Source organism: Typha angustifolia, chromosome 3, assembly GCF_048772165.1.
Source record: "Typha angustifolia cultivar Huaian chromosome 3, ASM4877216v1, whole genome shotgun sequence".
Classification (NCBI taxonomy): domain Eukaryota; kingdom Viridiplantae; phylum Streptophyta; class Magnoliopsida; order Poales; family Typhaceae; genus Typha; species Typha angustifolia.
Genome location: NC_133241.1, coordinates 2,563,277 through 2,703,906, shown reverse-complemented (window position 1 = coordinate 2,703,906; position 140,630 = coordinate 2,563,277). Strand labels below are relative to the sequence as shown.

General features: G+C 35.3%; 5 protein-coding genes across 5 annotated transcripts; 3 read left to right on the top strand and 2 right to left on the bottom strand.

Annotated features, from left to right (window-relative positions):
- Positions 1-6,341: 6,341 nt before the first annotated feature.
- Positions 6,342-9,686, top strand: LOC140778135 (seipin-1). Its single transcript, XM_073122703.1, has 2 exons — positions 6,342-7,038; positions 8,423-9,686. Exons 1-2 carry the CDS (start codon positions 6,457-6,459, stop codon positions 9,107-9,109), a joined length of 1,269 nt encoding a protein of 422 aa, XP_072978804.1. The 5' UTR covers positions 6,342-6,456; the 3' UTR covers positions 9,110-9,686.
- A 146-nt stretch (positions 9,687-9,832) lies between these two features.
- LOC140778144 (protein CASPARIAN STRIP INTEGRITY FACTOR 2-like) lies at positions 9,833-11,529 on the bottom strand. Its single transcript, XM_073122715.1, has 3 exons — positions 11,417-11,529; positions 11,110-11,162; positions 9,833-10,210 (listed from the first exon to the last, which is right to left on the bottom strand). Exons 1-3 carry the CDS (start codon positions 11,490-11,492, stop codon positions 10,070-10,072), a joined length of 270 nt encoding a protein of 89 aa, XP_072978816.1. The 5' UTR covers positions 11,493-11,529; the 3' UTR covers positions 9,833-10,069.
- A 6,860-nt stretch (positions 11,530-18,389) lies between these two features.
- On the top strand, positions 18,390-29,846 carry LOC140778115 (isopentenyl-diphosphate Delta-isomerase I-like). The gene is made up of 6 exons (XM_073122682.1): positions 18,390-18,722; positions 20,214-20,269; positions 22,998-23,089; positions 29,005-29,107; positions 29,180-29,317; positions 29,412-29,846. Exons 1-6 carry the CDS (start codon positions 18,553-18,555, stop codon positions 29,660-29,662), a joined length of 810 nt encoding a protein of 269 aa, XP_072978783.1. The 5' UTR covers positions 18,390-18,552; the 3' UTR covers positions 29,663-29,846.
- A 14,283-nt stretch (positions 29,847-44,129) lies between these two features.
- LOC140758489 (isopentenyl-diphosphate Delta-isomerase I) lies at positions 44,130-50,427 on the top strand. The gene is made up of 6 exons (XM_073094673.1): positions 44,130-44,512; positions 45,224-45,279; positions 46,837-46,928; positions 49,562-49,664; positions 49,740-49,877; positions 49,964-50,427. The coding sequence occupies exons 1-6, from the start codon at positions 44,238-44,240 to the stop codon at positions 50,212-50,214; spliced, it is 915 nt and encodes a 304-aa protein (XP_072950774.1). The 5' UTR covers positions 44,130-44,237; the 3' UTR covers positions 50,215-50,427.
- Positions 50,428-51,905: 1,478 nt separating this feature from the next.
- Positions 51,906-126,295, bottom strand: LOC140779326 (uncharacterized). The gene is made up of 65 exons (XM_073124354.1): positions 126,080-126,295; positions 125,018-125,099; positions 124,038-124,141; positions 121,755-121,850; positions 121,592-121,639; positions 119,123-119,176; positions 116,337-116,440; positions 116,131-116,248; positions 114,185-114,286; positions 113,878-114,072; positions 113,612-113,769; positions 113,166-113,324; positions 112,942-113,034; positions 112,248-112,593; positions 112,031-112,144; positions 110,117-110,212; positions 109,890-109,957; positions 108,175-108,295; positions 107,887-108,102; positions 107,432-107,659; positions 107,176-107,285; positions 106,916-107,012; positions 105,605-105,703; positions 105,365-105,508; positions 103,630-103,695; positions 101,546-102,028; positions 101,047-101,370; positions 100,300-100,431; positions 98,991-99,104; positions 85,172-85,356; positions 83,098-83,206; positions 82,873-83,016; positions 79,328-79,603; positions 78,429-79,112; positions 76,689-76,910; positions 73,619-73,722; positions 73,240-73,535; positions 73,076-73,160; positions 68,116-68,424; positions 67,642-68,031; positions 67,232-67,550; positions 66,964-67,122; positions 66,719-66,882; positions 66,443-66,623; positions 66,085-66,354; positions 65,780-65,986; positions 64,933-64,987; positions 63,600-63,730; positions 62,903-63,421; positions 61,995-62,816; positions 61,668-61,744; positions 59,973-60,426; positions 59,780-59,866; positions 56,927-57,082; positions 56,655-56,839; positions 56,034-56,570; positions 55,758-55,935; positions 55,149-55,291; positions 54,929-55,055; positions 54,537-54,758; positions 54,078-54,434; positions 53,171-53,329; positions 52,796-53,080; positions 52,418-52,712; positions 51,906-52,299 (listed from the first exon to the last, which is right to left on the bottom strand). The coding sequence occupies exons 1-64, from the start codon at positions 126,092-126,094 to the stop codon at positions 52,551-52,553; spliced, it is 12,846 nt and encodes a 4,281-aa protein (XP_072980455.1). The 5' UTR covers positions 126,095-126,295; the 3' UTR covers positions 51,906-52,299; positions 52,418-52,550.
- Positions 126,296-140,630: the final 14,335 nt, after the last annotated feature.

Sequence of the window (140,630 nt, the reverse complement as noted above, 5' to 3'; positions counted from 1 at the left end):
TTTGGCATAGCCTACTAGCAAACCACACCACTCTTGCGAAACTACACCCAAGCAATAAGTGGCTAACCGTTTCTGGAGCTTCATTGCACATCAGACATGTTAGCTCTATCGTTGGTATTCTTTGGTTGAGCGAAGCTCAAATCGATAGCACATCAACAACACAGCGCCAAAGAAAAGTTTGGACTCAAGGGATGACTACTTTGCATTTCCAAATAATCTTCCAAATCTTGTTGTTGATTTCATCCGATGGCGAGCTGCTCCAATCTCCATTTGAAATAACATTTAGGGTTGACTTCGTTGAGAACTAACCATTCTTAGTTTGAGTCCAGATCAGCTGCTTCTAGGGTAAAAATTGACTCAACTATTGTTTAGTATTGACTCAGCTGCTTCTAGGGTAAAAATAGATTTAACAAGCTCCACATTTGAGCTATTGTGATGCATTAAGTCGTTGACTTTAAGAATACCTTTCGGTAGCTCCATTTCATTTAGGTCGTGGCCGAGCAACTAGAGATCTCCTTGTATAGAGATTGATTTGCCATCTTCAACAAGCCACTTGACTCCCTTCCGCAAGCTTTCTCTGACTTGAAGGATAGAGCTCCAAGACCATGAGGCCCTATTCCTTTTAGTGGCCTCTCAGAAAGAGGAGTTAAGAAAGTACCTTGACTTGATGATTCTTGCCTAGAGGCTACCATGCTCAGTGAGTAGTCTCCATGCAAGCTTTGTAATCGAGGCTAAATTAGCCAACTTAGGGTGCCTTATCCCCAGCCCCACTCAGAAGATGGGCTTGCAGCAGTCATCCCATTTCTTAAAATAAAGGTGGCGATTGTGGTCTTTAAAAGCCCATCAGAAATCTCTAATGGTGTTGTTTATGTTTTTAATGATGAATTGAGGAAGACCATTGTTGACATGGAATAGATTGGGACTGAACATAGCACAGACTTGAACAGAATCAATCAACCAGCGTGGGAGAGGTTGTTTAGTTTCCATCCTACCAGTTTGCTTCTTAGTTTTTCTACCACAAGTTTCCTTCATGGGAATTGGTGCTACTAGGGGACTGCCCAGGTATTTTTCTCCCGGAGACAAATGCTTGATTTTGAGGATTCTAGTAACCTGGTCTTTGACTTCAATAGACGTGTATTTGTTGAAGTGGATTGCAGATTTTTCAAGATTTATAGCTTGCCCTGAGGCTTTGCAATATTTATCAAGGACATCTTTCAGAGTAAAGACCTCAAGAGTGGTTGCTTTCCCAAACAAAAGGAGGTCATCTACAAAGAGTAAATGGGTTAGAGTGGGAGCTGTTCGAGCAATCTTGACACCTCCAAGTTTTTTTTTGTAATTGTTTTTCCTCCAGCAATAGAGACAATGCATTTGAGCACATGATAAAAAGATAAGGCGAGAGGGGGCATCCTTGTCAGATGCCTCTAGTCAGCTTGAAATAACCATCTGCAACTCCATTAACATTCACCCCCAATGATGTGGATGTGATGCACGTCATGATAAGGGCTATGAATCCTTTTGGAAACCCATAGAGGTTGAGAGCGTCTTCTACAAAAGCCCATTCCACCCTATCAAAGGCTTTTGATAGGTCAGCTTTAATCATGAAGATGCCCGGCTTGCACTTGGTATACTTAAGGTAGCTGATCATTCCTGAGCAATAATATGGTTGTCAAGTATTTGCTTTCTCGGGACGAATGTATTTTAAGCAGTGGAGATTATCCCAAAAAGAAAAGGTTTTATTCTCAAGGCAATAATCTTGTCAATGACTTTATAGAAGGTGTTGCACAGGCTAATCGGTCCAACAAGGGGAGGGTTGGAATTGATAGGGTGGCTAGCTCGGCGGGATTAGGTTGGTGCGAGAGTGCATCAGCTGTGCCACTCTCCAAACCCTTTTTGTAAACCAAGTCATAGTCATACCCAAGCAACTTGGAGAGCCACCTTTGTTGCGCTGGAGTGCGGATCCTTTGCCCAAGTAAGTAGGGCAAACTACTTTGATTAGTGCGCACTATGAACCACCTTGCGATAAAGTATGGGCGCTACTTGCTAACAGCGTAGATCATGGCTAATATCTCTCGCTCGTACGTCAACAATTGGTGCGACCATTGTGAGAGGGCCTCACTTATGTAGGCTACGAGTCGTCCTTCTTGCATCAAAATTGTGCTTATCCCTGACCCAGATGTGTCACACTCGATAACAAAGGTCTTGGTGAAATCTAGTAGGGCTAACATGGGCGCCTCGATCATGGCTTGCTTGAGTTTTTCAAATGCGCGTTCCATTTTGTCATCCTGCTCGAACTTGCCTTTACGGAGTAGGACAGTCAGCAGGATTGCAATCTTCCCATAGCCCCGGATGAACCGACGGTAGTAGCCGATGAGGCTGAGGAAGCCTCGGAGCTCCTTAGGCATCTTCGGTCGTGGCCAACACATAGGGATGAAAACGGATCGAATATGAATCGGATAGTGCTTAACCCATATCCGGATCCGTATTTTTAGTTCGGATACGGATTCGGATACGGATATTGGACGGATAGCAAAATTTAAAACCATATCCTAACTAAACGGATACGGATAATTTTCGGATAAAGGATCAGATCTTAAACGGATATTGATTAAATTTAAAATAATTATAATATTTTATTTAAATATAATTAACACAAAATTATTAAGAGTTTTACAACAAATAATTTTTTTGTATGTCAAATATATAAAATTAGAAAAATTAATCTCTATAAATAATATATAACGTATTATTAGTAATAATATTAATACTTACTATTTAAATAAGCAAACTAAAAACTGTAAATCATTTAAAAAATATGCGGGTAAACGGATATCCGATATCCGTATCCGAATCCGAAAAATATATCCGACCCGTATCCGAATCCATATCCGAATTTTTTTCAAAAATTCTATCTGTATCCGAATCCGAATCTGAATCAGATAGAAATTTTTAATTCGAATCTGATCCGAGTCGGGTCGAATAGCGGGTCGAGTCGGAGTTAATCCGACCCGTTTTCACCCCTACCAGCACACGATGCTAGCCACCTTCGCGGGATAGGCCTCCAAACTTATGAAAGAGATGAAGTGCCCTAGGTACTCAACTCGTGGCTGCCCCTAAAGGCACTTGCTTTTCTTTACCTTCAGCCTGTGTGCTTATGATATCTCCATGACTATCCGTAGGTGGTGTAGGCGCTCCTCTCTCAATCGACTGTAAACAAGGATGTCATCAAAAAACACCAAACATATTGTCGAAGGAGTGGGTGAAATACATCATTCATCAGCCCTTGAAAAGTTGCCAGGACATTGGTTAGGCCAAAGGGCATTACAAGGAACTCATAATGCCCGTCATGGGTTCGAAAGGCTGTCTTATGAACGTCAGCTACCCAAATCTTAGTTTGGTGATAGCCGGCTCGCAAATCTAGCTTGGTGAAGATAGTGGCACGAGCTAACTCGTCCAATAAGTCCTTGATAACCAGTATCAGATACCGATCCTTATTAGTGATGGCATTTAGTGCTCGGCAATCCACACAGAATTGCCATGAGTTGTCTTTCTTCTGCACTAGTAGCATCGGTGAAGAGTAAGCGCTTTGGCTTGGCTAGATGATAACTTGGTCCAACATCTCTCGTACTAGCCGTGTGATATCATCCTTTTAGGCATGTGGATACTGCTAAGGCCTCACATTCGTTGGTCCAACTCATGGTGTGATCTCGATCCGATGATCGTGGTCTTGGATCGGTGGAGTCAATGTGGCTCTTCAAAGACTTGATCAAACTCTCGGAGAAGTGAGTCCAAATCGACGGCTATTATGTTATCTGGGTTTAGTTCCTCTGTGATTGAGACCAACAGCATCAACAAGCCATGGCAACCAGCTTGTGGTAACCCTGTTAGGGCTTGAAGGCTAGCCCTAGGGTTTGGCCGCAACCCTTTGAGTCAAATTGGTCTCTCCTCATACTTGAAGTCCATCTGCATCATGCCAAAATCAATTAAGATTGGGCCTAAGCCCTGAAGCCATTGAACTCCTAGGACCAAGTCAGCCCCCTTGAGCACCAACTGGTGTAGGTCCAACTAGAACATCTCACCTTGGATCTGCACCTCAATTCCATCGCACCTATTATCGATCCACAAGACTGTGCCATCTCTGATGGCTACATTAAATCCGATGGTTGGAGTCACCCCCAACTCAATTTGTCGCACCAACTTCTCATCCATGAAATTACGTGTGCTGAACGAGTTAATTTGTATCTTAACTCCATGCTTCTTGATCGAACCCTCTACCCGTAGGGTTCGAGGTGCTCGCAAGCCCGAATAGGCATGTAAGCTCAACTTGGCATGCACCTCATCCTTGTGGTCTCTGGCCTCCATATCTGCTACCTCCTCTTCACCGCCCTATGGCTCCATTTCACGCTCCTCATCCCCTCCGAGGAACATAATCGTCGCAAGTTGTTTTCCACACTTGTGGCCTAGAGCAAATTTTTCGTCACAGTAGAAACACAATCTCTTGGCCCTCCTTTCCTCAATTTGTGCTAGGGTTAGCCATTGGGAGAAGCTCTTCCGTTGCCCACCAAAGTCAGTGAGAGGAGCACTAGGTGGTAGGGACTTCTCCCCTTGAGGCCAAGTGGGAGGACCAAATCTAGCATTGCTTGATGGAGCCAGCCGGGATCCTCTCTAGTCTGTAGGGCTCCATGGCATCTTGGAGCTTCTTCGTAGCTGCTTGACCTTCTCCTTCATCATGGCCGCTATGGAAAAGGCCTCCAACAATGTCCTAAGCCTCATGGCCTTGACCTCCGCTTGTATATCAGACCTGAGTCCACTAATGAAGGTGTTGTGGAGGGCTGAGTCTGACCAACTCGATACGCAATTGCAAATTCTCTCAAACTTTTCTTGATAAGCTTGGACCGTGGTCCGTTGAGTTAGCTTAGTCAAGATTGCTTAGAAGTCTTCATACTCAGTTGGACAAGACCGAGTACATAGAGCGGACGCAAACTCATCCCAAAACGGAAATGGTTGAGTTTGTTGTGCTGCTTGGAACCATCTAATCACAATATCCTCTAAGTGGAATGAGGCTATTAAGACCTTCTGGTGGTCTGGGGTCCCTTGGTAGGTGAAGAACTGATCTGCTCGAAAGCCAGACTAGTGGATCGCCTCCCGTGAACTTAAGGAAATCGAGTCGTATGGTCCGAACTTGAGCCCCTACAAATGGCCCATCTTCATGGCTGGCATCCTCGTTCCCTGCATGGGTCCCTTCTACCACATGGAGGGGGGGCCCACTGTGGCATCGGCTCCATGACCCATTGGTTTGGACCATTGCTTGCCCTAGCCATAGGTGGCTCAGGCCAATCTCTGGCTGCAAGTCGCTCAAGGTGTGGTCTTGGTGTAGGCGGTTCATGCCAGGGTCTACCCCGCTCTATTTTGGGCAAGACCCTAGCTGTGGGTGGCTCGGTCCAAGCCTTAGGGGTAGGTGGTTCAGGCCAAGCCCTAGCATTGGCTGGGGTAGAGTTTTAGTGCACCGAACTCCATCTCGTGCGCCTAACCCTAGTGGGTTCATCCATTGGTGTGCACGCCCAAGGGATGGGTCCACCTCAAACCTACGACATCCTCCTCTTCAATCGATTCCGCGTTCATAGGTTCGGGAGCCGTAAGACTCATCTCTATTTTTGCTCGTGAAATCCGTTCATCACGGAGTTCGCGCATAGCGGACATCGTCTCAGCCATGAATGCTTGTATTGGTTGCAAGGATTGAAGCACCACCAGCTAAGATGTCAAGAGTTGTGGGGTCGGCGATTTCGGTGGTGGATTTGTGCTCTCAAGTAGTCGGGTAATCGTCGTCGGTGGTGGATCCCTAGCCATAGAAGTCTCACCGGTTACTCTTGCTGTCATCCCTCATGTGATTGTCATCTGGTCCGAGGATAATGACGGCTCTAATACCAAATTGTTATGAACCACTAGAGATGATCTGCGACAAGGGAGTGTAGCCTTTGATTAGGGTGAATAATGGTGGATAGAGAAGGTAGAAGGAGGGATGATGGAGATGATGATGGTGGGGAAGATGATGGGCAGCGATAACTAGGCTTGTCTTAAGGGATGTCATGACTTATTTAGACTTACCTTAATGACTCACATGACTAAACTAGATTTACCTAAATCATCCATCCAACAAAGAGCATAAAGATATAAAATAAATGAAGAAAGAAAAGAACAAAAAAAAAGACCCGATTAAATTATTAAGTTTTAGGGTAGATGATTTCAGTAAATAAGTTTATAAGGAGACCTATTTTGGTCAAATTTCGTTAGGATTCTGAATCATCTCTTCCTTAAGCTGACACGTGCGAACGCTCTGCAGCAACTTCCCTGCTACTTGTCCTCACAGAGCTACACGGCTTCCATAGCTACAACGATGCATCCCGCGCCACCACCCTTAAACCATCCAAACCACACCATTTCCACCATTTAGAGCTCCAAATGGATCAAGAAACCCACCAAGCTCGACGCCACCGTCACGGGACGACGGTCGCCCCTCAAGAAGAAGAATCTTACAAGAAAGAAGACGATGAATTGTTATACTCCCAAGACAAAGACGACGGCCAACTCTTCGCCCTCGCCACCCCCGCAGGGTGGTTCGTCCAATTCATCGCCTTCCAAGTCGAGCTCATCGCCGCCGCAGTCCTTTACCTCTTCTCCCCCTTCGCTGCCCTCCTCTCGGAATCCAAGGCCGTTCCGGCCCGCGTCGCCCGCCGCGGCGTTTCGCTCTTGCGCCGCGTCGCCTTCGGCTTCCTCGGCGCCGCCTACGCCGCCGCCGTCCTCATCGCCGTCTTGGTTGTCGCTGTAGTACTTGGGGTTGGTGTTGTGAGGCTATGGGTGGATGAGCCCGTGCATGCCCACAAGAGTCTCTACTTTGATTACACCAATCCGCACCCGACCGCGGTCGTCAGGCTCGGCGGCGGCCCAAAGACGAGGGCGGTGCCGCCGGGACATACTGTTAGGGTGTTGCTTGTGTTGGTCATGCCGGAGTCGGATTACAACCGCCGGATTGGCGTGTTTCAGGTGAGCTTTAATTAAGTGTTTAAATATCTTTTTGGTGCTTTTGTTTTTTTTTTTTTTGTTGATTTTTTTGATTTTTTTTTTATCATAAGAGTTGTAATTTATGTATCCTGGTATTCAACCTAATACCTGAGCATCATATGTTATGTCACCTTGATCATAATTTGGAATTGGGTTTATGGCTCCTTATTCAAATATCGACTTTTTCTATATTTACGGCATATTTGTAACTTAGAATTATAGTATGTAAATGATACGTGTATAGACAATAGTGAATTACTCCCTTTTCCTATAATTTTGCTATCTTTATTAGGAATTCAAGATCAATCTCAATAGGTTTTAGCCTGTAGTCTTTCTATAGTCTGCGGGTTAATAATTTTTGGTTGGGTAAAAATAACGAAATTACAAGGTTGTCACACTCTAAGGGTGTAAACTTGTCGAAACTATATATTGTTTTTAAGCCAAAGATGGATACCAGAGGTCAACCATTAGTTTATAAATTCGAGCCTACGTTTTTTAGCCAACAATATGGAGGAGAAATATTGTGACCATTTAAATTCGGGGCTAGTTTTTGAGCCAACTACATGGAGGAGATCAAAAATCTTTTGATTCTTGCTTCTAGCTAAAGAGGAAAGGTAAAAACTTGTATCTCATGCATGATATTATATCATGTGAGTGGAATCAGAATTCTAATAAAAATCCGTTTCATCTATCTAAACAGTGTGGTATCAGCAACCAAACATAAGTCAATTAGAAATTTGAGTACTAGTGCAAACATAGGAAGAAGTGTCTAAGAGTAAAGAAGTCCATATATATCGAGGAAGCTTGCATCACCTGTAGAGCTTAAGCTCGTGATTTCTATGTTCAAGTTATCACATCTCTACTACAGTGGGGATGCAACCACTACAATAAGCTTCTTTGAATTAAGCAAACCAACTTCAGTAGTGCTTCTAGGAACCCTCTCTAATCAAGCCTTCAATAGCAAGATGTGAGAGAGAGAGAGAGAGAGAGAGAGAGAGAGAGAGAGAGAGAGAGAGAGAGAGAGAGAGAGAGAGAGAGAGAGAGAGAGAGAGAGAGAGAGAGAGACCCAAAGCCCACTTTTGTGGCCCAGAGAGAACACTTAAAAAGAATTATTAATTACTTGGTTACCAAAGCAACTTTGGGTCTAAGTGAACCCAAACCAAACTAACCCATTTATAGTAGTCAATAGATAAGTTTAATATCAGAAAATCTATAGAGGAGACCAAATACATAGCTCTCAACTGCTCATATTTATTTGAATAGCTGCAAGAGAAATCTTGGAAGCAATGAAATTATTTAGTAGCTACATTTCGGCTCATAGTACTAACTGCATTGTTCTCAAACTCTCTCTCTCTCTCTCTCTCAGGTAACTGCAGAGGTTATGACACATAATGGAGATATTATAGCATCATCAAGCCAGCCATGCATCCTAAGGTTCAGAAGCCTCCCTATTCGACTAACGCGAACATTTCTAATGGGCATCCCTCTTTTGGTTGGTATATGCAGTGAAAGCCAGACGATAACTATGGAAATTCTTCAATACAAAGAAAGCCGTCAGAAGACTGAACTACTCAGAGTGAGGTTAAAACCAAGAGCTCTAACCACTGATCTACCACAGCTATATGCATCAGAGATGGTCATCTCATCAAAGCTTCCCTGGGGAAAAGAAATAGTACACAACTGGAAGTGGACTTTCTACGTGTGGATCTCTCTTCACATGTACATATTGCTTCTGATCATTTTGCTCTGCTGTGTCAAACCATCGGTTTTCTTTAGGCCCAGAAGTTACCCAATTGAGAAGCCGCCTCCTGAAGTTGGTGGGCTTTTGAGGGATGGTTATGGGAGAGAGGGTGAGACGTCGGATGAGTTCTTGAGTAGTATGAGGAGGTGGCGCGAGAGGAGGAGCAAGAGAAAGGCACAGTTAGTGCATGCAAGAACGCCGGAGCTCGTCGAGAGTTCTGCTTCAGGTGTTGCTGGCGGCGGAGCGAGCGAGGTCATCGATGATTCGGGTGACTTTGCGGCCTCGGAGTCGTCGGAGTGCGTCGGAGGTTAAGTTTTCATCGTAGATTGCATTTCACATGCAGGTCGACTTGCTACTTTTGTTTAGACTTGGCATGTGGGTAATTTTCCTTAGTTTTTACCTTTTAGTTTTTGCTGCATCCCCATTCTCTAACTTTGGGGTATTTGTATAAACAAAATCTTTAATTTTCAACAAAAATAGGTCCCTTTTGTGTCTCTTATATTAATTATATGAATTTTATATTTAAAATATGAATCTAACCTCATTTTATTATTATTAAAATTTAAGCTTTGTTTTTTTTCTTCAAATAGCCTTTAATTTGTGCTTGACACAATCCGTTTCTTAGTTTGATATCAGGGTAATTCATAGATTACAACATATGATTTGCTTCTATTATCATCAGACAATTACAAACAACACCTTATTTATAAATAGAATCTTATACTTTTATTTTATTTTAAATTACTTTTAACTCACTTCTCTAGTATGATCTTTGGTTATATTAATCTTATAGAACCAGTGCTTGGATACTAATTTAGTATTTTAGAGGCTTGATTTGGTCCGTAAATAAATAGCTTTATTTAGATAATGAAAACAGAAGTAAAATTTTATCTTGATTTTATTCCTAAGAGTTGAGAGTATCAGTAGAGCTATTATTCTTGAGCTAATATTGTACTGCCTAGAAACAAAATGCTTAAAGAAAAGCAGAGAATATTTGACACTACAAGTGGAAACAAAGTGAATAAAATGGCTAAATAAGAGAACTAATTTTTTATGCATTATTCATATAAACCTCCCTGATGTTGCTGATGAAGTATATAATACAAACTACTATACATACTCTTTTACTTAATTATACACTGCTTATCTCTATGCAGCATTAACTTCCTATACTGTGAACATCTTATGTTTCCAAACCCATCCATCCATGGATATATATTTATATATATATATCTATCTATCTCACTAGTTCTTCTTTAGAGAGGCCACATATCAGTTTGGTATAAGCTTGAAAGGAGGTTTGGAAAGAGAGGGAGAAGGATTGTATCTCCCATAGTCATTTGTCTTGACCATTAGGATTCTGGGATGAACAATAACTGCATCTTCTTGTTCCAAAACAATCTCCAATGAATCCTGCCATGAAATCTAAAGCATCTTAGTGACATTTTGAGGACTCATAACACTTAAATTTTTTTTATTAAAGGGAGGTTTATAAAAAAAAAATCCTACTTCTTGTGTTCATTATTGTTAACAACCTATCTAGAGTATTACATAAAAAATACGTACCTTACCGGTCGTCTAATTTAGACAAAATTATATTTTACCCCGTTATAGTTGGGCTTGAATTTATTTCACCTTCCTATAGTTTTATTTTGTCACTTTACTTTCTTATAATTATATTCAAATTAAAATTATTATTTTGTTCATCATATTTGACCATAATACAATTTAAAAGATACTTATTATAAACAAAGTTATAGAGCCTTGATGAGCTTTTTAATACATCAAAAATAATATCGGTTGAATTTCATATGATAAAAGATAAATAACAAATATATATATATATATAATGTATTTGAGATTATTTTAGATGCGTTCAAATGCTTATTTAATTTTCTACGACTTTATCACTAATAAGAATCTTTAAATTTAACTTGTAGTTTATTAAATATATTAAAAAAGTAACAATTGTACTTTAGTGTTGACCACTAAGTGGTAAATTGACACAAATAAAATTATAAAGGGTGAAATAAATTTAAACTTTATCACATAGAAGTAAAATATAATTTTTCCTATAATTTAACTAAATATTTTTGGTGTTTTAGTTTAAAGATGATGAAATATTCTCGATACCATATGCAGTCGTTAGATTATTAAATTTATATAATTCAGTAATGATAAATAGCCATTCGATATATAAGGTGTATAATGATAATAAAAGTAAAAAATTAGGATTTTTTTTTACATGATTTTCTTTCATTAAATTACACATCACTAGCAGTCAAGCAACAAATAAACGGAGAAATTGATACCTCTGCAGTGATTTCCTGTTCACTAATTTCAGTCATTAACTTCCGGTTCCCAACTGCGACAAAGGATTTCTATGATAGTTAGGAATAATTAAGCTATTATTTAAAAAAAAAAGAAAAGAAAATATTGCCATCTTTCTTAGGCTAATATGTTGCTACCATTATGCTTCCAAGTATATAACCAAAATGCAACATATTAAAATTAAGATACTTATCTATATATATATATAAGCAATTTAGAAGTTCACAAGCAATAGTAGTATACCAACTAAGGAGTGAGAGAGAAACAAAACTATTTGTAGAAGCCAACCTGCAAGTGAAATTGAATGCAGCGAGGCTAAGATGAGGAGGAGAAGACTTGCTTTCTTAAGTGTCATGACACCCATCTTGACAAAGATTTCCTCTTATCCTTCCCCCCACTTTATAGAAGGATCACTGAATAAGAGAATGCAACACTTTGCTGTCTTTTGGAACTTGAATATTAGAAAGGTAAAGTTAATGGTAATCACTTTCTCCATGCCATCTGACTGTGAAGTCAATAGTGTTAGTGGGATGTAATTGATTACACCAATAGTTTAAGGTTGCTGTTAGATTCCCTCCTATACATCGTTATAACCTTTTCCTTCTCCTTTGCCAGTCAAAAGAACATGATAGCCGATTGTTAGCACTTAAAAGTTTAAAGTAAATAAAGAATAAAACTATATGTCATGCTTGAATTCAGTACAAAAAGGAACAAGACAATGAATGCAATGGCCACTGAAATAATTGAGGATATATAGTGATGCTTAGCCCCTATATATATATATGCAGTGTTGTAAGAGTGCTTCTTTATTGACAAGCATGACTGGGCAAATGGAACAAAGTAGAAGGATATTTTATATTTGGAAATGCAGCAAAAAGGGATAAGAAAACTTTGTCCAAGAGTAGTGCTCCTAATCATCCTTAACGATAAGAGCATGAAGCCAAAAACACTCTTAAAGGGACAACAGTGGAGAATAAAGTGGAATCCATTTGCATGTTTTAAATCATCCTCATGCTTTCTTGCTAGATGGTGGATCTTACGATAAGACTTGTTTAGTTATACTGTCTACAAGAAAGTTTCTCCTTTTTTTCTAATCAGTGTTCAAAAACTTGAGGAGTTCAATAAACTCGGAAAGCTTATAACTCGGTGCAAGACTAAATTAAACTCTATCAAACTTGGCGAGAGTCCGGTCATGTTTAGTGATAATCTTACCCCACTTTTTATTGCTTAAACCTCCACATACGTATGACCTTATATGAAGGACGGTGATACGATTCGGACTTCACCGAGTCATTCCGAGCATGGATACACCTTACAAGAGTCTTTTCTTATTATGTTAGTTTTTTTATTAAAAAAAATAAGGTTTCTATAGGTTGCGTTCGAACGGGGGAGAATACATTCGAACGCCTTTGCGAACGCCTATAGGCATTCACATCGACAAATAACGCAAATTGTGCGTTCGAACGCGCTCGACCCCATTCGAATGCCCGCGTGCGAACGCCTACATGCATTCACATCGACAAAGAACACAATTTATGCGTTCGAACGTGTTCAACCCCGTTTGAATGCGATCAGCAGAAATCCACTATTTCTAGGGTTAATAATTGTCATTTATAGCTTATTTGGTTAGTCTCTTTAGGTGTAGATGGCAACCAAAAAGGAAATGATCAATGAATTAAGTTTCTTGCCCTAATCTTCTTTCTCTCTTCCCTCTGGTTCCCTCATCTCATGGCTCTGCCGCCTCTAGCCTCCCTCGACCGACAACTCACCCTAGTCCCTTAGAGCCCACTCCTCCCCCTTCTTCAAATCTCTCCCTACTTTTGCCTTAACCCTTTTCACTATCTATAATCCTTCTCCACTATCTTCCTTACCGGTGCCACCCATTACCGTCGGCCTACCACCTCCATATTCCACCTAGGATCCCATGCTCCCATCCACGAATCTAAAATCACGTTCTAATCTAAATTTTATAGATCGAACTCCCTGATGTTTGCCCACTTATCCGAAGATATCTCTAGATATCACTATCCAAATAACCCGAAATTAGATTCGTTGAAAAGCTCTTTTCCAGGGCTACGACCTATCAAAATTTCAAGTTGATCCAACGGTTATATCTTCAGGAATCTCCTTCTAAAGTTCCGTGCAAGGTCCTGCCTAGATCTGATAACGAGATAGAACAAACCTAATTCAAGGAATATCGTATTAGATGGTATGTACTATACTTATCTCAAGCTACACATCTCTCATACATACATGCATACATACATAGATGCTAATATAGTAAGATGTTTAATCTAGACTTTAAGCTATGTGCGTAGCCAAACAATTTCTCCAAACTAAATGTCGTTGAGATTTGCTCTAAACGGTCGCGTTGCCGAACTGCTTTTCCAAACCAACTGCACCACATAACCATTAACATAGTCGAGTCCTTGAGCTGAACCACCAAATAATTTTCTCCATAATAATTATTTGAGGTTGGAATCGATCACATGGCCTCCATAGTTATGGGAGAGGGTACCTACTAACTCTACTAGAGTTGGTTGGTGCATACATGTATACATGCATATATAGGAGTCTTAAGTTTGTCTCCACTCAGTTGACCTTCAAGTCCAATCTTATTTTTGAGTTGTTGAACATTGTTTCTAATAGAAACCCTATTTGATTCATCATATCCTTTTGATAAAACCTATGATGTGTTCAGATAAACTCTCAAGCTATATAGTAAGAAATAAAGTACGGATAAGTTAGGTAAGTTTTTTGAGAAAATAAGTATCCCCCATTAAATTAAGAATAATGTTTAACGATTACGTAATTGAGAGAATAAAATAAAATAACATTTAGATGGATACTAAATCTCCTAGCTTGGCAAAATGGAACTAATATGCTGCTTAAATCCAGTTAGCATTAAAAACTCCTTTGTTGAAATTTTTGGTTTGATTCCTTCCCTTCCACAACAACTGCCAATCTTAACCTTAATTCTCAAGGTTTCGTTTTATAGCTTCTTCTTGCACACATGCACAACCAATTATCTACTTCTCTCATGTCCTTCACCATGCCTTAGTGTTCATTGCAAATAGAGGGACGAGTAGGATCATTTGTGAAATCGACCCGAAGATCCTAATTGAGGAGTCTTTAGTGCATCAAAAACATTATTCTTTAAGTGCAGAGAACTAATATCTAATTTTGACCTCTATAATTTTATAATTAACTATAAATAATGTAATTGAACTATCGATTGGGTAGTCGGAGTGATCAGTAAAGTTAGAGTGAATAGTGTTCCTCATTATACTTTTATACTTAAGATAGAGTGAATAGTGTTCCTCCTTCTGTTTTGATTTGTATCCTTCATTTTTGACACTTCTGGAGCTATGACTCCGATAGTATAATAAATCCTAATTGATTTAGCATTTCCTTTTTAATAAATAAAACCTTTTTCTTCGTGCCATGTCGCTATAGTAAAGGATGCTAACAATTTGATGCAACAGTGACGATCATGCACAAAAGAAAAAAAAAACCTGGTTTTCCTTTGTAATCTTCATGCAGGCCCCATTTTCTAATTGAGCAATTAAACTCTAATACAATTATTGTTAGAGAAATTTGTGAAGTAGAGTAGAATCAAGACAGAAATTTGAGTTTATAAGACAATATGCTAGAAAGTTTCCTTTAAAATAGTAATTTTCTCACCAAAGTATAGATGGACTCTTGGAAATTCTATCAATAGGATATAATGCCTTCACAATCAAGTTTTCAAAGACTGTACTTTTAAAAATTTGGGGACTAATCACCGACCTAAAGATCAAAAAAAAAAAATTGATATAAATGCTTTTGTACAAAGAAATGAGGATCATGAGTATGATTACTTTATTTAGATGCTATCTACCTCTTTATTTAAAGGGTTAAATATATTTTACCCCCCACCCTCCCTACTTATGCCTAAAATCACTTTATCTCTTTGTACTTTGAAAAGTCTCAAACTAGTCCTTGTATTTATGACTAAAGTGATACTATCATATTTACTGTCTAACTTAACGAGGAGTGGCCAAATAACTTTTAAAGCCAGCTGTCGGGATTATTTCCATCTATATATAATTTTTTAAGGACCAAACTACCCTTCCCTCTTATATAAGGCTAGAAATTTAGGAAAGGAGAGAAATCAAAATAAAAATTTAGGTTGATAAGGCAAAAGGTTTCCTTTAAAATTACAAATTTCTCCACTAAGGTACAAACGGACTCTTAAAAATTCTATCTCTAAGATATAATGCCTTCGCAATTAAATTTCTAAGTACTATACTTCTAAGAAACTTGAAGACTAATCATCAACCGAAAGATCAAGAAAAACATTGAAGTCAATGCTTTTATATGAAGAAAAATATTGAATTCCACCTTTTATATTCCAACACTATCAAATTCATGGGCCAGTCAATATAATTTGCCCACCTATTTGTTGCCTTAACCATACTAAGATAGTCACTAAAGACCCAACAGTCTTCATGATTTAGGAAATTCGCCACTGTCTTTAGGCCCTCCAGCAGACCTAGAGCTTCACCTATTAAGGTATTGGGGCACTGTTCCAAATAGATGCTCTTAGCAATACATAATTTGTTTGAGTAATTAAAAAGTGAGATGCGGAAGCCTCCCAAATTGTTGCCTCTCCATGAAGCATTGACTTAGCACACCAAATCATTGTCTTGCGGCTTCTCCTAGTCTAGGTGATAGGCTACATTTGGGTCCACAATACCATGCATAACCACTTATTGAGCACTTAAACCTTTCACTGTCTTTAGATGCTATCTATCTCTTTATTTAAAAAGTTTTAGAGATAAAAATCATCATCTCTTCGTAATAGGAGATATTCCAAAAGAAATGACACAATTTGGACCAAAATAGAGTTATTTTTCAATCAAGAATAACTGTTTTCTAAAAGTCATCCAAACAAAATTTAAACATTAGATAGAATTTTGCTTTCAAAAATATTCTGTTTGAACAAATCAATCTCACAAATTTCTAACAGTTTTCCTACAACACTAATTTTTCAATAAAACAACTTCGTTTATGCATATTTTATTTTATATTATTTAAGAAAATAACGTGCAACTAAGACTTGCAAGTTCTTCTTTGAAAGAAATAAGTCAGATACTCAAATTCCAACAGTTTAAACTACTAGTTAAGCAGTGGGGGAATTGGTTGATAGTAATAAATTTTCATGGTGAGTTTTCGACCAAACTAGCCCTCTTTCAAATATTTCTATCGAAATAGACCACTCATACTTAATGCTAAAAGAGATATATTTCACTGTCTACTGTAGTTGTTAGAAAACCTTCATAAATTCAATGTCTTTATATATATATGACTCATTAGCATTTCATTTGAAAACTTATATGTATAAACTGCTAATGTATTAATATTTTATTTTATTAACTTATAGATATAAACGCTAAACTTATTGCCATTTTTATCTAAAAATAAAACACCAATTTTATCAGCATTTTACTAATAGCTACATTGAAACAAACCCTTTTTGGTATTATATTTGATGGTGATCCATTCCGGTAAAAATAATTTGAGATAGGGCTAGGGCTCTATTCGGGTATGTTTCATAGCTAATGTCATCTTCCCAAAGTCCATGCTCTCCACCCTTAACACCTTGCTCCGCTACTTCTAGTGGGGTTTCACGAGAGGGGGAAGACATCTCTACTTGAAAAATTAGGACTTTTATTATAGATCCATCACCAGCGATGATCTTGGAATCAGATTCTTCTCTCTTATGAACTAGTCCCTTATGTTGAAGTTATCATAGAGGCTCCTTAACCTAGAAAATAGTGGCTGGGCAAAGTTGATTAAGGCTAAATACTACCCTAATTGCTCTTTTTGGTAAGTAAGGAAGATGGATAACAGCTCTTGGACCTAAAAGTCCATCTTTAGTACTAGAAGTATCCTTCGCAAGTTTGTTCATTAAGAGATCGAGACAGGCGACGAAATCTCCATTCAGCATGATCCTTGGGTTAACAACTTTGATCTTGCTAATATTCGTCTTTTAGAATATGTAGAGAAAGTTGTTGACATTATCGTCAAAACAAGCCAATCCTGAGACACCAACCTTATTAACAACCTCTTCCCTCTATGATCGTATCAGCCCGACTTCCTGCACTAGAAAAGATTGCCTAAGGTGGATAGCTTCTAGAAATGAATCCTTCTCCATAAGATCAACTTTCTCTTCTTTCGTGAAGAAATTTGGACAGCTTCCTCATCGAGTGCATCTCTATGTAAATTTTGACAAGTAATGTGGTGGAAACAAAGACTCTATCGTGAGGATTAGAACCTTCATTTGGAGATGCTTGCCAAAAGCCATGCATCCCGATTAGAGCAGTCTTGAGGTATAGTATCTAGATGATCTTTGTCCACTTTGCAATGAAGCTCCAGAAACCATACAACATTATCCCTTGTCCTGCACCTTCTCCCGTACTGTGTGGTTCATTGATAAGCTTAGGCTTAGAATGAAGACTTCAAATACTAATCTCTCATCTTGCGTTCTATCTACAAGCTAAAAAAGCTAGCCTATGCCTTCACCACCTTTTGGATTATTTGGAAATCCCAAAATGTTGCGATATTCAATAATACTTCTATCTCTCCAACTGCGGCCATTCATTTTGATGCGGGACCTAATGAGATCATTACGTGATACCTCTCTTAATTCATCTTCTTGCACGTGTAAAGGCTCCTTTTGCTGGGTGGATTGCTCGGAAAGCCAGTAACACTGGGGGCGCTGGAGTTTAGTTATACAATAGTATTGTCAATTACTCCTTATACAAGGCTTTCTTCTTAGAATATTGTTGATGATGCTCTCTCACGAGAACCGTTAGCTTTACTCCTCGGCCTCAAAGAGCTCTTCTTCTTCAAGGATCCTACTGCTAGCTACTGGATCTTTAGTAATAACAATACCACTCCAACACCATTAATCAGCAAGGGGTGGAAGTCCCCTGGAAGATCTCACCTATTATTTGTGAATGCATTTGGTGGGCATCTTTGGGTAAACAATGCCCACATGGCACAGCCTTGCTAAGTCTGGCTCTAGATCCATAATGTGATCAAACATGTAACCCCTTTGATTAATGGTCGGTCTAACAAACTTTCTTTAGAAAAAAAAAGAAAACGAAAAAAGCAATAACGCTCCGCCACATCATACAATTTGATATTTATCTTGAGAATTGAATTGATTTCATTCGAAAACATTGAAATTGGAGTTGAATTTCTCCGCTCGTATTTGGTGAGAAGTAGGAATTTCTTTAAGTAAGAAATGAAGTCCCAACCAAGACATTACGACCATTTATTAAATCCATCTAAAATTTACCAAACAGGGTGTTACGAGTTTAGACAAACAGGAAAGTGCCACGTCACCCCATCACAGCTCTACTTCCACACTATACATGAGCAGGTACCCCGCCGTTCCTCGAATCCGCTCCTCGTCTTTATTTCTATTCCTTCCCTTTCTCCAGATCGGCATCTTTCGTGCTGCTGCAATGGGGAAGGCCGACGCCGCCGTCGATGCCGACGCTTCCATGGATGCCGTCCAGAAGCGCCTCATGTTCGAGGATGAGTGAGTTTTCTCTTTTCCTATCACTCGGATCGTCTCTATGTCGGGTAAAGTAGGTTGACTGTTAGGTGTTCTACTGTTGTGTTTTTTGTTGTTTTTTGGGAGGGGAGTAATTTTTAATTATAAAGTGTGGACTTGAACTGATGGGAGATGAGGACTTTTAGTGGAATGTAAAGTTGCAAATTAGTCAAAGGTTGGTTGTCTCGAATTATTGTTGCGAATGAGACATTGAGGTTAGGAGGGTTTGGAAACATTGGAAAATATGGGTTGTCGGCAGATGCGTTATTGCACAAAAGAAGTCACCAATTTTAAGTCTTATTATACACTGGAATGGTTTATGCATATTATTGAATTACTCATTTTTTGTCGAACTTTCAAATTCTCGCCGCCTTTTAATATTTGTTGTTCTATCTAATTTTCGATTCATTTTTGTTATCAAATAGTCTAATATTAATTTTTAAAGAGTATGCTTTTTTTTTTTTTTTTTGCTTGGAACTTATTTGACTTTTTAACTTCTGTAATTATCAGCATTGCTTCTTTGGATGCGCAATTTTAGTTTCTATTACTTGCAGAATAAGTTTTGTGGGCTGTAATTAGGAACAGTTTCATACTCTTCAATATATATATGGGTTTATTACACATAGACCACCTAAAGTATTGCTGGTTTTCATGAAAACCTTTAAGCTTTTTCGTGTTACAATGTCACCCCAAAATTATGGGCTTATTATAAATACCCCCTTCCATTAGTATGCCATCTTCTATCTTGGCAAATTTTATGTGAACCTACATAAGATATGTATGTACTATTGTACTGAAAGACCCTCCTCTGGAGGGAATCAGTCTAAGACCATTTTATTCCAACAGTAATGGACTAGAATGCTCTTACTCAATCTCACCTTCTCTCCTAAACTCTTTTTGTCTTTTCCTAGTTTTAATTAATGTAGTCTAGAGCATGATGAGGTGGCATCTTTATATCGGTGCATATTATTAATTAGGCCTATTCTGTCGATGCAATTACAAGTTTCACCTAAACCAATAGTTTAGAGGTGACATTGTAACGGAAAAAAGTGTAGGAGTGTTTGTGAAACCCAACAATAGTTCATATATGTGTGTGTGCGCACATGCACTCTATTGATTTCTGTACAAACAAAGGACATGTAGCAAAGTGATTGGGGAGGTCTTTATTGTTTTTACTTTTCGCTGCTGTTATTTCTCTTGGTTCACTTCTTATTTGGTAATATGTTAGGTTTCCCTTTCAGCATCATGACATGATTGTTGACATGCTCTTACAGTTCCTCTCAATAGGGAAATAAAAGTATATCATTCTTCTCCAAGACTACAATTTGAATTAGATTAATAATCTATATCTTATGCTCTGGCCTTCTGAAGTTGTAATCTGTACACTCAAATCTATAGTTAGTTTACTTCTTTGTGATTTTCAATGTCAAGCTTGTTAAGAAACATAAAAGTTAACTTTTATTTCATATCTTGCAGATGTATTTTGGTGGATGAGCATGACAATGTTGTTGGACATCAATCAAAGTACAACTGTAAGTGTTGGCTCTTTAAACTTTCCTATGTTCAAGCATTTGTACTAATCTTATATCCTTCAAAAAAATCAAACCTTCTTACTTCTTGAGAGTTTCTTTTCAATCCTTTATATGTTTTTATATACCATGGTATGTGCTTTGAGCATCTTCAATTTATTGATGAAAATATGGATGCTTCAAGTTTGGGAAAAAGATATTCAATATGTTGTCTGCAATTTGATAGAACATGAACCTATAGACTAGTCATAAGCTAGACGAAGGATTAGCTCTCCCTAAGATAGTGCTCCAATAAAAAATCTACTAAGTATCAACTCTAACATCCACCGAAGGAATCGAATCTATTACCTCTGTCATGGGTTGGTTGGACTCAACCACTAAGTTACATTGGTGGCCCATGTTGTGTGAGATTTCCTCTAGGTTTATTGGCATGAGAGAGCTTCAATAAGGGAAGTCTCATTTACTTTCAAGGCTAGTCGTCATTGTGTAATCTTCTCCAATCATCAAGTAGTTTGAAGCTTATCTTTCATTGCTTGCGTGTTATTAGTCCTGTCACCACTCACCACTCACCACTCATCACTTATCATCTACTCATCTTTTGCCACCTACTAGTTTTAACACTTAACTATGAATCATGGTAATTTGCTAAAGATGGAGTTTATCTATGGTTGTTAAGAACTATGAATCATAAAGTTTACTCACTATTTCATTTATTGTCAATAAATGGCCCTTGTGTCTGCCAGATTTATCTATGGTTGGAAACATTATTTGCTTAACCTATTAATGTTGGACCGCATCATGACGTCCCATGATGTCATCTTGTTAGTGAAGCTAGATTGTATTAAAACTAGAAGTAGAAAAAGTAATGAGTTAAGCTCTGTTTGACAAAACGAGCAACATGTTGTTTGATTGCTTCCAACAAGGCCACAACTAAGCATGAACCTTAATCTTCAGACAATAAACTAATAAAGCATAATGCACTGGTCTATGTTTGTTTGCTAAACATTAACTCCCATCACAATATCCTTGAACCTGCGATATTCATATAAATATCAGTAAATACCAATGTTTATTGGTATGTGCTCGTACCAATCTGAAACTGGAGCCGAAACCAATTTTCCCTTTGTTTCAGCTCAATAACGACTGTTTTGGCCGTAAAAACAAAATCTTGATTATTTTTCTTTTATGTGTGGAACACATCATAAGTTGCATCTAACTTGAATGCTATTAGAGACATCAATCTTTTCCTTTTTGTTGCTATTTTTTTCTTCCTTTACTCCATCCTCTTTTAATTTTTCTTTTAACACCCCTATGCTCACATCTATAGTAAAGGTGGTTGTTAACCTCATCTACAAGAGGTTTCGTGGAAGTAATGATGATGATAAACACATGTATTTACTAAAAAAGTAAAAATGCATCTAGAATTCTATATTGTTCTTAATATATTTACTCTTTGTGTTGGGTTGGCTTATTGCTATGTTATGTGAGTAATCTAAATTTCAATATCTTTATTTTCCTCAATTTCTAATATTTTCTATATTTTATATCATTTTTAGAATTTATGTAATTAAAAAGTATTCCAAAGACGAAATGACCGAAACAGTGACCAAAACGACTGATATAACTGAAAATTATCTTTTTCTCCAATGACTGATACTTAAATTTAGAGCATTGTTTCTTAAAGTTTAACGATCATTAAGGGACAGCATTGTGCTTAACAGCAAGTATATTTGAATCAACAAGAACAGCAAAGGAGTAGATCATTACATCAGTGAACCTAACTTTGATCATTTGATTGAATTGAGAGATACATTTCTACAAACATCTCTTCATAGTTTCCCTATCATTTATCAATAGAGAAATTTCCCAATTGTTGCTGACGTTTTGGCATTAACAGCACATACCTCAGTCATGTCATGATCTGGTTTGCCATTTGATGACTTGATGCATATTTCTTGAATAACTCTTTGATATGTAGATGCTTTTCAGTTGGCACTTAGGGAACCTATTGAAAGCTTATACTGAAAATGCAGTTGGTATTATAATTTCCTGATACATATAATTTGAATGTAGTTCGGTCAATTTAAATCCGTTTTGGTAGATGTAAAATCTATATCCAAACAGTTCAAGTCTCTCCAAGGCATAACTTATGGTATCAGTGCAAGCACTATGTATAGCAGTTGACAGTGTAATAGGTGAAAGAACAGCATCAGCTGAAAGATGTGGTACAAAATGCGGGGCATATAATGGGTAAGGGGACTTTTTGAGGATAAAGAAAGATGGATTTAAGGCAAACGATCTTCTATATGCATTGCCATAGAAAGAAACTGGAATGCCCTAATTATCTAGAAGCTATTTAAACCTGTATAAGGTTTAAATGTTAATGGTTACTTTAGGTATTAGAAAACAGTTCTCAAGATTTACAAGGCTTTGAGGTCCTTCATCATGTCCTGATAAGTAGCTACCACACAGTTATTATTGCAGCGCCTGCAGAACTCAACAGATTCTTGTAGTTCTTACACAGTACTAAGTGTGCTACTGAGAAAATATGTCAGTTATATTTAGTATTTCATTGCTAGGCATATACGCAATGGCTTAACAAAATTCACTTGCATAAAGTAACTTGTGATTAATCACTTATTATTATTCTCATGTTTATCAGTTATTCTAGTGGATGTTCCATAATTATATGATACTTGGACTGATCAATGTCTCTTGTTATAATGTTTAGGCCATCTGATGGAAAAGATTGAAGCTGAGAATCTGCTCCATAGGGCTTTTAGTGTCTTTCTTTTCAACTCAAAATATGAGTTGCTACTTCAGGTATGTACACTGCAAAGGTTTTTGCTGACTATTGAAGAGTTCCATACATTTACTCTAAGATAACAATTTTAAATGTGTGTGTGAGAACATTAGTTATGGTAGCTATCCTTAATCTTGGAGTTCTCTTGCAACTGCTCTTGGGTAACATACTCTTTTCTAGTTTTCTTTAGGAACATATATAATGTTATGTGTCAGATTCTGATTTGAATTTGGAAAAGACTTTTATGTATTATCAGTAGGAAAAGGTCATTGGATGGAAATATGGAACCCTTTATTGAGAAGCAAGATCATGTAATTATTTTCCTCCTTTTTATATGTTTTCAATATTGGTTCCTATCTTTGGGACGACCAGTAAGGGTTAATGATTTTAGCAATAAGAATGTCTCTTAAAAGAAAAGGTTAAAGGGTCTAAACATGCTGAGATGGTTTTGTCCCTAATTTTTATTTCTTTCCCTAGAAGAGAGATTCTTTGTGGAATTGCAGCACTGGCCAAAGGATCAACGTTAGTCTTGGTAGTGTCTCCCTTAGTTTTACCAGATGTCTATTCTCTTACGAAGAAATAAGGCATACTCTAGATAGACCTTTTGAGGTGGTTATATCCTTGTCCTACCTTTTTATTGGAATTGCAGCCTTCTACTCTTCTAAGTTTAGGTTATTGTTTGAAACTCTTTTAATTAACACTTTTAAATGCTTACTATTTTTTGTCAATCTTGTGAGTACAAGGATAAACTACTTGAGGGTCACAATGTTTGACCTGATGAGAAAATCCAACATAACCTGATTCCTCTAAATTGGTTTGGGCTTACCATAAGTGGGTTCATGCAAATGAATTGATTTATAATACATGAATATCAGATGGTTAAATCAGGTTTGATATTCACAGTATTAAATTACTAGCTCCTCCTAAATATAGCTCCCATATATTCCACGGGTTTAATGAATAACCTATTTAACATGCATGTCTTGTTTTCCTTCTATATGCCTAGGGGTGGCAATATGGTCAAGTAAATTGGGTTTGTGTCGGGTTGGTTATATGGTATTAAGTCTGAACTATCTGATATGCAAACCAAAACACAACCCATCTAATAAATGAGTTGGATTTTAAACATGAACATAGCCCATTTATTACACAAGTTGCATAATTAAATTGCTTTACTTGCATAGCTCATAGACATTTATTACCTGTATAACCATGTTGTATTTTAAAATATTGTCTCATATACAACTTGAATATGACTGATCATCACCCGAATATGACATGAGCATGATACAGACTTGACATGAACAAAAACTATTGAACTTATAAGGGTTGAACTGGGTTAAGATGGTTGATAATAGAAACATGAAAACTTGATCGTTGATATAGCATGTCTTGGCCAATAGCTCTGAATTCTGAATATCTTTGACAAACCCCACTTTCATTAAATTAAGATGTGGTAGAGGTACTGACACCAATTCTCCTTTTATACTCTAGAGGAGAAAGTCTTGGATCAGGAAAGAAAGAGATATTTGTCAAAGAGATACTCTAGAGGTAGAACCTAAACCTCCAAAAGCCTTGTAGTGGAAAAGAAAGTTCTAAAGGGAGGTGAGGGAAGATTAAGTGTGTGTCACTGACCCTAAAGATCCTAACTCTTGAGGGACTGATAATGGGTCTACTAGAAATGGGAGGACGATTACTTGACTGCCTTTAACTATGGTACACCTCTAACTTACCATGAGGATAGCCTTAGCTCATCAGAAAGGTTCAAATTTTCTCCATGTAAGGTTATTTAAGTGAAACTTGATCATTTTAGGTTTTGTTTCGTTTGAGGCTAAGCGAACTTGATAAGCTAGCCTCATTTTTTAGTCTTAATTTAGGTACTTTGAACTAGACTAAGAAATATGGTATTTAATTGTGAACTAGGCTAAAATATAATTATTGCTTTCGATGTGATTTGAGAAAGTAAAAAATGTATTAGTTTGAAAGGATATAAATGATAAATAAATTTAATGGACTAAAATGCTCTTTTAATCTAATGATAAAATTTAAAAATATAATTTTTGTAACTAATTATAATCTTTTAAATATTGATTTGCGGGCTTACATTTAAGGTTACTTTTCTTATTATCAATATATTCTATATTACTTTTCTATGATTTTCTAATTTTTAATAATTTTGTAATATTTTTTAAGAAGTCATATTGCAAATTTATTAAAAAAAAAAGTATGTTATTACGGGCTTAAAAGCTTACAAGCCTACAGCCACTCTACAATTTATTGTAGACTTAATAAAGTTAAAAAGAAATGTATTTATTTTGGAGGGAAATTATAAATAGATGAGAGAAGATTTGAATAGGGGTGTAATTATTATTTTAATGTGACATAAAAGTGAAAGATATTTATTCTTTTAGGAAAATTGAGTATGTCATGCAAATAATACTAAAATATTATTATTAAATTTATAAAATATAAATGTAAGCTAGCCATTTTAAACTCATATTTGACCTATTAGTAAATTATTCTAAATAATAATTTTTTAGTTTTTTTTAGTGTTATTTTTTTGTGAGCCACAGTGAAAGAGAAGCTCTTTTATAATAAAAAAACTATATATTTTTTGGAAGAGAGAAGAAAAAAGATTGACAAGTCATGAAATTAATAGATTTAAGTTATGTCAAGAGTAAAATGGGAATCAATTTAAAAGAATATTAAAATTTATATATTTTATTTATTTTTTTATTGAGGACTAAAGTTGATTAGGAAAAAAAAGTTAAAAAGGTATTTGATTATTGAACTAGATTAGGGGTCCCTAACCAAGTTCAGGGACCCCCCTGAACTCAAAACAAACAAGACCTTAAGGATAAAAAATAGGTCTAAATACACTAACATTCCTTTTAACTATGGTATAATATCACACACCTCTGTAAGAAGAAAGAAAAGCAATAACAAGACACTAACTATGCAGCAGTGAGATGGTGTAGGCATCACTAGAATATTAATGCCTATGGCCTTCTTATAGGTGTGTCCTATTATTTAATTTTATTTGACCATGGGGTGATTATAACCCAAAGTAGGCGCAAATGCCATATAACATTGATCAGCTATTTGAATAGCTTGAAGCTCTATGATTATGGCACTCGACATCATTCAATCCATTTGCATGGGTTTTAAACAATATGACATAGGCCAATATGTCCCTTTTTTGAATAAACCTCTTTTATTCTGAAATCAATGTGTCAAATAGGGGGATATAAGTTTTTTGGAATAGGAAATTGGAATAAGTCTCATGTTTTGGAATATCTCTATTCCATGTTTTAATTGGAATAAAAACTTTAGGATAACTCACCCACTTATTCCAAAACCCAAATGACCCATGTTCCCTCTTGCTAATATTTAGAATATGATGAATTGATGTTATATTGTATTAAATTCAGGCTGAATAATGTAATATGAATATAATATTTTTTGGTAATATATTAGATTATATTTGTATTGAAAATGTTTTAATATGGGATGTCCATTTGTGATGCTATTTATAATGCTTTTTATATTGAGTAAATTATTGTGAATTAAGTTAAATTACTTTTTGGCTAAGAATTATAGAAATAACCATAAGAAGATAATATAGATGTTGTAAAATAAAATTAAAATTTATATTTAGTTTTAAAACTATTTTTTTTATCTTCCTCAAATAAAAAGAAGAAGAAATAATAAATGTCTATTTAAATTCAACTAGGAAAAGGGCTATAATTTCAATTTGTTCATTTTTCCTTTATTCTAACTATCATAAATAAACACCATCTTAACCCATACTTTTATTTCGACACTTATCCCTCTCTTCACAACCAAAAAACAATTGAAATTGTATTAAAAATTCTTTATTCCAAAATAAGTCCTTATTTTATTCTAATTCCAATCTTTCCTTATTTTGCAACCAGATGGGCTCACAAGGAAAGCAAGCCACTTGTTGATATTATATTAGTATAGCTTACGAATACAATAAGACACTACATGTCTTTACAAGAAACTTTAAGTTTCAATATTCTTTTTATTGGTAAGAGAATGAGAGATTTTGGATGCTCTCAGTTTAGTCAACAAGTATTGTACTGTCAAATGGAAAATTAAATCTGTGTTATAAACTTATAATACAGAGTGTTATCAACTTTGAAAGAAAGTGAAGCTTAACTCAATTTTTTGCATCAGATCGGAATCACCTATGGCCGATCCTAATCCTGCCCCGATCCCAGTCAAGTGGCTGGTTTTGAGGTGAAATTGGCTGATCCTATCCCATACCAGGGATGTTTCGACTGTTTTAGTCGATCTGGCAACAAAGGGCAAAAGTTTCGATGTGGAGGAAGCTATTGTAGTGGCCAAGGGGTGGAAAAGTTGGATCCCTAAATGTGGAGGAAATAGATTGTCACGGTGGAGGGCTTGAGGAGCTTGATTGTTTAAGCAAAAAGATGATCTACTCAAGCGGATCTTTTGAACTTCGAACCATTAATAGGTTATTAAATAGACCATAACCATCTAATAAGTTGGATCCAATAAGAGGATCCAACTTAAAGCTCCAATTCTTCTTCCTCCTCGTCACCTAGGGCACACCAGCAATATATGCACTATGGCTAGGAGAGGGAGCGATGGAGGATCAATGACGATGACTTGAAATCTAGCACCTATCTCTCTTTCTCTTTCTTATTTTCTCTCCCTTTTCTTTTTGTTTTCCCATCTTTGGGATTTTCTTAGTGTTGGCATGGTGTGAGGGTTTTGAATGCGGAGTCATTCAGGTGGTGATGGAGATCTAAGATTAGGGTTTTGAAGAAGGGATTGGGTTTTAAGTTATTATAGTAGATTTGGGGAAGGAGTAAGAATTTTACCTGGATAGTTGAGAAATTAGGAAATTGATGGTTGAGCAATGGACCCTTGACATGAAGGGTATATGATGGGATCTTTTGGCTGGATGTAAAGAGATAGGAGAGTAGAGAGGAAATCTCAAATGAAAACAAGAGAAGAGAGTAATTGATGGGAAATTGCCGAAGGTAATTTGTAAAGAATAATATTTGGGATATCCTTTAAAAATTGTATCATATAGAATTTCAATATTAAAAATAAGATATTGATTTAGTTTTTATGCTTGACATGTGAGTAATTTTTTATTTTCTTATATTTCGTTCATTTTCTAAATTTTAAATTTTTTTTGAATTTGTAAATAATTTTTAAATTTTACGTAATTAAAAAATAGTCTGATACTGTATCAGCTGATATTATCGATACGACCATATAAGTCGTCTTCTTGGACAGTCGATCTTGATCCTAATTTCAATACTAAGAGCCTTGTTAGAAATGCCATCCAGCATCTAGACTTGAATTGATCTATAGGGAAAGCAAACGATTGTCAATTGTTGGGCAACATTTCTGAACATGAGATGTTAATAGAACTCTTACATTTTCCAATCAAATAGATTAATTGGAAGAGAAAACATTTCATGGATAAATATGTCCAGCTTTAGCGACTACAGAATAAATGGTAAAATTAAGTTCTTTCATGTAGTTACATATTTAAGGATTGTGTCCGGATGCATAATGGCATTTCTGTTTGCATTTGATCTCTCACGCTCATGTACATTGATAATCAATTTCCTGGCCGATATTCGTCAGAACAACCTTGCATGTTTGCCATGAGCGGTCTTGCTCAGTTGGTATCTGGCTTTTCATCATACTGCCAAGAGTTATTTTGTACTTTTAGTACTTCATCACATAACATTATAAAGTTTGTCTGGCTTGTTAATTCTGCTTTCATGGTTCTTTTGACTATCTTCTACTAGGTTTGTGATTGCTTGACATGTTGTATACTTGTATGAGTTTGTTTCCTGATTGATTTACAGGTTTAGTTGTTGAATGTTGTTTATTTGTACTTGATAGTTCTATATGCTTCTTTCAGCAAAGGTCTGCAACAAAAGTAACATTTCCTCTAGTTTGGACAAATACTTGTTGCAGTCACCCTCTGTACCGCGAATCTGAGCTTATTGAGGAGAATTTCCTTGGTATGTCTTGGCAGTAAACCATCATTTCATAGCTTCCTTATCGACACTTAGAAGTATATGTTTGATGTGCAGGAGTTAGGAATGCTGCACAGAGGAAGCTGTTTGATGAATTAGGCATATCTGCTGATGATTTACCTATCGATCAATTTATTCCTCTTAGTCGGATGCTGTACAAGGCCCCATCTGATGGAAAGTGGGGAGAGCATGAGGGTAAGTCCTTCTGCTTCACATATAAGCAGGCACAATAATTTTTGTTTCAATGTTCTAATGATGTTTCCTTTTCTTTTCTTTTTCTTCGTTTTAGTTGATTACCTGCTTTTCATTGTCCGTGACGTGAAGTTGCTCCCAAATCCTGAAGAGGTTGCTGATGTACAGTATGTTAACCGGGATCAGTTGAAGGAGTTGCTAAGGAAAGCAGATGCAGGGGAAGATGGTGTGAAGCTCTCTCCTTGGTTCAGGCTTGTTGTTGATAACTTTCTGATGAAATGGTGGGACCATGTGGAGAAAGGGACTCTTCAGGAGGCTGCAGACATGGAGACAATTCATAAACTGTAGTAGAAGCACATGTCATCTATAAGACTTGGTTTTCTAAGAAACAAGATGCTGGAGAGTATTTTGTCAAAAACATAAGATACAAGTACCTTCTTGCAGGATATTGTGAGAGAAAGGCATCATGCAAAACTCTTATATTGACAGATTTTTCTTTCGGTTATATTAAATTGAATTGAACTTTATTTTCTTTGCTATGTTATTTAGTGCTGTGATATAATAATTGTAACACCATCAAAGACAAAATATGGTGTTCGATTGATAAGATAGAGAGCATTGAGAAGGGTTTCAACCTAATAAGAATAAGTAACAGAAGCCTCGAGAAGGAGAGCACAAGTGATCTCAAGGAGATGGTGATATTTTTGTTCGGCAACTCCATTCTAAGCAATGGTATAAGGACATAACTGCTGAGGTAGGATGCCAACAGAAGTATGAAAAGAATGAAGCTCAGATGGAAGATACTTACAAGCACCATCAAATCAAAAAATCTTAATAGATCGATTGAACTAAGTATAAACCATAAAAGAGAAATCATGGTAGATTTGACATATCTCATAACATTGATGCATGAGGTAAACTCAAGTAAAACGAGAAAAATCATCAATGAAATAGACATAATAAAGAAAACCAAGACCCAAAGAGAGCGGAGCAAGATCTTAAATATTAGAGTGCACAAGATGAAAAAGGGGAATTAGAGATATTCTCACTAAGAGAAAAAGGAAGGGCCCGGTGTTTTGCCAACCTGCAGCCAATACAAAGAGATAGACGAAAAAAATGACTATTGCCTAAACACCCAAACTAGGACAAGGTCCTGAGAAACTAACTCAATATATAACCTAAATGCCGATGCCATAGATCTGAAATAGAGAGAGGAGGGACTGGACAACCTGCAGCCAATACAAGGAGATAGACGAAAAAAATGACTATTGCCTAAACACCCAAACCAAGACAAGGTCTTGAGACGCTGACTCAATACATGACCTAAATGCCGATGCCATAGATCTGAAATAGAGAGAGGAGTGACTGGACAAGCACTATGATGAGGTGATGGAAGGTGAAACTGATCCCGATAGTAAAGCCTATGAATCTGACTACCGATCCCAATCCTCTGGCTTATAGACTGGTCCTGCACAACATAAAAAGTAGACGAGAAGAATATAGTGTAACCAGAGTTAGAAAGCTGAGTAATAAAAATAAGACTTATAGTTAGGCCAAGAATAAGCCAGACATCAGATAAGGTAAGACGACCAATAAGATCTGTGGATGGGGTGATGTGGCCAATGTGAGAGATAGGATAATGGGTCCCATCAACTGTGTGAGCATGAGGAAGAGCGAGTAGGGCAGGTGTGAGGCTAGTAAAGATAGAGAAGTCACTAGTCATATGGTGTGAGGCACGTGAGTCAAAAATCCAAGGTTTAGTTATTCTAGAGGCAGAAGTTGAGGTGCTAGTGAAGCTGAAAGCTCCATGAATGAACTGCTGAAGCTACACACTACTAAAGGTGGGATCAGTGGAATGAAGAGATGGACCGGTGCTTGTACCAACAGTCAAGGAAGACATGTGCGACTTTTGTCCTTACTTGATCCCTCTTGCCAGAATGGGGAACAAGCTCAAGATGAAGTCAATAGCAACGAGTGACAAGATAACCAGGACGACCATAATGAGTGTACATAGGTCACAATGAGTGATGCTCTCGTCCTAACACATGGGTGACACAAGCAACAGTAGAAATGTCAGGCTGGGCTGATATAGGGGCAGGTGTAGCACCAAGCACACTCTCTATGGCAATAGAAGGCTGTGTAAGTGTAATATGTTGAGAGGGCAAGAGATGTTGCCTAAGCTTTTCAGATTGTAGCTTAGCTATGGCACTATCTAGGCTGGGGAGAGTGGAGTGGTGCAACAAATGAGTGGTGAGATCCCCAAATTCCGGACCAAGGCAGACAGGAGCTCCATCAAGTGATCCTCATCATGATGGTGTTGAGCAGCCACCGAGTCATTAGAGTAGAAAGTAGGCTCTATTGACGTGAGCTCACGCCAAATATCAATCATGCAGGCATAAAAATCTTAGATAGTGAGTTGACCCTGTACGTTCTTGGGGTAGAATTGGGACTTGAGCTCCTTCTTCAAGTCCTCCCAAGTGGCAATGCTGTTACTGAGAATAGTAATTCACTCTTCTTAACAATAGGCCCTGGGGATTGGTTGAAGTAGATTCTTCTTTTTTATCGGTCGCGATAGAGTTGAAAGCGATGCATCAGACTCGATTGAATGAATCAACGACTAAGATGGGTCCAAATGGCCTAAGTAGAGGACAAGGTCTAGAGCTGAGGGAAACGATTGATAAACTTGTAGAATGAGGTAGGTGCAGACCTCCATGTTACACAGGGCCCACTCATCATAGAGATGGAACTTCCGACCGAACAGTTATGAGTGTGTTAGACTCAGAAGAATCCACAATTGTAGTCTGGATGATAGTGCGAAGGGGAGCACACCCTGCAGAGATGTCGTCAATATGCCCAAGAAGATGTCGCCCGCGAAGGACAATCTCAATGGAAGAGGCCCATGTGATGATCCAATCCCGTTGAGTGACAAGAAGAAATCTGACTAGTGATACACTCTCATGACTTACCAGGAGATAAGATGCCATTGGAAAGGACGATTTATCAAACACCTTGAGGGTGTTTTAAAATTTGCTGACTTAGGTTTTTTGTGAAACATTTGGTGAGTGGAAATATTAAACAGTGCTGTAGAATAAAAGGAGGGCAGCAGACACTGTGGACTTTCGTCGAATAGTTGGTAGGCACTCGCTACTGCTGCTGCTGTGGATCGACGAGCACTAATTGAGGTGTAGTGGCAATCGAATACAATGTCTGTCACCTATTGCTACAGCTACTGTTGAAAAGTGAGAGTCCTCGTCAAAGAGAACTTTCATCGAGCATGTGATGGGCACTTGATGCTGATGTTGCTATGCAGTCAATGAAGTGGGCTGCTGCTGCTACTGTGGAGTCGATGAACACCAACTAATACAATAAACTTTCGTCGAACAATTGGTGGGCATTCATTATTGTTGCTGCTGTGGGGTTAACGAGCACCAATTGAGTTGCAATCGATGACTACAACATGTTGCTGCAGCTACTGCTAAAAAATAGAAGTTCTCATCACAAAGAACTTTTGTCAAGCACTTGATAGGCACTCGATGCTAAAGGTGTTGTAAAGTCAACGAAGAGGGTCGCTGCTGCTAGAACTCGAGGCTGAATGAGAAGATGACGAGGATGTGACTAAGGTTGAGCTAAAAAGAAACGATTTGCTCCCCCAGTGAGTGGTGGAGCCGAAGAAGGAGGGATGCTCGAGAATGACAACGAGGAGCTCGGATTGAGCTAGGGCTGTCTAACGAAATAATGAAGACAGTGAAGGGGAAGGAAGAAATGGCTTGAGCTAAATCTCTAGAGATCGGAAAGCTTTGATACCATGTAACAATAGAAGATCCAAACCTAGGATGGGTTTGGAGAGAAGAGAAGAAAGAATAAGATTTTGATGAATGTGTTTTTTCATGTTGTGAAAGAGAGGGCTCAGCCCTATTTATACAAGATCACAATAAAATAAGATAAATTAAATGATATATATTCTAATAACTCTAATGTAATAATTGGTTTTTCTATATGTTATCAAAAAATGTGAAGGTCTGAGGTGTTGTAAAGGAAATTTGATGGTAGGATGAGTAATATAATCACCATGAAAAACTTCAATATTGAGACTAGCTCTGATGTGGGAGCCTTTCTCTTAAAAATTTGGTGCTTTCTTTTGCTATGGATTATCTTGCTTTTATAACAAGATTAGTGCTTTCTTTCTTATAATAGGATTGTAATGCCTTCCCAAACATAGTTGTGACTATCTATAGTAAGTTGCTTCAATTTTAGACTGATTAATACTATGTTTTCTGCATTTTGCTTATTTCATGTTTCTCTATTAAGTTTCTCATTTTAATTTCCTGTTACTTGTAGTAGCAATTATGTATGTTCAAATCCTTATGTTTAAGAAAGATGGTAAATTTTCAAGCTATATAATTATGTAAGATAAACAATCATCAAAGTCAAATAAATTAATATTATACACAAGGTTATTGGTCTTTTTAAGATAACACATTATAGGCTTTGCACTTATCTCAACTTAGTGGGTATACTTAAATTTACCTAATAACTCATAAAGGCAGCCCTAACTTTTATGCTCGCAAAGATAGTCTCATCAAGATTGTCCACAACTATTAGTCCACCAATACTTAAGTCGTGAATTAAGGTGGACTAATTTAGATATTAAAACTTTGGATTAAATATTGGAGATTTTACGACTTTTAAGAGCCAATATATCATATGAGAATCACCTTCAGCCTTTTTGCTACCTGGTTCAGTCTCTTTGAGTGAAAATATCATCTTACAAGAATACAGTATGGTGGCATCTTCACTATTCTAAACTAATATGCATCCAAAATATGACATACACATCAATATGTTAATGATTAAGTTCTTTGAACTCTAAAGAGTAGGCTAGAAAGTAATAGCTATTAAAACATAGACTTATAAACCATGTTGATCGCAAATAATTAGTCTTGGTATAGGAAGTCAATTTCCAATAATAATTTGTACCTCATTACAAGGTGCTTGTAACAGTATAGCAAAGGCCTGCATTTAATAAAAGAAGCATGACAATCGTATAAGCATAAAGTTATTTATTTACATTATCTTAATTTGCATGATGTTTTAAATTTCTCATTGTCATTTTTATTTACGCATACACTTGCATACTTGATTTTTATCTTTTTATTTAATCTGTAAACTCAATTCATCCCATCTTTTGAGTTGTTTAGTTAGGTCAACAATCGGTATTAGAGCAAACTCTCTCTTTGTAGACTTAATAGTCTTAGAGTAGATCATAACAACTATAATAAGAACCTTTCTTGCCAAAGGTCAATTAATCAATATCACCTTTATTTGCTGGGTCTAATAATAATTATTGGAAGATTAGAATGATAATATATATTCAAACCATGGATTATGCATTATAGAATGCCATTTTAAATGGTCCTAGAATACTAACTATAGTTGTAGATTGAAATGTAGTTACAAAGTCCAAAAATAAAATGGAAGAAATTGATGTAAAAAATATTCAATGAATACTAAAGCCATGAACTTATTGCATTATGCATTAGATCCTAATGAGTTCAATAGAATCTCTACACTTGAATCCGCTAAAAGAATTTGAGATAGATTACAAGTTACTTATGAAGGTACTAGTCAAGTTAAAGAGCAAAAAAATCAGTATATTTATTCATAGTCATGAACTAAATATGTATATTGAAGAATCTATTTCCAATATGTTTACTTGATTTACCAATATTACTAATATTTTGAAATCTCTTAGAAAATCTTTTATTAATATTGAAATGGTGTGAAAGATTCTTAGGTTTTTGTCAAAAAGTTGGAAACCAAAAATTATTTCAATAGAAAAGATAAAAGATCTACCAAAACATAGTTTGGATGAGCTTTTGAGCTCTCTCATGGCCTATGAACTAATCTATGAAGCTACAGGATGGTGATAGCAAAACAATAAAAAGAAAGGCCTAGCTCTTTAATTATCCATCACTAATGAATTAAGTGAAGAAGATGAGGATTTTGCTTTACTTACAAGAAATTTCAAAATATTTCTAAGTAAAAGAAAGTAAAGTGTACGAAGATCACAAAAGCAAGATACAACCAAAAGTAAAATTATTTGCTATCATTGTAAGAAGCTGGGTTACATTAAATATGATTGTCCTCAACTAAAGAAGTCAAGCAAGAAGGACAAGAAGAGTATCATGGTAACAATATGGAGTAGAAATGATATAAGTAGCTTCGCCAATGAAAATAGCAATGAGTTTGTAAATTTTTTCTTTATGACAAAAGAAGATAATAAGGTATGTGAATCAATTAGTGAACATTTCTCACATGATGAATTACAAAATGCTTTCAAGAAAATGCATGATGAATTCAAAAAAATTGAAATAAAAAATATTGTTCTTAAAAAGATTGTTTCTTCTCTTTCTCATGAAAATAAAATCTTGAAAATTAAAAATGAGGTTTTAAAAAAAAAAGTTGAAGAAATATTTTCAAAAATAGAAATTTCTTCTTCAAATGATTTCAAACATGATAATATATTTTTGAAAAGAAAAATTTAAGATTTAACTTCTACACTTTCCAAGTTTGTGCAAGGAAAATAAAATTTAATATTTTTAAAAAATAACCATGCTCTCTTAACAAAATTGGCATTAATTATGATCATTCATAAAAGAAAAAGTTGTACAAAAAAAACTTTTATTAAGGTAATGGCTTCAAGTTATCCTAATAATATTTGTTATTATTATATGAACAATGATTATATTTTATTCATATTCTATTAGAAGTATAAGTTATGTTGGAAATAAAAATGTTTGGATTCCTAAGAACCTTACTTATCGGGTGATTTGCAGTAGAAAACCCCTCAGTTTTCTAATTGGCAAAAATATGCTCCCCGATGAATTACAATTACAGACATTTTTTTTTTACTAATTTAGCCCTAATAATTCAAAAAAAGACTATCGTGTCCTAAACTGGCATAACTAATACCCGCTAAATTATCTCATTACCTCATTTACTTTTTTAGGCTTAACAAACTAAAAGAAACTTCCTTGTCATTCTTCGTAGCGTGATTTCCCAAATACATACTCTCTTCTATCTTCTTTCTCTTTTTTCTTCCATGTTCTTTCTCTCATTCTTCTTCTTCCATCTTCTATTTTCATCAATAACAATTTAACCGCTCTTTTTCCTCTAAAATTGTCTCATTTGATAATCCTAGAAGATAGTCATTTTATTCAACATCTTTCTCATCTTATCCACTATTCATTTTATTTATCTTGTTCTTCGGTGATTGAAGTAATTTGAAAAATAATCTAGAGATTACATGCAATGTAAGCACATAGATTTTAAAGGTCTTTGATGTATATTTATAAAAATATGCATAGATTATAAAGGTAGACGATGCACATATATATTGCATATTATGTTATATCTATGTGAGGCTATTAATTTGTAAAACACACCATTATTATTAGTAATAGAAAGTTTGGGGTCTCAAAAATAAATGCATTTATTTTATATACTAGATGCATATCATTTTGTAATGAAATATATATAAATTACTAGAAAATGGGTAGAAGGGCTTGTTATTGATATTTAAAAAATTAGAGAGTTGTCGTGCAAATAACTCGTCTATTTCCTATAATTGCAAATGCACATTTTCTTATAATGAAATACATACAATTTATTAGAATTTGTGCGCATCTCTTATGTAAGTAGTATATATTTTGTCACAAAAAGTGTGTATCTAATACGAAAAAAATAAATGCATTTAGTTTCAAAAGCCTAATCTTGATTTTTATATTTTTATTGTTGACGCTAAGACATTCTTTTTAAATAAGTAATGATGCATATTATTATTTCGGATCTAATATTTTAAAACAAAATTTAAAGAAAATAAGAGATGTTGAATTGTCTCTTGCAAATATGTATATCCTTATAGATGAGGAAATCGATAATTATAGAATAGCAGAAGACATTGTTTGTGAATGAAGACGACCCTAGAGATGACAAAATTGAAAATTACGACGTAATAGAAGACATTGTTTTTGAAGATGGATCACCTATTTCGATACATATTGAGCTGATCATGGACTTTAAAGAAGGGGTGCGTACAACTATACAAAATGTATTTTTCAAAAAAATATTTGAGAATTTTTTTGATGAACTTATTATTGACTTCAACATTTACAAAGTAGAAAGTGATACTTACATATCTATCTCAAAATTATACATTAGATAACACTTTTGTAGGATAACTAATTTGAAGCATGCTCTCTAAGTCTATGCAGTCACTCATCAATTTGAATTTCAGCTCATAAAGTGTAACCACTTTAAAGTAAAGGCTCGATATAGTTCCTTAAACTGTCTATGGATGATAATAACAAGAAATTAAATGGAGCTGTGGCTTTAGAGATAAAATAATTTATTGATAAGGACACATATAATAAACTAATAGTTGAACGAGGTCATAGAAAGGTGACAACTGATTTTATTTTTAATAAAATTTAAGAGCAAGTTGTCAGAAATAAAAATTTTAGACCGAAGTCAATCCAAGCAAAGTATGACATGTGTATATCCTTTTGGAAAGTATATCTTTCATGGGTAAAAGCAACTAAGAAAGTCCATAAAACCTTTAACGAGTCGTATAGTTTACTAATTCCATATACGAGGGAGTTAACATTAAGGGATCCAATAAACATAGATGTCTAATATATGAGTTGGAGGGACACTTTTATAGATTTTTTTAGGTTTTTGGAGCATGTTTGAGGACATTCAAGGCTAACATGCATTCATTTATTTGCTATTGATAGCATATTTCTCACGGACAAATATTCTAAGTCAAGACACCTAAGGATATCTTTAGATTATCTTTCTAATCCTTGTAATTAGAACGCGTCAGCGTCGGAATGTTATTGATGTCGGTTGTAAGATCAATAATTTTTGCTAAAAAATATTCACAAAGAATGAATCAAACAACCGAATAAATAAAAATCAAAATAAGGCATATTCTATCAACTAAATATCCTCAACTAATAAGTGCTCTTTGGAGTCAATTATTTATTATTCTAAGATAAATAGGTGAAGCAATTGAATGTAACTGTCCATGTGATATTAATTAGTCAACATTCCTTTGGGCCTATTAACTAATTACACCCAAAACTTAATTACTAGTACCCATTTGTTACCACAAGTATACATATACAATACTTAACTATTGTATATCTTCTATGTATTAATTGGCAAATGATCAATGCCAGTATGAGAGCTTACTTTGGTAAGATGATACCTTTATCAAATATTTTCCAAAATATATCTTAATCTAAAGCCTTCATAATGACTTGATATTATCCAAAGTAAAAATTTATTAGAGTTTGGCTTTTCCTTTGGCCTAACCAAAAATCAAATATAGTAAACAAAAGTTTACTTAAATCAAATAATTAAATTATTGGCCTACTCAGATGATGTTTTTTGGCATAATAGATTTGTATGTGATGGCTTGATCAGATATTCAAATTATGATATCTTCTTGGTGTGGTTTCAAAATAATTGCAGTGGAATGCCAAAACTAGTTGAATCAAAAAATTGCACCATTAACATCCCACATATAATTAAATGTCATGAATCAAAAAATAATTGCGGTATTAATTCAAATGAGAAATGGACCGCAACATGAATAACAGTACATTCAGGCAATTAATTTTCTTAATCTTATAATATAATTTTCAAGATACAAATCAATGACTTTAGACATGCAATGATGCAGATTCCTTATAGGCACCGTTGAATCTTGGGAATACAAATCAAAAGTCATTAATTTCCTATATAACGATACAGATTCTAAAATCTATATTAAGATATATTTATTAAAGCACATATAATTTAAGCAAGTTAATGGCAAATCTAAAAAATTTCCAAACAGAAATCTAAATTTTCATGTTATTATCACACAAACAGAAATCTAAATTTCCAAACCAATATCAAAATTTTCGAACAAAAATATAGCTTTCCATGTTATTAGCGCACACACATAAATCTAAATTTTCAAACCAAAATCAAAATTTAACGGTTCAACTAGAGTAGGCTCTGATACCAATTATACCGTAGTTCATAAATCTTAGATTTTTCATGTTCCTCTAGTGAACCTTTAATCTTAAATTTTAAATTACCTTGGTCCATAGCCATGATCTTCTAGAGAGACACAATTGTCGATGATCACTGGAAGCCTTTGGATCTCCAAGTAATCCCTCTCAAGTCTGATAAAGAGAACAAGAGAGATGGCAACAACAAACCTTTTCTGCACAAGGAAAGACATCCGAATCATAAGTTCTTGATAGAAAACTCCCATCTCAAATCATTCGAGATCAATCTCTATTTATAAGAAAGAGAGATAGAGAGATGAAAGTAAAGATAGAGAATCAGAACTCGAAGAGAGGGAGACAGACCTCTTCCTCTTCTAGGCACCTCTTCAGAAGATAGAAAAGAGTTGATCTGTAGCCTATTTTCCTTATTGGATCCTTAGCGGGGTCTAAATTCACAACTTTCCTATATTATTTTCTTATTTACAGAACATTGCCATATTTAATTGTGTTCCCGAGGGACCAATAGCATAGTTGTATTATCTTCAAACTTTATATAATTTAGGCTATCACTAAATCATAAAGTTATTAATACGAATTATAACATTAATGACTCCACCCCTCATGACACATATTGAACCTGATAAATAATACTTAATTTGATCTTCATAATGGGTCTTGTTAAATATTTGACTATCCATTATTCACCATATATTTATATCACACGCCAAGCCCATATATATTGTAATTAATTGAAATTAATTCCAACAGTATATAGACATGAAAATATTACATTTTTGATCTTAAAGATGTTTTTTTAATATTAAATATTTTTTATTATAAATGATAATTATTTCTTATGGCATAGAAGACTTGTTCTTGCTAGTATTTATTTGATTTTAAAACTTTTAAAATGAGAGCTAGTTATTGGTCTTGAAACGTTTAAATTAGAAAATGATAAGTTTTGTGATGCATGGCAAAAAGGAAATTAAACAAGATCATCTTTCAAAGCTAAAATATTATTTATACTTTAAGACCTTTATAATTATTGCATAGGAATTTACTTGATCCCAAAAGGACTTTTAGTCTTGGTGGGAAACTGTATGCGTTTGTTATTATCTTAGATTTTTCTAGATTTACTTGGTTTATTTTTTTCTAGTGTATAAAGATGAAACTTTCAAAATAAAAAAAGGCTTTCTCATATTTATTATTCAAAGTTATTATGGTAGAGAATTTGAAAATAATAATTTTAAAAGTTTTTATAAATCTATCACTTTTCTTCTGGCTACAAAGTTCGACTGTTTTATCTATCAATATGATACGATTCGATCCATATTGGCTCTACGCGTGACATTGGATTCATTAGAATAAGCCTATTTATCTAGTTGAGTTTGTTAGAAGCAATAAAATCATTCTTGTCAAGGCGTGTTCTAACGTAAGAATCGCATTCGAACGGAGGGGGAGTACAAACGCCTACATCACGTTCACAAAAATAGAGAATGCAAATGGTGCGTTCGAACGAAATCGAGCCATTCGAACACCTGCACAACGTTTGCATCGATAAAGAACATAAATTCCGCGTTCAAACGCACCGCGGCGAAAGTGTGGGTTTTGTTAGGATTTGTTAGAGTTGTTTGGAGTTGTTTGAAGTTGTTTAACTTAGTTGAGAAGTTCTAAGTGTGAGCCTATATATATATGTGGAGGAAACCCTAATTGGAGTCTTATGATGATATTGGAATTGGCATTAGCCTTTATCTCCTTCTTTACTTGTCTTTAACCATTGGCGCCCTATCCCTCCTTCCTTCTTTCATCGCCCAAGTCTTTTAGTCAGCCTCGTCTAGCTTCTAACCATCCTCTTTTGCAATAACTTCTTCCTCTTTCACACCAAGAACTAAACCTAGCATTTATCTAGCCATCAGTGGGCTATTAAGCTAGGATTTAATTGACCTTCAGTCACTATTTGGTTGATATCTTGAGATCTAACCGTCTGAATCCCATCATCTTAGATTTGTTGGAAAGCTCTCTCCAAGAGCAACAACATATCCAAAATTCAGGAGGATCCGTTAGTCAAATTGTTCACAAATCCCCTTGGAAGTTATGTGCTTCATCGAATCCAAAACCGTTATGGATTAGATTAGACCGGTTTGTAACACAACAAGATGCTGTACAAAAATATTTGACTAGAATTTGCCCACATTAAATGCTAGCTTTGTGAAATGATCTTCATTGCTTCACATGTTAAAGTTACTGTTTTAAAAACAAATCAAAAGATACAAAAGAGAGCAATCTAGTTCAGCCATTATTAGAGAATAAGGGAAGTTCATACTTGACAAGTTTTTCTCTCTTTTCTTTCTTTCTTTTAGTTAGATTTATTTATAAATCAAACTCCTTTAAGATTTATTATATACCTTGTGTGTGTTTATAGTTTTGATTTGATATTTTAATTTAATTAGTGAAAAAGATGAAAAAAAAAACCTTTGTGGTTTGTGGGTGAGAGATCAGATAGATCTTTTGGAAGAAATCAGTGGGCTTTCTTGACTCAAAACAAATGTTATTTTGAGAAGAAATTTTGGGAGTTAAATCTCTTGTGTAAATATTGTTAGCATCTTGGTAAGCTAGTAGTGTATATCTTTTAGCGCATAGTAAATTCTCAAACAAAAAATCTTAACGAGTGAATATAAGTATTGTTCGAATCACTATAAATCTTAGTCTCGTATTCCCTCTCACTTTTCTTTACTTATCTCATTTAAATTTTGATTGCATAATCATACGAATAAGTTCTCATTATCATTACAATTCGCATCTACCTGTATATTTGGTTTTTTAACTTCTTATTTAGTTTGTAAACTTAATTCACCCCCTATTTTGGGTTGCTTAGTAGGGTCAATAATGGACATCTATCTCTACAAATTAGAAGAGTCCACACTTAACAAATTATATTATAAGGGAAGAGGGTCTCTAGCCACCATATAGGATTTTGAGAGACAAACCTATCATAATTAGCTGCACTTGATTTCCTTCCCTAAAAGTATGACAAATTCAAATATTGTTAACTCTCTGAATGTTGACCAAACAATCATTTACCAATTTCTTATATGCCAAGGACATGAGCTCTCCCCTTCTTAGTATTGCAGCAAACTCTAATAAATCTATGTCTACTATAACACTAATAACCATCTAACATAGTGAGTCCCATCCTCATGGCTCAGGCCTGTGCCAAGATTGTGTACTCACACGGTGTTGGTTCCCATGCCATTGCAGCAAGGAGCTAGAAACATGACATAGAACTTCACTTGATCCACCTCAATTAGTTTCCAAGATGAAAGCACTATCAATTTGCAATTTAATCCAACCCGATCCATGACTAGTCCATTTTGTCTGCCCTCTTCTATCAGACCTAGCCACCGATTTGCTCTTACCAACATACTTCCTAGCTAGCTAAATTCAACTCATTTTTTTTCCAAAAAAGAAAAAAGACAATATTGTTTGCAATCATTAAGGTGATCATCAGGCATGCTAGGGCTTACCAGGGCAATCGGGCTTAAGCATTTGTTCACAACCTAGCCACGAATCATTCGAACCTAGCCGAGTTTGAGTTGAGCTAGAATATTAGCCCATTATTGCCCCTCCTCTCTAGCTTAGGCATGATGAGGTAGCGAGGATGATGGGGAAGGAGAGAATGAAGGAGATATAGATAGTTTAAGTATTTTATAAATTATTCAGTATATTATGATAGGTAGAAGAGATTGAGCCTCCATGAAAATATTTTAGTTAGTTTTCACATGAACATATATTTATAATAGTATTCAATTTACTAGATATCCGTTGTGGGACTAAAAAACCATAGGAATCCATGCCGCTCATTTCGGTTGGGCTAGGGGGTAAAGGCCAACCCATGCCGCTCATTATCATCTCGGGCTCAAGCCAAGCCAGGCCTAAATCAAGCTCGAGTTGGGCTTAGTCTAATTAAAATTAGGTGGGTTTAGGCCGGAGCTTGGGGAAGTAGGCCAGCTCCTCCTCGCCCTATCTCCAATCTCCTCACCATTGCCACTTATCGAACTATCGAGTTAAGCTAGAGCTTTCTTGAGCTAGAGATGAGCCTCCTCATCCCATCTTCTTCCTCCTCACCATTACCTCTTATTGAACCACTGAGTTGAGCTTGAGCTTTCTTGAGTTAGAGATGAGCCAACTAGAGCCATCATTTTCTAGCTTGTCTTGAGTTTGAGCCAAGAAAATTTTGCTATCGAGGCAAGCTAAGCTAGGCCTAGCTCGCTTAGGAATTTTTTTTTTTTTTTGATCATTCATGAGCCCGAAGGATAAATATAGATTAGATAAAAATGACTAATCATATCTAGATACAAAGACACTTAGACCCCATTAAGCTTTTAGCCAATATAATAAGTTGCCTAGCTTAGACTTTAAGTTATGTGTGTCGCTAAACAATTATTCCAAACCAAATACTGTTGAGACCTACTCCAAATAGTCGTACTGCTCTGTAAGCCACCAAATCATTAAATAATTTTTTTACAATATTATTTAGGATTGAAATTAAAACCATGACCTCTTTGATGATGAGAAAGATATCTACCAACTCTACGAGTTAGTTAGCCCTAGCTAGCTTAGGCTAGTGTAGAACCCTACTCAGATGCTACCTTTGAGGAGTCGGATCATATAAAGTACAAAACTATGGACGATGTGCATCTGAAACCAAAAGAACGTTATAACTTATAAATAGCGACAATGGTTGTTGAGTTAGAAGAGGACTAAGAAAATGCTCGACCCCCACAACCGCAACAACTACGCCCATAAAAGGGATTAAAATTCAAAGAGAGAGAGACGACGGATACGCCCCCTTAATACTCATGCCGGCTTCCTTCCCGTTGATCCACGCCGCTCCATCAGTCCTCTTCTCTTCTGCGATCAAATTTAGATTCACGAATCGAGCAACCACTCGATTATTAATCCCTCGAATCCTCGCCTCCTCCCCTTTATCCCGCTCCTTCCTCCCCTTCTCCAGATCGACATCTTCTTCTGCGACCTTTCACGCCCCTGCGATGGGGAAAGCCGGCGCTGCCGTCGACGTCGATGCCGATTCCGGCATGGATGCCGTCCAGAAGCGTCTCATGTTCGAGGATGAGTGAGCCTTCCCTCTCCTTTTCGTCTATTAGGTGTTCGACTGTTGGTCTCCGTGCTTTTTTCTTTTTCTTTTTATTGGAGGGGAATAGCTTTTCAATTGTAAAGTTTGAGCTTGAACTGATGGGAGATGAAGACTTTTAGTGTATTGCAAAGTTGCGAATTACTCTAAGGTTGGTTTCTTCGAGATATTGTGTTGAGGGTATTATTTTGAATGACTGAATTCTTCAAGCTTTAAATTGTATGTGCTCTCTATCGATTGGTTGCTCAAAGGCTTAAGGCTGCAACAGGCTACTGGAGAGGACATGATGACCCTTGGATTAGCAAAATTCGTGGGCCTAAGATAGAGCTAATTAGAAAGAATGCTTCTTTTATTAACCAAAATTCTTGGGATTTGGTTCTTTGGTGTGTTTGCCTTTTACTGCTATTATTTTTCTTTTATTGGTTCACTTCTTATCTGGTGACGTGTTATGATGTGGTCATTACATGATTGTCGATCTACTCTTATATTTTCCAACGATAAGAAAATTTTAAATATTCTGTTCTTCAGCAAGCCTACAGTTTGAGCTATATTAATAATCCATATGTTATTTTCTGGTCTTCTGGAATAGCAATCTCTCTCCATCTAAATCTACAAATTGTTAACCTCTTTGTCATTTTCAATATCAAATTTGTTAAGAGATATAAAAGCTTACTTTCACTTCATATCTTGCAGATGTATTTTAGTGGACGAGCATGATAATGTTGTCGGACATGATTCCAAGTACAACTGTAAGTGTTGGTTCTTTAAACCTTTATACATCCCAGTATTCCCCATTTCGAACTAAATTATCAATATTATATTCTGAAGGACCACATAAACCTTCTCACATTTTGGGAGTTTCTTTTCAACCCTCTGTATGTTTTCTATGTACCATGTTCTATTCTTTTGAGCATCTTCAGTCTTATTGATGAACATTACTTATGGATACTTCAAGATGTTAAAGTATTCAATAGTTGTTAGAGACTCTAGGTTAACTGGCACGAGAGAGCTCCAATAAAGTCTCTTCTGCTTCCTGGGTTAATCATTATTCGTAGTTTATTTTGCATTGATCCAGTTACATTTGAGGCTTGTGCTGCTTATCTTTCACTGCTTGCAACATTATTAGTCTTGTCACCATTAACTCCCACCACGTAATTCTTGAACTTGTGATATTCAGAATGTCACCTGGAAGCTTGATCCACTACTAAATTGCCTGTATATATCATGAAACATACGAGACTTTTTACCTATAAGCAATTAAATATTTATCACTGTTTCTTAAAAATTAGTGATCATTAAGGGATATAAATTCTTCTTTGGAGCATCTCTGAATCAGCAAGACCAGCAGAAGAGTAAATCATTACATCATTGAACTTAACTTGTTCGATCGAGAGTTGAGATGTTACTTCTAGTTACTTCTACAACTCATTTTTTCTGTCCGTTCATTTATCAACACGAGGGAAATTTTCTAGTTGTTGCTACTTGCATTTTGGTATTAGTTTCACATATATCATGATTGGATTTCCCATTTTGTGATCTTGTTCATAATTCTTGCATTTTGGTATTAGTTTCACATATATTTTTCAGTTGGCACTTAGAGAACCCATTGGAAGCTTATACTGAAAATGCAGTTGGTTGGTACATGTACTTTGAGTCTATCTTCAAACAATTCAAATCCTTCTTGGTAGATGTAATCCGTATCCAAACAGTTCAAGTCTTTCTCAGACATAAAATGTGGCATCAGTACAAGAACTATATAGCAATTGACAAAATAGTAGATAAAAAGATAGCATCAGTTGAAAAATATACAAAACAAGGGTGACTTATAATGGGTAAGTAGAACCTTCAAGGTTAAGCAAAGTTGGATTTAGGGCGAAAGATCTTCTTTATGTCCTGCTATTAGAAAGAAAAAAAAATGAAATGCACTAATAATATAGAAGCAATATAAAGCTGCATAAGGTTTAGGTTGCTTTGGATATTAGAAAATAGATTTCATGGTTTAGAGGGCGTTGCGGGGTTTCATCATCCTAATAAGCAGTTTTCATAGTTATCTTGCCGATTTCTGCAGAAATTAACAAATACCTGCCGTTCTTACAAGTAACACAATGTGCTACTGAGAGTGAATATATGTCTGCTATATTTGATATTTCATTGCTAGGTACCTGGGCATATTGTATTCACAGTCGCTTTATAGAATTTCACTTGCAAACCTTGTGGTTATTATTTTATTTTTGTTAGTCATTCTAATTGATGTTCCATAATCTAATGATACTTCCGCTGATCAATGTGTCTTGTGTGATGTTTAGGTCATCTGATGGAAAAGATTGAATCTGAGAATTTGCTCCATAGGGCTTTCAGTGTCTTCCTTTTCAACTCTAAATATGAGTTGCTTCTTCAGGTATGTACTTTTTCAAATACTTTTTCTGCCTATTAGAGAGTTAATTTGTTTGTGGATATTAGTTGCTGCATCCTTGTTCTTGGAGTTCTCTTGCAAGTGCTTTCGAGTAAAATATTACTCATTTATCTAGGAATGATATATAATTTTATTTGTCTGTCACTTGAGTTCCAAAAGACTTCATCTTTTTATGTATTATAAGTAAGAAAAGGTCATTGGATGGAAATATGGAACCCTTTATTGTGAATTAGAGATGGTTTAACTCTTTTTTTCTTTCTTCCTTTGGTTTCATTATTGATTTGCATTTTGGAATATATAATTGAATAACGTACTTCTTTCTTTTTTTGATTTTTTTGTAGGACAACAATTAAGGTTAATAGTTTTCTGAAAAGCAAGGAAAAAGAATTTATTGTTTTGGGCATAAGTATCCTAAAAGAAAATATCAAAGGGTCTAAACATGTTTCGCACCATGGAACAATTAATCAAAGTAAACATCTTATATTCCCTACCATTCGTGGATGGTTGTCCTTACTTCTCAGTTCTTTCCCTACAAGGCTACAAAGAGAAAATCTTTGTGGACAATTGTAGCTAACACATAGATTAACCATTGGGTCTTGGTTGTGTCTCCTTTAGTCCCACTGTCTTTTCTCTTACGAAGTTATAACTGATACTCTGCGTAGTCCCTACGAGCATGAGCCTTATCTAGGCAACTGCTGTTGGTGGTTATGTCCTTGTCCTATCCTTTTATTGGGCTTGGGGCCTTCTATTCTTCAAGCCTAGGCGTGAAGTTTATGCAGTCTAGCGGTTTCCCATCCTTATTTTTGTCAATCTTGTAAGTACAAGGATGGACTACTCAAATGTCAGAATTTAACTTTGTATGACAATCCAACATTACCTGAGTCCTTTAAATTGGTTTGTATTTTTTTGTATAAGTGGGTGTATGCAAATGAGTTGATCCACTATACATGAATACTAAGTAGGTTGTGCTTGTGTTTGTATTCTCAACCTGCTTAACTTGGCTCAGTCAGCAGTAGTTGAACAGGTCCTATTCAGATAGTGTTAGGTTGATACATTTTAATGCAAGATGAGCCAGGTCAAACATTCACATTATAGACGTACTAGTGTGAGCTAAAGCCAGGTATACCAGATAAAACAACCTGCATTACCCGTGTAATGAACGAGATATGCATGTTAAATAGGTTATTCATGAAACCCATTTAATATATAAGTCATGTTTAGGGGTGATAATCTGGTCAGCTTAGTTGGGATTGTGTCAGGTTGATGACATAGTATTAAGTCTGGCAAACAAATCTAGGCATGGCTCTTTTGATAACAGGATCTATTTTTAAATACAAATACTGCCTGTTTATTACACTAGTTGCATAACTCATCCATTTAACTTGCATAACTCCATTATTACCTGTATAACCATATCGTCTTTTAAATATACATGAACCAGTTTATACTAAATACAAACCTCTTTAAATGCCTAGGGTTCATGTCAGGTTAACATGTTGGATTGAAAGTTGTTGTCTGTCGTGGGTTAAGAAAAAACAACCTGATTATTAATCATGTCATGTTTGGGGTCATGTTTTAGACCTAATATTCATGTACTCAACCCAAACCACTAACCCTGTAACCCATTACCACTCTCACCTATAAGACTACTTTTATCCCTTCTTTAGTTTCCTAGATTTATGAATAAAGTAATATCCTAATATTCAATGTCATAAGGACCTCTTCCGTTATAATTCATAGATGGCCTAGAGAGCATCTTCAACCTTCAGTACTAGGATTCTTATAAATAGAGCTTCATGCACCTCCTAAGCATGAGGATTACTGCCTATTCTTTTGGCTTCATAATATAAAACTGCAAACAACCAGGTTTTCTTGGTCCCTGTCACCCTGTTATCCAAAGCAAGCGGCCAAAGATAAGTAAGCGAGCATAACTAAAGAAAAAAGCGTGAGTGAAGCAGAGGCAAGAGCTGTTAGGTAAGTAGGATTAGCAACTGAACTTGGTCACCTCCTCAGGAAAATAGCATTCTATTTAGTTTCGTTGAATCACCCTGTTTCTTGTCACTTGAGTGCGATAAAGAGGAACTATCACACCTTGCCATTTGGCTCTGCATTATGTAAAGCGCATAAGCAAAGTATAAATGAGATCACCACATGGATGGCACGTAACACAATAACATCCCAAGCAACAAAAAGGGAAAGGAAGCAAAGTTCAATCATAAGTTGTAGTTTAATTTTACTCCCGTACTTGAAAGATAAAAATTTTGTTCAAGAGAAATTTTTTGTCCAATCTGATTGCTAGTTAATTCTTTTATACCAAATTTTGATTTAGAATTACTGGATAAAGTTTAACACCTGCACCCATATAGTATAAACTACATGAGAATGGATAAGATAGTTTGGACATGTCTAAAAGAGAACATGTAGTTGATCTGTTAGCAACTAGGAAAGAGGACATTGTGCAGTTTCTCTGGCCTCGTCAATTCTGCTTGCTTGGTTTTCTTGACCATAAGCCACTAAGTTTGTAATTGCCTGAGTTGTTGTATGAGTCAGTTTCCAGATTGGTTTCTTCAATTGCATGATATTTCGTTGTATTTCATAGCTCGTTATTCTTCTTTCAGCAAAGGTCTGCAACAAAAGTAACCTTTCCTTTAGTTTGGACAAATACTTGCTGCAGCCACCCTCTCTACCGTGAATCAGAGCTTATACAGGAGAATTATCTTGGTACGTTTGCTTAGCAACAAACCACCATTTCATTTCTTCCTTATTGACAGTAGCAAGCATATGTTTCATTTGCAGGAGTTAGGAATGCTGCACAGCGGAAGCTGTTCGATGAATTGGGCATATCTGCTGATGATTTACCTATCGATCAATTTATTCCTCTTGGACGGATGCTTTACAAGGCCCCATCTGATGGAAAATGGGGGGAGCATGAGCGTAAATCCTTCAACCTCACATGTAACTTTTTCCTTTTTCTTCTTGTGCTAATGATGCTGTCTTTTTTATTTTCCCCTTCAATTTAGTTGATTATCTTCTTTTCATCGTCCGTGAGGTGAAGTTGCTTCCAAATCCTGACGAGGTTGCTGACGTCAAGTATGTCAACCGGGATCAGTTGAAGGAGTTGTTAAGGAAAGCAGATGCAGGGGAAGAAGGTGTGAAGCTCTCTCCTTGGTTCAGGCTGGTTGTTGATAACTTTCTGATGAAATGGTGGGACCACGTTGAGAATGGGACTCTTCAGGAGGTTGCAGACATGAAGACAATTCATAAACTGTAGTAGAAGCACATGTATTCTATCTATACCCCTTGGTTTTTCCAAGAAACAATATGATTCAATCTATTTTGTGACAATAAGACACTCGTGCCATTTTGTAGGATACGGTGAGCTAAGCTCCAGTTCACTTGTGCTTATTCTGAAATAAGACTCCTTTTCATGGTGTAATTAAACATCTTATATTATTTTAATATATTAATTCAATATTCTCTCTCATTTTATTCCGTACAATTTTTAAAAAACTATTTATTAGTTACTCAAGATTATAATTTTACCTTTTTAAGATGATAACACTTAATTACAAATCATATCAGTTACAATTAATTTCTCATCTCTTTCTACTCTCCAAAGACACCCTCGCATGCCTAAGTGCCAAGTTACCTCGCACCCACACATACCTAAGTGCCTGGTTACCTCGAGTACCCGGATGCTTTATGTGGGGAAATTTTATTTCATTTTCATTTGGTTTAAAACATATCCCTATTTTATATTAACTTTATATCACATCAAATATAATTATAACTCCTAGTATTAAATTAAATATTAGAATATTTATACTAATATTAGCTCTATTTTTCTAATATTAAAAATTAGAATAATTATATATATTTTACCCTTATTCCACATAACACAACCTTAAGGCATAGCAACAAGTGGGCACAAACACTGAGGCTAATTTTAGAAAATATATTCTAGTTTTTAATAGAAAAAAAAAGAGCTAATATCCTATTCTAATATTTAGTAGTTGAATAATATTTCATGTGACATAGATTTAATATTAAAATATTAAAGAATAGTAAATTTGTATTCGGAATTGATGATATTTTATGTGGTAGAATATGTAAAATAATGGTAGTATTATATGTATTTATTTATATTTTCACTGTATATAAAATTAGAATATTTTTTAATACAAATGCGGATTTTGGATATTCTAATTTCTCACTTGCTCTAATAATCCGCACCATTTCCCAACATTTCTGAGTACTTTTTCTCGCTTAATAAAAATAAAAATATACAAGCACTTAATTATCAATAAGCCCTAGGCAACCGCATTGTTTTATACCGAAAATACTAATATTTACATTTATTTGTAATTATGATGTCTATTATTAAAGTTGTCAAGAAATAACAATTCATAGTATATTATAACCCAGCACTGTGGGGTTAGCAGTGCACTGTGGGGCGGTGTTATAATATACACTTTATCTTGGGCTTATAAATGGTGATCCAGGATAATTTGAAGATCTTTGTATAAGATTTGAGAATGTTATAGGAGCATTTAATAAGGTCAGAGTCACCGAGTATCAAGAGAAATTTGAAGAGCTAGTGCAAAGTTTTCAGTGGGCTCAGATATGACGTTCGCCCTATAGTCCACATGTTTAGCCTCCCCCAAAAAAATCTCCTTCCGACCTAAAGCCTCATTTCAATGCCAATTCTTTTGCCCACCCTACTGCGAGAAGAACCCGTTGCCATCTAAAGTGAACACATTTGACAATGCTGCCAATGGTGCTGCTTGCCACCCTCTCCCCCGACCACAAAAAAAGAAAAAAACTTCGGAACTTCGTCATCAGCAGCTGACATGTACAACCATATTGGTCGGCCTGGAGAAGTAATAAGCTGAATCCTAAGCTAAGGAACTGGATAATGAGTTAATGACTCATTTGGAAGGAGAGGAGCAATAGGATTCTTAAAATCAGAACCACAGGCATCTACTGGCGCCCTCGAAGCAGTGTTACGTTTGCTTCTACTGATTGTATATTCTAAGAGTTTTAATATAACAATCATATTTGTGTTTATTTACAGGTAAGACAATAGGCCACTTCTCTTCCCCTTCTTACATTACTCACTAATGTGTGAACTTAGATAATGCTAGACTTGAACAACATTTATTTAGAATTACATAACAGCTTTACAATGTAAAATATAATCCTCCAAGGAGAGGCGCATAACAAGACTGACTGCAAGGCTTCAGCTGCATCCTTGAAAACAACAGCATGCCTTAAAATTGTTGTGTATATGACCAAATACGGTGCTTGGTTCCAATGATAGTCATCGGAAAAATAAGTATAAGTTGTAATCTCGGATCTGCAGAGTGGAGATAATATCAATTCATCAGTGAAGAAGTACATTTTCAAGACAAGAAAGCAAATTAACAGCAGGAACAAAAGGTCAAAAAACAATTCACGTTAATGTAATGTCATACCTATGCCATGACAGGAACATGTAGTTAGATAGTATGTGAATATGTTCTTAGTGACAAGGGTAAAAGAGATACTCCCCCCCCTCAAATATTGAGTTTTCAGGTAATGTTTCATCAAAGCTGCTCCTACTTTTAATCAGGGTTGGCTATCAACTGTGCCAAAGGACGAGTCCAGATGAACCGCCCTTTGTTCATCTTGAACAAAACAAGCACCAAAAACATCTTTTGGGAAAACTTCAGAGAAGCCAACAGTACTACAGGGGCTATATGGTCTTGGTACCTTCCTTTTCTGTAAGTCCTGTAAAAAGAACAGTGGCACAAATAAGCATATACTTCATTTTGGTGAAAAGTGTACTGGAATAGCAAATATCAGATAATTACCTTTGAAGAACAAGGTCCATATGTTTTCAACGCTTCCTCAATGGATGAATAAATTTTCGTAGCTTCTTCAGATCCAGAATTGCATTTAATGACACGAAAAGCTTCTTTATCAGTGGATCTAACTTGCAAGTGCAAAATAAGCCTTGAAGGTAACAATCCTGGGCGATCTTTCTTCCCGGGTCCCAATTCCATTGTCCAAAGGTCATCCCACAAAACATCCCACAAAACTGAACATGGATCCCTAGCAGGATTGAACTTCCTTTGACCTAGAATATTTGTTGGTTGCTGAAATCAAGGATGAAATTAGATGGTTGCCTAATGCACTGAAAGAGAATATCAAGCTAAAAGGCCTATATAAAATCTGAACCAAATTACCTGCAGTAGTATAACTCTTCGATGGGTAACTAAAAGAATCTTTCCTTTTGGAAGTGTAAAATGATCTTCATAGGCATCTGACAAAGCAAATTTTCCTCGAACTTTAAAGAGGTCAACTTGCCCAAGAAAGCTGCCAGATTCAGCTAATTGTAGGACAGCCTTCAGAAAATTAAATGGAAAAAAAACTTTCTTATTAGCTTTTGAAGATGGCCAAAGGATGCAATAAACATATAACAATATAAAAGAGAGATGCAGATGTTTACAAGCTCCACGCAGATAAAGCTTGCATCACTTGTCATTGTACTTGTGTTCATTAGCACAGGTAATTAAAGGGGCCTAGTTATTGGCTTCCTGTTTGACCAAGGGCTCTAGAGACGGTAAATGAAAAGTGAAGGTTGACTGACACTGAATATTTTGATAGCCATAAATAATTATATAAGTGTGTGTCTATCCACAAATAGTATTGCTTGCTTTATAAAAGAAAAGCTGAAAGACATAATATTGTTGACAAAATCATGTTAAGGTCCTTAATTCAATACAAATATAAAATGTTACCTTGGCTCTAACGAGCACTATGGATGGTAAACAAATAGAAACACAACTAAGAGTTGCTTAAAAAATGACAAACTTGTAAAATTTATTGGAAATTAAAAGGTATTAAAAAGATCACAATTGCTCAACAAGGTAAGATCTAATTGTCACCCTCCATCAATGACAACTTAGAGAGTTACTGAGGTTTTTGGATTAATTTTCTAAATTGGATGAAATTATTCATCAGTTACTTTCAAATGTCTAAAGGAGGAATCATAGAACTAAAGGATTTTCATCTTTGAAGAGATATTGGGAAAGAACATGATGGGAGACAAGCTTTAGGAATAGGAACAAAACATCTAAAATTGTTCATTACCTGTCCTTCTGCTTTGTATTCATTGTAAGGACGGAGCAAGTTATCCCCTCCAATTACTCGAGGAAGTCGCTTACGAAGCAACTGCTCTTCAGCCATGATAGCAGATGATATCTTCATTCTTACTGCATTTGCACCTTCAGTAGTTTTGGATAAAAGATCAAGGACCCCACTCACAGGCTGAGCAGCAACACCAATTAAACCCTTTCCCACACCTTGAACAAAGCCCTCAACACCAGTAGACTTTGCACCCTCAAGGGGCTTCGTCAATATGCCTGTCACTCCTCTAAAAAGACCCTTTGCAAAAGCTCCTCCTCCCTCTCTGATAACATCACCGATGTCTTCCACACCTTTGGTATCCTGGCAAAAACATTATCAAGGATGAATCAATTAATGAAAAGCATACAAAATTAAGTTATTCCAATCTCATGGTTCAGAATCTATAAGAAATTTCCACAAAACCTGTTTCTGTCGGCTCTGAATAAATTTCTTGTCCATGGATAGAGCAGCAACACCTTTACTCATGTTACTAAGAGCACTACTAGCATTGCCAAGAATGTCAACACCAGAAAGTAGTTGAAGAGGTTGGCTAAGAAGATCCTTTTGAATGTTGGATGCTGCAATATTCATAAGAGCACTTCGACGCATGCATACTTCCTCACAAAATCTTTGAGCAATACGCACCTGAATGTATATGAGAACTTTAGAATCATCAAGACAATCTATTCAGAGAAGGTTATCAAGGATTATCAGATATAGATTAGTATCTGGAAATGAGGTATTGCAATGAACCAAGTTACTTATGCATTGGAATTATATACTTAAATAGAGATCACTGGAAATAACATCCCTACCGGCATATGCTCCATATTCCCCAGGGCAGTCATTAAAGAGGACCAGAATCCAAGAACACCTCTTGGGCGTTGAGTTGGAGACATTGTCATTGATACTCTGAATCGGATCTCTGAGGTGTTAAGAAGCCTAATGGTATAAAGGCATCATATAAGTAAATGCAGAAAAGAAGGAACTTAAAAATATCCAATAAAGTTCAGTAAGACAGTAATTCATGCGTACCCAATTTTTATGCTTGGATCCACTGAAACAGCAGCGGATGGAGAGCCAAACACCCTATTAAGTTTTACTTGTTGAAGCATCTCATGAACACGCCATATAATTGGTTCATGGATGTTGACCAAAAATATAGAATTATTTGGAGCCTACAAAGAGAAAAAAAATCTTATTAATCTAAATATATTGATACATAGGAACTTCTTTGAACCCCTTAAAAAGTTCTTAGTTGAAGATCCTCAAAGAGAAAAATGCATATGTACCCCTCCAAAATAATGATGTTACTAAGATGCATACATCTAGAACTTACAATATACTCCTTTAGAACTTAAAACACATGCACCTACATATCTCTTAATCACAGTAGAAGGGCATAGACCACCTTCAAACATGTGTAATTCGCATAAAAGTGATCTGAACCATAACAGTTCACACATAGCATGAACAATTTTAATGTATATAATGAAAATTTTCTTCTATATATTGATGTAGGAAAAGAAACAACTAATTATCACTATACGCAGGCAAAAGAGAAGATGATACAACAAGTCCATTGGTACAGAAAAAGTTCGATGAATTCATAGACCAAAAAGAAACAAGGAATAGTCCATATACCTGCAAACCTATATATGGATATATGCAAAAATCTAAAGAATTCTTAGTTTGCATGGTCATGGAGAACTTTATAACGTAGTCAAGCTGATCCCCAACTTTCTGTGGTCTAAACAGAACTGGCATAGGAGTAAAAGGCAACTGATTATCTAATTGGATCCAATGCATCCGCAACTTGAATCTGCCAATAACAAACAGTATATAGGTAAGTTGAGAAAAACATCTAGATGTAGTTAACAACTGCCTAAGGACAACTGTACAAATGATCCACCACTTTACCTACTAAATTCAGATCCCAATCCAGATGAGTAAGAAAGCAAGAAATTTTGTACAGACAAGTATAGGATTTCCTCTGGCATATGATCAATAATAGATAGACCCACTTCTGCTAGCTCAAAAGTAACATGATTTTCATTATCCACTGCTAAAGATGACTGATTATAGTCAGCCTCGGATGGTTGAAAAATTGGTGATGGAATTTTTTCAAGTATCAATTTTATATTTTCATTTTCTGGCATCCAATCACTAATTCGGCTGATGCGCACCTTCCCCTCTTTAAGAACAGTAAAACGTAAAGCCTTGATGGGTCCACCAGATGCTGTTGAAATAGGTTGATGATCCATGATTTCATCAATGTTAAACTTCTTAGAACTCGAGGGGTCAGTCCCATCAACTATGACCTCCAATAAATGTTGTCTACTAAGATCTTCCCAGAAAAATGAAGAAGCAGAATTAGGGGCAAGAATGCGCCATGAGTCATCATTACCATCCACTTGCCGAAACCGTACAGGCAAGAACATTGAACGATTTTCAATCCTGCTTTTGAAAAGTTAGGCTTCCTCCAAGAAAAGGAAGTCAAGGTTTAATTTAAAGATTGAAATAGGATGATTTTTGTAATACCTGTAAGGGCTTGAAAATGAAGCAAGTTGAAACAAAACTTCATAACAAGAACTTTTAGTTCCACCACTTACTTCTACTCTGATAAACATGCGACTGTCTCCTGTATCACTATTCAGGCCAACACATATGACACCATCACTTTCAATGCTAAATGGCATACTCCATTCGTATCCATCCAACCGTAACTGAGTATAAGACAACAGTTAAGCTCAAAATAAATTGACACAAGAATGAACACAAAAGTAAAAGAAATCTCAATTAGTATGCCCAACCTTCAACAATTCATTTCTGACACTGGATTGCCATTTAAATAGTTTTGGATAATCTGCTGGGTGTAGAGTCTCCTCCGTTTCACTTTTACACTGAGACAAAATAATACTGCGTGCAATCCTATTGATAAAGAGGGTGTGTGGTAGAAAATGAACAACCTGCATATAGATTGAGAATGGATTAATTCTCAGATATGAAGCACAGATGCAGATAAAAATATGGATACAAGAGGATACGGCAATACAGATACGTAGATACAGCGAATTCTTAGAAGCAAGATACAAATACGATATGCATATGCCAATTAAAATAATATATTGTCAATCTATTGTCAACCAATATAACATATGGTAAAATAATAACACCCCAGAAATAATAACATAAAAGGAAAGAAAGCTACAGATTTCATATCTACATGCCTAAAACTTTACAATAATTTTGTAAAAAAACTGATAAAAAACTCAAAAACACTGAAACCTAAATAATCTACTCATTTACAACTAATTTAAATCTTTAAATGCTTTCAAATTATATGTTTAATTCATTATCAAATAAACAAAGCTATCATGAAGAATTGTGATGATCATATATACATATAAAGTATATATCTTAAATTGTTGCTTGGCAACAACAAAAGAAAAGAATTAGATAATCAAGAAACGTATAGGAGCCATATCCCACTTTATTGGAACTGTATCAAAAAATTAAAATTAATTTTTTAATTCGGATACTTCTCTAGCCATATCCGATACGTATAGAACCGTATCAGAGTCCAAAATGTACCGAATACTGATACAGAGGGGTAAACAAAGTATCCGTGCTTTATAGTTTCTCAGGAACATATATAAAATGTTAGAAACTAAGATGCAAACAAATGAAGAGTACTTATTTATTTGGTACTGATCCAGTTGCGGAAAAGATCAAAGATTACATAAATACTTGGATAGAAAGACTACTTATCAAACATGTGATGCACAAACTACTCTCTGGAAAAGGAACTATGCAGCAGTAAAAGTAATGATATATAGTCCAGATACAAGCTTCTGTAGAACTAAAAAACTAAACTACCTTCAGAAAAAACCTATGACATGACTATATTTTAAATTATTTTATAAGATTTACCCATTTCATTCAATACAGCAATAGTTACACTATCTTATGTTTCAAACTATCAAGAAATTTGCCAACCACAAAATGGCTATAGCAAAGGACATCTAGGAAACAAGAAGAAACTTAAGAGTACCCACAATATTGGCCGTTGACTCCTAATAAAAGTTATACCTTCAAAATTACCATAGTTCTTGTTTTGCGTTCAACTATATATACCAACCTAATAAAAGATTCTCGTGAAGGTACTAAATAAGGAAGTACCGATTACTATACTCTAGCTTTTCATCAGACTTCAAATAGAAGTGTGGTAAGTGAGGTTTAAGAGACAACTTGTTTATCTCATAAGGTATATACCTATTGGCATGTCTTGACATTAGTTGCTGCAGTATATAATGGAGACAGATAAAAATGGAGTTGAACTAAAGTAAAAAGAAACTGTTTTGATGCTGACCAATTGTTCGTAGGAACTAACAGAACACTCGGCAACAAAAAAAAAGATGTTATTACAGTGGCAAAAAAGCAGAACTAGGAAAGGAGAAAAAGAAAAATTAGTAAAACAAGAAACTACTTTATCCAATATTGTAGGATCTGAAGTTCTGTGGTTGTTCCAACAGTTCACGGAAGATGCTGGCACATAGATATCACAACCATCATGTGTCTTGACATAATCATATTATAGGGTTGATTACACTTTGACTGTCTCAACTATAGGCTATTTTCTCTTGCAATGCCTCCTCTTTTTCTCTACTTTTGATCCCTCAAGGCCTCAACTATTCAAAATGATCATAACCACTGATACTGTAGACAAAAGTTACAAAATGACTATTATACCACCTAAGAAAACAAAATCCTCTAGGTAATCAATTGAACACCTTCCACCCACAATAAAAGCACCCATTCCCACAGCAACGTGTTCACCATCACTGAATATCATGACAATCTAGAGGATCGGATAATGGTGGTAGTGGGATTTATGTTTAGGGAATTAGGGCTATAGTTTGGGAGAAAGAGAAGGAGAACAACATTGAAGTAAGGGGTTGAAAAAGAGGGAAAGAGTTAAGAATTTTTGTGGAGGAGAACAAGGGGTTAAAGAAGGGGCATTTTGTTCTATAGGGTCATATCTAGGCATGTAACAAGTTTCTGTTAGAAACCTTAATGGTAAACTAACAAAAGGATTTATTTGATGATTTTGAATAGTTAAGAAGATCAGCCTATAAAAAAAACAAAAGGGGTCATGTGCTGCCAAGCCTCCATCACCAACCCCTTTCCTAGTCTAATCTCATTGTCATGCCGTGCCTGCACCCTAGTATTTCTCTCCCTATGGGAAGAGAAAGATCATAGGATAAAGATCCACTATTAACTCACTTATCAGATCTACATTAAATGAAAGTGTTAATTCTCTAAAAGCTTAAGCTTTTAGAGAACAATCGTTTTTATCTTTTATACTCTAATATTCATCCTCACTTTTGGGCTTGAAATATTTTAAACAGCCCACTTAAATGGGTAGAAATTTTTTTCAAATGACAGATAGGCCTGGCAGGATTCAAATTAGGACCATGTTAATTCACTAACTACTTTAAAAGGTTAAGTTTTTAAGAGTGATGACTTTTGTATTTTATATAATAACAAAAAAATCTGATAAAACTGGTCTAAGATTGATGCAGTATAAGACAGACTAATATTAGAGAGAGAGAGAGAGAGAGAGAGAGAGAGAGAGAAAGAATGCAAAAAGAGGAAATGAAAACCTTAGTCCTATCAGAAGCCATTTTAAGTTGTGCTGAGAGCCTGTAATATGATCCATCAGAAGCAAATGCTTTGACATCAATATGTTCCTGCACAAAAACGCAGCTCTTTAGCCTCAGGTTTGTACAAGTTTGAAAATTGCAATCCCACCAAATCAATACAGTAACACGACACATCTTTGTTATGCCTGGTTACCTTGCTTTCAAGCTCAAGAAACGAAATTCCTGGGCTATAATATCCAGAATGACGAACAGCTACGGAGATACCAAGACGTGTTGACGTGGAAGTATCATTCCGAGATTGGAATGGCAAAACCCCAGAGCGGTTTATATAGTCTTGTGGTGATAACATGACACAATTTGGACCGAAGTCCTCAATGACATCCAAAATCTGAATATTACTCCTTGAGCTGGTATTTCTTCTGTCAAAAGACTTTGATGAATGTTTCAATGCAAACTTTGCAGATTTAACTGCTCTAGTAAGTAGGACAGAGTCAGTATCAGCATTTTCCAGAGGTTCCACCTCAACAATACGATAGGATAGTGGAAGTGAAGAATCATTTTGAATCCAATATGGGACAAACAGTCTCACGGTCTTGGGTGCTGCATCAGTCCCCCCAAGATCATGCTCAACACTCACACGCAGCCTCCTAAAAGAAGTTAATCCAACATGATATTTTGGTCAAAGTTCAATAAAAAAATTACACTGGGAAAATAAGCTAATACTGAATAGACTAGTATGAATTCTACCAGAAGGTAAATTGATTGCAAATTCAATATGCAGCCAGATTTTGAAGAATAATAAGGCTCTCCCAAAAGGAAATTGACATACACAAAATTGTTGCTATTGCATGCTCTGAAAAAGATTAAGGCCTCACTTGAGCAATTACCCTGAAAAGCATACTCTCTCAAAACTAATGTACATTGTTTAAAGCAAGGTTTGTCACGCCCCGTGCCAATCTACACTTATCGTGCCAGTGAGTTACTGGCACCTAGCACAGGATTTGCAGTTGGCATAGCACCGTTCCAGCCCATGCCGACCGGCATGGGTGTGGCATCCACATCGTTATAGATAAACTACTTGAGTAAATAAGTTCAACCTTCAACCTCGACTACAATACATAGCACATATAAATTTGATGTGCTGAGTGCAGACCGAATTTGATCAAAAAATTGCTTCAACTCACAATAATCCTTGTCAAGGGGTGAGAGGAAGCAGTGCTATTGAGTCAATTATGTCAGAGATGATTAGAGGGCTTGACCTTTAGTTTACAATATCAGATTAGGTCAACCTCACCCAGTCAAACTAAAAATACTGCCCTGTTCTCACTTGTCTCAGCAAGCAAAACCCTACCTTCGGCAAGGTCACCACTGCCACAGTAGTCGTTGCAAGAGGTCAGTAATCTGTTTTAAACTTTCAATGACAGATGTCCTGAGTCTCCTGACTGAGTAGCCATCAAAACAAGGTGACAGACCTTCAATTGTCACACAGGGTGGAACATCAAAGGCAATCAACCAACATGGTGAGTATGAACAACTCCCTTGAATTGTGCTAAGTTGCTAATTACCTATTAGCATAATACAAAGTGGCAAACCTATGCCTATCTATATACTTAGGATTTTTGTTCTCTTAATTTGTAAAGAAATAAATATGTAAAGAAGGATTCTATCTTTCTTCCTATTTTATCTGTAGAGTTAAGATGCTAATTATATGATTAGGATTGTGCCCATTATCATCGTCTTAACAATCTCCCACCCCTCACCACCCCCACCACCCCGCCCCGCCTTTCAGGAAAAAGAAGCTATTCCATCAAAGAGAAATTTGCAATAAGAAAGTTGAATGTAAAACATGGAAAATTTTGCACTAGAGTATATGTCAATAGATTCAAACCTGTTACTTTGCTTCTGAACAATCCAAAATGACGATGCATGATCCGTACCTACTAAATCCATTATCAAAATTGCATCCTAAGGAAAAAGATATATCAAATTAGATAGGCATAGGTGCACTAAAATTACCTAAAAGAATATGGTGATTCCTACTTTCTACTGTCATAAACAATTTTTGCATAGGAAATAAGTGCTGTGTCAAGAATATGGCCCACTGTGACCTCATCAGATTCTTTGTTGCCTCTATGACAAGAAAGGTTTGAGAGCTCCAAAGTAGGACTACATAAACATTGCTGCAACTATATAGCTATTCGAACTAATGTCTTACCTTCTCTAAAACCCAACCACCTTGAAGAAAAAATGTAAGGTAGATTGATTTTCGAATATCTGCTGAATAAACAAATGCAGTTCCACCAGATGACACAACACCATGCTGCCGTTCGACCATATTACCTTCAGGTGATCTCTGCCAAATAGCATATTCAGCTTCATAGGGAAGCTTGTTTTCCAACCTAAGAGTTGAATTAATTGATATTTTCCAATCATAAACAGGAGCATTTAGTTCAGTGTGAAGAACTGAAGCATCAATTCCAATACTTAGCCAGAAATGCTGTTTAATACTAACAGAAGAACTAGAGTAACAAAGCATATCTTTCTTCTCGAGTTGGTCCAATCTAAGAAAAGAGTTCTGTAACGCAATACTTGAATGTTTTATAGTGCCTTGTCTAGAAAGTTGAGGCTGCTGATTGACAGATTGGTCCTTGCCAGAACCAAAAGTCAGCAGTTGGCCCCAAGAGTAATGCTCCTGCATGTTTTCAGAGTAAGGACGAATTTGTAGGCACATGTCCATATCTTTTCCCATAGCTGGCCATGGCAAAACTGCAGATGAGTTTGGATTTAGTACAGCAATGATGCTTCTCAAGATATCTCTATTTTTCTCTGGCAATTGTTGTCTTGTACGTATCCAACGCCTTCGCCGCACAAAATCTAGAGGTGATTTGGAAGACGACCTTGAAGAACTTGGAGGCCATTTTAAGCTCTGGAAGTCAGTTCCATATGCCCATCCATCACTATCAACATACTGAGCTCTCTCAATTTTCCAGGGTGATGCCCATCGCCAACCAGATGGTAGAGGAGGATCGAAAAACTCCTTCAAAATAGAAGAGCTTCTTTAGCTTAGAAACACAACACTTTCAATGTAAAACCGCTTGAAAAGTAAAAAATGATAATTCTTACGATTGATGAGTACGAAAAGTCCCTGTTACTCCAGCGCCCAGGATCATTCACACGGGAACCAGCTGACTTGTTACCCCAACCAGAAATTGGCTGGTATCTCTGATTTTCAAAGATCTCTTCTATCACCATGGTAGAACTATTTGTTTCCAGGTTCACAAGAGGACTACCAAGCACAGTGGCAGGGCAGACAGACACTTGAAGAATGACATCAGAATCATTTGCAATAACAGCAAGAGCCCTAAGGGTTGCATGCTTCTTGTTGTTCCTCATGGTAACTTCGAAGGCCAAGGGGTTCTTGTTTATAGATTTTGGAACAACTGTTAGAGGCAAAACTGAGCTAAAGTTCTCCCAAGGTCCATCAGGGCTAAGTCCAATCCAGAAACCTACATCTCTATCAGTAGTTATGCTATCTATACTGTTTTGGAAACACGTATCAGGATTCCTTTCAATATAACAAGTAGAAACTACCAGAATACCATAGTCTCTTCGTTCTTCAATTTTTGTAAATTGACCACGAATCTGTATAAACAATTTATTCATTAATTCAACAGAAAAATACTTTGGATCAGTCAAAAATGAAAAAATGGCAAGAAAAGAACAGAATTAAATTACTTATAAGAGAATTAACCTTCTTCCTAAGAGAATATTTTGAATGTAAGCTGTATAAACCTTTCTGCCAGGACCAAAATAAATTTACCTTCTTCCTAAGAGGATAAGATGCAAAATGCCTCGCATCAACTTCTCTATGCAGGTTCCTTATTGAAGCAGCCCGTTTCAGCGTAGTAGTGCCACAACCAATAGGAATAGACAATGCACCAATAACTTCACCTTAAATGTTTCAACATTAGTGCAACATAAGTTTACATTGTATATTTCTTAAACAATAAGATCACTTGAAAAATTAAAATATCAATATCTTTCATCTCCAACATAAAACAATAAAATGTTCTGGGATCATTAGTATCAGAATCAAGCATGTTAAAGTTGGATTGCTGATAGGCATATAATTAGTACAACATCCAACATATAAATATAACTCATAAGAAACATATGGATTAAAGTTGTATTACAAATCAGTTACAAGATATCCCAGTATTTGAATGAGATAACTAACATGATCACTATATGCATCCAGTACATCCATAATATATATTCAGAAAGAGTCATTTATATCGATCACAGTATTAGATACATAGAATTTCTGATGACAAAGGTGCCAAAGAATTTTGGTTATATTAACGATTTCATCTACAGTTTATATAGCCCAAACATACATAGCAAAGAGGAACATTTGTCCTACATAGCTTTGTAATATATCCAGTGAAATTGGAGAAGAAACTGATTACAAAGCTACTATTAAGAATATGCCATTATGCTGTCATATCACTTTATTTAAACAATACTGATACTTCTATTTTGAATAGATAAAAGATTCTTTAGACGTAAATTGCACATCGGGTGATCTAGACAGGCGCAAGCACATTAACTTCAAGAACAGCATATCACAAACTGAAATGAAATCTATGCAGGTACCTTTTTTCTCTCCTTTTCCATCATGTTTTCTTTTCATCATTTTGTTGCAGTAAAATGTAATTTAAAGCATCTGACTCACCCACTGCTAACTCTTGTTATATACCAGTACGTGAAACAAATTTAGCTCATAAAAATCAACCTCTTTGGAATTAATAACATAACTATGTCGATCCAGAAAACAGTAAAGGCATGATATCAACAATATATTGCAGTTCATGGTCTCTTTCCTATCTTGTCATCAAAAGGAACCTGAATACCTAATCACATACATTGTGATGCATATCTCTTCCTTAACATACTGCATAGGACTACAGAAATACAAAAAAGTTCGCTCTTTCACTTATCGCTTGGACAAATAAATATTCTAGAAGTTTTTCTGTCGATTGACGCAAAGGGCTGAATTAACTAGATAGAAATAGGAAAATTTACTACAAGAAGGAAACTTAATATGCTACACCAGAATATATTACAATTAAAATCTAAAGTCTGACCAGTACCCTTTCCAGCTTTTGCAGAAAGATTTGTAACCTCAACTTCCAGATTAGCTGATCCCTGAAAAGGATGAAAAGAAGACATATGCAGTAATGTTAATATGTCAACAACATATGCCAGGCTAGCATGACAAGAGAAACCAAAGAAGATACATTTACATTTCTCAAAACAGTATAAATAATTGAAGAGGACTTAACGTTAAACCTGATTATGAGATTCATGATAATTATGACGAAAGGTAGCTAAGTCCACAGAAATAAGATTAATTGATGGATAATAGTAGAATTAATCCAATTCACATAAGATAGGATGGACAAGGAAAATTCATTTCTGGAACTTATTCACAGCTGCAACAAAAATTAATTTAAGAAGAGAAGACAAAAGAGGAAAGGAGAAGATAGGTAGTAGGTAACTAGGTATCATGATTCTACTAGCTAATTTCCCCCTAGTTATATCAACATAATAAACCTTGATATAAATTTTCTACAGCTAGAAGGACTCCAAACTAACAAATAATGCTTAGAACTTCAATTAACACAATATCACTCTAAATAGAATTAGAAAGTCGGCATGATATCAAGTGCATACTGCCTTACCAAAAGGAAGGATTCAAGTAGACATTCAGAAGCTTTTTACAATTATGGATATTAGAACAGGTTCAGTATGGTTGTCTTTCCAGAAATCAAATATAAAAAGATAACTGATGATTTTGTAGTTCAAGTGACAAAATAGATCAGAGGAATTTATGTTAAAAGAAAATGATACATTTTGTGATGAACTATATTATTAGTTTATAACATGTCCACAAGGTTTGTAAGTGCAAGGGTATTAGACCAAGTATCAAACAACTACCTTTTCAGGAACTTCAAATATAAAAAGTTCATTCCACTTCGCATAGCCTTCGCTCAAATCACTTCTTTTTGATATCAAAGGTTGTACACATCTTGTCCTTGCACTCTGAGGAAAGAGCTTATACTGATCTGAGACATTACTATCAATAAGCAAACGCAAAGCACAGAAATACTCATGATCATTTCCATCATCTATAATGGGCAGACCCTGCAATAAGTAGCAAAAAAAAGATCATGCCTAGTTTTAGATACTTATAGAAGTTCTACTATAGTCTAACTAAAAATTACATGATATAAAAGTATGACCTTGGACTCAAAAATCTGTATGGCAACATAATATCGCGTCTCCCTGAAATTGGGCAGCACATTTAACTTGTCTAAAAACCTGGGAGGTGGCATGAATAGTGAAACTTGACTCTCATGCTGTAATAACTCAACATCATTTGAAGCTTGCTCCACTTTCCTCAGATAAACATCACACCCAAGTTTATTTTCAATAGTGACTTTCTGAAAATCATCTTCATTCAAAGCAGAACAGGATAGATCATCATTTGGTCTTAAACTTTCAGTAGATTCCTGAAAAATTATATCCATGTTAATGCAACATGCAGAATTATAGAAGTTCCAAACTTTCATTCTAACACCATGAACATGTAAACATTACCTCATTCTTCTTTGATGACTTGTACTCTATATCAGCTTGTCTGTTCCAGGAAACAATGGTTTCTGTCAGGGTTTCAAGATTGGCAGCACTGATATTGAGATTTAGAGGACTTGTTGCAGCAAGACGAACTCTCCTGACAACTTTTGAAGATGCATTCTCACTGGTATCATATGTTTCAAGCCTAAGAAGAAATAAGAAAAGTTATTGGAACTCCAAACTGGTTCACTTTTGAAATATAATATAACAGATAGTTTCTAAATACTACTATTGAGTTACTTGAATATTCCATCGAATGGCTCAATAAGAGGCTCCCACGATTCTAGTTGTCTATTGAATGTGGAAGAAGCAATCGAACAGACCAGTACAGCATTCATCGCATCAAGTCGCCCATGTGATGCAACATTTATACTTGTAATGGTTACATCCAATAGTGGTGTCATCTGAAATATAAAAAATATGTGGTATAATTGCTATTGTATTCTTCTCACCCATAAGAATTATACTTTTGGAAAGTTACTTACTGTTCCACATAAGCTATCAAGGATACTGAGTGAGAAACAGCCCAACTTAAATTCAGCAGTTACATTCTCTCGTGTTTTAGGTTTTATATAGTCACTTATGCTGTATGCCAGCCGGGGTGATGGTTTTCTGTGATCAGATCGTGCAAGAAAAGTGCTTACCTGCAATACAAGAGTTACATAAGAGAAAAATTAAGAATCTTTAACTTTAGCTCCTTAGCAGAGTAAATTGTACAATCCAGCTTTTGCTTGAAGCAGTATTGCCGAGGACCTGATTTTCAACTTTCCAGATGCTCCAGCAGTTGGAACCTTTTGGATTGGCAGACATCGAAATAGGATCATCAGAAACATTTGCTTGGTTAACCAGATCTATCCTAGGGCAGCAAAACAAGTCCTTTTTGGGGACTTCATTTGTTTTTGTTATTACACATCCCAGGGAGGCATAACCAGGAGGAGGAATTGGATACCAAAAAAATGCATCATCAAGACCCTTTCTAACTATATGTGCAACTTTTGTGAACTGCACAGGTCTTGCAGATATCATTGAATTATCGCACTTGAACACTAACCCAAGAGGAGGAGGCTCCAACCTAAGGCACAAAAATAGGGAAAGCTTGTGAGTTAACTTCCTCAAGAAATAAAATTTGTGAATATAAAATGCAAGAAAGTAGCATAGCCAACCCTTCCGTTATACAATCACCAAGTATAGCAAACCCAGGACGTGCTAATGGTCGCCATACAGAAAGTGGTCTTCTCGACTCGCAACCTTTATCCAGCCAAATTCTCTCAAAGTGTGGTGTAGACATGTAATAACTGCTTGTTCTCGATAATGATCTTACAACATCCCATCCAGATGTACTATTGAAAGTACCTTCCTGGTGACTGCTCTGTACTTTTTCGACAGAGGCATCTGTTGCAAGATCATTGCTGTAAGAGAGATGCCTAGGATTACGAAGAAGAATCTGGTGCAAGCTGAAAACTTCCCCTTCTAGTGGGCACTCTATTGAATTATGAGCATAGAATGACCCAACAACATTATCAACATGCCAAATGCTGAATCCAGTGAAATTTCTACATATGGAATGAAATAAGTAAGTTCACAAATAAGATTACTACTCCGTGGACAAAGAACTGAAGCATGAAAGATGAAAGTACCCTAGATTTGATGAAAGATAATATACGCAATCTGAAACCATTGTAGATGTTACAAGATCAGAACGGAGGCAATAAACAATGTGATTTGGAGGTGGCTGGTTTCCAACATGCGCCACACACCCTAAGGCAGAGTAGCCGGGTGGTGGAATTGGCATCCAGATGGAGCAGTCATTGTCATTTGATGATTGTGTTTGTCCACTGAATTCTTGAAACTTAGAGAACAAAGCAATGAGCTTAAAACCAACAGGTTTTCGAACACGACCATAGGCATTACTCACTGCAACCACTACGTGTGAAGGTGGTACCGGTCTGCAAAATACTTTCGATATCAACTTAACTTTAACTGAAGGAAAAGAAAAACAGTGAAAATAGTATGATTTTGTCACTATATAAGGCAAAACCAATAGAAAACAAGAAAATATAATAACTCAGAAATAAACAAAAGAACATAAACACAGAAAAGCTTAAATTTTAGTATTTGAAAACATGAGAACAAAATGATGACTAATGATGCTATTATGTTCCTAATCATAAATTCAGATTTTCATGCATCTGAATTCCAGATGCAGTTTACTATATCTTATATCTACTCTTTAGTACTAACTGAAATTAAGTACTTATTGTACATTAGAGTTCAACTCCTAATAATATGTATTGCCTTAAAACTTTTGAATAGACCGGATGTAAACGGCAAACCTGCCTATCAACAAACAAAATTTGATCATTATCCAGAATATATAGTATAAGTTGAATCTTAGTATATTTAACCTAGAAAATAAAACCAATCCTGCAGCTAATTTTTTTTGTAAGGACTGATGATGTCAAGGCAGAAGTCAAAAGAACTTTTAGGAATAGACTTAAAATATGCAGCACTTCTTCTATGCTCATGTCACACCTTTCATTACTTCTTTAGGAAAAGCCCTGTGGGAATCACATATAATGAACTCTCACTGTTAAACAAACTATCAAGTGAAAGTTCAAATTATGAACAGGCTTTGATTAGAAACAGGTGGTACATCTTCTTACTCAGCAAAGAAATTTTGAATATACTTATTTGGAATATCACTTTTGGGGGGAAGGGTTAGAAGAAATTGAAATGTCCTAGAATAATGCAAGGCTTTTCTTAATCATCACATAAGGCAATTAAGGTATTTAGCAAGTTAAATGAAAGAAAAGAATTAAAACAATAAAGTTGCTGGAACTTGATGAACAATAAATTGATTTTGTACTGTGTTGATGGGTATAATTGTGATAAGTAGGACAAGGAAATCTGAGACTATTACAATTCTCAATGGCAATTGAGATGTAACAAGAAAGAGGAAGAAGTAGCAAGCATTTCTGAGTCACTTGGTATATAACTAGTCCGAATTGGAAGCTTAAGTTGGATCAACCAACAAAATGGTAAGGAAAGTATTATGTTGAGGAAAGTAAAATAGACGATAGAGGTAAGCAATCTTGCAGTTACTTTCTACCCTTTTATTCTTCTTTCCTTATCCTCTGTTGTTGCAGTAGTTCTATGTTTAGCTGAGGTTTTTGGTTAAGAAGAAATGCTTATCCTCTAAAAATAATGTAATAAACCTTTTATTGTTCTATCTCTTCAAATCATCAAGTTCAACCTGTTGTCATACTAATACAGTCATCTTCTTCATACCTCCTCCCAAGGATGGCCGTGCCAGTAAAGGCACGGCACGCATGCCGTCCCGGTCATGTGCCAATGTAGAGACTTTTTTTAAAAAAAAATTCTATTTCCATCAATCTTTATTAAATCGACTTTACTTATTTTCTTAACAAACATGATATGACATATAGAACCCATTTTTTTTACTTTTTCTTATTTCCATCAATTAACTTTTTTTATTTGTTATTTTTAAAATGATAACTTATTTGTCATTTTTTAAAATTGGAGTGACAATTCATTTGCTAGACCTAAACAACCACAAAACTGAATTTATCAGAGACAGAAGAAAGGAAATGGACCATCTCAAGCTCAATGTGATTACAATCAAATGAGGAAAGGACTTAAGTCTATAGGTAGCAGGACATCAGGAAAGGTGCGCCCACAGGATGATATGAGTTCATCATCATTACTATCATATCAATCACACCCACCAGAGCCACAACACATTTATTATACTTCATATCCATAATCTACATATGCTTATGATGTATCTGTGTCTATGCCGGTCATTTCCGTGTATATTCAATATCCAAATCATATCATTAAAGAATTATAAAATTCTTATTTCTATGAAAACTATGTGAGACGTTATAACGAGTAATATTATCAATGGATAAGTTTTGAAGAATATCGACAGTATTTAACGCAACATTCTCATGTTATTCTTGTGCTAGCAAATAAAGTCTTTGATCCTCCTCGTCATTCTACGTTCAACTAGATATTAGTTTTAAATATTGAACTATTATCAATTATGTATTGAATGTTATTATGTGTTCAATTATACTATGGAGTATTCAATCATATTATGGAGTGTTTAATCATTAATATTAATTTTAATGAATGTATTCAATCATATTATGTATTGAATAATATTTATATTTAACTATTATTCTATTTTTAATAAAATAGGTTATTTATAAAAATAATCTAAAGATAAAACATTATAATGTAGATTTTAAATTTTAATACATATATTTAGACAAAAAAAAATTAAAGATTGACATACCAAAGACACAAAAACATCTCTAAATATTCTAAAAATTTATTAAAAATATTATAAGGGGTGGGCAGTGGCACAGGGGGTGTGCCACTAGCACGGGGGGGTGTGCCACTAGCACAGGAGCTCGGCACGCCCCATGCCGATGGTGGCACGGCACGGCACGTCACGTGCCACTGGCACGGCCATCACTGCCTCCTCCCTCATCCTCCTATCGAACAGGATGCTTAGTTCCATTGATTTCTTCCAACTAACTAATTGGTCATTTTACGAAATAGGGAGGTCTAATTTTGCACAATTTGTTAATAGTTTAGAATGTAGGGTTTGAACTGCTAATTCACTTTAGAGATTGTTAGCTCCACTAGTACATCCTATTCTTAATTTCCTCCTTATTCACATGTGGAATATGATTAAAATAGGAATAGCAATTTCTATCTGTTATTAATAAAATGAGGGATTTACAAAGAAAAAGATGAGAAGCTGTTAGTTTTTATGAGATTATGATAAATACCTTTTGATTTGATATAAAGTAGATTGATGGGATATATATCAAGGATAAATTGATAATTGGGTTAACGTGTAGTATAAAATGTAATTTTGATAAATAGTATTTGCATTCTTGAGTAGGGGTATTATAATATTTAGCTGTTATTTTAAAATAAGGAATTATACTCTAAAATCAAAAAAATTACTCCTAAAATGAATAGAGGCTCAAGGATTTACAAGAATTATCTATATACGTTGGTTGTTACACCAAAATGTCATTCAATTCGTCTACAGAAAAAAAAAAAAAAAAGAAATCACTCTTTTAATATCTACTCTGTCAACAACTAGGACTTTCCAAATTGGGGTTCTCCTGATCCTTCCTCGGCTTTATCTTGTTTCATATGTGATTAAACATGGTATATACAACAGATAAGTGTCAATATACAAAGTTCCTTTATGCAATAGGGATCAACAATCTTTCAATAAATTTCAGTTAGTTTATTCATGCTGTTGTCCAATTTATCAAGTAACTTGAACAGCTAAATTGAGATGCATTAGACTCTTTGACTATAAAGCTATCAGACTAATAAAGTTCCATAACTATGTTACCAATACATCCTAAAACAAAAAACAATTGATAACTTCACATGTAATGCTTTCCCCATTGTCACCAACCACTGACCAAAACCACTTTATATCCACATGCAGAGATCCTGAGAAATTGCAATTATGAAATGATTATCAGTGATCTGGTAGTTAATGCTACTTGCTCAGGATAAATCATCACAAGTAACAACTAATGAAAACCTTCCGTTAGCCTGTTGGAAACCAAAAAGTTACTGCTAGTCCGAAACTACTTTCAATCAAGATATAGTGGTATAGACTGATACTTGACCATGTCAACCCTATATCGGCCATTTTCAGGTCAGATCTTGTCGGATCTAATCCAAATACTAACTTGGACATAGTATTTCCCTTTTCCGATTCCCCCTCTCTCTGCACATAAACATCAGAATCCGATCAACCTTAGGAAAATCTGACCGATCATAGGTATAACAAATCATACGGTAGATCCAACAAATCAGAGAGAGATACATCATGTTTGGAGTTTAATTTTTTCTGCCCTCTTCAGTTTTTCCTATGAACCTTTACATAACCCCTATTGAGCAAAAGTTGCTATGGCCGCTGCCGGCAGCAGTGGTGCTTATGACCACTAACCAACTTTCTCCACAGATTCACTATTTGAGTGGGAAAACCAAATTCTCTTCTATTTCTGCATTTTATATCATTATTTTAGAATCTTATCTAATAAAAAATAGCTTGATACCAAAACAGCCTATACAGCAACCGATAAGGCATTATGACCGACACAATTGATACATTATTTTTGTTTCTAGCATCCAATACCGATACTGATATTCAGAACCTTCCACACAACATCTTCCATGGCCAAGATATTACTCTAACAATATTGGAGCACACATCTTTGATATTTTATTTAGAAGTCTTCAACACTCCTACGCAGAAGACCAAGTTGCAATGATTTAAAGGACATTATAAAATCATATTCACTTCTACTACATCAATATTTAATAATTTTTTGAAAAATGTCCTCAAATGAAACATTAATCATTCATGCAACTTAAATAACCTTCTAGACCGAGTATATATCTACATCATATCATAGAAATTAAATTCAACAATCGTTGGATCTACTAATAGTTCAAAGTACTACCAAAGAGAAAAATAAAACTAAATCAGTCCAAAATAACTTATAGATCTTTCTGGTGTTTGCTCACCGTGATGTAACACAATCACCCAATATAGCATAATTAGGAGGAGCTTGGGGCCTCCAGAAAGTGAGGTTGTAACCAGTTAGGTCACCTGCAGAATACTAATAAAAACACTAGAAACAGCATATAAAATCATGAGTAAAGAAAGCTACAGTAGAGCCAATAGTGACCTTTTGGTGATACCCAAACTCGCTTGAAGTTGGTACAAGAAGTCAGTGGATCTATATTACCAAATTGTAAAGCTGCAAGAGCCTGATTTTGCAATTTAAGTAAGAGAGAAGCAACAGTAAGAGAAAGGTGGATGCATATGTCAGTAGATGCCAATGAAACATTTGTCTTGTCCTTGGCAGATGTATATCCTCCTGAAATATCAACTGGTTCTAGAATAATGAGACCTGAACCAGCCTCAATGGTGAGATCTTTGACAATTGATCGAGCCCATACGTCATTTTGTTTCGAAGCATACCTGTTTATATTTCATAGAGAAATAATTTCAGGAATAAAAATAAATAAATGAATAAAACAGTTATAATCAGGTAAAACCCATACATGAAACTGAAGTCCATCTTCGCACGAAGAAGCTTCTCAATGTCCCAGGTATCATCCATCAATAATTTTGAACTCTCATAGAAGGTAAATTCAGGGGATACAACCTAGACATTGTATACAGAGCATAAATCACCAACTATATTTGACTTTGAAGGTTGAATAAAGTCAATAAAAATTAACTTTTAAAGAACGAAATATCTCATGGTCTGGTTTCCTGCATTGGCATGAATATCAAGTTCGTGATCATAGTAAAGTAGACCATACAAGATGTTAGCGCCAATAAGGACTGATTTATTTTCTCTCCTTTAGCATGTATCAGAGTTAAGGAGCCTCCTAATGATCATAGCCATTATGGGCTCAAGAATACTGCAAATTGTCTCAGTTTATATTGAGTCTTAACATTTAAATACACTATCAAAAGATACTACTACTAGCATCTTACTGCAGAGGCCTGTATTTTTCCTGCCGACAATTTGGTAAGGTCAAGTGGCCCCAATTTAACATCAAATATAATGGTATGGGGTTAACAGTTAAAATGCAAAATGCAATACAACAATATCTGCCAGTAAATAGTTTTACGTAAAGAAGGCACTACCTTACTCTAGTTGTTGCAATCACGATATCTAGGCCCTAAAGGAGCTTCTTAAGATTTGAAACAATTACAGCCCAAAAACTGGAAGTGGTTGAGATTGTCAACTCTAATTAGCAAACAGAATCCATTATACAAGTTGGCAAAATCTAACAAGGAAAATTTAAAGGTTAGAGTTATCAAAGCTGAAATGAATAGCCCAATCTGAAATCACAGGCTCTTTTAGTCTATGTCATTTAAAGTCTTAAACCATCAATCACAAACACTAATGCAACATCCTCATAAATCTCGCCATCTTATTGGACAAAGATCAGAGATAGTAACATTGGAGACGTTTACTGAAAAATTTGCACACACCCAAATTTGGACATATTTACATTGCTTAACACATGCTAACTCTGATTCAAAACCTATTTCAATTTATCAATTAAACTACATCATGTACAACGAAAACAATCAATTAACCAGGTAAGCACTCAACAAGAAACCTTACCTACAGGGAAATCATCTCCCTGATCATTCTCACACCAAACATAACCCAATATTTCTTGATCAAATAAATATATTCACAATTACCTGTTATTATAATAAGCATCTTATTTTCCTAATAAATATATTCACAATTACCTGTTATTATAATAAGCATCTTATTTTCCTAATAGTATCTCAAGTGTTGTTGGCACAGGGTGTGTCGTGGCATGTTTGCGTAGAAGGCATGAACCATGCTGCATCGCACATAAATTTCCATCCACTACTTGCAAAGTTTTAAGTTTTATTATAGAAAAATTTACATATAACACCCTGTGTTTTAACGAAATTATGGTTTACACTTTATATTTTTACTATTTACAAACCGAGCCCTATAATTTGGCGAATATATGCAAAAAATACCGTGGATTAGATTTGAACTAATACCATGAGAATATTCCGTTAAGTAGAGATATTTTATTTTTAAAATAACTAAAATGCTCTTATTTCTAAAATGACAAACACTCTTAGTATGACTTGGTAGATAACATTTTCATAATTTTCTTAGTATAGTTAACTTAACCTTAGAGGTTTAGTTAAGTTTAACTAATAAATCTAACAGCAGAGTATTTTCTGCACATATTAACTAAATTATAAGGCTCGATTTGCAAATATGAAAATATAGAGTGTAAACTATAATTTCATTACAAGATAGTATTATATACAAATTTCCCTTTATTATATATGGACCATCAATGGAGTTACAAGAAATTTAATTAATTTGCCTCATAAATAAAAATAATAATTCCACTTAAACCCTCTGAATTATCACTATTTTTTAAATATGCTCCTTAAATCTTTTTTATTACTTATATACAACCCCTAAACTAAGAAAAATATCCACACATACCCCTTTAAACTAAGAAAAAAGGTAACTATGTGAACCTCTAACCAAAATCTTTTTGATTCAAAGGATCTATGTAGTATAAAAAAGTTTAGAGAATGTATGTAAAAAACGGCGATAGTTCAGAAAATCTAAGTGAAATTATCCATAAATAAAGCTATACATTCTAGAAGCCAAAAATGGAAAAAATGGAAGCTAAAAGAAACCGTGAACTCATGCACTTGAAGTGATAGTAGCAACGAACATATGCCTTGTTAAACACATATCAACCAAGATCGACATAACACAAAATTCTTTCATTAAAAAAAAATAACAAGATCGGCAAATAATACTAGTTACCACAAATGGTCTACTAAGGGAAAAAGTGAACTGAGATTGAATTTATGTAATGTTGCTTTCTTAAGAGCAAGTGGGCTAGTCACAATTATGTTTTATTAGTCAAAAGGAAACACAATGATGTGAAGGGAAGGGGTGATACAAAAGAAAGAGATAACATCAAAGGGAAAATATCGAGGGCAAAGGGCAACATCCATTGTTTCCAAATCTCGGAGAAAGAGATCCAGAAACCAGAGGGGTCCAAGACTCCGTCTTGAAGATCATCTTGTTACAAGGAATGACTTGAAACTAAGCACTTGGGAGTAGTATGATAAGTTCAAATATTATGCAATATTAGTGACAAGATCTAGTATCTAGCACAGTAGATTTGTGAATAAAGCTAAACTCAAAGGACAATTAAAGTTTTTTCCTCTGTGTTGAGGAAAAGATACTAAATGGTCTTCGTAAATGAATAAATTGCATTCTTCCAATACCATCGCATTGTTTACATCCACTTCATTTGTCTTTCATAGTATGATAGCAAGTTAAAAAGTAGAAGAAATTATTACTGTTTAGATCAAAATCCTGTCATACATAGATACAAAATCATCGAATAACTATAAAATTTTAGCACCAAAGTGGCTGCACTTGGCAGTCAAGATAAGACTCAAGAGTCTCGGGGACAGAATATGTAACAGAATAGAAGTGAAATAGGATCACCTGTTAGAAACTGTGTATAAAATAGGATCATCTGATCGAAACTACGTATTTGAAATTTTGAACACATTTCTCACCTGAATTTCAAAGGTAACACTGGATATCTGATTTGAGACGGTGTCGACAACACTGTCGGGAATAGGTGTCTCCTTTTTGCCATTGTCATACTGTGGTGAGCTATCTTCCTCTTTATTTGAAGAAAAACTTTCTAGCAATGAAATTTCAACACCATCTTCAGCAAAGACTGAGTAGCTGCTATCATTACTCAAGTACGTACACTTTCTCAGTAGTGTTCCATTCTGATAATTACATTGCAAAAGTTAACTTCGATGAGAAAGAAATAATAGTATTTTAATGATTTCATATTCATGACAGCATATTCCGAATCCATTCAGGGAACGTGGTATGCACAATAACTGAAAGTAGACGACATCTGACTAGCTAAATAAATTAGCTACTTTTGGAAAATATTCACTCTGAAAGCTATATCCTACGAAATCAGATTAACACTTAATAGCCCTTGAAACGATGATTATGAACAATAAACAACAAAGCTTATTTCCCAGACACTATAAAGCCATAGAAGTACATTACTGGTACACTAGCAAAGTTCTAAATGTGTTTAAACCACATTTAACTTTACATTGCATCTCTAGTTGAAATGTAGAAGGTGCACATTTTCTTGGCAACATAGAAACTTTTAAAGTTAAATCATATAGGAAATAATAATGAATATACCAACATTTATTAGTTCAAAATAAGTTACTGACAGAAATTTAAACATACCTTTTAGTTCACCAGGAAATAGATTATAATGTTTACGGTCACATTTTAGCACCCAAATATAATGAGAACAAAATTGAAATCTTGCATTTTCTGTTCCAATGAATTATGCTGCATATATGAAATCTTTTAATCCACTGACATTAGTTTACCATCTACCACAAAGTCATGTATTTGTTGTTAATTATAGATGCATATCACTAACACAGGCATACAACTGATAACAGGATATGTCAAGAAGCAGTAATAAGAATCAGATAGTATTTCACTATTTTATCCTACTGATATATCTTCATCAACTGGAGTACTAGAAAAATCTAGTTAATATTTATGAAGATAACGGATCAGATAAAAGATAATAAATGATACACCTGTAAACCATCAGATGCAGAAAGGCTTACAAAGATTCTAAAATTCAACAAGTACTTTTAATGTATAGACTACAGAAATGTGGTTCTTTTACTTCAAAAAGATTCTTAATTGCAGAAGAAAGATAATGACCCAAAATCCCCATTTTATAATTTGGTAATTCAGTTCTACAGATTGTAAATGAACGATAGTGACTCTTGAAAATTAAATGAGTAATAGAAGGTACTAGGAGGTACACTTAGACATTCAGTTGCCCAAGAAGATAACCTTCCATGACAGACTTGTTTGTAAGTATGTGCCAAAGGAATGTTCTTACTTCCTATCCATAAAACTACTTCAACTGGCAATAAAAATTAAGACTAGAAGACTACTACTATTTTGCAATAGAGAAGAACAGAACATGGTTCAAGCTAACTGAATAGAATTATTGGAAATAACATTGAATGGCACTTAAAATTTAGTTGCCGAAGAGATCGTAATAAAAGTCAACCATCCGATATTGCAGTTGAGATTAAAAAAAGAAAAGAAAAAGAACACATAGTTCAAGCTATATGTATAGAAATATTAAGATATAACAATGAATCATAGTCAAATTTCAGTTGCAGTAGAGAAAGTAAACAAAGTTCGCCGTCAGATATTGTTGTTGAGATAGGATAAGTATGTACCTCGATTTTCACATTTTTGAACCGCAATTTCTTCCCACGCCCAATCATGATAATTGTTCCATAATGTAACTGTCCTTTTCTGTCAAACTCCTCACTTAGGGATATTGTACCTCCGCATCCATCATAAGTGAATTCATCGATGCCACAACCATCAACTATTAATTGTCTTCTAGGAGAGAGGTGAATAACAGAATCTCTCTGCATGTAAACTGATTCAGAGAGTATTATGTCATCACAATTGAATAATGGATCATTCTTTGGGTCTAAGGTTTCCTCCCTTCCTATTACCATGCCTAGTGTAGGCACAAAATATTCAATAACTGCAAGCACAAAATCCAGAACTACAAGAATACGTGGCTGTTGTATTCGAATTACAAAGGATTGGAAAGAAGAACGCCATCGATAATCCATTATCAGCATTGTCAGGTTAGAAGCATCCATATCACTTTTCTTTTCTAAGTTTTCTGCAGAAACATCATTTTTTGTCGATGGGAGAGAAGAACTGGAAGCAGCAGCAATTCCATAAATACCAGGATTAGAAATATCTGAATATGAACCAAGCATCAACCGCATCTCAGGCTTTGTATCAGGACGTATATCCAGGACTGAGAATTTCAGAATAGTCACATAGAGGTCCAGTTCAAACAGGGAAGTTGTTCTGTATGAAACCCAAAGACCCTCTAGCTGCAGTCAGCCAATATAATGTCAAGCAAATAAAGCTAGCTGGAACCAAATGAAATAATTCGAAAGAATTAAGCCCAACAATAACTGTCTCGACTGTTATCAGCTACTGACAAGAAAATGTAGCATAGTGCAACAAAATAGAATTGATGAATGGAGACAACTCATGTAAGGTAATTCAATAACAATAGCTTCTTGCAGAGTTGAGCAGTACTCACAGCAATCTGAGCTAATGGTGACTCTGCATCAGGGCCATTGCAAAGCTCCAGCAGGGCATATTGAACATCAACTGCCAGAACAAAAACTGTTCTGGAAAGCAAGATCTGACTGTTAAGATTGACCTTATCAGCAAGGACACGTATTGATTCATTTGTTCCACCTAAATTTCCACGGAAACTTGGGGGAAGATTTGGAACTTCTGACAAGTTCATGGAAATACAGTTTATTATAACATTGTACTCCTTGTCAGACATGACTCCGTGTAACAAACCAACCTGTAAAAACATCTCAACGGCCAAATAAGAATCTTTGAAGAAAGATATAGCATAAAAAACATATATGAAGGAGCTCTACTTCTACACAAAGAACTAAAGTTAAGATAGTTGAAATTTGAAACCAACCAAAAGAAAGTAGGCAAATTCTCATCAGGAATTGGTAGGCATACAAGGCTGATGGGAATTAGATTTATTTTTCATTTTCGAATGTATTTTTAATTAAAAGTTAGAGTTGTCTTTTAGTGTCCTATACTTCTATTTGGTTTAAACTCTGAAAATCTAGGTGATTGATTGTAGGTCAGATTTTAGATAAGTTTTATAAAGATTTAATTGATTTTTTTAAAGTGAAAAGTCTTAATTTGGCTATAGATTAGACCATTAGATTAGGAAAGATTCTGATAAATTTCGGTTGTGATTTTATGTAACCTCATCTCTATACATAGAGCTGACGAGAATCTCAAAAAATTTTAAAAAATAAATATCACGGTAAATTGAAAATTATTGTTCTTGTGAAAGCTTGCACGCTTATCTCTTTCCACCTTCTCCCTCATTTATTTTGTGTAAATGCCATACTTTCTTTATCCCCTACCATCTAAGTGAACACTCATTTTCCCTCACAAAATCAGGTGGGTTAATCTTTTTTTCCTCACAACTTGGTAGATTTGATCTTCTATCCCCGACAACTTGGATGGTTATCTTCTTTCTTATCTATTTACCATGCTAATATGGAACAGACATGAGGAGACAAAAAGAGAGGTTTGCTAATGCCCTATCTTTTCTCCTTAGGCATGGATCTAGGCAAGGTCCAAAATATTGTAATTGGAATGGGGATCGGGATCGGGATCGGCATCGGCCTTCCAAAAAAACAATATGTATTGTCCGGATTGGCCGTATTGGTCGCCTGGACCGAATCAAACTTTTTAATTACATAAAATTCTAAATATTATTTAAAAATATAGGAAAACTACTCAAAATTTAGAAAAAAGTTTATCAAAAATAAGAAAACAAAGAAAGAAAAACTATCGTGCAATAAAAATGAAATGAAGAAGAGATTAGAAAAAGAGTCGGTAAAAGAAAATCAAATAAAAAAAAAGAAAAACCATAATTCAGTGACTAAGAAGAAAAGAGAAGAAAAAAGAAGAAAAAGAAAGTGGAAGAAATGAAAAAAATTGAGAGAGAAATAAAAGAAATAAATTAAAAAATTATATACCGAAGTTCATCGAAATTCACCGGAGCTAAATCTCTCCGTAAGAAAAACAATGATTATATGTAAGGAGAGAAAAAAAGAAAGAAATAGAGAGAAAAAAAAAAGAGTAAGAGAGAGTGACAAGAAAGAGCGAAAGAGAGAAAGAGAGAGAGAGAGAGTTTGGATCGAGCTTGGATCGGGATAGGCTAATCCAGCGAACCATGGTCTAGGTACTTCCTTCCCTTTCCACGTATCAGCACAATTTTTTATCTCTAGGCCACATCAATATGATATTAGAGCAATTTCAACTTTGGTGTACTCAATCATGAAGGAAATCTAGTGCACCCATATAAAAACTAAGTACAAAATGATCGAGTTATCTTATGAAGAAAAATCCAAGGATTTGAGTTTCGGCCGATCCCGAGTGGGATCGGCCGAAACGGATCGGGATCGGCTATAGCCGATCCCGATCCAGGCCGAAACCGAGTGGTTTCGGCCTGGCCTGCTGCAGGTGGCTGCAGCAGGCAGCAGACAGCTGCTGCTGTCTGCTGACAGCTGCTGCTGACAGCAGCAGTAGAGAGAGAGGGAGAGAGAGAGTGAGGGAGAGAGAGGAAGGGAGAGAAAAGGAGAGGGAGAGAGAGAGTGAGGGAGAGAGAGGAAGGGAGAGAAAAGGAGAGAGAGAGGGAAAGAGCAAGAGAGAGAGTGAGAGAGAGAGGAAAGATTAAAAAAAATGGAGCATGAGAGAGAGAAAATGGAAGAGAGAGTGTGGGAGAGGGAAAGATTAAAAAAAAGGTGAGAAAGAAAGAGAGAAAAAGATAAAAAAAAGAATGTGGGAGAGAATGAATAGAAAAGAAGAGAAGGAGAAAAAGATATTTTTACTTTTTAGGCTTTATATGTGAGTAATTATTATTTCTTATTTTCTTATAATTTTTTCTAAATTTTTAGAAATTTCTCTAACATTTTTAATAATATTTAGAATTTTTACAAGCAGCCGATACGGCCGATACGGCCGATACAGCCGATACGTATCGTTTTTTCGGACGGCCGATCCCAATCCCGATACCGATTTTTGGAACCTTGGAAAAATCTAAAGATGTAGATTATGAAGATAATCTTAAGAGTTAAGACAATATTTGCACAGTGAAAATAAACGATGGGAATTAGATTTTCATTTATTTTTTATTCTCAGATATATTTTTTTATCAAAAAATAAATAATAATTATTTTTCTGGAGTTTTCCACATTAATTCCTTTCCCCCTTCTCCTCCCTCTTCTTCTCCTCTTCTTTTGCAGTGGACATCATGCTTTCTTTATTTCCCATAAGGTGGGCTTTCTTCTTCCCCCACATACTCTTAGTACTGCTAAAACATCTAGCCAAAGACATCCTTAATGCCATGTTTCTGACAACATCCTTTTTCAGTTTCAAGTCATTCCTAATAGTATTTATATCTTATCTGCTAGAAAGCCCCAAATTAGTCCATTTAGCCCAATCCCCTAAGAAAGGGTTTCCAGTCATAGGTTTTTTGAGCTTATAAAATTCAAATGACTCTTGCATGATATGGCTGATTGCAAGATCTTATGAAAATGGTTCATACAATGATATAATTTCACATAAAGATGAACTAAATCAAGTTGATGTCAACATTTAGAAGTAACAAATAACGGAGATGGGATATAATTTCCAAGAATTTTAATTTGCCCCTGATGTCTTTCACATAATTTATTTTTGCAACAGCTTAGTATAAAATAAACCACTCATTATGTTAGCTTTTTATCTTCAAGCAAATATGCTATACACTAAACAGTTTAGAATTTTTCTACTGTGTTCTTAAAGTGGCAGCTGATGTATCCAAAATAGACTGATTGAGGTCTAAAATCTGGGAGTGGACCATCACAACAAATAACTTTCTAAGGAGGCCTATTTTGGTCAAATACTTAGCAGTAAAAAAGAAGGATGAACAGTGATTGCTATTTACAACCAACTACAATGAACAAGCACATGAAACTACTATATATGCACATAGGCTTCATGAGTTGGAAATCATATATATATATATATATATAATTATATATGTAATGTCACCTGAACACCAATAGAGAGTGTCGGCACTTTACGGAAGACATCACGCAAACTGCGTCGAACTTCAATATTGATGCCTTGACCTTCTCGTATCATTGGCTTCCCCAGAACACCATTAATTCCAACTGCCATGTTAATACCTTGTATCTGCACATTATTGTAGGACATAATTACAGGAACTTATCATTACAAGGGGACAGAATGTGAATCTTGTCCTATGATTTATACCTCAGCAAGAAGGATATCCAGATGTACAGCAGAAGGATCAGTTTCTTTGCAACCATGCCAGCTAAAGCTGTTATTAACCTTTAGTTGCCCGAGATCAAGTTGCATGTAACTACAGTGGGAATAACCATAGAATTCAAAGGAATTGGTTAATTAGTTACCAAAAGATATGTAATTATTTCAAAAGTATAATCAAGTAAATAAGTTCGAACTTTAAACAACAATTAAACTGAAGTAAATTCACCATTATCACCCAATATATTGAAAGGTGGCCATGGATTGCGGACGGTCCAGCACCTATGTGAAAGGCAAGCAACAACGTGGTCTAATATTTTTAATATAAAATTAAAATAATTATATATGATATATAATATATACTAAAATAATATCTATAAACTTTTTAATAGTGCACTATAGCAGGATTTCATTATTGGGATTTATTGTGGGTTAATTTCTATCCATAAAAAAGAGGAGATTTATTCATGAATATGCTCCAGTATTAATCAATCGAATGGGGCCTAACCCACATTAGCCCATGGACCTAGATCTTAGGTTCTCTCACATAAGTGAATTCAAGAAGGCCCATAACCCATGCATCTATCAAACCCTATTCTTTACCTTTTATAAACCTCTCTCTCCATACTATATTCATTCCCTTCTGATCTCATCGACAAACCCTAACCTACTCAATGCTGCCTTACCCATCTCTCTTTCCCTATCTCTCTTTTATGTATTATGCTGCTATATCGGCTACTATGCGAGCACGTCGTGGACTCACCAGTGTAGACTCTATCTACCTCTCGAGATGGAGGAGGTAAGTTCTCTCACAGATTCCTCTTTATCTCCCTTCGAATTCCCTTCAACTCCTTTTGGTTGTCTCGGATTTGTATCGTTTTATTATCTTTTTTTTTTTTTTTTTAATCCATAAGCGGTCACCCCCCCTTCTTCTGCCACCTTCACACATAGCAGGGCGGCCAGTGTGCGGCCCCTCCAAGGCAGCCACCTTTTCTGCCTTTTAGTACACTACTGTCACAAGCTATTTCATCTTTAGTAATATCTTGATTCCTGACTACCCAATGAACACCCCTCATACAATGGAAAAATTAGCATATAATGAGATCTACTAAAATAACAAACTAGAATAACCCAACTAATGCACACATGATAGTAAATAAGGAGCTTTTTTCATAAAGAGAATATAAACATCCAGTTACATGAAACAATAACATCTAATTTCCTTTCAGCCAAAAACGCATACACATAATTATCGTAACAACAAACCATCATGTTATGAGCCATGGGACTATGGAAAAAGGCCTAGTTACAATTTAATCATATGAAAAAGAATGACAAAATTATCAAGCCAGGCTAACACTGGTCGCTACATTATTTTATCGAGATTCAAGAACAACGTCCATGTTAACAAATCTTAGCATTCAATGACTTGTTAACATCCTTTGACCAATTCTTAAAGATGAGATGAAATATCTGAAAAGAGCACCACAATTGAGCATTGCAGAATGTTATGTTTCTTATCACATGAATTTCCATTTTTGCAAATTTGGAAACTTTCTTCACTTAAAATCTAGCTGCTAATCCCATTTGACATCAATATCATATTTTCATTATATATATATATATATATATATACACACATGTTTGAATATGTGTGTGTCTGTGTGTACATATACGTATATGTGTATATATTTTTCGTGATGTCCATAGTGTAGAGAAATTGCAATATTTTCTCCAAGTCCTATGGAAAATTTAACACTTTTCTGAAAATTTCTAACACCAGATAGACATCCCATGATCCAAGTTCCAGTGTTCTAGGCATTAAAATATACGGTTCCAAAATAATCAGCATGTTTCAAATACTTGTGAGATCAAACAAAGCAATGTAGCACTCTATAGAAGAATGTGCTAAGTAAACAAACAACCTATAGGTGCAAGTTTGCAACTCTGACACATCTAAAGCTATCAAATAATCTAAAATGCTTTTCAAGTGCAAGGTAGGAAAGAGCTGAAACTAAATTAAGAGAAAAGAAAAGAAAAAAGTTCAATAAAAGATACTAACTCTTCACTCATTGAATCCTTGGGAATGACAATCATTGGAGTATCCAAGGAAAGGTCCAGCTTCACAGAAGCAGCACCATCTATCTCATACTTCTGAATTAACCATTCAAAACCTCCAACTTTATCAACAAACTTAATTGCTTCTTCAGTGGCTGGTGAGGCAAGCTCCATGAAGTATGAAGTAATCTGGAATGTACATGTTGACAAGGAAATCAAATTCAAGCTTAAGTAATGCAACCAATTTACTATGGAGACAACTATTTAAAAAGAAATCCTAACATTAAATTTTATGCATGTCACAGAGAGATTATAGGTGTGCATTTACAAACTAAGAGACAAAAGAGTAATGAAGATAGTGTCCAATACTAAACCTGATATGAATCTTAAATGTTAAAACTGAAATTTCCAACAGAAGAGTGCTGCTTATGTGAAATAACAGTGACCAACCGATATATTATTAAATTTGGAACAAACCACGAACAGGATTAGGCTTAAAGGATGTAGGATCCACATTTCAACTGGAGAAATAACAGTGCAGCGATAAAGATCTAATTATTCGCACAATAATCCAGAGGGATTTCTCTATTTTAGCCACTCTAATCCCATGGACAATATCCTCATCGATCTCCCCTTGAACTATACATCCTACATGACAGAAAAACTTCCCATAGTACCAAACTTAACTACTTATTGTCCAACAAGTATCATTCTTTGCCATCCCGTTCTCCCAATTTACTAAAATTGCATTCCATATACTCAGTTTTAATTCTACTTATTGTAAAACCTTTATATTCTATGCTTCTTCATGTTTTATTTGAGTGTTCAACTCTAAATGAGATTCTTTCAATTAGCACGATATGTTCAAAAAATAACATACACAAAGGAAAACTAATTAACTAGTTAATATGTTCTCAATATAAATACAGGAAACTCCTTTCTTGTCTATATTATAAGCATTATCCAAATCAACAAATACTATATGTAAGTCCTTGCTCTTTTCCATACATTTATACATCAAGCGACTTAACAAGTAACTAGCTTTTGCAGTCTCCGTAGCATAACACAAAATAGATTTCCAGAACCACTGTTTCACACTTCAACCTTTCTTCAATTATTCCCTCCTGGTGTTTCATATTATGACTCACAAGCTTGGTTTCACTATATTTCTTGCAACTCTACAGATTTTCTATTTATATAAATTAGTAATACAGTCAAGGATGGTCATGCCGACCGTCACCTATCATACTGATACAGTATCGGCACCCGGCACAATCCGCCAACCCGTGACGACCAGCATGGGTGCATGTCGAACCAGCACAGCCTTGTATTTTTTATTTTGTTTTACAACTCTACAGATTTTCTATTTGTAGCCGTTCATGGATTTGTTTTATTTTTTATTTTGTTTTACACTTTAAAAACTAATTTACGATGTATAAATAATAGATCCAATTCAATTTTCCAAGATCTACAAAATGAACTCTTTAAAATGTAGGGATCAAAGGAACATTTTCATTCCCCCAAAAATTTCACAGATTTTAAATATTCAAAAACAATGCCAAATTTGTTTAAATTGATCCAAATTTGGTATAGGAACATATTAGATTAACTCCATATGAGTTTGATTTCAACCCACATTTTATAAATTTTAATTAAATTTTCAGCATAACTGTCAAAACCAGAGAAAAAAAAAAAAATATATATATATATAGGGGTTGAGAGAGGAGGGTGCACGTGCTCTGCACGTGCAGCCCCTCCCCTCTCCCTCTCCAGCACGCGTCGAGGCTGATAAGGGGGGGATCTCATCTAATCCGAATCGGATTAGATTTAATCCTCTTCTAATCTATAAATTAGCCCTAATCCTCTCTCTCTTGAACCCCCCAGCCCTCTTCTCTCTCTCCTTCCTCCCTTCTTTCGCTTCTTCCTCACCGTCGGAGTCGTCGCCGTGGAATCGGCCAGCCGGAGCGTCGCCGGAGGAAATTGGAACCACTACCCTCCTCCCCGATGAGTCCTCTCTCATCCCTCTAGTTTAATTTAAAATTAAATAGGTAAATCCGAAATACCTAATTTGCGGAATTCGGCCTCGTCGGCAAATCTGGCCGGCCGGCGGCTTCGAGTCGCAATCCGCATCGTCACCGGAGGCTTCGTGCTCCGAGCCTGGTGTCAGAGATGTCTTCTACGGGGCCCCCGTGGCTCTGATCGGCGTTGGATTTCGCGTCGGCCGTCGGTGATGAGTCCTCCACCTCGTGAGGACGACAGAGGAAGGGTGAGAGGGAGAGGAGAGGTTGAAGGTGGTCGTGAAGAGGTCGCCGCCGGCAGTCACCCTCTCCCTCAGTCATCTTCTCGTGTCGGTCGCGAGGGGGAGGGGGGGGGGAGAGAAAAGGGTTGGCTGGGCTCGGGTGAAACCCGAGCCAACTACCTTTTCCCTTTTAAGTCGGGTTTGGTTCGGGTTTGGATTTCGGATCCACAAACCCGAACCGAACCACTTAAGTTGGTGGGCTACGAGTTAGCCCGTAGCCCAGTCCACTTAGTTTTGGGTTGGGCCGAGGCCCAACCCAACTAATTAAAATTCTTTTGGAATGGGCTGGGCCAGCAGCAGCCCAGCCCAATCCAATGGGTAAATTTTAAACCCATTTTTTTTAGTTCTTTTGTTTTTTTAAAATTTTAATAAATCCTATTATTATTCAAATTAAAAATTTGAATATTATTTATTATTTAAGGTGGTGAATTCTAGTACGTGAACTAGAGATTTGAGGTTTCGGTTGTCTTACCTAGACTCAGGTGAGTGGGTTCACTCACGTGTTTATTTTATTGTATTTCGTATTTTTGTCAGACCATGTAAATTTTCTGTGTGCAAATTATTTATTTCACCCTCATGTGTAAAAATTAAATTGTTGCAATTTATGTGTGCAAGTCTATTTATTTCATCCGTACGTGCGAAAATTTAATTGTTTTATTTTCTGTGTGCATTTAATTATTATATTCAGTGCATCACCATACTTCGTGCTAATATTGAGAATTGTGAAAAGAAAAATGAGACTAGTATTGATATGACTTAGAGAACAGTCTCGGTATAAATCGTTTGCGATTTTCCGTGGTGACTCAAGTCTATCTGGAAGTCCAGGAGAAAGTCCTAAATTAGATCACTACGGTGACTTTCTTAGGTGACTCTGGCGGGGTTAGGGAACAGTCCTAGGAAAAATGAGAAAATTTTCTAGGTGACTCTAACTTCTCTCAACGGTTAGAAGAAAAGACAGAGTGTGTTGATCACAAGGTGATACCCTCTGATGACCCTAACCGGATCAGCTATGAAGAAAAGTCCCGAGCGTCATCTTGAGGTGACTTTTAGTTGATGTGGATCCACAGGGTTTAGACCCATTGAGACATATGACAATATAAATATCAAAAGATGTTAATATGTTGAAAACGTGCAAGGTTATAAGTTGTGACATCTCTCTATTGTTATCATTGCTATTATTTAGATAGCTTGCCTATTGCATATTGTGATGAATATTATTGCTTTTAGTTTAATTTATTCAGCATTAATATGAATTAAAATTTATTTGGTTTTTGAGTGGATTCCACTCACTGAGCTATAATTGTTGGCTTACGGGTTCTATTGTTTTTGTATTGTTATTTATTTCAGGTAATAATCAGCGGGGCGACTGAGCGAGATGTACCCGGACTCCACCTCCACTTAGGATTCACCTATTTACCTTTCCGCTCTTTTAGATTTTGTGCTTTAGATTAGAAGTTTTTATTTATTTAGTTTAGAAACTCAAAAACATTAATATTGCTTTTATTTTTATTGCAATTAGTTATAAAATTTAATAAAGCACATTCTCATTTTATTTATTTATTTTGTCATCGTACACGTAGAGAGTATTAATAAGGCTTCGTGCATCTCAAGCATATTGAGATGCATTGCCGGTCATGATTCCTATTTTGGGTCATGACAATAACCTTACCCAAAATTTTAGAAGATCAAAAATTAATATGTCAAACTAATTCAAATTGGGTCAAAAATGATATAGGGACATGTCAAATTAACTATATTCAACTAAGTATTGGTTTTAATTATTGAACTATTTTTAATTAATGAATGTATTTTATAAAATTATGTGATGAATAATATTTTTATTCTATTGCTGAAATTTTAATAAAATAGGTAATTTACAAAAATAATCTAAGCATTACAGATTCTAATGTATGCTTCAGCATATATATTCTAATCATTGTCGTGCCAAAACCAAAAATTATGTAATGCTTAGATTACCTATTTTTAATTAATGAATGTATTTTATAAAATTATGTGATGAATAATATTTTTATTCTATTGCTGAAATTTTAATAAAATAGGTAATTTACAAAAATAATCTAAGCATTACAGATTCTAATGTATGCTTCAGCATATATATTCTAATCATTGTCGTGCCAAAACCAAAAAAAAAGCATTGTCATGCCAAAATTACTAAAAAGATCTCTAAATATCCTAAAAAATTTATAAGAGGTGTCAATGCGTGCTAATATAGGTAATCTTATAGCCATGGATGGCTATGCCAACTGACAATTGGCACGGGATGTGCTAGTGGGACACTCCCATGCCAACCAGTGCCGACCGACATGCGTGCCGTGCCATGCTAGTCTAGCATGGCTGCATGCCTGTCATTATGCCATATGGAGCCATTTTTTTAAAAAAAAATCTATTTTCATCTATTATTATTAAACCGATTAATTAATTAATCATTTAGAAGGCTTAAATAAAATTAATGATAATGAGACTAGAGATAATAATGATGATGATAATGATGGTGATGGTGATAATAACGAGACTCAGTCCGATGACGGTGATGATGGAGATAAGACATGCGTCACTATTACACAACCTTCTCAAAGAAATATTATTTTTACAGAGGACTTAAATCTATAGGTAGCTAGACATCAAGAAAGATGCACCCATAGGATGATATGAGTTTATCATAATTATCATCATATCAATCATACCACTAGAGCTAGAATCTACATATGCTTATAATGTGTCTATGTTTGTGCCTGTACCGGTGCTGTTCATTTCTATACATATTCAATATCTATATCATATCATAGGAGAATTATAAAATTTCTATTTGTATGAAGACTATTTGATACGTTACAACGAACAATACTATTAGTGAATGAGTTTTAAAGAATATCGACAGTATTTAATGCAACATTCTTATGTTATTCTTGTGCCAACAAATAAAGTCTTTGATCTTTCTTATCATTTTACGTTCAACTTGATATTAATTTTAATTATTAAAATATTATCAATAAATATTATGTGTTCAATTATATTATAGAGTATTCAATTATATTATGAATGTTCAATCATTAATATTAATTTTAATGAATGTCTTAAATCATTGTATGTATTGAATAATATTTATATTTAACTATCGCTTTATTTTTAATAAAATAAGTCATTTACAAAAATAATCTAAAAATAAAGCACTATAATGTAGGTTTTGAACTTCTAATATATATATATTTAAACCAAAAACCAAAAATTGACATATCGAAGACCTAAAAATATCTTAAATATCCTAAAAAATTTATTAAAAATATTATAATTGCGTGCTAGTGACACGCCCTATGTGCCACTAGCACGCAGGGGTGCGCTAAGGAGTGTCGCTCAACATGCCCCATGCCGATTAGCATGTGTCATGCTGATGGTGGCACAGCACGGCACGACACGTGCCACTAGCACAGCCATCTTTGATTTACTAATTTTTCTCCACCCATTAGGCACCTATCTTTCTAGTCCTTATTACATTATTAAATCAACTAGTCAACTAGATAAATCCTACATCTCCTAAGCATCTCTAAAGCTCAATAGGGATACCATTAGGACCTACTTTCTTCCTAAGTTTCATCTTTTTGAAGTCATTGATTATTCTTGGTCTAATTTTTCAAATAGATGATAGCTTAAATAGAATTCTTGACTATTCAGATATAACTTTAAGCCACTTCCTTTGTGAGAGAAAGTGGGCTTCACCGAGTAATATTTATTGGGATCCCCCTATCGTCACAATTTGCTCTTGCGTGACACTAACACATATTGGTACGCATGTGGCACACCTCTAATAATTTTTCTAACATATTTAGAGATATTTTTGTGTCTTCCGTACTACAAACCATATTTATTGGTTTGGATATACGAATTAAAGCCTACATTAAAGTCTTTTATCCTTAGATAATGTTATAAATAATATATTTTATTGAAGATATAGAAATAGCTAACTAAAAACATGATTCAACACAATAATATGATTAAATACTTTCATTAATTAATAATAGTTGAATAATTAAAATCAAAACTTAATTGAATGTCGTTAATTTAAGTATGCTAAAATTTTAGATAAAAGTTTATAAAACTTGGATTCATATAAACTTTTATGGAGTTACTCTAACATAATCTTATATTAATTTTGACTCAATTTGAATAAAATATATTAATTTTGGATTTTTTTTAACTCTAGCAAAAAATTTTGGGAAATAAAAATCTCTTTAATTCCTATAGTTTAAAGTGTAATTTTTATAGATCTAGCACCAAAATGTTAGATCTATGTAGAAAAACTAATAAATAGATCTAGCAAAATTGAGCGTCATTTGAAAATCCCCAATTAGTTTTTACAAAGAATAAAAAATAAAAATAAAAAAAACTCATGCCAAGTGTCGTGCCTTCATTGGCATGGCATGAGGCTAATCATTAGCTTTTTGAAGTTTACCATTCCACCACTAAACCTATTCTCTCTCTTCTAAAACACCAAGAACCACTATTATCATTACAACTTAGGACATACTCGTATCACTAGTAGTGATCATTATTTTCCTAAGAGAACATGCACATTTATTACGTATAGGCCTAATGTTTACATCATAAACAAGGAAAAAAAAGGGGTTAATATTATCCACAGTAGTCAATGTCTAGGGTACCTCAGGCAAGTACTTTCCACAAAGTTTCATAGTATGGTCAAGAACAACTACAGGTACTAGACAATTGAGTCCAAAAAAGCCAAAGCTCGACTTTATGCTAGCATGTGCAAGGATAGTTATCTCCGAGGTTCACATTTTCAGTTTCGGTTTCAGTTTTCGTCCCTAAAAATAAGCAAAACGTTTGGAGTTTTTAAGTTTCAATTTTTCTTGTTTCCGTCTCTTTTAAATAATAAAAAATAAAATAAAATTCTAAAAAAGTAGCATGGAATTTAAGAAATATATCAAACAATTCTAAAAAGTGCAAATTAAGACAAGTCAAAAAAAAAAAAAAAAAATCTACTAACATATTATGAAGCAATAAATCAATATTCACTACCGATATAAAAATTAAATCAAATCTCCGGTAAAATAAGTCCATGTTTAGACATAATTTGTATTTGCAATTCTGCATTATACAAGTAGCCAATAGCAAGGAGAAAAAAAAAACTTAATATGAGGAAAAGTAAAGGGTGGTTCGTTACGGACCAGATCTGGAACGATCAGTCCATAGGATAATTATGAAAATTTAGGTGGTAGTAGCCTCACGAGATAAGATTCTAATGGCTTTGACTTCACATCAATCAGATGTCTGAATAGAAAGATATAATTCAAATAGTGAAGTAAGGCTAGAACGGGGCAGAATAGTGATTATCCGACGTTGCGACGATCGTCGGAGGATGGTGAACGACTAAGGGTGGTGGTAGACGGCCGTAGGAAAGGGGTAGCTACTGGAGGTGATGATGGCTATAGGTTGAAGGTAGAATTAGAGTTTCTAACTTAGATCTACTCCTAGAAAGATAACGACGATCTAATGGCTATGGTGAAAAATAAAAACGATAAGTAATGTAAGGTAAATAAACTTAACTTAACTCAATATTCCTTCCATTCAATTCCCCTCTAAACAAAGAAGTCCACCTCCTTTATATATAGAGGTCGGGTACAATGAGTCTTACTCGGACTAGCTTTAAAGGCTTATATGACTCAAACTAGAACTTGCCTTAGAGATTTACATGACTTAATTGAACTTGCATTTGTAGCTTATATGACTTAACTGGACTTGTCTTAAGTGCCTACATAAGATATAAATATAATTTAGAGATAAATATGAGTTAGCTAAATCAGCCTTCCTTACCCTTCTCGAATTAATTCTTCGTTCTGCCATAGATAGAGTCCGAATCTGGAGAAACCTTGAATACGAAAGTTGTAAATCAGGGCGTCTTCGATCTTCTTTCTCTAAATGGTTTCATAATATTTAATCATCTGTGGAATATCCTTCGAATATTTTTTCGAAACTACGCAAAGCTAAATTAGTTAACTAACAAATTCTAACCTAATAAGACTCTAATTAAAGCAAATAAATAAATAAGATAACTAAACTCAATTCATTGAGCCTAATCTCCCCTTAATGTGATCCAATCTGACTCGGTTCGCATCATGGTTCCCCAATCCCGACTTCCTTTCCACTCTCCATACTCTAGGGCAAAAAAAAGGCAAAAAACATAAATGAAAGGAGGAGATGAGCGCATGAATCGTGGAGATTGTCAGAGATGAAATATAGAGAGAAAGATAGATTGCCACCGCTAGAGATTAATAGAGATATTGCCTAAGAGAAAGAGAATAGGGAGAGAGACAATGGTGGGTTTTAATGGGGCTAGGGCACAACTAGAAAGAAGAAAAGAAGAAGGGGTAAAGATGCGTACTTCACAAGCCATTTTAATTTTTATGTTAATAGGATCTGGGTTAAAAGGTTCACATAATTGGGTTTTGCCCGTTTCGAGCAAAATCCAATCCATTGCAGCCAAAACTTACAAGTTTTGGACAATAATTACTGTGCACATGCAGTTTCATTATTTTTCTTGTTTCGGCTTGCTTTTCGAATTGCTCCAGGTCAATCCTAATCCATTTCGGTCGAAACAGATCAATTTCGGCCAAGATTTAAAGCCATGGTTATCTCAAGTGCACATGAGCACTACCAAAAATATATCACTAGAGTATTCTGCAATAGTGGCAAAAATACAAGTTTATTATTTCAATAGCACTATGCAGTAAAGTATGAGTAGCATCACATTCAAATCTTGTTCTTATTGTTATTTATACATGTTCTTAAGGAACTAAGAGCATGAAATATTAAGCTTATATGTGTTCCTTAGGCATTTAACAATAAGTTTATTTTACCATGATGTTATTTTTACACACTACTATGAAATGTTTACCTATAGAATATACCATTTTGTTAAAATTCTGTACTAACTACCAACCGAATTAAGTTGTCATTACACGTTTTCACTTTACTACAAATGTAATTTTTCCTAGAGCTGTCAGCTCATTCGACACTTCTAGGTCGACATTTTCAGATATAAAATGATTTGCATTCATGGAGCGAGATCAAAAGACATAATCATAACATAGTTCTTTTTTACTTTTTCCATTGTAGAGTTATATAAGAGTCCGTGACATTCTTGTTTTCGACAAAAGAATTATCCATTGAAATTAGTGGTTATTGGAGAAGTTATGATGGAGTACTATTTGATCTATGTGCAGAATGTTTAGATAGAGGTCAAGCTCATGTTTTGGATCTTATGTAGAGGACTTGGATTCCCTTTCCGAATCCAGGGCATAACAATTACTTCCTAAATATGGTTACTCATCTTGATCCATAATGTATTAACATCAGCTTCTTCTAAGTTCCAAATATTCTCCTTTACTAACTTTCTTCTTTGCAAATTCTTTTACCTTTTCTCTCTTAAATTCCACCAACTAAATTTGGGGAAACTATATTTTAATTTTAATATTTCTTTCCTCTTCCATTTCTTTGAAATGGCATTAGCATATGCCTATGTTAAGTTGTAAGCCTATCTCCAAGTATAACTTTACAATCTTTGCATGTTAATTTATATAATCTTCTAGTTAAAAAAAAAAAAAAAAAAGCTCATTCAACTATGATTTGACCCACTCTTAAAAGTAATCAAATGTTCTTCCCTTTTCCTAAGAAAGTTGGCTGTAATTAGAGATTGCAATGCATAACATAAAAAGAGGAGGTGCAGCGGGCGGAATAAAGAAAACCAGAAGGGTTGCAATAACAAACAATCTGAACAAGAGGATCACTTGAGGGCAGAAAGAGACTCACTGCAGAAATGAAGTAAAATGTTAGGTGTTTCACCTACAGAATTTCACACCTCTGATTTTCTGTTCCATAGGGATGGCGCATGGTCTCTAAGTAGAGTATATGGGCTTATTTCAAATAATATCTGGTTTGGGATTGAATTTAAACTCAAATATCTTAAGGTCCAAAACCTCAAATAACACTTTATTTCATACTTATTTGCCACTTGCTAGTTACATCACAAGTCAATGAAAAATATTGGCCAGCCATTCTTTTGTGAAATACTTGGCAAATAAGAACTTAAGAACAGATATATTGGTCGAGTTCCCTATTACATCTTGACCCATTCTAACACAGCTATAACCAAAGTTCCTGACCCATTGATGTGACATCAACTTCTAATTAGATTACTTTACTTGCTTTATTTGAACCATCTAAACCATTTACTATCATTCATAGTTGTCAGGTTTATTTTTACTTAATGCAATTAGCAAATTATATTTTAAAACATAATTTTTATTATGTAATGTGTCTAAATTTTATATATAAGTATATACCAAAGTTATGACAAGTCATGAGATGTTTGAAGTGGAAGATTGATTTTAAAGTCAAAGTATTTGAAACGATTTTAAAATTGTTATTGAAGTGCTCAAACAGTATCGTGATGGTTAAGGTAGTATAAAAATTATCAAAGGGCACAGGAATAATAACTCTGCATTCAACTATCTACTCAATTGTTCGAACAGACCATCGAGCGTTTGTATGCATTTCTCCAAAAACAAAAACACATTATAGGCGTTCAAACAACCTTGGCTAATTTGACTTAGATTTATATCTATCTCTATTTATCTTATTTCTAAGAGAATCTATGAAGAATCTTTATGAGATATTTATCTTATCTTTAAAAGATACTTACCTTGTCTTTAAAAAACTCGGTCACCCAAATTTCATGCTTTCACTACTAATCTTGATAGAACAGATATTCCAAAAGACATCCAGGACATATTAAAGGATAGAAAGTGGAGAGAGGCTATAATAGAGAAAATGCAAGCATTGGAAAACAAACGGAACATGGTATGTGATGGATTTACCACAAGGAAAGAAGATTGTTGGTTGTGAATGGGTGTTCATAGCAAAGTATAAAGCAAATGGGTCGATTAAATGCTATAAAGCTCGGCTTCTAGCTAAAGGTATTGCACAGACCTACGGCATCAACTATACTGAGACTTTTGCACCAGTGGCAAACCTTAATACAGTCAAGGTCCTTCTGTCACTTGCGGTGAATCTAGATCTAGATTGCCCCTACAATAGCTTGATATAAAAAATGCATTTCAATGGCTTGTTAAAAGATGTCTTCATGAAGATTCCACCAGGGTTCAGTAAAAAAGGGAAAAGAGAACAAGGTCTGCAAACTCAAGAAATCACTTTATGGTTTTAAACAATCACCAAGAGCATGGTTCGACCGATCTGCAAAGGTGATAAAAGGTCAAGGATATCAACATGGACAATCAAATCACAATTTATTCTTCGAAAAGGCTGATAACAGGCTAAAGACAATATTGATCGTATATATCGAAGATATTATTCTAACCACAAATCATTTTATATGTACTATTTTAAGTGGCAACCTTTTGCCTCTAATTACTTTTTATGGTTACAGTGACCTATGATAAAATAGTTATGCATTCTTAATCATAGTGTTCCAAGAGTAAGATTTGTTGATCATTCATTTATTAGCTTTTAGGTCGGCCAAAGTTTCTTCCACTAGAACCCTTCTGGTTATCTTATCATCGAATATCCTATTTGGTTGAGAGACATTTTAATTACAGATGAAGTCAAGGAATTTCAAGGCTGCTTGAGTCTTGATGATTTCATCACGGTCGCAAGGTCCAAGAAAGGCATCAGTGTTTCTCAATGGAAGTATGTCATTGATCTTCTGACAGAAGCTAGGATGCTCGGACGCAAACCAAATGATACTCCAACCAAAGACGGAAAGAAAATGGAGGATATTGGAAGACTAGTTGATAGAGAGAGTAATCAGAGACTTGTTGGAAATTGATTTATCTTTCTCATACAAGGCCTGATATTGTATTTGCAGTTAGCATGGTGAGCCAGCAATATGCATTCATCGAAAGAAGTCCATCTTGAAGCTGCTTACAGAATCCTTAAATATCTCAAGGATACCCCTGGCAGAGGATTATTCTTTGAAAAGGGTGAAAGACACAAGATAAAAGTCTTTACTATGTAAATTGAGCAGAATCAATATAAGATCGGAGGTCAACGATTGGATATTGTACATTTGTATGGATAAATTGAGTAACATGGAGAAGCAAAAAAACAAAATGTGGCTGCTCAAAGTAGTGAGTACGGAAGCTAAGTTTCGAGCAGTTGCCTATGATTTGTGAAGGTTTGTGGCTGAAGAAAAAGATTTTTATAAATCGTACCCTATATTTTACCTATTTTGTGATTTACACCCCGCCTTTTAAGATTTTATAACCCGACTCCTCATTTTTCTCTATAATTCTCATTTAACATTCTAACATTATTTTAACTAACTAACGTTGATCAAATTACTAAAATACCATTACCATTTTATCTCCTTTTCTATATCCCTTCACCATCATCTCTACCTACATTCTCTACCGTCGTCGTCATCGCCGCCACCGCCACTGCCTTTCTTCATCTTCCCCCCTCTTCCCTCCTCCGCCTTCTCGTTCTCCTCCTTTTCTTCTTCTTCCTCTTCTTCTTCTTTTTCTTCTTCGAGAAGTGAAAAAGATGATGAAGAAGATAGGATAATTTTTATAAATTATTTTTATATTATAATGGAATATTTCTTTTTTAGTACTGTCTAAGTTAATCCAAGATGTTAAATAAGAATTATAAGGTAAAATAAAGAGTCAGATTATAAAATCCTCAAGGATAGAGTGTGAATCATAAAATAGATAAAATGTAGGGCGTAATCTGTAAAAATCCCCTAAAGAAATTTCTAGAAGAATTGCAGATGGGTATTGATATACCTATTAAATTTTTTTGTGATAGCAAAGCTGCCATTAACATTTCTCTCAATCCAATTCCATATGATTGGACCAAGCATGTTAAAATGAATAGACACTTCATCAAAGAGAAGGTAGAAGAAGCAATTGTTTGCATTACATTCCCACAAAAGAACAAACAGCGCATGTATTCAGGAAAGGACTTCCTCGACAAATTTCAATACTTTCATTGGCAAGTTGGATATGGTCAATATCAAAGATCAAACTTGAGGGGGAGTGTGGAAATCCCGAAATTTTAGGGATATTATTCCTAGTGTCATGCAGGAATAAATAGAAATGAAATAACTTGGAACTAATGTAAATTATTTGTTTCCCTTTTTTTCATTCATTCAAACTTGTATATATACATGTTATGTATTGTTTCATATCATTAATACAGAAAATTCTCTCGTCTCTCTTTCTACAAAAGGTCCAAAGATTTTCTGTTTAGGAGATCCGAAGGTTCAGAACTTAAGGACCTAAGTTAGGAAGTCCAAAAAAAAAGTTTTAAGGTCTAAAGATTGAGAAATGAAGGAATTATGTTGGGAAGTCCAAAGGCTGAGAAGAAGTCTAAGAGTTTTCTTGAAGAAAAAAGAAACATACATAGTAGATTACAAACAAGAAAGCTGAATGCGGTGGGGGCAATCTCTATTGATTACTTTAAAAAAAATTACCTCCTGAATAAATCTGTAGAGGAAAACAATACGGACAGCAGAAAGACGCCCACTCAAACTGTAATCATAACCTTGATAATCATCATCCTCAACACTGTAAGACTGAAAGTTAAACTGCAAAACAGACAACAACAATTAGACAAGCAAAATTAGAGGAAAAGGAAAAACAAGGAGAAAAAAAAAGACTCCAACAAAGTTATGATTGAAAAAAAAATAATATACATCAAGGTGCTCACCATGACTGAACATATGAATCAGAGCAAACTGAATTTTGCAAATAAACTTGTGTTATGTAGTTCTTCAGGAAACATATATTACATTTTTTAACCATAGCACAACCATAATAACTTAAAAAATTTATGTTTAATGTAGAGATCGAAGACATCAAGGTCCTCATGATGGCTGAACATATTTGCAAATAAATTTGTCTTGCTCAATTCTTTAGAAGAAGCATACATTCACAATTATTGTAACAGAACAGCCATAATAAGTTTATTCTTAATATAAAAATTTAAGTAAGTAGCAGGTCAGTATCTCAAGAGAGAACAGCAAGAAAGAAAAAAAAAACCTCTTGAATTTCATGGATCCTGTTGGATATGGTTTTAGAAAAGATAAACATACTTCTAGTAAGTGAACATTTGTTCAGATTCCAGAGCTCATCTCACCACCACAACTGAACCACAAAGTGCCACACTCACTTAATGAAACCCCTCATTACTTGTTTGAAGCAAATAAATACCATTCAACTATTAGATTTTACTAAACATTAGCTCATGTCTATGTAATAGGAAAACGGTGTCCTAATGAACAAGGCTCTGGCCAAGGGGTTTTGAGAGGGTAGCATTTCTCTCATTTCTGAGAAGGCTGTTTCTAATACTTGAACCCATGACCTCTCAATGGGAAGTGCTTACAATAACACCAGGTGACACTCTTTCCAAATATATTAATTATAAATGAGGGCATCATTTGGTGTAAGGGTGAGGCTTGCCAGTTACATCCAAGGTGTCATGGTTCAAGTCTTGGAAACTGATTCTTTAGAACTGATGGTAAGGCTATAAGCATTTCCCTTCTGTAGGTGGAAACCTCGTGCACTAGGAAGCCTATTTATTTGATTCTATTACCAATATTACCAAATCAAGTTACAATCGCTACATATTTCATAGCTCCACTATTATGAGTAAGTTAGATATAAAAGAACTAAACAATAACATGAGACCTCAACATTCTCACCTGTATTGGTATAAATGTATGATAAAAGTTGAAATATCTATTATTACTTCAATATAAAATGAGAAATAACAACATCCACCTTGATAAGTGATTCAAGTCCTTGGTTTCTTATATTGCAGAGCCAGCCCCAACGGTGATCTGGTCCAAGATATGAGTCACAAATTCTCATATTTCCCAGCATACCATCAATGGAAATAGAACTTGGGTGAACCTAGAGAAAAATATAATTCAACAAAAAGTTACATAATTGCAGAATGTATAACATAACCCTTTCCGCACAAATAAGTACATTATCTAATATTCTGAATTCTAATATCAACAGTATACATGACATACATACCAGAATTAACTGAGTTTCAATAACTTCAGAAACAATCTGAATGATTTTTCCTGAATTCCATATGCCTGAATAGCTAAATTATAAGTGGTATGTCCTAACTATTAGATTCAGCTTCATGAGTTTGAGGCTTTCAGCAATTCAGTTAGAATACAGGAATGTCATCTATCAACCTTAATACGAATATAATGACTTCCACAAAATTGTAAGACCACATAGAAGAGTTTTACTAGCCATCACCTTTTGTACTCATCAAGGAAATTACAGAATGATACAAGAATCCACAACCAAGGACAAAAAGCACCACATGTTAATTAATAAGTAGTCCATCAATATTATATTGATATTCCTTCAACCACTTGAAAATTAACCAAAAGGAAATAGAAAAGGGACGAAAATTTCACTAGAGAAGAAAAGAAACATATCTAGAAATATTCTTAAGTTTTTATTTATTTTAGTCTGTAGAGGAACTTTACTGCCTCTTCTCACCTTCAGATCTAAGAGAAAACTTTCTTGCACAAACATTGCAAGTTCAGAGCCATCTTCTTTGTTAAGAAAAATGCAAACACAGTCAATATCCATTCTCAAGTTAAAAACAACACGGCCTTTCCCATAACCGAGCAAGCCTTTCACTAAAGCACGACCATTTTCTTCCTTCTTCTCTGTGCTACTAGCATTAGGTGTTGAGGATACAAGAATGCTTCCTCTGCTATCTCCTGAATTTACCAAGCTCAGATCCAAGCCAAAATCAATAAGCGCCACAATAGTGGGCCTGTTGCAATAAAACTCCAGTGCAGACATGCGGATGCTCATCTGAAAGAAACAAATACAAAAGAGTAGCTTAGCATATCAGCTGAGAAGCTAGGGGACCTAAAAATACATGAACATAAAGAAACTAAATGTCCTGCAGACCCTGGAAACTTACAAGAGGGACAATCACATCTAAGAAACCTATCACTGGAAGTAGCTAGATCAGTACTTCAGTTACCTGTGAATCAACACCATCATATAAAGGCGAATCTGGACTTCTAGTCAGGAAAGAAACAGCTACAAAATCAGCAGTACTATTGTCTCGTGCCTCATAGAATATATCAGCAGGCTTCCCTTTGACCTGATCTCTGTCACTATTTAAAGAATTAGGCTGACCAACAAAAGCATAGTCCTCACATGCATCAGGACTACACATCATGTTACATATCATGTCAATGTTTTGTGGATAGAAGCCTTGATCAGAAGTAGACATAAAATCAGGTAATGCATCCTTAAAACAATCATCTTCTTCTACAGAAAATGTGCTCAGATCCTTCTCTAGATCGAGAGTCGAACCACTAGGTTTCACTGTCTCATTCATCACAGAAAATGCTAGATATTGTGGAGACATCGACTGACGACCTTGAAGTTCGTCTTTAATCTTCAAAGAGTGCAGCTTCGTTTTCACAGAAAGACCACCAGCAGATTGAACAAGATGTACCTACAAAACAAGACTATCTCTTAATTCAGCAGGAAGACAAATAAAAAGAATAAGAAGAGAAATTCCAGAATAAACTAAGAGTCACCAAAAGAAGAGTACTATTGCATCTCTATTATTATGTGAATACTCAAAGCATGCAGCAAAACATAGCTTTGCCTTGGGGCTCATGGATGATGCTCACTCGCCAAAAGTTCACTAACTAGACTATTAGGTTTTATATCCGGACCTAATAAGGGAGTAATGATAACTCTTTACCAGACAACTTCCTAGATTGATTAGGTTGAAAGAGATGTCACCCACCTAGATAACATGAAGACAGTAGAAAATACTAATATGTTGGCCCAAAGACCTTGACTTGAGTTTAAATCAGGCTCAGAAACTAAAGTTATGAAAATCCATAAAGCTAATTCAAATGAATGATGACTAATAGAGAAAATAATCATGAGTTGATTCTAATTACACTTGACTAAAATATGACACCAGAGACCTGAAATCTGAATTGAAATCTACAATAGTCATGATTCCTGTGCTCTGGGAAGCCTTACTTTTTTGCACTTCCCCTAGTCTATTCACTCGATTCTCCAGCCGCATCATCTTCTAAGCATAGCTGCACCTTAATGCATAGGATATATGTAGCAGCTAGGCAAAAGGAAATCAAGTACGGAGAACTTGTCCTGAAACTAACCACATAAACAATTAATGTGATAACTCTTTGTTCCTCATCTTCTTGACGATCATTGTGAGCAATCACACAATGAAGTTCTCCAAGTTCCGTTATTCTTGCAATGATAAAAGAGGCTTTTGAAGAGGGTCTATCAATAGTCAATAGGTAAGAATCACTCTAAGCTTCTTTCAATTCAAAGGGAGTGAAAGTCTCTAGACTTCCTTATGTAATGCAGCAGGCCAATTAGTAAGGACAAATTAACACAGAAAGAAACAGGAAAAAAGAGGAAGGTATATATAAAATTTTCTACAAACTTTGACAGTTACAGTAAGGATTTCTACATTTGTATAAATGAATCAATTGGATACACCAGTATAGGAGAAAGGAGAGAAGCATAGTGTCTTGGCACATAATGTGCAGGCATGCTAGCGGCACAAAACAACTTCGACATGTTTTTAGCAGATCCAAGCAGGAATAGTTTTAGAAAAAGATAGAAAAGCATAGACGAGACCAGGACAGTCTCTGACTGAGAGTAAGAAGGGAAGAGAAAAATAGAAGGGGATGGTCAACATACACTTTCATAATCCAATCTCATTAAGGTGAGACTTGAGAGAATGTGTGAAGATGGGTAAGATGGCCATGGATGGAGAAGGAGGGGGTGGAGAGGGAGAGTTAGGAAAGAAAGAGAAGTGCACAAACCCAAACCTATTCGTAAATACATTGAAATTGATGCCATTACTAGATGCGTAGTTCTTTATTAAAAGAATATTAAATTTAAAAAGGAAAGGTCTATAGAGTATTGTGCAATTATATTTGTTGTCTGTCTTTTTAATGAATTATTTTTTCATTTGACTGCATATCACCCTTCTGGAATATCACTAATTTTAGGCAGTACAATTTGTCCAGAAGGATCAATGATCAATGCTAGCAAGCTAACCTTCCCTCCACCACCAAGAAGCTCCAAAATTAGCTCCTCTTCAGCATTGCTACTCTTCCTATCCACCTGAAAGTTATCAAGTATTTTTCAATGTTAATAGCCAAACCAGTTGTATAGTAGTACTAACCAACAAATGATGCAATCAACAATAACAAGTGTCATAACCAGGAAAAAAAACAAAGGTCGCGTGCACTGCACGTGCATTCTCATAAACACCCCCCCCCCCCCCCCCCCCCCCCCCCCCCCCCGGGGCCCGAACTGTTAACGCACGAAAGAGGTGGTCGCGATTTTCTCAACTGAAACTATCAGCTTTCCAAGATCACCCTAGAAAACATTTCTGTAAAAACCCTAACCTACCCTACTCCTCTCCCAACATTGTCATCTCTCTCTTTTCTTCTTCTATAGGCGAAGCTTTCGTTATCGGACTCCAACTGTAGGAGCATCGCTGGAGCAATCAGATTCTACCCCCCCACAACTCACTTGTAACGACTTTTCCTCCCACCTAGATTAGAGATTTTAGCTTTTCCACTTAGACCTCAAATGAATGGATTCACTCATTATTTTGTTCCATTTTGTTCTTTCACACTATCATGTTATCTTCGTGTAAATATATATGAAATTACCTTTGTGCAAATATCTATGATGTTACTTTTGTGAAAATATCTATGATGTTATCTTTGTGTAATATTAGCAAGTCATTTATATGCAATATATATCACATTATCTTAAATTGTTATTCTTCATGCAAATAAATAATATAGCTAGCGAAACATAACTTATGACTAGTATGACTTAGATAATAGTCTGCGTATAAACCGTTATGTGATTTTTCGTAGTATTTCAAGTCTACCTAGAAATCCATGGAACAGACCTATTTTAATCATACGATGACTCTAATCTCTCTCAACAGGTAATGGAAGAGAGGGGATATGATTGTCACATAGTGATACCTCCTAGTGACCGTAACTGAATCAGTTACAAAGAAAAAACTCGAGCGTCATCTTGATATGACTTTCGATGTGGATCCACAGAACAAACCCAAATGAGAAATATGATATTTATTTGACATTAAAAAGTTCTGCAAAATTTTAAAAAAAATTCCGCATAATGAATTCTTAAGCATGGTATCAATTTATTATCCGTATTATTGCTACTAATGCCTTATTATTCTGGTTATGAGCATGCTTAGTTTTATCTATTTATTATAAATTGTTGAGCCTTAGACTCTTGAAATCATGCTTTTGGTTATAAATTCCACCAACTGAGCTATAATTGTTGACTCATAAAATCATTCATAACATTTTAGATGATGATCATCGTGGCAACTAAGAGAAGTACACACCGGGCCTCTACCATCACTTGGTATTTGGTCTTTTAATTTTGGTTGTATTAGTTGTTTATGTTTTCATTTGAACATTACTTGTTTCTTTAGTTTTGTACTTTTATTAGTTATCAAATTTGGAATATGTTCTTGCCCCATTTGGAGTTTTATTTATTATTGACTTAGAGTCAATAGTTCATATTGAATTCTTTGATATTTTATGGATTTGAAAAATTTATTGCTAAAGCTCCATGTATCTCAAGTCTATTGGGTATATGGCCGGTCATAATTTCGAATTTAGGCCATGACAACAAAAGAACAAATACCCCTCTTCCATTGATCCCATGAATTTCATATTAAACACTATGTGGATATATTCACAAGGTACCGAAAGTGGAATCAAAATCATCTTACCTTCCCATATATAGACAACTTTGCTTCCACAAGTGTACCATTGATAACAAGGTCTACTGCCGCCAAATTGCTAAGGCGTTGCCCACTATATTCTGATAAACTAGTTTCAACTGGTTCTCCAAGTATATTCATTGCAGGAGGAGCCTAAAACAGCACAAGTGAATATAGTAAGATGAAATCAGGTAAAATTTTCAGATTTTTATCTTCAGAAGTACATCATGAGGAAGAAGAATATAATACAGAAGCTCTATATGTCGCTTGCACGAGCTCTTTCAACCAAATAGTTTTTTCCTCCTCATTAGAGAATTCAACAATCAAAGTATTAGTTGATTCCAGAGCCTGTAAAAGGAATTAAATGATGTGGAATATAAGAAATAACTCAGATAAAGTGGCAACGCTAAATTGGAAATAAAATAGCAGAACTACAATACACTTTAAAAGAAATGGATACCCATAGTAATGAATCCAAATTTTCAAAACAAAGTTCAGGTAATGTACATTATTTTCTTAGAACATTTAGCTATGAGAATTGCACTTGACAGACTAGAAGCAGCAATTTCTGAATATTGGCTAATGCATGAATAGTCATGCCAGTCGACATGGTCAGCAACAATCGATATCTAACACGCCAGTGAGTTAGCGACACTGATACAGGGGCAGTATCTCAATACTCTTTCACGGCCACTTGTTGATGTGTGCAACTAGAATTGAGCATATCTTATTTTTACAAAACTTAATTTAAGGTCATTTTCATCCTTTTTAAACCTTTTTGCATTTTTGTACTTGATCTACATAAATTATACTTCGAATCTTGAAAATCAAAGGGAAATTTTGGTTTTCGTTAAGTGATTTTCCCAAAGCCCCTAACAAAGAGTATCTGAAGAAAAATGAGGCAATGCAAGATATTGGAATCTAATTGCATATGTTATACTAATATATAGTGTTGAAGCCTTGAAGGATTATAATTTAGCTCTTAAAACCTATTTTAAGGCCCTAGAAAGGCTTAGAGATTATTTTTTGGCATATCTAGACTATTCAATGTGTCATCGGCATACTAATTCAGCATGGCATGTGTCAGCAATACATACTGTGCTGAGCCAAGGTCCACACGTCATGTGCACACAGCAATTATTGTTATAGGTATGAAAATAGATTAAATATTCCATACAGGCAGGAATGTCAAAAAAATGACATGCCTTGTTACTAAAACAGAGAAAGGAACTTTATAAGTTAATTATATTTTTAAATTGATACCATAGCTAGAGCAGAACAGATAACAAAAGGAAACAAAACACAAGCAGGTTCTTCAAATTAGGTTGAAGTCCTAATATTTCAAGGTAATTGCAGAGCATTCTTAAAAAGAATAAAATGCAAGAAAATAAAATATGTTTTCTCCAAAAGGAGTTACGTTTCTTTTTAAAATAAAAGGAACACAAAGAACTCATCTTGAAAATTGTACAGAAAGAAGGCAGTCAAAAAGGAAACACAATATGTGACCAAAAATAAGTATATCAAAATTAGCTAAATGCAAGACAGTGCAACATGATGTACCTTCTGAATATCAACACCCCTAGAACACACGGCTACAGCATAGAGAGAACCACCAACACTTGTAGATGGAATTTCAATCACCTGTCGACCAGCCATGCTGCAAGACTCACAAAAGGTGTTCAAGACGAAATGGTCAGAGACGAACACCAGCACAGATGATGTCACAGAAGATTATGGAGCAGCTGTTCCACTTCTTGCTAGACGATAAGAGACACTGCTGTAATTAGAGAATGGAAAATGACAAAAATTTTACACCATACCTGCAAAATCTTTGATAGTTCCGAGAAAATTCAGACTCCAAAACATAAAGATATAACCCAGATAAGACAAGATAACAAGGATGCCACTCAGCCAAAGAATTGCCAAGCCCCTTGAACCAGTAGAAAATTATATAAACAAGTGGCCAAAAAGTAAAAGTAAAATTAAAAGTTCCCATAGTATGGCATAAATACAAAATAACAAAAAAGGAATAGTAACATCTAGAATATACATACTATGGGTTGTATGCATACATACCGTCCAGACCAAAATCCTAGCATCAGTAGCTCGATCAGCAGGATACCAAGGTATATGACCAGCTAGCGGATATTCATTGCAATCCTGATTGCTGCTCTCACTCGAGCCATAGAATATATCTAGCAGTTCCATAATCTTACAATATCTTTCTGGTGAAAAGTGAATAGCAAGATTGGGCACTTGTACAGAAACTCGAGTTGATGGATAACTTGGATGAGGAACTTTCATCTTCAAAAATAGTACAAAAGGCAAATTATAACATATAGCAGAATATTTTAAAGATTTTTCAAGCAGAAAAATATGAGTCCTCCACAAGTTAATAACTACTATCAAGTTTGAGCATCAAATCTCACAGGAAACAATATAGGCATGGTTACATTTCCATGTCATATAAAGAGCAAGCTCACTTACTGCCATTAGTCAAAATTGACATCCAAAGGAAGAAACTGATTTACCTGGTCAACTATAACAGACATTCCACAGCGATCAAGAAGCGAGTAGAAATAATCAACATCTTCTAAAGTGGGAGAAAGTATTGTTCGGCAGTCATAGTTTGCCACTGCATTGCATTTGTCATTGGGAACATCATCAACAAAAATAGCAGCCATGTCTCTCCCTGATATATAAAAGCGAGAATATAGACTCTGTCTGTCCTCATCTCGTGAACCATCCTGCAGTTATATGCTTTGCTTTATAGCAACTACCACAAAATAGTCACCCGAAGTTCAAAAGATGCAACTTACTCTGGTGCGTAAAGTAAAATGGCCAAAATCCAGAAGAAAGTGGCTTTTTTTCAATGAAGATATATTCGTACGCAAAGGAATCCTGACTTTTGGAGCATCAAGATCAATATCAAGTCCAAATCTGAAATCAAGAAAAAGGAAGAAGAAATAATCAATTAAGTATTGTATCTCTTAGCACTATAAGTATAACTCTATTGATAATTTTGATAGCATCAAATAATCTTATAGGCCAATATCAGTGCATATTCCACCATACAAGCCTTTTCCCACCAATATGGTAGTGGCTAGAGAACAACTCAAAGATGAGAAGGCTATAGAATTGATTGTGATCAGGTGTCAATCTGACAAAAACCTCTAAAAGCTTGTAATAACATTTTAAAGGCCAGTTGGCAAGTAGAATAGTCTATCTAATTTTGGCAGTTTAGGCTCATGCAAACCTAGAGCACTCCAAAAAGAAGACATGTTAAACAGGAATAGTCTAGAGACTCTAGGCAATGGAGAAAGATGAGAGATCTAAATAAATTAGGAAACTGTTTTCGATTCTGTGGTCTAGAAAATAGTAAAAGAAATACAAAATGGCAGCAAAAACATATCTTACATGAACCTTCAACTTTCAAGTATTTAATTGAACCTAAGATCTCCATGATAAATAAGTCCACGATGTTCCAGGTAATTTTATCTTAAGAACCAAGTATTCAGGAGAGAGATAAACATATACATAAAAAATACACTGACAAAGGAAAGCATACCTACTTATACAAGAAAAATATCCACACCCTTCCCCACCCACCGGTTAACCAAAACAAACAAAAAGAACGAAAATGAAGGGGAAAAAAGAGCACATCACGCTCACTTCCATCCCATATAGAGGCATAAAAAATGAGGGAAAGGGAGAGAACATGTCCAGAAGAGATGTGATAGAAAGGGATATTACTGTATGTATAACAAATATTACTGCTTGTGTAACAACACAATCACCATGGATTTGAACATTGGGTATGACAAGATACATAAATAAACAGACCAACATGCAAAATATTCATCCGTATAAAATGATGCAAAGCCTATAGTTGAAATTTTTCCTGCACTAAAGAGTACTCTGATTCTGTTCAGCCACCATTATGATGCATGCAGGTGTCACAATCTGCTGATCACAGTGACAACAACCAAATGCTCAAAGATCAACCAAGAGCCACTGAAAAAATTGACAAGTAGCAACTGGCAACTAGGCTACTTTTCAATTACTGCACATATATCATTACACTTGGAAAAACAAAAGAGGACATTAATGAAAAGATGCACTCAGATATATGGAGTGCACCAATCCCAATTGCAGAAAGGAATAGTATACTAGTAAATTGGATAAGAAACAGATAATATAAAGGTAACATCATGTAAAGATTCCTCTTGTAGAGAAAAAAGCAATTCATGCATCTAGTAATTTCAACTAAAAGTTTGTTTTGTCGAACTAACTCTATATCTGAGTTAAAATCATCTTTATACCAAGAAGAAAGCAAGGAAAACACAAATCCTTATACCAAGATTAGAGAGTTAAAATCAGATTAAGTTGCCTGAGAAATATGATAGGCATTTTGAGAATAGTCATCTATGAATACAGAATATTTCTCAAGTCACAAGTTGTAGAAGGAAGTAGAATTTATATATATATATATATATATAGATGTAGATAGGGAGAGAGGGATCAAGTCAAGAACCTGCTTTGTTCTTCTAAAACAAACTGAATCTGTTCTTGAGCTCTGCGAGTCACCTGCCCTAACTTGATCTGCTCACCAAAGAAAAGATTTAGTTAGCATGATTTGCAATAACCTGTAATTGCTGACATATAAATGTATGTTTCAAAATAAGAATGAGCATCCACAGAATCAGTCAATTGAAACTCTTAATAAAAATAACGAGTTTAACTCAAAGCTAAAGTAATTACCTGTAGAGCTGTTGCAGTTTCTATTGCCACTGTAGGACTAACAGCATTACTCCTTTTCACAAACTCTAGAAATCGCTCATAGCTTTCCAGCAAAACCTACCAGACAAAAACAAATTAATAAAGTTTCTGAAATTCTGTACCATCCGAAGTTAGACGGAAAGTAGTAGAACTTTTATATAGAAATGAAAATTTTCAAAAATGACCAAAATATGAAGTCTTCTATCCCAATATTTGATAAGGAGGAAAGAGGTAATTTTTGTGCATCTATGGGGTTAATGAAACAGTGTGGAGGGTAAAATGCATGGCGTCATGTGTAATAGTTTGGAGAACAATTGAGACAATAAAGTTGAAGGACCTAACTGAATCATTGTATGACAATGTTAAAACATCAGTGAGGAAGTCTTTTACCTCTGAGCGATTCTAATTTCAATCTTTCTATGGCTATCTACTAGGGCTCACTGACACAATAAACATAAATGCTACAAATATTAGATTTTACCAAGAAAAGGAAATTTTGGATAAGAAACAATTATAATAATTATATGAAGCAGCCTAATCCATAAATAGGAATGTAAAACTTCCCTCCGGGAGACCATATAGCCTAGTTCTTACATAAAGTACTACAAAACATCAGGAAAAAGATAATATATCATTCAAAATATTAAAAAGAAGGGCAAAAGTCTTGCAACTTTTATAAATGACATTGGGCAGGAGTAAGGATGGTCATGCCAACAGGCACTTGCTATCCTAATGGGGTGCTGGCATGTAGCACGAGGGGAGTGCCGAAGACACTCCCCTGAGCCAAGGCATACTACACTGTGCTGAGGTGTGCCATCCTGTACAGATATGTGTCACTGCTTGTATCAAGCATATCACTCAATATTGGTAGGGTATCGGACGGCATGGCCTGGGTTCTTACGATTGGTTCCAACTTCTGAGGAGAATTATGTAATAAACAAGGAAGGATTAGAATACAGAACATTAGTTCAAAGCACAACTGCTTGCTAAATTCTGGAAAAGTTTCTGAAAGGATGAAAGCATGAAAGAACAGGAAAGGCCTAAACAAGGATATAGTTTATAATTATTGTACATCAAAACAATTCACAATGTATTGACATGTACAAAAGAAATTGTCTGTCAAGTATGTACAATCAGAAAATGAATGGCATGTAAATAAGAAAGTCAAAAGAAGGTATACTAAACAAATAAATTAGATTGTTGGTTATCCACATAAATATAAGTGGTAAATAATAATAAAGTGAAAGTAACAATAGTTAAGGAATTTTTGTAGCTCGTGCATTGTATGAAAATATTAAAGCACGTCTGATATACTTTGCCACTGGAAAACCAAAACAAGTTACAATGTTTTATGAAAAACTGCTGCTTGACTAAGCATGTCGGATCTCCAAAGGGTATAAACCCTAAATAATCTCATAATTGCATATGATGAGAACAGAATGCCAATATAAGAAAAGATTTATGACCTATGCTTTCTATGAACTTGGCCATCAGAAATGCTAACCGAGCTTTAAATGGCTCTAGAAGAAGCATCCTACTATCATGAACATGGCATGCTGATCAATAGAACATGGATCTTCTATGCATAGTTAGATGCTAGAACTAAATAAATGTCCATACAAATTTGCTCCTGCATATTGTATACAACTTGTGAATGGAAATCTTCATTTATTACTAGATAATTTTCTTGCCTCTTTATCGTTAACAAGTGTTCTTTCTGGGAGCTGTGGCCTAAGCTTTACTACTAGCTATAATATTACAATCTAGTGTGATGTCTGACTAAACCATCTATCTCCCCATTGAGGAAATGAAAATTAAAAAAACTAGAACTAACTGTTCTTTTATCATTCAGAAGAAATTCCTACATTTTCGTCATCACTGGCCTTAAAAAATTACCGTAACATGACAAGGAGATATCTTTGCCACAAGCCGCCAATCTATGTCCTCCCCAACAGGTGCATGTACAAAATTAGCATCTAATGCGTTAGTCTTTCTCTCACTGACAACACTCTGCAAGACATATTTGAACAGTTATTACCTATCACAATGAAGATATCAGAATAAGATCTCAAAAGACAGAAAAGAAGTATGCTAATCTTTTAAACAAACTAACCTTTGCAAGCAAACCTTCAGGAGAAGATAAACCACAGTATCTCAATGACACATTGCAGTGGATGCTTCTATGGTATAGCTTAGTGGCAACATGAAGTTGTTCAAATCTACCACATAAAACCTCCGTTTGACAGATGTCAATGATCCGAGCAGCAGCTTGGCCAATTGATACATCTACAAGGAACTGAATCATGTTTTGAGAGTCCTTTCCAACAGGGGAAGTCACATCCTCATCAGGTTGATAACTCAACAATTTATTGATTGCCTGCCATTCTTCCTTGGTCAGCTTTTCCTCCTCAGCCAACTGAGGATCCCTATTTTGCTTGGGTTCATCCCCCGATGAGCGCCTACAGAAAGAAAGAAGTAAAAAATGGAAGAGAAATAAAAGGAAGAAAAGTACATCTCATCAAGGACTGCCGGACCGACCAGCAGTATGAGTATGTGCAACATTGCTAACCATTCACTGTCAGGTTTGCTCTGTGCTGATACATGCCCATGCTAAAAGGGGCTCCGTATCCAAGTTTTTTCCAACTATGACAAGTGTTGGCAAAGCATGTCCTATTGGTTACCGGTCTAGCAATCCTTGGTTATCGTATTATGATGAATACAAAGAATATCCACATCACCAGGAAATGTAAAACAAATTAAACAAAAGGACAATGAGAAATGAATTCTTAGTGAGGAGTTTAACAGACCATCCAAAAGACCACCAGCTTCTTTTTAAGGCACTCTTCTGCTGCAATGCATCTTTTGATTTTACCGACTCAACCTTAGCATGTGCAAGTAACCTGCATAAAAAATCACAAATGGTAGTCAAAAGGGATGAAGATGACTAAACTTCAGAGGGAACTGCAGAACAGAAAGTCGAATATTGAACAATGAAAAGTAAGATGACAAGTCTAGAATAAGCAAATCCTACCTCCAAAGGATGATAACCTTTGAATCAAGAAGCCTCTCAATCTGCCTAATCTCAGAAACCTCATTATTTGATGGTTGTTGCAGTAATGTTGCATATAGATGAACATAGCGACGACGGAGCTGACAAAGATCCCTAATTCTTTCCCATGAGAACCAGTAGCTACATTAAATTATATTTTTTTTAAAAAAACAAGATCAGTATTTTTCCAGGTCAGCAAAATTTATGATTATGTAATTCATATTATTCAACTAAACAATCTGCAATTTGAGAAACTGGCATAATATCAAAAATTCAAAATAAAAGTATTGCAAGAAAAGTAAAACTAAAACTCCTTCACACTTGGATAATCAAGTCATTGCGTCAGCAAGCATAAATTCAAGCAAACATCGTTTTAACATTTCAATCAGATGTTAGTCAAATGTTGTTCACAGTAGATAAACTCATACCACATCTTTTTTTGCTGCAATCCAGCCAGCATAGCATAGCGCCACCATGCATTAGGATCTTCCACTACCGGTAGGACAGGCCTTAAGTGAGATACTTCAACATGTGTCTTATATCTCGAAAATGTTTCCAAAAGTTTTATGCCATCGTAGTACTGAGCCTGGTAAATCCAGGAGAGGGGACAAAAAGTACTGTTACTGCAAATATAGTTACAATTTTATAGACAAGGTCAGTCAGAAGAGCGAAAGATGCTTAAAATCCAAAGAACCTCAGTAATAGTTAAAGAAACATCACTAAGGATGAGTGAAGCTTTCTCAAAGGGAATCTCGGGATCCTGTCTTTCTTGCTTTCCAAGGCGATGGTATTTAAGGACTCCATTAATAGGGGAAACCAAATATTTGCGATTCACTGCCCAAACTGACATTCCATCACCAGAATGTTCGTCAATTCCACCTTGGAATATCTACAAGCAGCAATGGAAAAACAAAATTATGAGGAACCAAAACATGCAATGTAAAAGGAAAAGTACCACAGTAAAAAAAAAATCTCAGAATACAGAACAAATACCAGCATACCTCAGTCCATTCATTTGGAGTCAAATCTTCCCACTTCTTATCAAGCTTCCAAGGAAGGCTGTCAGAATCATGATAGGCTGCTAATCGCTGTAATTCCAAAGACTAGAACAAAGACGAAAGTTCTCATGAGATAAATATATATATATAAAAACTACTACATTTCGGATTAATAAAGTTGGAGTAAAAGATATAGCAATCAGCTGATAACGCTTTGGACAGAATAAAACAAAACTAATAATCAAGTAATAAACCTCTAAATTTCTAATAGATATTTTGACTTCTATAAAAAAATTGCAACAGCTGTAATCCTAGGAATAAAAACAAATAGGACAAGTTAGCCTCTTCCCTCAGAAAAAAAAAACTATAGGCAAGTATTATTCAACACTTCTGAACACTTTTTGTTACAACTGCACCCCTTCACTATGAAAATTGAAGATGCCCTTAAAGTGTTAACAAAAACCAAATGCAATTTTTATCCCTATCAATACTTGACAAGTTGACAGTAAGAGAGGTCACAATGATAAGATTTAGCTCATTTTCTTCAAACAATCTTGCCCATTTCCTCCCATTTATCATTAGCCAATAGTCATTTCCTCCAAAAGCCCTCCTTCAAAATCTCTTCCTTCTACCATCCTCTTTCTTCCTCTTGGAGACTCATTAGAAGCCATCCGCCAATAGTGTACTAAGGAATCAATGATGCAGGATCGATGCACAGGATGGCTCTCACTAGACTCATGTACACGTTGCAGGATAGTAGAAGAAGCTCCTAAAAGTGTTCTCCTTTAGCAGCTGGGAAGCATCAGCCATGCCATGAGTGCAGCTAGGGTCTTAAAAGTGTTCCATGGCATCTTCTAGATTGCACCTCCACAGATATTTCATCTCAGTGTTGTGGCTCAAGAAACCGGCCAATAGTTTCTCCTGGACAGAGCTGGTGAAGGTAATTCATTATCTTATTCTATGTCTCTGTTCATCACCACCCCCACATCACCGACATAGTGAGGAAAGTTGGCTTCACAACTATTAAATTGACCTTGCTAGTTGATGATGTTAAAAAATAGGGATCAAGAAGGCTCACTTGTGAGGAAGTAGTAGTTTTAGAGATACAGGGAGAGAGAAGGGAGGGAATCATTGCTCATCTCCGCAGATGGCTCACCTGCATGGAGGGAAGAAGGAAGAAAGTAGTGCAGGACAATTTTGGAGAAAAGGGTACCTTCTAAGTTTTATTTCCTTATGGAACTTTAGGGCTTCCATCCAGACTAGTAGTTTGGTCAGATGGGTCATACACAGGCAAGTCCATGACACCAATGTTCTAAAAGGGGTTGCAGTTTGCGGGCGGTCAAGGGACTGCATAGTGCATATGCAATATGCAGACACATGCAACATGAGTATCCTTTTTAACAGTAAATGAATCAAAGCATGCATACTGGACAGAGGAACAGCCTTTCAGAATGAAAAAGAAAACACTCATTTTACAAGCTTCAGCACCTCTTCATTTTCCTTTCAAGTGCAAAATATCAACCTGCATCTGGAGTAATCTATCCATGCAGTATATAAATTGATCTACAAGTAAGAGTACAGAATCTCTTACAGAAAAAGGAGTCCTAGATCAAAAACAGAAGCAGCAGAAAATGAACTAAGCACCAGATAAAAAACTTTTTGATGAAGAGCATATAAAAGGCACTTGCTTTCTCCTCCTTATCTTTTATATTTATTCTACTTTCAGTGAATCAGATTTTCAACTATTAAAAGGAAGACACAGGTAATAGGAAATAAAGAGCAACCACAAAAGGCACTCAATTGAACCCCTTCAAGGTTCAAGTTTCAACAACAGAAAAGTTCAAAAGAAGAAGAAATAGTGCAATACAATTGTGGAATTCAAAGAGTAAATAACATAGTAATTCAGATATTAAAGAACCATCTGCTAAAAACATGGAGACGATACTAACCTTTCGCAACCTATCTAGGGCTCCACTTGTGTCAAACGTTTCATTCCCATTCTCATCCATAGTGACAGCAGCAAGTTTTGATAAAGTGACCCCAGAACAAAATGGATGTCCTGGATTACTAGAAAATACAAAGAATAGTAGAAGAAAGTCGTAGTATATGATGGATGATATTAGAATTTTATTGCAAGGCCAAGTTGCTGACAAACCTGATAGAATCCTCATATCTGATATGTACATTGCTAATAGTAACTTTAAGGTTTCCAATTATAGTTGCAATTAGAGAGCCCAACCATGAATTTCCAGAAGGAGCCTGTGTTCAGAATAGTGTCCAATCAAATGCCTGAAGCATTCAATGTCATTCTTATTCTGAAAATCACATTTGGTAAAGAAAATGAAGCATGAGATGGCTAATTCAAAAACTCACAAAGCGGCCCTCCTCTGTGCCACGTAACATGTGCTAATTTAAAAACCCATTTGGTGCAAAATAGGCATGAGACGGCTAAGAAGAAAGACGAGAAAAAAAAAACGGAAGGAAAGATGACAGAAAAACAGAAGAAAGAGAAAGACAGAGGAGCCTGATGGATCCTCACCACCGCTTCTCTATCTCAACCATTGTCATTGCTGCCTCTAAGGTTTCCACAGCCGCAAAGGATAGATTGAAGAAAATTATGGGTTTATTACTTATGATAATGGATCATAAAATAAATTTATGGATCCTAACTTAAGGGACAACGGATAGTAACTTATAATAATCGATTGCATCCACTATCCACCATCATTTAAACCTTCCCATCTTCTTCTCATCTGATTTGAAAGAGAGAGAAAAAATCTAACAATGGCAGTGGCGGTTCCTTTTCCATGCAATGGCAGAAGTCCTTGGGCTCCTCCACAAGACTACGTAAAGCTTACATGAGGCATTTCTCACTCATAGGAAGGTTTTTTAAGCCTTTCTGAAGATGTCCTCAGCAAATCCCATGCCACATGCCGACACTACGTCAACACGGTAAGTATCAACTAGCACGGCAACCTATTAGATTGATGTAGATGGACCAAGATGGGCACACTAAAATCTAGGTACTCCACCGTATAGGTGCTAGAAATACTAGAATAGTATGTGACAACCATGTCATCCATGTTTATCCTATGATCAAGTCAGATAATAAATAAAATAAAAAAATTTAAATTCCAAATAGAAGCTAATGAAGAGTTAGCCATAATTACTATGTTCTATTTTTCATTTATGTCCTCTCAAAGTAAGAAATTTTGAGATCTACAACATGTTTGGTTGCTCCTTTTCAAACCAGACAAAAGATGGATGTCAAACCAAGGATGCTCGTACCGATGAGCTATCGGCACCTAGCATGGATTGTGATGCTGCAAAGGATGGCCGTGTCAGTGGTGGCACAGCACTTGCATGAGGTGTGCCGATGGCACGACCCATGTCGAACTATGCTGATCTAATATGACTGCGTGCCAATCTCCGTGCCGATATAGAACCATTTTTTTTCTTATTTTCATCAATCATCAATATATCATCTTTAGTTATTTTCTTAACAAACATGATATAACATTTAGAGCCTATTTTTTAACTTTTTTTTATTTTCATAAATTATCATCAATCAACTTTATATTATATGTTGAATATTATTATATGGCCAATTATATTATGAGGTATTCAACTATATTATGAAGTGTTCAATCATTAATATTAGTTTTAATAAATATATTCAATTATATTATGTGTTGAATAATATTTGTATTTGACTATTGCTTTATTTTTTAAAAATAAGTCATCTACAAAAATAATCTAAAAATAAAACACTATAATATAAGTTTTAATACATTATTTAAACCAAAAATCAAATATTGACATTCCGAAAATACAAAAACACTCTAAATATCCTAAATTTTTTATTGAAAATATGTTAAATACGAGCCGGTGAAATAACTAGCACACCCGTGCCGTGGCACATGCCACTAGTGCAGCCTTATGTCATGGCATTCCAACATGTGTTGACCGGCACAAGTAGAGTATCGAGCAGCACGGAAAAAGTGACGAGCAAACCTTGTTAAGGTAAGTCAAAGAGACATTTGGTAGCCATTTTTCTAAACAAAAAGGAAATTATAGAAGAAAGAGAGGAGAAGTAAAGAGGAACTAGGAGATTAAGATTTTTTTTGTCTAAAAATCCTCATCAATAGGTAGTATTTTCTTTCATTCTCTTGAGTATTTCCTTCGTTTTACACTTTCAAAACTAATATAGGGTGTACAAATGATAGATCTAGCTTAATCTTGCTAGATCGATCATTTACAAGAGTATTTCTACATATATCTAGCATTTTGGTGCTAGATCAATAAAAAAATACTCTTTAAAATATAGAAATCAAAGGAAAATTTTAGTGTCCCCCAAAATTTTGTCTTGAATTTTAAAAAATCCGAAATTAATGTCAAATTAATTCAAATTCGGTCAAAATCGGTGAAAGGAAAAACATATTAATTGAGTTGATTTAACCCAAATGGTACAATTTTTAGCTAAAATTTCAGTGTAATTGGAAATTATTAGATAAAATAGGTCGTTTATGCATTGAATCATAAATCTCCTTGACTACTGCAATATCTTTAACAAATTAAGTCAGTTATAATATTCTCTATGGAATAATAGACTCTAATACAGGTTCTAATATATATATATATATATATATATATGTATGTATGTATGTATAAAACCCCTAAAATACATTTTAGAAGCATGCGGGTGCACATGCCACTAGATCGTTAAGGCGTGCCTAGACGTGCGAATATTCAGTGATTCAAGCATACCACAAACCCTGCTTAACAGTCAATTTTCATGGCAATCCTTGTGGCAAGCATACCACAAACTTTACTTAACAGTCAACTTTCACTTAAAAAGGTCTTCTTATAATCCATCGAATGGTGTAAAAGGAAAATGAGTAACTAGTTGCAAGGAAAGTAAAATATGTTAACTGGTCATACAGGTCCTGCTTTCGAATTCCTATTTGTTGCTTCAAGGGTTGCTGTCTCGGCCTCCTGCATACACAAATAGTAGCAACATTCAGTATTTCAACATTTGAAGCACATGGAGAATGATTAATTGGCAGCAGTCATGAACACAGTAATTAGGATGAACCCTACATTGACTAGAAAACAAACCGTAAGGACCTGAAAAGAAACTAGACAAATTTCTATACCTATATAGAAAATGCAAATACAAATACTTTTTGAAGAAATAACCAGAGTCCCACCCCTTATTGCTGCTACATCCAGGTGTAGAAATGTAAAGTGTACCATCAGGGCAATGACGTAAAATGTGCCAATTTTGTGAGGATAAGTTCTAACATTTTTCCTGCCTTAAGTGTAACATAGGGTCTCAAGCATGCAAAAACCATCCTATGAAACACATCATGCAACAGTCAGCCAATGAGCACATCATCATGATGCAATAGGAAGCCAGGTCACAAAGAAAGCAGATCTCTTACACATCTTTGAACTGTGAGGAAATAACAGGCAAGCATTTTCTAGCCTGCCATACAAAAGAAAGTATGATATGCATTCAATCTTAATTAAGCCAGTATAATAATAATACAATCACTGGAAAAAAAAATCAAAATCATGCCCAACCAAAGTTGAAGGCCCCCATCAAGGAATCAGGAAATTACTACCACCAAGGAAACCCTATTGAAGTACCACACGAAGTGTGACCGTAAGCTTGAATCATCACCCTGTCTCGCTGTTCAGGTCATGAGAACAGCCTCTTTGATAATAGAGGTAAGGCTGCATGCCTGCATGTATATATTACCCTCCATAAATCCCACAATGGCAAGAGTCTCATGCACTGCATGCCCTTCGTTAAACAAGGGAACCTTCTCGAAGTACGAAAACAGAACTCAACCAGTTGATATGATGCTTAAATTTATCTCAAGTTAATTTAAATTACCAAATTCTCTGTCAGTGTTTATGAATTTATATTTGAATGGTTTCTACTAATACCATAGAAGACTTCCAACTTTCCTTGGAAATAATAAAAATTTAGTTATTGTAGTTAAATGGTGGTATCTGGGATCTACAATCCTGATGCAATTTTGCAGGTTGAGAAAGACAACTTAACCAACATGTGTGGACTTTGGAACTCTTGAATAGGATAAAGACCAATAAGTTTATAACTAATAGAACTTTAATATCTTTCTTAAATCCAAGCCAAACGCCAATATAACCTGACAGGAACTAAAACAATCCAACCTAGGTATGATGTCGACAATAGTAGGAGTAAATTAGAAAAACCAAAATTTGGATAGAACTTTGAGTCAATTAATAACTAGCCTACTAAATACTTAGCTTGCAACTGGTAGATTAGGAAGCAAAAAAGAAGAACATTCTAACATTGGATGTAAACTGGTAAGGACAAATGTGATGGCCATTAGCAGGGAATAGATATCTATTTCATCTCTAGTGGCATTTACGAATTAGCTTTGTATTGTTCTTGTTACTTAGATTTTAAAGAAGAAAATGTCTTCTTTTAACTGTACTAACCTTGCTATGTAGCTCCTAGATCCTAAAGGAGCTCGTTAAGCTTCACAAAATTCGAAGGAGCAGTAATGTTTTTCAATGTGATCCTGCTATAATAACTTAGATTACTTGGGTTAATAGTTAGATTACTTGGGTCAATAATTAGATTACTTAAGTTAATAACTAGATTAGCACTAATGAGTGTGTTAATTGTCTTTATGTTCCATAGTTCAGAACAATTACCTAAGTGAGCATCTCATTAATTCAGAACTATATTCTTTTGGGTTTTTATGTAATTCAGCAAACTTATGATGCTTAAGAATTAGGGTACTCTTACCAACGCCATTCTGTAGTCCACCAGTAGTTGTCTCATTTTGTAAACTACCCTATCAAAGGTATACTAGACGCATGTAGCTTGTATTTGTATATCAAAAACCAAAACTAATAGTTTACTATTGTATAGCCATTCTTTGTGGTATATATGAGAATGATATTTAATGATATGATTACATCCAAGTTACATCTTCTATAAAATGTTTACTTGGATATACAGCTACATTAGTTTGATAATTTGATTACTGGGCTCTTCTTATTAAGTTGTCAATTATTATATCAGAAAAGAAAGAAAAAAAAGGTTACTTTGTAGATAGACCAATTTGGTAGGCATTTGTAGCCTTTGTACAGTTGTACTCTACTGGGCACTTTTTGAGTGGGGCTACGGCTGGTACACCCATCTATTATAGTTCTAGTAGTAAGACGCATGACAACTGACAACAAATGCATCTACATTATATTTCATAATGGAAGATAAGAAAAATAGTAACGCCAATACAAAGTTGAGAATGCCAAAGGCATGATTTGGAAAATTAAAGTTAAAAGTTTTAATCTTAAGAAACTAACCTGATAAGGATCAGAAGTTACAATAGGATAAAAGCATACCTCAATCTGTTGAAGCTTGACTTGGAAAAGTTTTTCTCTATCTTCCTCCTAAATAAACATAACAGTACACATCCAAAAACAAGACAAACATGGCTGTTATTCGACAAGAACTACAAGTAGCAAATTTTTTTTTTTACAGGACTAACAATTTCCAAGAAACTACCTTAAGGATTTGTCCATCAGGAGCAGGATAAGCAAGAATAAATACACGATCAATAAGAACCACAACAGGTTCTTTACCGAGGCTTTTCCAAGGAACCTACAATGCATAATTGGAAGCTGTAAGCTAAAATCATTTGAAGCGTTTCAAGGTAAGCAAAGAGCCATGAAAATGATGAATCCCATACCGAATGATAACAAATTTGATATAGAACAAATACGTCATGCTTCAATAATATGTTTGGAACGCACTTCTACCTTTTCATTGAAATATATTATCTAGAGCAAAACTAGGGGTGAATTGGTTTAGCTAGCTATTCATACTTGTTATTGGTCCTCACGTTCATGTATGTAAGCTTATAATTTCAAACATAAAAGGTGAACTACCAAACATGTTATTGATTACGTGTCTTAACTTTTATTGATGAAACCATGAAAAGCAATAAGAAAAACTAAATTCAATTGTCAGCAGTATTTTTTTTGTTCTTGTGCACAAAACGTTTGAATGTAACATATAGATATTCAAGATTAGTCATCTTCAGGAACCAGGACAAGGTTTCATGGGTCGCAGCATAAGAGCATGTTTCAATTCAATAGGAATGAGAATTTTGGCGACACTCCCTGTGAAGCATGGGACAACTGCCATCCTGAAGACTATACCAGTGGAGGCCTAGAGATTAAAGAAAGTGAAAAAAGGAAAGGAAGGCCAAGAAAGGGAAGGTGGCACAATGAGAGAGGTAAAAGGAGAGGAAGAGAGAGAGATTAATTGACTCCACAGAAGAGGGATGGAAAGAGAGGGTGAGTCAGATAGCGAAAGAATATGACAACAACAAGGTTTCAAGTCAGGTTTGTGCCTAACTTAAACCAACATTTAGTCTCGAGTCTGCTGCTTGCACCCAATACAGAAAAAAGAAAAGAGAAAAACACTGTAGCCTATGACCAGCATTTCAATAGAGGATAATGTTAATGTATCATTTGATTAAAAGATAACATTAATGTGAGTATCACTGGATACAACCAGAAACACAGTCTTACATATCACATACATGAGCACATATGAACATTCATGAATGTTCAAGTATATTAAACGATGACTGTACCACAGGCACGAACTGTGCCAACCACCGGCCATACCGTAAAAAAAGGAGAGAAAAAGGTAAAGGATACTCGCCTTCGCAATCATCGCCATTACTCACCGTCGCCGTCGCTTCGTCAAATGCCCTAGCCAGAGAGGGGGAGTTAAAACTTAAGTTGCAGATTCAGATTCAAATCCAAATACGAATCCAGATCCGCAACTTAAGTTTTAACCCCCCCCCCCCCCCCCCTCTCTCTCTCTCTCTCTCTCAATCTCTCTTGATCTCTTCTCTCTCAGGCTAGGGCATCCGACGATAGGTAGCTTGACAACGAGGTCAATGGTGAGTAGCGAAGCTATTAATAGGGGAGTCGTGCAGCACCCCTCGTGCCACGTGCCGGTACACCGACGGCATGGCAAGTGTCAACCGGCACGACCATCCACAATCATAAAGAAAGGATTTTTAGGCCTAAGATGTTGAAATTGTATTGTTTAATATTTGGGAACTAGACAAGTAGACTGATTTAAAAGATCTATATGTAAGTGTGTCCCAATCAAACAAAACGAGAGTGATATATAGGTCAATTCAAAAGCTGGCAGTTGTCATACAAGAAATAATAGTCTATGATATATTATGCCACTACAGTGCAGATAGCATTCAGTTGTGCCATTCAATGATCAAAAGCAACCTTCATCATTCCACCACTATGCTGTTATACAAGCTGTAATCATAAGGGACGAATACTGAATCAGCCCTGTGGTATTTGAGTTTATAAAATCAGTCTCAATGGTTTCAATTTTATAAAAGAAATCCCTGAAGTTTGGAAGTTTACAGTTTACAGATTAGATCACTATGAGTTAATGTCTATAAAAAAGATCCTTGTGTTTAGTATAATATAGAAAAGTTTGTGGTTCACTAGCATTTCAAAAGTTCTCCCTTTAAGCTGTAGAGAATAACAATTAAGACAAAGTAAAGTACAAGGACTAACTTTAAACTGTTGGAAACCCAGATCGGTTACTACAAAATTGAAACAGGAAACCACAAGAAGTTATTATCTATACCTGTAGCCTGTAAGTCACTCGAATTGTCACTCTTAGCCACAAAAAAGATGTCAAATACCATTAATAATGCAATTAAGTACAATGATAGAAAAAGTAAATCAAAATTACATTTATTCATGAATTAAATTTATAAAACGAATATGACGGAAGTACCTTTAAAGTTATAGTACCAACAAACCCAGCTTTAACTGTGACAGGAAGCCTAAGCGAATTCAATGCTTCAGCTTTCAACTTCAAATCTTTAAGAACAACATCGCCTTTTGCAAGAAAAATGGAACATCAACAAGAAGATTACGAAGTAGCCAATAAAAAAATCACAAATTAATCACAAGTTGTAAGCTAAATGATCAGATGAAAGTGAAGGTATAACTGCAAGCAAACAATGTATTTCTACATGTAATTAAGAAATTCACTGATAATGATTTGTACTTAAAACTTCATATGGAGAAACAAATTAGATAGAAACAACGATGATCATGCCAAAGGCACAAGTCATGTCATGCCCACCATCGGCATAGGTCGTGCCGACTGGCACGCCCTCAGGTGGCACACAATGGCACGCCCTCAACGTGCCCTTGCGTGCCACGGCACACCATCTATCATATCTTCTAAAGTTTCTCACAAGATATTTATGATATGTTCTAAAATTTGATGCATGAGTTCAGCCGATCTTTTCAATGTTATGTAATCATAGAAACAAACTTCTATATAAATCGTGAGCACTAACCTCAAGTTACCTAGAATATAAATCATCAAAGCAAAGGAACGAAGAGGAAAGCAGAATACCAAAACATTTGACATGGAAAAATTCCAAATTACACACATAAGAATCTACAAATCGTATATCACTGACTGCTTAATATTGTTTTTTAGTTAAAAAGGTCAAGAAATTTTAATTTACTGAATTTGAAATAAACGTCTATGAATTAATGAAAGCAAAGTTAAACTTTAAGAGTTTAAGCAGTAATGAAGCAAGCAAAAAATGTACATAGATGGTTGCATATCAACATTTTACTATATAAACTAGCCTATGTCAGCATACATCGATCAGTATTGCAGCTTGGAGAATCAAGGAGATGCATATACACAGGTAGAAAAAAAACATAAGGAAGATGCTGGTATAAAGCACAAACCTTTCCATACACTAATTCTAAGAGCTTCAATTGACAGACCCTCAACATATTCTCCCAAATATCTGCGGAGCAGATATAAGACCTGTTGCAAGATGCCAATAATCAAATCACAAAATAAAGGATATATAGCTCAGCCATAGGAATTATTAATCTTGAGCCATGTTAAAGCAGATGCAAAACAAAACTACAACTGGTTCATATTATCACTAGTCCATGATTCAGGAAGGCATATCATACTTCTACAATCAAGGTAGTTCCAACTTAGAACTGATTGAAACTAAGCACTAATTTGCTATAAAAGAATTGCAGGGGATATTGCAGAAGATGTTTTACATGAATATGACTCATTCACAGATAATTCTAAAAACCCAGTAAATTTCAATTAAGCATGTATGCCTCATATCCACTTGACCTTAGCTGAGCTCTTCCAACATATACATTGCCAGCATCTTAACAAATTATTCTAGGATACAAGTTATCCTCTAATGTTAGTAGAAAGTAGAAACAGGAATACAATCTTGCTTTAACTTTTTCGTCTGTGACATGTTGCCACCCCAGTTTTATATCCATTTCCATAGATATGCTTAAATCAATTAAAATTGTTCTTTAGAATAAGATGTCAAGCAACAAGCTACTACAAAAATTCAAGTTATCCCATTCATCTCCTAGAGGCTTTTCAAAAAAGAAAAAAAAAAACTATTGTTGCTAATGGCTTAGGCAACTTGTTTAAGGCATATTTAGCCCAAACATCTCTAATTCCTACCACTTTTTGAAATGGAAACAACTTGCCAGATTTTCCAAGCCAAGCTACAGCTCAACTTGAATGAGTGGACAGCCTACTGCAGTCCTAGTTTATGTATTTCAATCAAACGATTGACCGCTTCTTAGGAAGGTTGGACGCGATAAAATGACTACCAAACCGATTGCAACTCTAAATTGACACGACAATTACTAATTCCCGAATAGGAACACATACACTAGCAAAAGCATTCCATATCAGCAAATAGTTACTTAAATAATACAAAAACAAATCCAAAACAACAGGCAGGCCAGGGATCGTACATGAGCCTCAAACATGGCGAAGAACGAGTAACGATCAGGCAGAACCGACCGTCCACTAAGCTTTGAGGTCGAACTCCCGGATGCCGATGCGAGCCATAAATCAATGACAGATCCAATCGATCGATTGATGAGAGGAGAGGGTGGAAGAGAAGGGAAGAGAGGAGAAGGGAAGAGAATAGAAAAGAAAAGAATAGAAGAGGAGAGGGGTTTTATGTATGTTACAACGGAATAGGAGAAGGTATTCCGAATTAATGTGTAAATGATGGGATATTCGATGAGACGGACAACCCAGACCCAGTCGAGCAAACTTTTTTTGGTGCAATGGCCGGGAAGTACGCGAATGGCTCTTCCGAGTAACTAGTTGCGTGACACGTGTTACGCACGAACAAATTACGATGACTAGGTTAGTTTCTTCCATGCTAAACTACTATGTTTACTAATTGCAACTTACCTTGTAAGCAAGGCACGGACGATTTGCTGCGCGAACCACTACAGATTTTTTAATCGCCCCAAAAAAAATAGGGCCCTCTATTTATCTAATTACAGTTCACGATATTTTTTAGTAATTAAGAATAATTTATCTTTTCTCTAATTTAATCTAACTGTTTAATCTCGATGCACACATTATTTAAAATTAGAACGTATATTTTTACATAAGCAATGCGTATAACTTACATAGATGAAATATAGAGTTGAAAATTGATGAGTCAAGCTTTTAGGATATGATAGTCTTTTAAGGATTTGTTAGGACTAAATCAATAAAAAAATCCTGAAATTGCAATTAAGAATTACAATTCCTGCTATTTTTTACTAATTAAGAATAATTTATCTTTTCTCTAATTTAATCAAACTATTTAATCTCGATGCACATAGACGAAGTATAGAGTTTTTTTTTTAAATCTCAATACACACATAGTTGAAAATGGATGAATGAAGCTTTTAGGATATAATAGTCTTTTAAGGATTTGTTAGGGCTAAATCAATAAAAAAATCCTAAAATTGTAATTTGATAATATGAGGGTCTATTTCTACCAACTCAATAAGAACACTACTGCAGAAATGTAACAGATCAATGAAGTGGCTCAGTTTTATGATTGGTTCGCATATGGAATAGATGTGAGATAGAAATAGCTATTTTTATTTTTATTATTATCAAATAAATGAGAGGTTTATTATTAAGGAATAATTATTCTTATTTTTACTTGTATTCTAAAATAAAAGTATAGTAATTATATTTGATGTGATATAAAGTGAAGGTAAAAGAATTACTGAAATACTCTTTGATTTGATTTAATGTAAATTGATGGGATAGGCGGTAAAAAGAGTAACATATTGGATGTATACAATGCATGCATACCAAAATGTTTTATCATGTTCTATGTATACAATATGATATAAGGATTTGGTAGGTATATTACTATGCTGGTCATCTACATATGCATTGTACGCTGGTAGATAGGTATGCTTACCATTGTCCTACAATACTGTTAGCATGGCAATACTATTGAGTTGTCCTATATGTGCAATGATCGCCGCTAAATATGTAATTATTCATATTAACGATTGTTGTGCCACCATCGGCATGGCACGTATTTATAATATTTTTAATAAAATTTTTAGGATATTTAGTAATATTTTTGGGTCTTTGGTATGTCAATCTTTAGTTTTTTTATTTAAATATATGTATTAAAATTTAAAACCTACATTACAGTATTTTATCTTTAAATTATTTTTATAAACAACATATAACATATTTTATTAAAGATAAAAAAAAGCAGTTAAATAAATATTATTCAACACATAATATGATTGAATACATTCATTAAAACTAATATTAATAATCGAGCACTCCACAATATAATTGAATAATCCATAATATAATTGAACACATAAGAACATTCAATACATAATTAATTATTAAATACATAATTGATAATAGTTTAATAATTAAAACTAATATCTAGTTGAATGTAGAATGACGAGGAGAATCAAAAACTTCATTTGCCAACACAAGAATAACACGAAAATGTTGCGTTAATAGTATTACTCCAACCATCAATATTCTTCAAAACTCATCTACTAATAGTATTACTCATTATAATGTCTTACATAGTCTTCATACAAATAAGAATTTTATAATTCTTCTATAATATAATATGAATATTGAATATGCGGAATGATCGGCACAAGCATATGCAGATTATGAATATGGAGTATAATAAAGGTGTTGTAGCTCTGGTAATGTGATTGATATGATAGTAATGATGATGAACTCATATCATCCTGTGGGCGCACCTCTCTTGATGTCTTGCTATGTACAGACTCAAGTCCTTCTATCATCTGATTGTAATCATATTTAGCTTGAGATGGTCCATTTTCTTTCTTTTCTCTAATAAATTCAGCTTTGTGGTTGTCTAAGTCTAAACCTATGGTCTTAATCTTGGGTGGCATGTGTGAGTTTTACTCCTCTGTAAAAATAATATCTCTTTGAGAAAATTGTGTAACAGGGATGCATGTCTTATCTTTATCATTATCGCTATCAAACAAAATCTCGTCATTATCATTATTGTCACCACCACCACCACCATTATTATCATCTCTAGTCTCATTATTATCAATTTTATCTAAGCCTTCTAAAGGACTAATGATCATGAAGATGATCTAACTCGACTAGTAGCCGATTGTGAAAATCTAGCTTGACTAGTAGCTTGTCGTCCTCATTCAATACCCAAATGACCACCACTGGCTTGGCCTCTAAAGGTATGACTCCTTGTTTGGTTTTGATGAACTCGATCTAACATGTGACAATCAAACTCCTGATCTGAGTTTTCTTGTCGTTCCATATGAGTATCTCTACATCCATGTTGTACTTCCCTAGCAGATCAAGTCTCTCCTACATGCTCTGCAGTCCAATCTTCTACATCTGTTACTCCGGCCTCTTCAGTAATAAATCTATATGGTTGAGAAGGATCTCTCTCTTCATCAAGCAATGGGTCCTCCTAATTCTCAACCATCTACAACCACTTTATTATAGGATTATTCTCATACTGAGAGAAACCAATGTCTACGGGGTCAAAATCTCCCTCATCTCTTTCTTAATCACCAATTATATCTTATAGACGTAATCTTATATTTAAGTGGACATATACCATATGAATCAATACAAAAGTTGACCAATTACGCTCACATCCACTAGATGAGGTTGTTTGAGAAAGAATGCAAACAGTAACCTTCTTAAGGTTAGAGGTAGATCCTCTATACTGCAACCACCACTCAACCGTACCATTAAAATTCATCCAAGAGTTAGTAGTGGTTTACAAGATTATTATTGAATAGAGTTTTCTATTTAAGTAATTATTAGGATTAGTGCTAGAGCAGCAGCATTAGAATCACTCTCCGGTCCAAAAATACAATTTCATAGTGCACGAAGCAACACATCTTCGGTGGCAAGGTTATATGGATTCTGATATGCTAGATACAAGTAATAATCGACCAATATTTTAAGAATAAAAATTATAAGTAAACATTCATTAATCATTAACATACTAAAAGAAAATTATTAATTAACATACTAAAAGAAAATTAGTGCACAAAGCAGCTCATCTTCGGTGGCACGGCCATCCACCAAGTTTGTACAAACACATGCAATGCTCCAACTAATGAGTGCTAGGTGTAATGTCTAGAGGCAAGTAGTAGTACATATCTCCAATGGGTATATCTAAAATAATGTAATATATATAATTAAACTAATACAAAGTAAAAAATTATACTTCAGATTATATAGAAAATGTAAATATACTAGACGTCATAAAAACTGTTAACAACACTATAATAATTGGTCGTCGTAAATTAACGATAAATCAATTTAATTACAACTCATATGGTAAAATTTTAATCTTTAAATACTTCAAATAATGGTAAACTTCAAAGTCCGTACCAATAATCTTCTCCAATGACCACTAACGATATGTTTGGACCCAATTCCAACTATCATTCTGTCCTACAATAATCATGATGTACATGACATCAAATATTTCTCTAATAAAGAAATAAAAAATGATAATCTAAAGCCTAATAAAGATGCCCAATGCCAATTTCTTACAGCCTCTCGCGATAATAATCTGATTCCAAAATATCACAAAAAATCCAATTAAAAATAAAGAAATTAAATAAACTTATAGATTACAGAATATAAAATTCTTAATAGTCGAGTCTAGTGTTGGACATTATCTTCTTAAGACTAATTCGCCCTCCATCGATTGCTTCTGAAATAGTGAACGTCGGTCTCCCAGGATACAACGACTACCTTGCACTCGAAAGAAAGCAACTATTCGAATGGCTTGTTGAACCTGAACCATGCTGTGCTCTCTCTCAAATGCAAACTCAAACTTAAGACTCGACTCAGACTTAGAAGGAATGAACCAAATTTTTATATTTTAAATTATGCAGACTGATAGTCTATTTATAGAATTAAACAGGCTCAACGAAAGGATACAAATGGTCATGAATGGATGCACCATTTCGAATCTAAAACCAATTAATAGTTACAACGTGAAGGGATGCATCATTTTGGGTCGGGTTCAACCAACTAACTGATTGATTAATTGAATGGGACACACCACTTCGACTTCGAGCAGGTTCAACCAACCAACCAACTCGAACTAGACCAAATTTGAACTCGTATCAAGCAAAAAATTAAAATGGACTTGACCCGTGTGCGCGAACCAAACCGAGCCGAGTAGGGTGGCGCGCGCATGTGAGTTAAGTTGCATAGTAACATTTACCCACAAAATAGGTCCCCCTTTTAGGGCCGAAAGCCATAAGAAGTTTGTTACTTATGTACCATACTAACATTTCTCAAATATACAATATGGTACTAAACTCACTTTTCTTTATTTTCCATTGCCATGATATCCACTTTAGAGCCAATTTTTATTCACTTCTCTTTATGGATTTGACTAAGTGAATATATGACAATAAAATACTCTTTGAGCTAAATTAATTCCACCATTAAACCATCATTAATAATGTATGGGGCCCCACATAAAACTTAACTCAAAGTTAATAAAAAATTCATGTCAAGTACATGAAATTACCAACAATTCCCCACATGAATGAATTAGCTGAAAATACATATGAAATACAGACTTCATCGAGAGTACAATGAAAAGTTACCGCATCAGAATAGGTAGCTTTTGGCTTTGAACCTTCCATAGTGAAGTATTATTGAATTTATTCACTAACTAGTAAACATGATGTCTTGAACTATTCAGCTTTTGTATAAACTAAGACAATAATGCCCACACAGCTCTTTTCAACACAGTCGGTTTTATATGTTGTGTCCATTTTAGCCCTAAATGCGTTTGTCAATTCTTTAAGTGCTCTAGAGATTTAGCCTAGTTATCTCATAGAAGCGACCCACTTCACACTCACATAGGTGATCTCTTATTAAGAGTATCCTACCATACTCCACTTGGATTTCCAAAGTATAAGAGTCATTAAAAGCATTACTTATCGTAACACTTAGTACATGTTTATCACTATGTCATCATACGAAAGCTGTAGGAAATTTAATTCCTTAGTGATTTCAGAAGACATCCCCACAACTCGGTTGTCCCTTTGAACCTAGATCTTGGGATCTCCAATCAACTAGGTTGGGTTGCCGTTGTGTCATTACTCTAGGTAGTAGGCTTCAAACCTATTCTCCTCGATGATACTTGATCTCTTGTTAAACCCTTTGTTAACGGATCAGCGATTATATCTTTTGTTAAATGGATATTATACCATTTGAGATCAATTGTCGCGTTGTATTATGTCTACAACGTATATGTCGTGACTTACCATTATACATCTGACTTTGTGCCATTCCTATAGCCGATTGACTATCGCAATGTATGCAAATTGCGGACACAAGTTTTGACCACATAAGAATATCTTCTGAGAAATTTGAAGCCATTTTGCTTCTTCTCTAGCCTTATCTAATGCTATGAATTCAGATTCCATAGTAGATTTGGCTATACATGTTTGTTTAGAAGATTTTCATGAAATAGATGCGCCCCCAAGTGTAAAAATATATTCGCTCATGGATTTGGTATCTTTTGTATCAGAAATCTAGTTTGCATCACTGTACCCTTCACTGCTAGATTATCTTAAATAGTGCAATCCATAGTTAGTGGTGTATCTCAAATATCTAAGTACCCTAACTATCGCCTTTTAGTGATCACTGCTTGGATTATTTGTATATCTACTCAGTTTACTCACAGAGTACGTAATATCTAGACGAGTGCAATTCATGACGTATATTAAACTGCTTATTATCCGAGAATATTCTAACTGAGATATACATTCACCTGTATTCTTTGTGAGATACAGATTCACATCTACAGGTGTTCTGCCTATATTGTTATTATCTTTATCAAATTTATCGAGTAATTTCTTAATATAATGTGATTGTGATATAATGTACCCTTTAGTTGCCTTATTGATCTTTATACCAAAAATCACATCTGTGACTCCCATATCTTTCATATCGAACTTGTTAGCCAATATGTTCTTGGTAGCTTTAATGACATTAATATTGCTACTAGTTATTATCATGTCATCCACATAAAAACATACACTGACATAATTATCTGAAGTGAATTTCACATAAACGCATTTATCACATTCATTAATATGAAAACCATTTGACATCATAACTAGGTCAAATTTTTTATGCCATTGTTTAGGTGCTTGTTTAAGCCTATAAAAAGACTTAACTAATTTACACACTTTTCTCTCATGTCCTAGAGCCACAAACTCTTCGGGTTGTTCCATATAGATTTCTTCATTTAATTCACCATTCAAGAACGCAGTTTTCACATTCATCTGATGTATTTCCATATTATATAATGCCGCAAGAGTAATTATTAATCGGATAGACGTTATTCTTATTACAGATGAATATGTATCAAAGTAATCTATTCCCTCTGTCTGTCTATATCTTTGACTACAAGTCTCGTATTGTATTTATCAATTGAACCATCTGCTTTTATCTTCCTTTTGAATATCCATTTATAACCCAAATGTTTATACCATGGTGGAAGATCCACCAATTCTCAGGTATGATTTTGCAAAATGGATTTAATTTTACTATCAATAGCTTCTTTCAATAAATGAGCTTCAGGAGTAGATATTGCTTCCTTATAACTCTGAGTTTCTTTTTCTAACAAATATGTTAGAAAATCAGGACCAAAAGATGTAGAAATCCTTGCCCTCTTACTTTGTCTAGGTTCATTATCATTTCCTTCTTGCATGGACTCTTAGTACTGCTTATTTTCATAAGTTCTTTCGAGAGAACATACTTCTGATGTAGATTTATATGGAAATATATTATCAAAGAATGATGCATTCCTAGACTCAATAATTGTATTCTCATGTACCTTAGAATTATTTGATTTGTGAACTAGGAATCGATATTGTAACGCCCCCGCCCGGCACGGCACGTGCACGCACACGCGCCCGCACGGCACGCGCGACACACGCGACAAGTCGGGCGGGGCTCGTCACGCACGGATACTCTCCTGTGCACATACAATCATGACATCATCAAATAACACCTACTAACATATTCATGATTACATAATCCATCACCAAATAAATCATACTCTTAACCAAATAAACCTGTTAGTATATAAATATCAAAGTCCACAATAATATACACTAGACCGTCACATAATCTGGCAGGACCCACACAGGCCACAACAAACCATCAAGATACAACTAAAATAACTAATACAAGGTTACTCTATGATTCGACCTGTATTATACAAATAATTGTCTAATACAAAAGAGTACAAATATCAAATATTGGTACAACTCGATTTCTATATAAACTATCATCTATACCATCTCGCATCTATAGCTCACCTCATCATCGCTCTAAAATATCTTCTCAAGTCGCTATCACGTACCACATATCTGAGAGGGTTAGAAAAAAAATAAAGAGAGTCATGAGCAAAAGGCTCAGTGAATAGACCTTACCCCGAATCAGTGATGCCAAACAGAGAGTAAATCATGTACTGGATAATATGAATCAGAAAGAGTATCATGTCATGAATGAGTATATGAATGTATCCTCAATAATATATAAATGAAAAGTAGATAACATGTCATAACTGATAAAAGTATATAATCCTCGACCATGAGTGAACAAATCTCCATGTCATCTATCATCATAACTCTCTCTCAAATATGACACATGATGCATGCCGATCATGACTATGCTATGATATCAAATGCAACCATATATGATGCATATTGACCACTCGATAATCAGGTAACCGAATGATAATGAAATCATATGCATTTCTCAATATCACGATCATCACCGACATCTCGGTATAATATCATCATACTAGACCACTGTGCACAGTCAACACCCGGTACCCGATCTCAACATCATGCCCGAAAGCTCAGAGCATACTCTGCCATCCGCAAGGAGTATCTCAAATATAAGCCATCCGCTAGGGTATCAACATCCATCCAGACCGGGCACCCTTCTAGCTGATAGAAATCTCGTGAGGATAACTCGCCACATATGCCCTAGCGAACGGCATGTGTCCGAATGTCTGCTGCGCACACAGACTAACGACCTCGGACGTAAGGCCAACAGGATCGCGACCATGTCGAGCGATCAATCATCCACCAAGCGCATCCTAACCCTCGCGCCCACTCGGGTATCCTCACGCTTTCTATCAACTATCCTATCAATCACATTTCATGCTTTCCTTTTTAAATGACAAATCATATGCATATATCCAGTACAATAACAAGTCAATGCATAACAGGAATTTAGGTGGAATAGGAATCAAGAGAAAAATGATGTAATGCAAACTCCAACCATGTATCTAACACATGCATACTCATGCTAATCTACCACATGTATACTCATGATAGAAATCATCCCGACATAAAACCATAACAGCATAATTATCTCCAATCATCTCTATATATCACCAATGTACTCATATCCCAGATCAGTCTAATCCAGTGCATGATAAAATATGCTCGACTGAAATCATCTCTATATAAAGTCATATAATCAAGCTAGAGGCCAAAACATGCATGTACATAATATACAATATATCCTAATTTGAGAAAGGGATCTAGGGGATAAGACTACTCACACTGATCAGAAGATACAAACTACGTATCCCTTACATCCGCCCATCAACCGTGTGACACTTCTCGCTAGCAAGGACAACGGGGTCTCAAATAAGGGGTTCGGGATCTGAAAATGTTTAAGTAACATAAAGTTAGTTGTTTATCCCATTATAATCCGTTCGAGTAAAATATGATGATTTATTAGATTTTAGAATTTCTACGTATTTTTATGATTGACTAGATTTTAATTATAAATAAAATATAAATATAGATAAAAACCTAATTATAATTAAATTATATCTTGATTAATTAGGGACTATGTAGTCATTATCTTATTTGTTACAAAATAATAATGTATAATAAATTAATAGAATTACTTAAAATGTAGATCATAAGAATATTAGAATATAAATCTAATAATTATAATTTACAAATCTATCTATTAATCTAATAGATATGTAAATAAATAAATAAATATAAGGATTACATATATTTATACCTAATTAATCATTAATGATAAAAATTATCATTAATAAAATTATATTGAAGGATATATAATATTATTAACATAGTTCATGTCTAAATAATCTATTTGCATTAATTAAGAAGAAAAATACTTAAATAAATAACCTAAATAAACTAATTAATTAATAAATTAATCACATCTGCCATCAGTGCTGGGCTCGGCCCAGCACTGTGCAGAAAGAAAGAGAAGGAGCTGAGGAAGAAGGAGAAAAAGAAAGAAAGAAAGAAGGAAAGAAAGAAGAAGAAGAAGAAGAGGAAGAAGAAGAAGAAGAACAGAAGAGAAAGAGAAGAAAGAAAGGAGGTGAGGGAGGCGGTTGCGGACCCGGGCCGGCGGGGAGGGCACCGGCCGCTGCTGGCCAGCCAGCGGTCGGCCTCTCGCCGGTGGCTCGGCTCCGACGAGCGCACCCTCGGGCAAGAAAGAGAGAGAGAGAGAGAGAGAGAGAGAGAGAGAGAGAGAGAGAGAGAGAGGAGCTCACCGGCGCTCGTGGAGGTGGCGACAGCGACGACCGGCCTCGGCGAGAGAGAGAGATAGAGAAAGAGAGCATCGAGAGAGAGCATCGAGAGAGAGAGAGAGAGAGAGAGAGAGAGATTTAAAGAGAGAGAGGGAAGGCGGTGGAGGAGGAGTAGTGGCGGCGCCGGGGCCCACCGCGGCCAGCTGGCCGCAGCCAGTTGGCTGCGGCAGCGGCCTCAGGCGCGTGGCGCCCCACCAAGCTGCATGAGCAGCTGGCATGGGCACGAGGCCGGCCACAGTGTGGCCGGTCGCGTCGTGCCCATGATTTTTTTTTTTTTTTGGGATTGGGTTGTTACAGATATGCACTACTGTTATGAGCATAACCAATTAATATACAATCAATAGTTTTAGGTCCAATTTTTGTTCTTTTAGTAAGTGGAATTGTAACATTTGTTAAGCACCCCCACACTTTTGAGAATTTATAGCTAGGTTCTCGACCTTTCTGTAACTCATAATGTAACGCCCCCGCCCGGCACGGGCACGTGCACGCCCACGCGCCCACACGGCACACGCGGTGCACACGACAGGTCGGGCGAGGCCCGTCATGCACAGATACTCTCCTGTGCACATATAATCATGACATCAACAAATAAAACCTACTAACCTATCCATGAGCACATAATTCATTACTAAATACATCATACTATCAACCAAATAAACTTGTTAACATATGAATATCCAAGTCCATAATAATATACACTAGATCACTACATAACCTTACAGGGCCCACACATGCCACAACAAACCATCAAGATACAACTAAAACAACTAATACAAGACTACACTATGATTTGACTTATATTATACAAATCATCGTTTAATACAAAGAGTACAAATATCAAATACTGGTACAGCTCAATATCTGGTTAAATTATCTTCCATACCATCTCACATCTATAGCTCATCTCATCCTCGCTCTATAATATCTCATCAGGATATCTCAAATCGCCACGTACCACATATCTGAGAGGGGTTAGAAAAGAAATAAAGAGAGTCCTGAGCAAAAGGCTTAGTGAATAGACCTTACCTCAAATCAGTGATGCCAAACAGAGAGTAAATCATGTACTGGATAATATGAATCAGAAATAGCATCATGTTATGAATGAGTACATGAATGTATCCTCAATAATAGATAACATGACATACTAATAAAAGTATATAATCATCGACAATGAATAAACAAATCTTCATGTCATATGATCATCATAACTCTCTATCAAATATGACACATGATACATGTCGACCATGATCATGCTATGATATCAAATGCAACCATATATGATGTATATTCATCACTCGATAATCAAGTACTCGGATGATAATGAAATCACATGCATTTCTCAACATCATAATCATCATCGACATCTCGATATAACATCATCATACTAGACCACTGTGCATAGTCAATACCCGGTACCCGGTCTCAACATCATGCCCGAAGGCTCCGAGCATTCTCTACCATCCGCAATGAGTATCTCAAATATAACCATACCCTGCCATCCGCTAAGGGTATCAACATCCATCCAAACCGGGCACCCCACATAGTTGATAGAAATCTCGTGAGGATAACTCGCCACATATGCCCTAGCGAACGGCATATGTCCGATTGTCTGTGCGTATAGACTCAACTGACCTCGGACATAGGCCACGAGATATCGCATATCAGCGACCATAATCATCACTCCAGACACCCCTAACCCTGGCGCCTACTTGGGTATCCTCAAGCTTTCTATTAACTATCCTATAAATCACATTTTATGCTTTCCTTCTAAATGCCAGATCATATGCATATATCCAGTACGATAATAAGTCAATGCATAACAGGAATTTTATGTGGAACAGAAATCAAGAGAAAAATGATGCAATGTAGTCTCCAACTATATCGTCAACATATGCATACTCATGCTAATCTATTACATGCATACTCATGCTAAAAATCGACTGGACATAACCTTACAATAGTACAATCATCTCTCATCATCTCTATTTATCATCATCATACTCATATCCGAGATCAGCCTAATTATATGCATGATAAAAATATGCTCGACTGTAATCATCTCTAGATGAAGTCATATAATCATGCTGGAGGCCAAAACATGCATGTAGATAATATATAATATAACCTAATTTGAGAAAGGCATCTAGGGGATAAGACTACTCACCCTGATCAGAAGATACAAACCACGTATCCCTTACATCCGCCCATCAACCGTGTAACACTCCTCGCTAGCAAGGTCAACGGGTCTCAAATAAGGGGTTCGGGATCTGAAAATGTTTAAGTAACATAAAGTTAGTTATTTATCCCATTATAATCCGTTCGAGTAAAATATGATGATTTATTAGATTTTAAAATTTCTACTTATTTTTATAATTGGCTAGATTTTTAATTATAAATAAAATATAAATATAGATAAAAACCTAATTATAATTAAATTATATCTTGATTAATTAGGGACTATGTAGTCATTACTTTATAAAATAATAAATAAATACATAAGCCGATTATCTTATTTGTTACAAAATAATAATGTATAATATTATTAGAATTATTTAAAATGTATCTCATAAAACAATTACTATATAAATTTGATAATTATAATTTACAAATCTATATATCGATCTAATAGAGATATAAATAAATAAATATGAGTATTACTTATATTTATACCTAATTAATCATTGATTATACAAATTACAATTAATACTAATCATATTGAAGAATATATATTATTATTAAAATAATTAATGTCTAAATAATCTATTTGCATTAATTAAGGAGGAAAAACCTAAATAAATAACATCATCAAATAATTAATTAATTAATTAATTAATTAAAACACTACCATTAGTGCTGGGCTCGGCCTAGAACTACCTGCTACAGTGCTGGGCCGAGCCCAGCACTGTGCAGAAAAAGAAGTATAAGCCGAGGAAGGAAGAGAAAAAGAAAGAAAGAAAGAAAGAAAGAAAGAAAGAAAGAAGAAGAAGAAGAAGAAGGAGAAAAAGAAGAAGAAGAAGAAGAAGGGAGGAGGGGAGGGAGGTGCGGACCCGACCGGCAGGGAGGGCACCGATAGCTGGTGGCCAGCCAGCTGCCGGCCTCTCGTCGGCGGCTCAACTCCGACGAGCCCAAGCCCAAAAAAAGAAAAAGAGAAAGAGAGAGAGAGATAGTGATAGAGAGAGAAAAGAAGGAAGAGGAAGGAGGAGGAGGCTCACCTGTGGCAGCATGACGATAGCTACGGTGGTTCGGCAGTGGGAGAGAGAGAGAAAGAGAGAGAGAGAGGGAAAGATTCTTAGGGAAGAAGGAAAGAGAGAGAGACCGAACGAGAGAGAGAGAGCAAGAGAGAGAGAGAGGAGAATAAAAAGATATAGAGAGAGGCGGTGGGGGGTTGCGGTGGCTACGGTGGCACTGGGGCCCACCGCGGCCAGCTGGCCGCAGCCGGTTAGAGTGTGGTCAGTCACGTCGTGCCCAAAAACTTTTAAATTTTTATTATTTTATTTTTATTTTTACTTTTCTTTCTTTTTGTCTCTTATTGAATTATTTATTTATTTAATGTCTTATTATTATTATTATTATTATTTTATTTATTTATTTATTTTTCTGGGTTATTACACATAAGGTGTTTTACCCAATTTCTTAGGGGTAACCGGTTGAGAATGCGATTTGTAGAAAGCAAAGCTTCCCCCCACAAATTTTGGGGTAAACAAGAACTTATTAACATGGCATTCATCATCTTTTTCAAAGTTGTATTCTTACGTTCATCAATACTATTTTGCTGTGGAGCGTAAGGAGCCATTGTTTGATGAATAATTTCATTTTCTGCACATATTTGGGCAAATGGTGACTCATATTCACCACCTCTATCAATTTTTAGCATTTTAATCTTTCTGCTGAGTTGGTTTTCAACCTCAATTTTGAAATGTATAAATATTTCTAATGCCTCATCTTTGCTTCTTAGCAAATAGACATAACAGTATCTTGTGCAATCATCAATAAAAGTAATAAAATATTTTTTTTCCACCTCTAGTTTGAACAAATTTCAGATCACATACATCGGTATGTATAAGTTCTAGAAGTTTTGTATTTCGTTCAATGAAATGAAACAAAGTCTTAGCCAATTTGGCTTCAACACATATTTCACATTTATTATTTAAATCAATTTAGAAATTAGGCAACATGTTAAGATTAATTAGTCTATGTAATGTACCATAATTAACATGTCCTAATCTACCATGCCAAATTTCACAAGACTCAAGCAAGTAAGAAGAAGATTCATCTTTATTTATTTTTGGAGCCACAGTCATTACATTCATCTTAAATAGACCATTTGACAAGTAGCCCCTTCACATACATGCCATTTTTGATAAGTATGA

Coding starts and splice junctions, on each gene's coding strand:
- LOC140778144 (XM_073122715.1), bottom strand. CDS start 11,492: ATGGGTGTCATGACACTTAAGAAAGCAAGTCTTCTCCTCCTCATCTTA. Junction 11,163..11,416: donor GCATTCAATTTCACTTGCAG/GTTGGCTTCTAC, acceptor CCTTTGTCGCAG/TTGGGAACCGGAAGTTAATG. Junction 10,211..11,109: donor AACAGGAAATCACTGCAGAG/GTATCAATTTCT, acceptor ATTTCATGGCAG/GATTCATTGGAGATTGTTTT.
- LOC140758489 (XM_073094673.1), top strand. CDS start 44,238: ATGCCGGCTTCCTTCCCGTTGATCCACGCCGCTCCATCAGTCCTCTTC. Junction 44,513..45,223: donor CGTCTCATGTTCGAGGATGA/GTGAGCCTTCCC, acceptor CATATCTTGCAG/ATGTATTTTAGTGGACGAGC. Junction 49,878..49,963: donor AAAATGGGGGGAGCATGAGC/GTAAATCCTTCA, acceptor CCTTCAATTTAG/TTGATTATCTTCTTTTCATC.
- LOC140778135 (XM_073122703.1), top strand. CDS start 6,457: ATGGATCAAGAAACCCACCAAGCTCGACGCCACCGTCACGGGACGACG. Junction 7,039..8,422: donor GCCGGATTGGCGTGTTTCAG/GTGAGCTTTAAT, acceptor TCTCTCTCTCAG/GTAACTGCAGAGGTTATGAC.
- LOC140779326 (XM_073124354.1), bottom strand. Junction 79,113..79,327: donor CACCATTAGCTCAGATTGCT/GTGAGTACTGCT, acceptor GGCTGACTGCAG/CTAGAGGGTCTTTGGGTTTC. Junction 56,571..56,654: donor TCATTTTCAAGCCCTTACAG/GTATTACAAAAA, acceptor TTTCAAAAGCAG/GATTGAAAATCGTTCAATGT.
- LOC140778115 (XM_073122682.1), top strand. CDS start 18,553: ATGAGCAGGTACCCCGCCGTTCCTCGAATCCGCTCCTCGTCTTTATTT. Junction 18,723..20,213: donor CGCCTCATGTTCGAGGATGA/GTGAGTTTTCTC, acceptor CATATCTTGCAG/ATGTATTTTGGTGGATGAGC. Junction 29,318..29,411: donor AAAGTGGGGAGAGCATGAGG/GTAAGTCCTTCT, acceptor TCTTCGTTTTAG/TTGATTACCTGCTTTTCATT.